The sequence below is a fragment of the Canis aureus genome, chromosome X (assembly GCF_053574225.1).
Source record: "Canis aureus isolate CA01 chromosome X, VMU_Caureus_v.1.0, whole genome shotgun sequence".
Taxonomy (NCBI): Eukaryota; Metazoa; Chordata; class Mammalia; order Carnivora; family Canidae; genus Canis; species Canis aureus.
The window spans coordinates 17,548,249-17,692,427 of record NC_135649.1 but is presented as its reverse complement, the minus strand read 5'-3'; the positions used below and the strand labels follow the sequence as shown (position 1 = coordinate 17,692,427).

The following is a 144,179-nucleotide window of genomic DNA, read 5'->3' as shown; positions in this document are numbered from 1 at the left end:
AATAATATTCCACTGGATGAATATACCACTTTTGTTTACCCATTCACATATGCTGTTGGAGATTTGTGTTGTTTAGAACTTTTGGCTCTTTTGAATAGTGCTGCTAGGAACATTCATGTACAATTTTTTTTTCATGTACAAATTTTGTTTGGACACCTGATTTCAAATTTTGGGATCCATATCTAGGAGTGGAATTTCTGGATCACATGGTTATTCTACGTTTAACTTATTAAGGAACCACCAAACTATTTCACATAGAGGCTGCATCACTGTATATTCACACTAGTAATGTATGATGTTTATGATTTTGCCACATCCAACCCTATAACTGTTATTTTCCTGTTTTGAAATTATGGCCTCCTGGCGGGTGTGAAGTAGTATCTCATAGTAATTTTTTAAGATTTTATTTATTCATGAGAGAGAGAGAGAGAGAGAGAGAGAGAGGCAGAGACATAGGCAGAGGGAGAAGCAGGCTCCATGCAGGGAGCCCGATGTGGGACTAGATCCCTGGACTCCAGGTCATGCCAAAGGCAGACAACCGCTGAGCCACCCAGGCATCCCTCTCACTGTAATTTTTATTTGCATTTCCCTAATGACTAAGGATGTTGAGCATCTTTTCATTTGCCTGTCGGCCATTTGTATAAGTTTGTAGAAAGTTTAGTACTTAGGGATAAACTTGACAAAAGAAATGCAAGACCTGTACGCTGAAAACCTGAAAAGAAATTCAAGAATGAACATAAATGCAGAACTATGCCATGCTCATAGATTTGAAGACTGACGAAACTGACATATAGATTCAGCGCATTCCCAACAAAATCATAGCAGGACTTTTAAAAGAAATTACCAAGGTGATTCCAACATTTATACTAAATACAGAAGGCTTAGGACAGCCAAACAATTTTGAAGATGAGCAGAGTTCCAGGGCTTTGACGCCTTCAAGACTTACTATAGAATGTAAGCCATCATCCGGGCCTTGTGGTATTGCAGAAAGACATCAATGAACAGACGAGAGTTCAGAATGTACTCAGAACTAGGTGGACAATTGCCTTTTGACAGAAGCGTCAAGGCAAGCCAATAGAGAAAGGATAATATTTTCAAGAAATAGTATTGTGCACATCGGAAAGGCCTGCCTGGAAAAATGAAACTTGACCCTAACCTCACATCATATACAAAAATTAATTCAAAACCATGGCATACATGTAAGAGACAAAACTGTACTACATGCCACTTGTGGGTTACTGTAGTTCTCAGCTGAACTGCTGCTGGTTGTGCTTCTCTCCGATGTCAAATTTAATAAAAAAAGTCATACCACATCACCCTGGCGATAGGGCTAAAGCAGATGCCCCACAGGCTCACACTGACCCCCACATCCCCAACCCCCTTTTGGTGCCCCAAGACCTTTCCCCTTAAAAACTGCTCCGCATGGCTGACTGCCGCCCCTTAGTGGAAGGCGAGAGCAACAGCCCCGCCAGGCTTTCTGATGTAGTTCGAGGAACTCGCCAGGAGATGGCGCCACGCTCAGCACAGGCCAGATTCGCGGGAGCACAAAGGGCCTTTCATCCAGCTTTGACAGAATTAAGCTGCCTGCAAACTAGGAACCCCTGAAGATGAGATAGGGGTTTCCCAGTTACCCGAGGTGCAAGATCTTGAGCAACGAAGACCCCTGAACGGATGATGTGCTGCCGATTCTAGGCATGCTGCAACCATGATTCTCAGACACGGGGGTAGCAGGGCACCCCCGTGTCACCAGGGTCTGTTCAGAACCCCGTTAATACCAGGAGATGGTCAGTCCCATCCTTAAACCGGGGCCCGTGCGGTCCTGGAAGGCTGGGGAAGCCGAAAGCAGCGGGGTTTGGACCCTGGCTCTTTGGGTTGTGAGCGGGGACTTCTGCCAGGCCCGCGTACTCTCTGTCTGCCCCCCCTTCTTCGTCTGCACAAGGATTAGTGACCCAGGGTCCTGTGGGGAGTCGGTGAGGACATGTCCGTCAATGAACAAGCATCGCGCGGGGCCGACACGTGGAAGCCGTGGGGTAAACGAAGACTAGTCTTTATCGGCGCTTAGCCGTGTGGGCAGCTAGTCACACAGGCTGTGCGGGGTCAGGGACGCCAAAAGGCAGCCCCGTGTCCGCGTCGGGGCCACAGACCTGGTGGTGGGGGTCCCACAGCTGCACCACCTCTCAGGGGCCGTGGGGAGCGCCCTGCGCCGGCCGGAGCCCCAGCCTCGTGACTGATGGTGACACTGGCAGGTGCCACAGGGTCCCGGCAGGCTGTCACGGAGGCGGGGGGCGGGGGGGCACGTGGGAGGGGCCCCTAGGGTCACGGCTGCTGTGGCACCCCGCTGGGCAGGAGCCTGGCCTGCCACGCGCGGTCCCCCAGGAACGCCCCCTTCCTTCCAACGGGTGCGCGTGGGGTGCTTCACTTCTGCTCAGGGGCTCTCAGCTGCAGGGGGGTGGGGGCTCGCGGGGCAGCGGGGCGTGTGGGTGTGGGAAGCGCAGGGGTCGGTGTTAGGGGGGTAGGGTGGGGGGGCGCAAGGGGGCTTGGGGGTGCTGGACGCGGGGGTCGCCCTCGCAGCAGGAGAGAAAGGAAAACACGAAATGGAGGGGATTCCATCTGTCCCCCTGTTTCCTGCTTTGGGAAAGACAGCCGCCCCTGAGTCTGACATCTGTATGGCGGCTCCAGTCGGCAGGGAGGCCCCTGATGCTCCCGGGGGCTCGTCTGCATCAGGCCCTGCTGGAAACATCCCGAGTCCTAGCTGGCCTGAACGTTTGGCCCCTAGTAGCCACAGCAGCCAGCCTCTTGGGGCCTCTTCTTCCCCCCCCAACCCCCCTACTCCCCAACCCCCAAACCCCGCCCTCTCTGTGCTTCTGGGAGAACCGAAGGATGAGAGCCTAGCCACATTCCTGCCCTGACTCCATTCTTTCCTGCTACTTCGCCTTTTCCTCTGCCAGGGAGAAGCAGGCCTTGTCAGGCATGGCACAGTTTCCTGTCCCTGCTTCCTGAGAGCTCTCCAACCCGGGCCCACTTCTTCCCCACTTGTGTGCTCAGCCCAGCCAGCGAGGTGCTTGAGCAGGGCTTCTCTGTAGTGGGAAGGATTTGGAATCCCAGCATTTCAGAGACCAAAGATAACCTTTGTTTCTTTGCAGTTCCTTTTATTTCGTTAGTTTTGGTTTCATCATCATCATTAATAATATTTCTTGGACACAGAAGAGGAACAAGGCTCTGGCCTAGGCCCCTCATAGTACTGGATTCTGCAATGTTCTTTATAGACAAAAGAAACGAGAGGAACAGCTTATGTCAGGCAAACAAAAGGATTCAAGAAACAATTACATTGTTTTTAATGTTGAAACCTTTTTTCCTCTCAGTGTTTTTTTAAAATATTTATTTATTTTAAAGAGAGAGAGTGTGTGTATCCATGTGAGTGAGGGGAGGGGCAGAGGGAGAGAGAGAATCTCGAGCATACTCTGAACTGAGCACTGAGCACAGGGCTGGATCTCACCACCCTGAGATCAGGACCTGAGCCAAAATCAAGAGTCCCATGCTTAACCAACTGAGCCCCCAGGCGTCCCTCCCCTCAATCTTTCAAATCTAGCTTTCAGCAAAGCAATAGAGTGAGTGCAGTTAAAATGATGCTGGAAAGATAGTAACAAGGCATTCCTGGCAAGGAAAGGCATTTTACAGCAGACTTCTCCTTCAGCATCTCCTGAGCGCAGTTTGTCCTCATGTCTTGAATGAGGGACATGACAGCCTCCTCTATGGAAGCCTTCTTGTTTTTACTCTTGCCCCTCTGTTCTAGACACAGCAGCAAGGCTGAGTTTTTTCAAACAGAAAGCATGTCCTTCAACAGATGAATGTATAAAGATGTGGTCTATATATACAATGGAATATTACTCTGCCATCAGATAGGATGAATACCTACCGTTTGCATCAACATGGATGGAACTGGAGGGTATTGTACTGAGTGAAATATGTCAATTGGAGAATGACAATTATCATATGGTTTTACTCATATGTGGAATATACGAAAGAGTACAAGGAACCATAAGTGAAGGAGAGGGAACTGAGTGGGGAAAAAAATCAGAGTGGGAGACAAACCATAGTTTGTCTATGAGAGACTCTTAACTTTGTTAAAAGTGGGGGACTCTTTGGGAAAGGAACTGAGGGTGGCTGGAAGAGAGGTGGGTGGGGGGTGGGGTAACTGGATGACAGGCATTAAGGAGGGCACATGATGTAATAAGCACTGAGTGTTATATGTAATAGATGAATTATTGAAAACTACATCTGAAATTGATGATGTACTATATGTTGGCTAATTGAATTTAAATTAAAAAAACAAACAAAGTATGCTTCTTTCTCTTCCTTAAGCCCTAAGATTTGGCACTTAGCAGCAGATCCCATCCTTCTGCTGTTCTCTTGTACTCTGCCAGTGACCCTGCCACTTGTGCCTTGGGAGGACCTGTCCCTTTCAAATGGAGAGGCTCACCCTGATCATCTCCTGGGATCTCCTTCTAGTTGTTCAGATCTCTGCTTAATGGTACATCTCAAAGTGGCCTTGCTGTCCACCTTGTGTCATGCCTGCTTCTAAGCTGTCTCTCAATTAGAACTTGTTTACCCCAAGAGGGCAGTGTCCTTGTCTGTCCTGCCCTTGACTTATTTCCAACACTTAGAACAGGTGATTGATAAATATTGGTTTAATGGCGGTCAAGATAATACCACTGTTTTTTCCCCTTCTTGTTCTTAAGCATACAGTGATTCTTCACCTGGTTTTGTGCTACTTCATAGGGCCTTTATATTTTAATTGGAAAAGGGAACAAGATATAGATTCTTTTACTTGAAGAACCGTACTTAAGTGCTTCAGCTAGTCTAAACTTCAGTCAACATAAGCCTACTTACCTCCTGGGCTGTGAGTTTGTATAATAAATGGGGGCAGCTTTTATGAACTGCAGAGCACTGTCCTCGACCACAAGAGTGGACTGATGAGGAAAAGGAAGCTCAGAAAAACTAATTGGTAGTAAGTGAACAGAGATTTGTCTGCTATACCACGCTGTAAAGCACAAATCCTGAACCATATGTAAATTAATTGATTTTAAGCAGATAAAATACCAATTCAACACTTTCAAAAGAGGGAGTACATGCTGAACCACAATAGGAAACTTCATTTTAATGGATTTTTTTTTCTTTTTCAGAAATTTTCACATCTATTTCTCAAATTTTTTGGCCTTGAGGATTTTAACAAATTATTTTTTTATTTTTTTAAAAATATTTTATTCATTTACTTGACAGAGAGAAAAAGAGTGCACAAGCAGGGGAAGCAGTAGGCAGAGGGAGAAGCAGGCTATCCAAGGATCAGGGAGCCTGATGCAGGACTTGATCTCAGGACCCCTGGATCATGACCTGAGCCGAGGGCATTGCCCAACTGACTGAGTCACCTAGATGCCCAAGCCTTGGGGATTTTAAATAAGCTCATAGGACCCTTGTCAACATGTTTTTCAGACTACACCACATGCACTGCCTTTCAACATACAATATTATTATTTGGAATCTTTTTTTTTCTGCTTTAAAAAAAAATAGGATAGAATTTTCTGAAGTTCTATTCAAATAATTACTCCAATTATGTTAAATTACAATAGTGACTACAGAATCATATTATAATGTAGTGGAAGTGTCTTGACTCTTCTAGGCATTTGGAGCTTTTCATAGAGGTAGCTCAGTGTTCCAGCACCATAAGCTTTGCTGTTAGGTGGCCTCATTTGGAGTTCCAGGTCTCACTAATAGTGATGCTGACCAATTATTCAACTACTTGGGACTCATTTAAATGAGTCCCTTATTTAATGGGGTGCCTAGCTGGCTCAGTTGGCAGAGCATAGGACTCTTGACTTTGGGGTTGTGAGTTCTAACCTCATGTTGGGGGGTAGATTGTGCTTAAAATTTAAAAAAATCTTAAATAAGAAGAAATAAATTAATCCCCTACTTAAAATATGGAAGTAATAAAAATTGATCTTACCAGGTTGTTGGGGGAAATCAGTGAAAATTGTATATGTGCAAAACCTTATGCACAGTAAATGTTCAGAATTTTGCTGCTTCTTTGAATTTTAGATCAATAGAATGAATGTTTTCTCAGATACATTTTATGTTTATCATTCAGTATTTTAATCACCTGACTTAATAGAAATATGAAAAAAAAAGAAAAGCACAATCAATTTTCACTGCGGAAGTGTACTTACAATGAAAGACACTGTCCCACATATGTGAAAAATCCATTTTACCATGAAATCTGAATTATACGAAGTTGAAAATATGAAAAAAAACTATCCCCAACTACCACTCATTTGTTTAACTTGCCATTATATTTCATTTGAGTCAGGATAATCCTTATTTGAAAATATCATTTTAATTATATAAAAATATAAAAATCCATAAAAACCAGAAATACAGATGTATTTTCCTGGGCTTTGCTGATTTTTATTTGCAATTTCTCTCTCTCTCTCTCTCTCTCTCTCTCTCTCTCTCTTTAGAGAGAGATTACACACACATGTGCTGGAACAGGGTTTGGGGAGGGGTAGAGGTAGAGGGAGAGAGAGAATCTTTTTTTAAGATTTTAGTTATTTATTCATGAGAGACACAGAGAGAGAGAAAGGCAGAGACATAGGCAGAGGGAGAAGCAGGCTCCATACAGGGAGCCCGATGTGGGACTCGATCCTAGGATCCCGGGATCACACCCTGAGCCAAAGGCAGATGCTCAACCGCTCAACCACTGAGCCACTCAGGTGTCCCAGAGAGATAGAGAGAGAATCTTTTTTTTAAATTTTATTTATTTATTCATAGAGATGCAGAGAGAGAGAGAGAGAGGCAGAGACACAGGCAGAGGGAGAAGCAGGCTCCATGCAGGGAGCCTGACGTGGGACTCGATCCAGGGTCTCCAGTATCACGCCCTGGGCTGCAGGCGGCGCTAAACCGCTGTGCCACCGGGGCTGCCCGCGAGAGAGAATCTTAAGTAGACTCTGTGCTCAGCAAGGATCCCAATGCTGGGCTCGATCTTAGAACCCTGAAATCATGACTTGAGCCAAAACCAAGAGTCAGATGCTCAACCGAGGCATCCCTGCAATTTCTTTTTCAATACCACTTACAACTCACCTCCATTTTCAGTCTCATTACGCAAGTGCAAAGTGGCAGAAAGATCTGTAATAAATATATTTTTTACAAAGGCAACATTGTGAAACTAAGTCTCACTTAATAGGTTCTATAAGTGGAGGTAAGCGACTGTGAAATAAAATAGAGTAAGATGCAGTAACTGGAAATTTTTATCTGAAGTTCTTTCAATGATCTTTGTCCATTTCTTCATGTTTAAAGATGCACATGAACTCAATGTTATTGAAATTTCCCTTTTGTCAATAGTCTCTGTACAGCTCAGGTACTTCCTTGTCTGGAAACCAATCTCCAGTTGCTGTCAACAGCTCTCTCAGAAAATGTTCCTGAATCGTGCCTGCTGCTTCTTCATCAAAGCAAGAAAAAGTGTTTTTGGTGACATCTTCTGGATCTGTGCCATTCAACTTCTCACCAAACATCATGAGAAACAAGGTGAAATTTACAGGCCCTAGGGCATCCTTTATCGTGGCATTAAGGTATCCATCAGTTGAATTCTTCCTTAGAGAAGCAAGCATATCATGCAGATTATCTTTGTTGGTGAAACCATCTCTGTTCTGATCAGTCATGTTGAAGACCCCCTTGAATTCCTAAATCAGTCAAACACAGTTTGCTGGCCAAAGATGTTGCATTCTCAATCTTTGCCTTTTTGCTCCACATGGTGGCTGTTTAATTCTGGAGATGTGCCCTTTATTTATTTACTTTTTAAAATATTTATTTATTTATTTATTTATTCATGAGAGATATAGAGAGAGGCAGAGACTTTGGCAGAGGGAGAAGTGGACTCCCTGCAGGGAGTCCGATGCAGAACTCTATCCGGGACCCCGGGACTACACCCTGAGCTAAAGGCAGACACTCAGCCACTGAGCCACCCAGGTGTCCCTGGGGATGTGCCCTTTAGAAGCTATGATTCACCCTGTCTAAACTCAGGGATCATAAATGAGGATCCAGTCGGTCATCATCATAGAAGTTGTTTCATTCAACAGAGCTGGCTGCCAGACATCAGACTGTGTCTTGGATTTTAGAGTTCATATCAGCTGCAAGGAAAATGAGATTGACAAAATGGTGGTATTTGTTTGAGGCTGGGTAGTAGGTACACTCAAGTTTGTTAGACTTCTCTTTTGAATTTAGTGTGTGTTTGAAAATTTCCATAATTGGGCACCTGGGTAGCTCAGTCAGTTGAGTGTCTGTCTGCCTTTGGCTCAGGTCATGATCCTGGGGTCCTGGGATTGTACCCTGCATGGGACTCTGGGCTGAGCAGGGAGTCTACTTCTCCATTCTCCTCTGCCTCACCCCCTGCTCAAGCTCTCTCTCTCTCTCTCTCTCAAATGAATAAATAAAATGTTGAAAAAGGAAAAATTCCATAATATAAGTAAGTTAAAATTTCCCCTATCTCCAAAGAGTTGTAATCCAATGGTTTTCCAGCGCTTTTAAAAAGTAAACAAAAGGGGGATGCCTGGGTGGCTCAATGGTTGAGGATCTACCTTTGGCTCAGGGCGTGATCCCAAGATCTGAGATCGAGTCCCACATTGGGCTCCCTGCATGGAGCCTGCTTCTGTCTCTGCCTCCCTCTCTGTGTCTCTCATGAAAAAATAAATAAAATATTTTAAATAATAATAATAATAATAATAAACAAAAGGAACCCTTTTATTTTTCAAATAAGATCTAGGTGGAACCCTAATATGTAAAGCACATCAAAGGCTGAAGCTTGGGGGCTGGCGACTAGAGTTAGGTCTCTGGCCTTCCACCAGCATCAGCCCACAACTACTTGGGGAGTCCTATGCTGGCTTGCTACTCAAGTGTGGTCTGGAGGACCAGTATCAACAGCATCACCTGTTGTGATGAGCTTGTGACTCTGAGGCTCTCGTATTAGAATTTGAAAAGCATGGCTCTGTGGCATTTTTAAGCTCTGGAGGCTCCACAATTGAGCTTCCTTATTTTACAAATGAACTAAAGAAGGCTTACAGCAGACAGAGCCCGAGGAGGAGGAGCTGGTGAGAGCCAGGCGGGTGGCTTGGTTGCCTGACCTTCAGCCCAGGCATTTTCTGCATGGTGCTTGTATTGTCTAGCCCCAGAGGCCAGGCTCCTGCTTTGTTTCTGTGACCAAGCCCTAACCTTCTGCCTGGTACCGCTAACAGGGCCCTTGTCCCATGTCCTTGCATCTAAATCTATAACTTACTTCTTTATCTAACATCAAGTTCCTGCAGAACTGAGGTAAAAAATGTTCCCACTCTTCCCCTCTCTGGATACATTCCTTATCCCCAGTCCTTGTTAGAAACCATCTTTGATGAGTTGGACAGCCTAATGGGAAGAATTCTAGGAAGGTAGACATTTGGCATCACGGTGTCCCCAGGCTGGTTGGAGTTCTGGACTAGGATTCTAGTTTCTAGCAGGTTCTGAGATGAGCAATATGGGGACTGCTGTCCATTCCCTTGGCCATGTAATTGCCAATTGCTTCTTCCTCTGCCAAAGCTGTCAGGCAGGGTCCTGCCACTGACAACAGACATTTCAAACGTTGTTCCTTCTAAAGACCATTTTAAACCATAATGGAGGGGATCCCTGGGTGGCTCAGCGTTTTAGTGCCTGCCTTTGGCCCAGGGTGCGATCCTGGAGTCCCGGGATCGAGTCCCACATCGGGCTCCCAGCATGGAGCCTGCTTCTCCCTCCTCCTGTGTCTCTGCCTCTCTCTCTCTCTCTCTTTCTATGTCTATCATCAATCAATCAATCAATCAATCTTAAAAAAAATAAATCATAATGGATACTCAAGCTATTTTTTTTAAAGATTTTATTTATTTACTCATGAGAGACACAGAGAGAGAGAGGCACAGACATAGGCAGAGGGAGAAGCAGGCTCCCTGCAGGGAGCCTGATGCAGGACTCAATCCCAGAACCCCAGGATCACATCCTGAGCTGAAGGCAGATGCTCAACCACTGACCCATTCAGGTGCCCCTACACTAGAATATTCTTAAATAGGAAGCTTTAGATGTTCTATTCCTGATCCCACAAGCACTCCCATGAGGCTGGGGATGCTTAGTGTAACCCTTGTCTCAGGCCACAACGGCATGGGTAAAACAAGCAGTAGGTGTTCATCGATGTTATCGTGTGTCCTGACCCAGCACTTGTAACCCTGTTGCCAACAGCAGGCTGGCACTATATTTTTAATTGAACTCTCCATATATACCTGAAATGCGACAGTCTACCAGCCGATGGAGGTGAGGAGAGAGGAAGACAAAGCCCAGACCATCTTCTCTTCTCCTGAGCTTGGTCTGATTCACTTCAGGACTGTCAGAATTGGCTGAGCAGAAGGGCATGAATGGGACACAGGTATGGAGCAGGGAGGAGCCTGCTACAGTCCGAAATGACTTGAAGCATTTGGGGCATGATTTGCTGGAGGTGAATGACTTATGTCGAGAAACTGTTACGAACATTTCCAAACTCAAGTCCATGCACGCCTCCAGCTGCTGAAGTAAAAAAAGACAGCTGGCAAGGTCTGAACGTCCAGATGTTCTTTCTCTACCTTCCACGGCCAGAATGAGAGGTCTCACGCGCAACATCCCTGAATGCGAGATGCATTACTCTGCCATGGTCCTTCTGCTTGTGCGATTAGCTGGGCTGGCTTATTAGTAGCCCCCTGTGGCTGCTGATCAGCAGAAGCCTTCATCTGTCTAGTGAGGTTTGAAGAATTTGAGATTAAATCTCAGGATCTAAGGTGTTCCTATTAGATTTCAATATGCAGGGCAGAGTGTATTTGGGCCCAGGCCCTGCTGCCCTGCTTAGAGTTGTCTGTGTCAGGTTATGTGAATACCATGAAGTGACTGCTGAGTGAAACTGAGGAATAATGATCCCTTGACTAGAGTAATATCTCTAGGCCTCTGTAAATTATTTGGGGCTAAGGTACCCTGAGGGCCGTAAGAAGCACTGCTTTGCAAAAAAAACCTGGCTACTTCCCAAGAATGACCAACAATGAAAGATTTCTGGTTTCATAGGTCTAGAAGATGTTTGTGAAAATTAGCTCCAGTCTTGCAAAGTCCCTTAAACTTTCTGGATTAAGGATTTCGGTTCTGAACTGGGGCCTTGGCAGGGAAATGGGGCAGGTCAAGGATGAAAAGGACAAAGGTCAGGAGCCTGGGAACAGGTGAGCTGGGTCCTCTGCTTTGGGTCTAAACTTGGCTGTGATTTTCATTTGTGGCTAAGATCCTTTTGCAAGCTCGCTGGTTGTTCCCAGAATTCCTTTCCTTGTGGTTTTAGGACATTCTTGCTAGCTGTCAGCTGGGGGTCACTCTCAGCTTCTAGAGGCTGTCCACAGTTCCTTGCCAAGTGGCCCTCATATTTTCTAAAAATGGAGAAATACAAAAGGCTTGGATAGCAGTGAGAGGAACTCTGTAATGGCAGCATGAGGACTTTCATAAACCTGCTCCTCCAGAAAGGCAGCAAACTGGCTGGCAGAAATGGTCAAAGTCAACGTGTTCAGAACTCCAGATGTTAACCCAAGGCTTGCAACAACCTGAGGAGATTTTATTTGAGAAAAAGTGCTGAATCACAGTAAGAACAGAGGGTTTATGGCCCTTTAACTCAGAGTATTCCTATTCCCTTCTCACCAGCTTCCCAGGAGTATTAAAATCCCGCCTTGCAATCTCTGTAGCTATAAAAACCATGTGCCTAAAAAAAAGCCTAAAATAAAAAAGCCAAGATGGAAAACAATCCAAATATTCTTCCATTAATAGTGATGATTTGAGTGGGGAGTGAGATTTGAGCAACTTTTGCTTTTTACTTTATAGCAATTCCATGCAATTAAATTTTTAGAAGAGTATTACTTTAAATTTTTTTTATTAAGTAAACTCTACCTCAACATGGGGCTTGAACTCATGACCCCAAGATCAAGAGTCGCATGCTCTACTAACTGAGCCAGCTGGGTGCTCTACAATAGTGTTACCTTAAAAATAAATAATACAAGTAAAGATCGAACAGAGGAAGAGTTCCTGAAAATACTCTGGTGATTAAAGGATGGTAGATAAAAATTGCACAGAACTATTTATGACTGTTTCTAGCTTAAGACCTGTGTGAAACATCAATGTTCCTTTTGTATGATGTGCCATCTTTAACAATTGGTTTTAGTGAAATCCAAAAAACATTTCTAAGAGCTTTTATTTTTTTTAGGATTTTATTTATTTATTCATGAGAGAGACACACACACAGAGAGGCAGAGACACAGGCTCTGTGCAGGGAGCCCAATGTGGGACTCGATCCCTGGTCTCCAGGATCACACCTTGGGCTGGAGGCAGTGCTAAACTGCTGAGTCACCACAGCTGCCCTTCTAAGACCTTTTATAGACTAACAATTTGACCTTTGGTGCCTGACTCTACTTTCACTACAAGAGTGTCAGTTTGTCAAGTATAAATTCTCTTCCCATGGTGGTTTTCAGGGACATAACCATAGCGAGTGATAAAAACTAGGGTATGGGCTTTATCAGGCAGGCTGGCTCTACTATTCTTTGCAAAAATAACTGTGAGTGAACTCATCTTTAATCTTAACAGCTAGCCAGAAGCTTCTGGTTAACAGTTTAACCAGAAGCCATCGGAAGCAGATTTTTGTGCTCACTGTTATAGGCCAATCTGGAGCCTGAAACTATTTTTGACGATGCAGAATAATGCATCCTGGGCAAGAGGTACATTAGCAGGAAGGCTTTAGGTAGCCACCTGCTGTGATAACATCCCCACAATTATTTAGAAGGCCATCTGTGTGAATGAGCTGAGGAAAAAACCTGCCACGAATAAAATTCCCCACCTCCCACTCCAGACACAACAATTATTCATGTTTTGTTTGAGACCAGGAAGTAACCTGCAGGGTTCAAATTCTCCCATAATTATTGGAAAGTATCTTTGCTTAAGACCAGGAAGTAACCACTGTGATCAAATCCCCCACAATTATCTGTTGACCATGGATAGGATTCAGATCTTCTTTGATGGCCCTGAAATTATAGGTACACTTTTGTGCTAATGTGAATTGGGAGAGGGTCCATTGCTTTCATCAGTTTCCTGAGGTGGCTTGTGGCCAAAAGAAATATAAGATCCACTGATCTAAGGGTTTGCTGGATTGAAACTAGGAAGTACTGGACTGATGAAAGGCATTCCTTTCCCCCCACCTCCCATGAGATTCTTCAAAGACAGCTAAGAGTCTGGGGTAATCCCTGTACCTGCAGTTTTTTGGACACTATATTCAGGCAGACTATGTGTAGGGTCTAAGGGCAGACCACTCCAAAATGTTCTGCTTTGGCACTTGATTATTTTAAACAAAAGTTACTGAAAAGACAGCCTGTGTAAGAAGGACATTCAGACCCTCCTCTGTCTCCTTGAAAGCAGAAACTAAATTTCCCATGTGAAAGGTACCCTTCCTGGACCAGGAGGTAAAGACACATCTTTATCACTAGAGGTGGGAAATCCAGAGCAGACAAGACTGTAGAAACAACTCTTGTTACTTTGTACTAATGTACAACCCTGGCCCAAATTCTGTTTAGAATTCCTTACTGACTGAAGCTCCCAAAATTACATTTTCTTTGTCCTGCCAGTGGCTTACAGATTTATCATCTCTTTGTCTAAAAAGGAGAAAAACTGCCTGCTTTGGTCATTTCTTTATGTCTCTATTTCGTTATTTGGCCTCCATGCACATGTAATAAAATTTTTGTTTTGGGGGTGCCTGGGTGACTCAGTAAGTGTCTAGCTTCGGGTTGGGTCATGATCTCAGGGTCCTGGGATTGAGCCCCACATTGGATTCCCTGCTCAGTGAGGAGTCTGCTTCTCCATCCGCCCCTTCATTCATGCTCTCTCTGTCTCTCATCGAAAGATAAGTGGATAAAGAAGATGTGGTTTATGTATACAATGGAATATTACTCAGCCATTAGAAATGACAAATACCCACCATTTGCTTCAACGTGGATGGAACTAGAGGGTATTATGCTGAGTCAAATAAGTCAATCGGAGAAGGACAAACATTATATGGTCTCATTCATTTGGGGAATATAGGTAATAGTGAAAGGGAATAGAAGGGAAGGGAGAGGAAATGGGTGGGAAGTGTCAGAAAGGGAGACAGAACATAAAGACTCCTAACTCTGGAAAACGAACTAGGGGTGGTGGAAGGGGAGGAGGGCGGGGGATGGGGGTGAATGGGTGACGGGCACTGAGGGGGGCACTTGGCGAGATGAGCACTGGGTGTTGTTCTGTATGTTGGCAAATTGAACACCAATAAAAAATAAATCTATTATTAAAAAAATTAAAAAATAATAAATAAATAAATAAATAAATAAATAAATAAATAAATTAAATTAAATTAAATCTTAAAAAAAATTTGTCTCCTGTTATTCTGTCTCATGTGTATTTAATTCTTAGTCCAGCTGGAAGACCTTGAATGATAGAGGAAGAATTTTTCCTTCCCTACAGATGGAGCAATGAGGGGAGAGCTAGAGGGAGGAGAGCATGATAAAATGGAAGGGTGCTTCCAAGCTCCTGACCTGGAAGGGCTATCAGGGAGAAGGATCTGTCCCAGCTTTGAGAGCAACTCCAGTCTTACCCAAGCTGTAGAGCCTAGAGGCGAAGGCAGCTGGATGTTTCTGGATGTGTGGACCTGGCAATGAGTAACTGCTATGTTAGGAACCATCATAGATCCTGTTGCTATTGGATTCGGGGGAATTGCCCCTGGAGCAGGCCAAGATAGGACAAAGGGCCAGACCTGGGGGAGATAAGCTGCCCAGCCTGGAGTGAAATGGGCTGAAACAAGGCAGTAGCATAACATATAGGGAGCACTGACTGGCATTCCAAGTCCAAGGCTCACTAACTGTGTGCACTTGGCCCTTAGCCTTTTGATATTCCATTTCCTTCTCTGCAGACTGTGAGTTTTGGATTAATGACACCCCCGAGCATGTATCTTTTAGAGTTTCAGGTTTAAAACCTTTGTTTATGTTTCCCAAACTCAGAAAAGTATGACTTAGGAGCCAATTGGTGCTAAGATGAAATTAAGCTGATCATCTATAAAGTATATCTACCTGAGGCCCTGAGATGCCTCATGACATGCTGCAGTAGAGTTGATTTTGATGTCTCAGGTGCCAACTCAGAGGATTCTGATTGAATGAAATGCTCAAGAGGAAAGGGCTGGAATTAGAATCATGCTAAGGGCTGCAGCCAGAAAATCACTGCCCTAAGAGGAAAAATAAATGTGTTAATTCCTCTGGTGGAGGCAGTAGAATGGATCTGAGGGAAACTGAGAGAAGATCCTGTTTGGGGGTACAACTTTATTACATGAATCAAAAATAAAACCTTTGGGAGGGGGTCCCTGGGTGGCTCAGTGGTTTGGCACCTGCCTTAGGTCCAGAGTGTAATCCTGGGGTCCTGTGATCAAGTCCCACATCGGGCTCCCTACATGGAGCCTGCTTCTCCCTCTGCCTGTGTCTCTGCCTCTCTCTCTCTCGCTCTCATAAATAAATAAATAAATAAATAAATAAATTAATTAATTAGTTAATAAAATATTAAAAAAAAGAAAATCCTTTGGGAGACAATTTTTTAAAGGTTTATTTATTTATTTCATAGAGAGAGAGAGCAGAGGGAGAGCAGAGGGAGACAATCTTCAAGCAGACTCTCTGCTGAGTGCAGAGCCCAACTCTCGGCTTGATCTCAGGACCCTGAGACCAGGACCTGAACTGAAACCAAGAGTCAGACCCTCAACCGACTGAGCCTCTCAGGTGCTCCATGGGAGACCATTCTTGTCAATCTACATAGAGGATCATCACCATAGAGGCTCGCCTATACCTTCAAAACTGAAGGATGTATTTATGGTGCATTAAACTTCAGAAGTGGTTGATGACATATCCAGGAATAGTCTCCCATATTCTGGTAGGAGTTCCAATTGCTTGAATCCTCTTGGGAAGCAGTTTTCAAATATTTAGTAAGAGCCATGAGATTGTTTGTAACCTCTAACCTAGAGATTTCCATTTTGGAGACTCTATCCTAAGGAAATGACCCAAATGATTGAAAATTCATTGTGTACAGATCGTCATTCCAGTGCCACCAATCTCATCAAAATATGGAAAAATGATGCACAAAGTATTCAAAACAACAACTACTGATGTACTATAGTCCAACCCCTTCCCACTTCTCTGGCCCTCACCACCTGCCTATCATCCACACATTCTCTTCTTTCTTTTTGTTTTATTGCAAAAATGCTCCCTAAAGTGTCACTATCACATGCACTATGCCAAAGGCACTCAACCACTTCTCAAAGGAGACAAGCCTCCTCGTCGGTGTCAAAAAAAAAAAAAAAAAAAAAAGAGACCGTCCAAGAAGAAAACATACAACCTCCTTGTTGGTGTCAAAGAAGCCTCAGTTAGACCAGATTCCTGCTGCCAACCTTGATGCAGATGATCCTCTAACAGATGAGGAAGACGAGGATGAAGATTTTGAAGAGGAGAGTGATGATGATGACACTGCAGCTCTTCTTGCAGAACTAGAAAAAATTAAAAAAGAAACAGCTGAAGACCAGGCCAGGAAGGAACAAGAACAGAAAGCTGAAGAAGAAAGAATACGTATGGAAAACATTTTGAGTGGAAACCCTCTCCTTAATCTCACTGGTCCATCCCAGCCTCAGGCCAACTTCAAAGTTAAAAGAAGGTGGGATGATGATGTTGTTTTAGAACTGTGCAAAAGGTGTAGATGATCAGAATAAAGACAAAAGATTTGTAAATGATACACTGCGATCTGAATTTCACAAAAAGTTCATGGAGAAATATATTAAATAGTACGGTTTTATTGCTTAATTAAAGACTGTAAGGTGTAAATGATCATTCTCACTTTGTTCTGTTTTTCTCTTTCCCCATCTAAATTGTGTATAGGCCTCCCTAATTTTAAGTTCCAAACTATCTTTTCCTTTATTGATAACTTTATTTGATGAGGACTTGGGAATTGGTTTAACCTAGTTTTCATCCTCTGAATATTTCCAGTAATATGCTTTCCTTTTAATATGGGAAAGGGAATCTTCTTGTAATAAATATTTTCAAAACTCAAAATATCTAAATCTGTGCCCCCAACTTTTTTGTTGAAATGTATACAGCTTATAAAACGTTGCACAGTAAAAAAAAAAGTCTCATCCTTGTTTTATACCAAGCTTCAAGTGCAATACCTCTGGGTGATGTTATTTCCTTTTGTTTATTTCTGCATGTGACACTTCTTAATTCATAATTTCACCTGCACTTAAAGGAGAACATGACCCACCCCCAATAGTCCCAAAACAAGATGAGAGTAAGATAACAGAGTACCTGTTATATCATGTCCATTTCGAAAAGGAAGGGAAGAGGGATGCCTGGTAGTTCAGTCAGTTGAGCGTCTGTCTTGATTTCTGCTCAGGGTCCTAGGATCAAACCCCAGGTTCGGTTCCGTGCTCAGTATGGAGACTGCTTGTCCCTCTCCCTCTGCTCTTCTTCCTACTCACGCTCTCCCTTTCTCGCTCTTTCTCTAAAGTAAATAAGTACATCTTAAAAAAAAAGAAGGGGAGAAATCACCCATGGTGATCCCCAAAGTGTCACATATCTCACATTCTACTGGAGAGAAGAAGACAGGGGCTCCCGATTCCAATGAAGGAATGGGTTGCTTGGACCACATTTCTGCTGCCCCTGGTTTCTGCTCTCTAGGAAGATAAACCTTGTCCACCCTTGTCTTGTCCACATCTGAGGAGGGCACAGGGAAGGAGTCCCCTTCTGGGGGTGGAGCAGCCTCCTTCCTGATGGTAGGCTACGTGTGTGGTGGGGTAAGCACTCAGGTCCTTCATTGTGAGGCTGGAAGTTTCTCCAGCAAGATGATCCCTTTATCAACTCAGGAGTTTGGGAATATCTTTGCTTCTGGTCAATTGTATAGACTAATGATTAAACAGGACAGTTATTAAATAGTAGATTTCAGAGTAGGTGGCTTTTCAATCCTTGTTGCTAAATCCAACCCCCTGGCTCTGAGCTTAATGACCTTCCTTGGTTTCTGCTTTAGGATAATTCAAAACAATTGATTGGGATGGAGAGGGTTTGTGGGGATAACTGGTATTTTTCCCAGGCAGGGAATGTCCAGCCTGAGGTGCTTAGAAGAGGCTGGGAGGATCAGGCTTGGCTCCTCTTAGGTTTCTGCCTTAACTGGTCCTACCTTCACATTGGACAGATAACTAGGCTTGTACACATTGCACAGTTGTCTGATTCAGCCATCTTGGAATGTAGTCTGCAGGGGTCCTATTAGGAAAGCTGTATTTTCTTCTCTGTCTACTTTCAGATGGATCAACTCCATCATCTAAAATTTGTCTCTTCCTTGTAGAACCTTTATGAATGCCACAAGGAAAAACCAAAAAAAAAAAAAAAAACCCTATATCTCAATTCTCTATGAAGCCTCATAAAGCTCTAGCCTTTCTGGGCATGCAGTTTACAAAAAAGGGACCACTTTGAAGCCATATAACCAGGTTCACCCATTTCCTAACACAAGACAGAAAACTTTACTCTGCCATCCACATGATCTGGATTTACTCAGTTCTACATTGTTCAGACTGGCCCTTGCCAGACCCCACTTCTAAGAAACATTTTCTGTATAGGATCCTTCCAGTGGTCTATGTTAGAAGAATTGAATCATTGTGTTTTTATGATAAGTTCAGTTGAATGGATGTCAAGTAATGTTGGATTGTGAGGTGAAGGTGGAGGAGTGAAATTTTTCCATATTTCAATTTTAGCTTTTCTGATGTCTGCCAGTGCTTCTTATGCCCCCCAAATATTTGGGCAGCTTGAAAGCATCAGTGTCCTTCAACCAATGACCACCAGGAACACACCCATAGTTGAACAAGTTGGTTTTATTTTTCATTATGGATGAGGAAAATGAACATCATGGGGAAAACCATGCGGTCTTTCAGTAACAGAAGTGTGACGGGGTTCTTCCAAGTAAATAGGACTGAAGGACAAGAGGGGGGTAGAAACTGAGCAGGAAAGTAATAGAAGGATTGTATTCTATCAAGGCAGTCATATCCATGTCACAGAAAGATAATTTTGAGGGCACAGGGAAGGAGGATAGAGGTCAACAGTGTTCAATACTAAAGATATGCCATAAAGAAAAGGACTGAATTTTGTCAAGACTAAAATCAATTGGGTAATAGAGGTCAAAGCCAGATTGCTGCAGTTGAGGAGTGGATAGGAGAGCAAGATTTGGAGATGGTAAATATAGACAATTATTTTGAGAAGCATGATTGAGAAGGAAGAAGAAAAGACAATCAATGTCTAGAAAAGGGCCAGAGTTGAGGTATTGATTATGTGGGTGTTGTTTTAATGGGAAAGAGTTGGGTTTGTTTAAATGCTGGTGAAAAATGTTAAAGGATGGAGAAGAGATTGAAAACAGAGGGTAGGGATCCCTGGGTGGCGCAGCGGTTTGGCGCCTGCCTTTGGCCCAGGGCGCGATCCTGGAGACCCGGGATCGAATCCCACATCGGGCTCCCTGCATGGAGCTCGCTTCTCCCTCTGCCTGTGTCTCTGCCTCTCTCTCTCTCTCTCTGTGACTACCATGAATAAATAAATAAAATCTTAAAAAAAAAAAAAGAAAACAGAGGGTAAAGAGATGGAAATGGAGGAGAGGGGTCAGGAGAGGATCCAATCTGTCCGTCAACAAGTGTTTGAGGGGTGGCCATATTCCCTGCATGATATAGGTCCTGAAAATGCAGTGGTGATCAAGACCCAAGGGCACAGGTGGACAGAGAGGGCTCAGATGGAGCAAATTGTCTTCCACTGTTACAAGAAGGGAGGTGACAAGGATGGCTGCTGAAGTGAGTGAGTTGTTAGTGGCAGGAAAGTAGAGAGCTGAGGGGCTTCTTGCCCAATAACATCCATTTTCCCTGAGGAGTGGGAAGCGAAGTCCTTTTGCTACAACTGAGGGTTAAAAGTGGAGAAGGTTTCAAATAGTTCTTGTGGGGGCATGGAAAAGTGTAAGGGTTAATTTTATGTTTCAACTTGGCTGGGCCACTATACCAGGGTATTTGGTCAAATGCAAATCTAGATGTTGCTGTGAAGATTTTTTTTCAGATGAAATTAACATTTAAATTAGTAGACTTTGAGTAAAGGAGATTACCCTCCATAATTCATAATTATGAGCCCCATAATTCAAAGGCCTTAAGAGTGAAAGAATGAGTCCCCTGAAGAAGGACTTCTGCCAAGAGACTGCTTTTGAACTCAAGTTGCAAATCAAATTTTCCCTGGGTCTCCAGCCTGCTAGCTGACCTTGTCAAATTCCAGCTTGTCAGCCCCCACAGTCATGTGAGTCAATTTCTTACAATAACTCTTTCTCAATGGATGGATAGATAGATAGATAGAGATATATCCTATTGGTTATGTTTCTCTGGAGAACTCTAACAGAACCTACCCAGAGAGACTGAGTCTGCTGACTTGGGATACAGACAAGGATTGCTGGATGGCATCAAGGACTGACAGGTTGGAGACCATGAATTTGTAGTCCACCCATCCATGTGGTTACAGGATTTTCTCTTGCAGTGCTCAGCAGCCCTAGATAAGGAGGCAGAAAGATGGCTAAGGTAGTTGGATTGATCCAATGTACAGAGTTCTAGAGAAATGGAATGGAAATATAAGGAGGATAGGATAGTCATCAAACAATGTACTATGTGTCTAGTGTGGGTTGGGAAAGAATTGAAGACAGAAAGGGGTTAATTGAGTAGGAGATCATGGAAGAATTAGGAGACTAAAATCTGGTGAAAGTAAAAACAAACAAAAAAACAAAAGCAAAATCCAAAACTGACACAAACAAACCCAAACAACAACCAACACTGTGTTATGGGCTGAATTGTGTCCCCTCTAAAAAAAGAGATGATAAAGTCCTAATCTCTGGGGATTCAGAATGTGAATATTTGGAAACAGGATCTTTACAGAGGTAATTAAGTTAAAATGAGGTCATTAGTGTGGACACTAATCTAAGATGACTTTATATATGTCCTTATAAAATGGGGGTAATTTGACAGAGACAGACATGTATAGAGGCAAAACAACATAGTAACCCAGGAAGAACACCATGTGAAGACAGAGAATTGTAGTGATGCATCTATAATCCAAGGAACACCAAAGACTGCTGGCAACCCATTGGAAGCTACTAAGAGGCAAGGAAGGAATTTCTTAGAGATTTCAGGGGGAGCATGACCTTGCTAACACTTTAATTTCAGACTTCTAGCTTCCAGAACTGTGAGGCAATAAATTCCTGTTATTTTAAGCCACCCAGTTTGTGGTGCTTGTTACAGAAGCCCTAGGTAACTAATACTACGGATGTGGAGAGTAAGGGAGTCAAAGAGCTTGAAAGATAGGAGTTGATTAAAGAGTAGATTCTAATTGGGTCCAGACCCCTGAGGCAGTTAGGTAATCTTGAGGGGGCCTACAGAATGCTCAGTTCCCCTGGAATTTCTGAAAGACTAAGATTTGTAGGGGCTGATGCTGAGTAACTAGGAAGCTTCCCTGGACTCTCTCCTATGTCATCCCAAGTCTCACTGGTGGTCCCAGGGTACCCCAGAGCAAACCAGGGGTTCAGAATGTAGGACCTCCCCAAGGTAACCATTTTGAGATCAAATGAAAAAGCATTGCTTTCACCAAACATCGCTATGAGGGCATTTTGTGTGAAACTGTAATGGCAAGCAGACTTGCGGTTCACCATAGGGTGACTTCCTTTGGCTGTCACTAGGCAACAAATCAGGATAGATCCATCTGTAGCCAATTACATGCTCTCCAGAACAACACACTTTCTTTAGGAAGCAAACATAAAACTCCTAGATTACCAAAACCACAGCAGAAATCCTTTACTTTGCTAAAAACACTTTGACCTTTTGGAATTGCTTCAAAATGAAGCCAAAATTTCATGCCGTACATTGGGTTGTAAGTTGCAGTGAAGACAGTCATTACCATAAGAGAAGTATCTAGTTTTGTTTTATAAAGCTAAGGTAGCAGGTGACCCATTTCATTGACCTACTTTCAGTTTAAATAGAAAGTGTCAACTCAAACCGACCTCATGTCAGTTGCAGGGATCTGTCTTTCAATATTGATATATTAAGGAAAAACTGTATTTTAGGTTTCCTCATAATTAACAAGAAATACCTTTTGGACATTGGCTCCAAAGATGACTAAGACATAGGTCCTGGCCTCAATGATACATGCTATAAATTAGTTGGAGAGACTGTACTGGCCAATAGATAATGATACAGGGTAGCATGGGGGAATATCTCACTTAATCCTAAGAACAATCCTATGAGGGAGGTACTATTATTGTGGCTATTTTACAGATGAGGAAATCAAGGCACAGATAGGTTAAATAAACCACCTAAGACAACATAGCTATCAAATGGTACCCCCAGTATTTGAGTTCAGGTTGGTTTCAGGGTCCATACCCTTAAGACAACAATCAAATAAAAATGACTCTTCAAAAAGGGTGTTGCCTGTGTTCTCCTCTAGAATTTTTTTCCTCTAGGATTTTGATTGATTCTTGTCTCACATTTAGAGCTTTCACCCATTTTGAGTTTATCTTTGTGTGTGCTGTAAGAGAATGATCTAGTTTCATTCTTTTGCACGTGGCTGTCCAATTTTTCCAGCACCATTTATTGAAGAGACTGTCCTTTTTCCAGTGGATAGTCTTTCCTCCTCTGTTGAATATTAGTTGGCCATAGACTTAAGGGCTCATTTCTGGGTTCTCTATTCTGTTCCATTGAGTTAGGTATCTGTTTTTGTGCCAGTACCACACTGTCTTGATAATGATCACAACTTTGTAGTACAACTTGAAATCCGGCATTTTGATGCCCTCAGCTTTGGTTTTCTTTTTCAATATTCCCCTGGCTATTCAGGGTCTTTTATGATTCCACACAAATCTTAGGATGATTTGTTACAACTCTTTGAAGAAAGTCCATGGTATTTTGATAGGTATTGCATTGAATGTGTAAATTGCCCTGGATAGCATAGATATTTTCACAATCTTAATTCTTCCAATCCATGAGCATGGACTGTTTTTCCATCTCTTTGTGTCTTCCTCAATTTCTTTCAGAAGTGTTCTGTAGTTTTTAGGGTATGGATCCTTTACCTCTTTGGTTAGGTTTATTCCTAGGTATCTTATGCTTTTGGGTGCAATTGTAAATGGGATTGACTCCTTAATTTCTCTTTCTCCAGTTTCATTGTTAGTGTATAGAAATGCCACTGATTTCTGGGCATTGGGTATCCTGCCACATTTCTGAATTGCTGTATGAGTTCTAGCAATCTTGGGGTGGAGTCTTTTGGGTTTTCTAAGTACAGTATCATGTCATCTGCGAAGAGAGAGAGTTTGACTTGTTCTTTGCCAATTTGAATGCCTTTTATTTCTTTTTGTTGCCTGATTGCTGAGGCTAGGACTTCTAGTACTATGTTGAATAGCAGTGGTGAGAAAGGACATTCCTGTCGTGTTCCTGATCTTAGGGGAAATGCTCTCAGTGTTTCTCCATTGAGAATGTTATTTACTGTGGGCTTTTCATAGATAGCTTTTAAGATGCTGAGGAATGTTCCCTCTATCCTTACACTCTGAAGAGTTTTGATAAGGAATGGATGCTGTATTTTGTCAAATGCTTTCTCTGCATCTATTAAGAGGATCATATGCTTCTTGTTTTTTTCTTGCTGATGTGATCTATCACGATTGTTTTATGAGTGTTGAACCAGCCTTGCATCCAAGGGATAAATCCTACTTGGTCATGGTGAATAATCTTCTTAATGTATTGTTAGATCCTATTGGCTAATATCTTGTTGAGAATTTTGCATCTGTGTTCATCGGGAATATTGGTCTATAATTCTCCTTTTTGGTGGGGTCTTTGTCTGGATTTGGAATTAAGGTGATGCTGGCCTCATAGAACAAGTTTGGAAGTATTCCATCCCATTCTATCTTTGGGAACAGCTTTAGTAGAATAGGTATTGTTTCTTCTGTAAATGTTTGACAGAATTCCCTGGGAAGCCATCTGGCCCTGGACTTTTGTGTTTTGGGAGATTTTTGATGACTGCTTCAATGTCCTCGCTGGTTATTGGCCTGTTCATGTTTTCTATTTATTCCTGTTCCAGTTTTGGTAATTTGTGGTTTTCCAGAAATGCATCCATTTCTTCTAGATTTCTTAATTTATTGGCATATAGCTGCTCATAATATGTTTTTAAAATCATTCATATTTCCTTGGTATTGGTTGTGATCTCTCCTCTTTCATTCATGATTTTATTAATTTGAGTACTTTTTTCTTTTGAATAAGGCTGGCTAATGGTTTATCTATCTTATTAATTCTTTCAAAGAACCAAATCCTGGTTTTATTGATCTGTTCTACAGTTCTTCTGGTCTCTATTTCATTGAATTATGCTGGAATCGTTACTCTCTTTCCTGCTTGGTGTAGGTTTTGCTTGCTGTTCTTTCTCCAGTTCCTTTAGGTATGAGGTTAGCTTGTGTATTTGAGGTTTTTCAAATTTTTTTTAGTGAGGCTTGTATTGTTATGTATTTCCCTCTTAGGACTGCTTTTGCTGTATCCCAAGATTTTGAATGGGTGTATCTTCAACTTCTTGCAAGATACATCTATGAAGTCAAGGGAAACAAAAGCAAAAATGAACTATTGGGACTTAAGATAAAAAGCTCCTGCACAGCAAAAACAAAACAAAACAACAGCAACAAAAGAAACAGTCAACACAACTAAAGGACAACTTATAGAATGGGAGAAGATATTTGGAAATAACATATCAGATAAAGGTCTAGTGTCCAAGATCTATAAAGAACTTATTAAAGATCAACAGCAAAGAAACAAACAATCCAATCATGAAATGGGCAAAAGTCATGAACAGACATGTCACCAAAGAAGGACATACACATGGCCAACAAGTACATGAGAAAATGCTTGCAATCATTTGCCATCAGGGAAATACAAATCAAAACCACAATGAGATACCACCTCACACCAGTGAGAATGGTGAAAATTAACAAAATAGGAAACAACAAATGTTGGAGAGGATGTGGAGAAAGGGGAACCCTTTTGCACTGTTGGTGGGAGTGTGAACCTGTACAGCCATTCTGGAAAACTATGTGGAGGTTCCTCAAAGAGTTAAAAATAGAACTACCCTATGACCCAGCGATTGCACTACTGGGTATTTATCCAAAGATACAGATGCATGAAAAACCGAGACACCTGCACCCCAATGTTTAGAGCAGCAATGTCCAGAATAGCAAACTGTGGAAGGATCCTTGGTGTCTATTGAAAGATGAATGATTAAAGAAGATGTGGTCTATATATACAATGGAATATTACTCTGCCATCAGAAACGATGAATACCCACCATTTGTTTCGACATGGATGGAACTGGAGGTTATTCTGCCGAATTAAGTAAGTCAATCGGAAAGGACAATTGTTATATGGTTTCACTCTATCGGGGAATATTAAAAATAGTGAAAAGGATTATAGAGGAAAAGAGAGAACATGAGTGGGAAAAATCAGAAAGGGTGACAAAACATGAGAGACTCCTAACTCTGGGAAACGAACAAGGGGTAGTGGAAGGGGAGGTGGGCGGGGTGATGGGGTCACTGGGTGACGGGCACTGAGGGGGGCACTTGATGGGATGAGCAGTGGGTCCTATATGTTGGCAAATTGAACTTCAATAAAAAATATATATATTAAAATTAATGAATGAATGGCTCTTTGAATGGCAGCCCAGGTATTCCAAGTCTTGAGCTAGAACAATCAAGAGAGAAAAGCCTATTGAATATAATTCCACATTCCAGTCCCTAGTTAATAACATGGATAGGTTTTTCAAAGTACACTTGTTATCACAGTCATCCAGTAGCAATCAATTATTATCAAAATCCCCCAGACACAGATGAATGTGAGGAAGGCTCTTGGTCATCCATGCCTCAGTGGAGACTCTTCTCCTCTCTGGCTTCTTGCCTTTATCATTTCCTTTGGCTCCTCTCTGATGGTCTGCCATCTGGCCAATTGAGAAAATATAATGACTAATAAAGGGCATAGGACCTCACATTTACAAAGAATAATAGCTCTTACGTTAGCATTATTGTATATCAGCCTGTTTATATCTATGATATCAATCTTCATTAAAAACCTAATGGTCTCCCTACTCCTCCACCATCTTAACTCCTGAAAAGCCTATGGAATTAGTATTATTATTACCCCATTTGGCAGCTGAGGAAGCTGAGGTGCATATTTTTTAAAAAGGTTTATTTATTTACTTCAGAGAGTAAGAGAGAGAGAGAGAGAGAGAGTCCCTCGCCACCTGGTGGAAGTGACAGACAGATGAAAAGTGAGCTGGGGAGGGGCGGAGGGAGAGAGAATCTCCAGCAGACTCCCTGCTGAGTGCAGAGCCTGATCCTGGCAGGGGGATTGGGTGGCTCAATCTCATGACCCTGAGATCATGACCTGAGCTAAAATCAAGAGTCAGATGCTTAACCTACTGAGCCACCCAGACACCCCGAAACTAACATGCACATTGGTTAAAGGGCACACAGCTAGTGATTGGTGGTGGGAACCATGTCTGACCAACTACAGTGTTATCTTTTTAAAGTATTTTTTTTTCTGAGAGAGACAGAGAGAGTAAGCAGGGGGAAGGGCAGAGGAGAGAGGGAGAGAGAATCTCAAGCAAGTTCCATGCCCAGCATGGAGTCTGAAGTGGGGCTCCATCTCAGGACCCTGAGATCATGACCTGAGCTAAAATAAAGAGTCTGATGCTTAATGGACTGAGCCACACAGGTGCCCCTGTGGTCTGTTCTCTTAAACTCTGTACCCTAATGAGCTCCATGCAATATCGAATGAAAAAATTACATCTGCATGTCAATTGACTATGCTGTTTTATATTCCTATTAATGTTTATGTGTCCATTCTGGATACCTCTTCTCAGCTTATTTTGAATGTCATTGTACTAGGATTCCTTGTCACTAATGTATGCAGAGAAATCAGAATTTCTCAATTTCTATATTGTATGGCAAATTCCTCTAATTTAAACTAACTCATTAAATTTATCCACCCTTCCTATTTAGGGATACACATATGTATGCGCATGCATGTATGTATCTTGCATGCATGCACACATATGTGTATTAAGCAATAATTCAGCTCAGGAAAGCTATTAAATGAAGGACTCTAGCTATAACAGCCTTGCATTTGTAGATACTTTTGCTGTGAGAGAGCTATTACACACACACACACACACACACACACACATACACACACACACCTTGGGTTGGGTCAAGTCAGCAAAATCATCCCTACCTTAAGGCAAACTGTGGAGGTGGCTCTGGGAGCCCCATGTGCTGGAACTCCTGTAAGGCGCGTGCTGAGAGAGAGAATCAGTCCCTGACATAGAGAAATAAAAGTTCCAGAGACTCCTGGGTGGCTCAGCGGTTGAGTGGCTGCCTTCAGCCCAGGGCGTGATCCTGGAGTCCTGGGATTGAGTCCCACATCAGGCTCCCTGCATGGAGTCTGCTTCTCCCTCTGCCTATGTCTCTACCTCTCTCTCTCTCTCTCTTTCTCGCTCTCTCTCTCTCTCTCTCTCTATGTATTAAAAGAAAAGAAAAGAAAAATAAAAGTTCCATGAGGCTCATAAACTGAGACTGGAATGTAATGAGGTACTAGCTTCCCTGGTGGCCACTCAATCACCCTGCTCTATGACTCCTTATTTCATTAAAGCTACTCTGATGTGAATTTTACCTTGATTTCCTCTGGATTTGAGACTGTAATGATCAGAGAAGGCATTATGAGGTGATTTTACCAGGCTTCTGTGAATGATGACTTAAAATTATCTACCACTATCTATTCTTGTCCAGTCTCACCACTGCCAACTTAGCTCAGGTTGTCATATTTTCCTGCCTGAATGAATGATCACTGGCTCACCTGGATAATCACAGTGACTCCTATCGGATACCAGAGTAATGGCCCTTCAACATCACACATGACACTCACTCCCCTGGGCTTAACTTTTCAGTGGCTCCCCGGATTTCCAATAGCAGAATGTCTAACTTATCTGTTAGGCTATCAAGACCCTCCCCCATTGACCTTACCAAAGCCGCCTCCACATCCTTATTTCCTGCAACTCCTAACATATGTCTACTCTGGTCAGGCCTGTCCCCTTGATGCCCCATGAGCCTAGCAAGCTCATTCATTCACAGATTGTCGTACTACGATGACAAACTGTATTTGTTTCATTCGAAAATGTATTTCAGACCTACTCTGTGCCAGGATCTCCATGAGGTCCTAGATCCCAAAAGTAAGCAAGACAGTCCCTCGCCACCTGGTGGAAGTGACAGACAGATGAAAAGGCAAGCATGCTAAGTAATATGGTGAAGGAGGCCCAAGGAGCCTCCAGAGCCCAAAAGAGAGGCACCAAATCCAGATTCGAGACAGCAGGAAAGGACTCAAGAAGTGGTGTCATAATCCCGAGACATGGAGGATGAGTAAGAGCTAGCCAGGCCACGAGCTGGAGAAGACAAGTGATATCTCCAGTCCAAAGAGCAGCATTGAAAAAATCCTGGAGAGGGATCCTAACCTGTGCACAGAACTGCCTGAAATTCAGTCCTGCTGAAGGACTAAGAACAGGGAGGTGAAAGTGTTATAGGAATGCACCAGGGAAGCAGGGAATCAAAGACAACAGAGATCCCGGGAGTGTGAATACGTTTCAGGCATTTTGCATTGCACATACACCAAGCACTGTCCTGGGCATGTAAAAAGTGCTTGTGAGTGGTTCTTACTGGACCCTTTTGCCTCTCTACCTGTGAGGCCATTTAATGGATTCATTTTGGACCAGGGATAAATATCAGTCATGCTACAGTAACAATGAGAAAATCTCAGTGGCTGACTACAGTAGAATTTAATTTCTTGCTCTCACAAAGTCTGCTGCAGGTCCAGGTGACATGTTGGGGCGGATTTCCTCCATGTGGTGACTCAGGAATTGCTGCCACTTTGATTTGGTGGCACCCACACCTCCACGTGTGCTTCCGCAATCACTATGGGAGGGCAGAGAGGAAGTTCAGGGTCTCTCACAAGCAATTCTGTGCCCTAGTCACAAAATCTGTCACTTCATCTCACAATTCAGTGGCCAGAATGAGTCACCTGGCCCTTCCCAGCAGCCAAGGGGTATGGGGAGGTGAACTCTTCTGATGTGCTCAAAGGAGAAGAGGGCCAGTTAGAGGAACACGAGCTGGGTGAGCGCTCGACTTCTCCTAAGCAGATACTACTTGAGTATTGTGTTCTAAGTGGGTTTGTTGGTTATTGTGTCTGGAGAACCAAGTACCCAAATGTTTGGGCTTTAATGGTTTTGTTACAGTTGTTGTTTTTCCTGACTGGAAATTATGCCATCATCTGTTCCTGGGTTTGAGCCAACAATGTTAAATCATCTGGCAAAGTGATTATACTGCTTGAGGCACAATATTAGCGACGCTGTTGTCACCGTTTGGAAAATGTAATTTGTTCGTGGTGTAAAGGAAACAAGTGGCTAAGTGTCAGACTCACCGTAGACTGGCTACGCTCTGTAGGTCATTGTTATCTGATAAAAAGTTTCTTCATCTGTGTCTTTTGATGGCTGATTTAGCTATTTCCTCGGACTGGGTTAGTGTGCACCCTGAATCATGCCTATTATCCATTAAGATCTGTATTTCTTATCTACAAACTCTATAAAGTAAAATATACCAGATATATGCCTCAGTGCATGTTCCCAGAGCAGGCATCTGGCATGCCAGGCCTTGAGAAAGGCCTTTAAGAACTTTCTGAAGATATTTGCAGGTTATACACAAGAATGATAGAGGCCTAAATTGCCCTAAATAGTTATATTTCCTAATTCACCTTCCTAAATAGGGATGTTTGGCATATATTGAGTATTGGAACAATAAGATATCTTTTTTGTCCACCATAGTGGGAAAGGTTTAAGACTTTGATAGTATTGAAAAGGATGTGGACAAACCAGCACCCTCTGGCTGAAAGTGAAAGTTGACATAACACTTTCAAAAGGCAATTGGTTAGCATGTATTAAAAGATAACTTTTCAGACCCAATGATCCAATGTTTTCAGTGCTAAAAATTTAGAGCAAATGTGATAAAAAATTTGCCACAAATTTACAAAGATTTATGTGCAAGGATATTTATTGCCATGTTGTTTATAACAGGAAACATGAAAATAACCCAAATATCTATTCATACAAAAAACTGAGAAAATGTACAATGGTGCATTATTTTTATTTTTAAAATATTTATTTATTTATTTATTTATTTATTTATTTAAGACAGAGAGAGTGGGAGAGTGGCAAAGGGAGAGGGAGAGAGAGAATCTCAAGTAGACCCAAGTGCAATGCGGAGCCCAAATCTGGGCTCCATCTCATGACCCTGAGACCATGACCTGAGCTGAAATCAAGAGCCTGATACTTAACCAACTGAGCCACCCAGGCACTCAATGGTGAACTATTTTTAAAAAATTAGATATATGGTATATATACCATATATATATGTTTTCCCATGGTATGGGAAAATGTCCATGCTATATAAATCAGTGAAGAGGGAAAGTTAAAAAATAAAATGAACAGTTTGTCTAAAATTTGTTTTTTCCTAATAAATGTTATTACACATCCAAGAAAAAAATGTCTGGAGGAATAGGTACCAACTTCACAGTAGTTAGCTTTTGACGGCTGGGACTATGGGACACTTTCACTTTCTCTAACACTCACATAGTTCCATAATGTTAGAAACTTTTGGAATCAGGAAATGACATTAATTTCTTTTTTAATTTAAAAACGATGTAAAACTTTTCTCCAAGAAAGCTTATAATACAATTTTTTGAATAAACCCCAACTTCTGAGAAAATCCTGGTTCACTCTATAGCTCAGGGAATAGATTTGACAGCTCTTAACCAGCCAAGTGTAACAGAGTGGAGCTTAGCAAAAAGGCTCTGAGCAATTAAAGCTTTAGAATAATTCCCAGCCACCAGAGCTTCTAATGGAACCCTGGCCTTTGCACTGTTGTCTTTGATCTGCTCTCAGGACCTACTATTATAAGTGCTTAGTGCTTTTGGATGAGAGCTGTGCCATCAGACCACACGCTTTAAAACTTTCCATGGCTACTAGTTGCCTACAGAATAAATCCAAATCATTTAGCACAGTATTAAAAGCCCTGTGCTATTTCCCAAGCCTCGATACCAACCTAGTTGAAGGGTTTACACAGCAAATGTTTAAGAGGTCAGGCTTTAGATCTTTAGCCAGATCTAGGATCGAATTTTCTGCTTCATCTCCATTTCAAGAAACCCTAAAACTATTTGCCTTTCAAAGCCAAGTTCACCTGTCCTTTCTCCATGCCCCCCTGCTTCTAGATCCCTATTAGAAAGCATCAAACTGTCTTTTCCCTAAACCTCCTGCATGGTTATGTCTATACTGCCTTCATGGCACCGACACTTTCTTACAAAGTAGTCTTTTTAATGACCTCCTTAATAAGAGATGAGCTGCATGAAAGTCCAAACCCCCAGAGTGTGCCACACATTGCCTATACCTGCCAGGCTGACAGTAAATGTTTGAATATTTGTGGAATTGAATGAATGAACAAATACAATTTCCCTTTTAATCAGCACCCCACCAATTTATTCATGTTGCCAGCTCCTTTGCCATTCAGCACACTGCTGCTCATCAGAGCCTAAAATCATAAAATAAAGTAAAATAAAATAAAATAAAATCCTTCTGCAAGGGGAGCAAATTCAGTTTAGGATAATGTGGCAGAATTGAAAGTGCTGAACTGAGAGCCAGGTAACCTGGCTTTATAGCCCCAGATCTGCCACTAACTAGATATGTGACTTTCAATTTCCTTCACTTTCTGGATCTGTTTCCGTGTCTTCAAAATGAACAGGATGAGATGATTTCCAAAATTGGACATTGTATTATTTTCATACAATGATAACTATTGCTATGAGATCCTTGGAGAGTGGCCACCATCATTTCTCATGTATTCTAGAATACACTTACGATCACAATAGGGACAGAAGCATTTCCTTAGAAATTCTCTCCAAATGCTCTTTCCTTGTTTGGACATAATGGGATACACCAGGGCCCCACCATCCCAACTCTTTCTGACTAGTATTGATTTGAATGAGGAAACTGGGTAGTGTTCCTTAGAAAGTAGGAGGAAGAGGAGGATGAGGGGAGGAAATTCGGTCTAAGAATTGTAGGATCAGGGAAAGCCTCTAAGAATGGGAAGGAGCTCTGGTGTGTTTATTTTCAAATTTCTGTTTTACTTCTGTTTAAATGTGTTTAAAAAGTTCTGTTCTGGGGGAAATACACAGTTACTTTTTATAATTACTATTATAACTAAACAGTTTTAAAAATTTAAAACTGCGGTACCTGGGTGCCTCAGTGGGTTAAGCTGATGGCTCTTGATTTCGGCTCAGTTCATGATCTCAGGGTCCTGGGATGGAGTCCTGAATCAGGCTGTGTGCTCAATGAGGTGTGTGTTTCAGGATTCTTTCTCCCTCTGCCCCTCCCCCACTCTCTCAAATGAATAAATAAATCCTTTAAAAAATTTTTAAACCAAAGCTCTATATTTATCAATAAAACAGTCTCTGCCTTCCCAGGCGGGGAGTAGACAGCTGAAACCAGACTGAAACCAGAGAACAAAATGGTGCAGCCAAAATTCCAAAGTTTAGGTGATGAGGCAATTGTAGGTAGGCATAAGGACAAGAGAAATTCTTATCACCTAAGTCAGGTTTTGAAAACAAGAAAGGACAGGGGCGCCTGAGTGGCTCAGTCAGCTAAATGTCCAACTCTTGATTTCGGCTCAGGTTATGATCTCAGGGTTGTGACATGGAGCCCTGAATCCGTTTCTGCACTGGGTGTGGAGTTTGCTAAAGATTTTCTCTCTCCCTCTCCCCTTTCTCCTTTCCTCTATAAAAAAAGGCAAGAAAAGACAAAGAGCTGCCAAGTTACTTAGAAGGAAAAAAGATGTACCTAGTGTTTTATTTTTAAGTATTTTAAAGATTTATTTATTTATTTATATTAAAGAGAGAGAGTGAGAGAGTTCTGGGGGAGGGGCAGAAAGAGAGCCAGTCTTAAGTAGACTCTCCCTGAGCTCAGAACCCAAGGCAGAACTTGATCTCAGGACCCTGAGATCAGACCTGAGCCAAAACCAAGAGTTGTTACCTAACCAAATGTACCACCCAGGCACCTCTAGTGTTTTATTTTTGATGAACAGATTCAATGGTCTTGCATTCAAAGTTTGAGTATTTATAAAGCTGTAATTATTTTTACAAGATCTTATTTATTTATTTATTTGCAAAAGAGAAAGCAAGAGCAAGCATGAGCAAGGGGAGGTAGGAGGGGCAAAGGGAGAGGGAGAGGGAGAAGCAGACACTTCACTGAGCTGGGACCCCAATGTGCGGTTTGATCCCAGGACCTCAGGAGCATGACCTGAGCCAAAGGCAGACCTTAACAGACTGAGCCACCTTGGCATCCCATAATAATTTTTTTTGTGTGTGATAATAGTTGAACTTGTTGTAGAAGTCTGGTTCTAGCTTCAAGGGAAAAATCCTTTACCTATTAGTGGCAGAAGGTGCAAGTTACAAGATCAAAGATGAAATTTGGAGAGGGAAACTAACACATGGAAAAAGTGCTTCCTAGTTACAAGAAACAATTACTTTAACTTTAGCTGAACCGATGATATTAATGCATCTAAAGAAATAATACATAAAAGAAAGCATGAGAGAGAGAGATTCTGTCTGTGCATGTGCGGCATAGTCTAAAGGAGAGACAAACTGAATTTTTTAAAAAGATTTTATCTATTTATTCATGACACACACACACACACACAGAGGCAGAGACACAGGCAGAGGGAGAAGCAGGCTCCATGCAGGGAGCCCCATGTGGGACTCGATACTGGATTTCCAGGATCACGCCCTGAGCTGAAGGCGGCGCTAAACCGCTGAGCCACCTGGGCTGCCCAAACTGAATTTGATATAACATTAAGTGGAATAAACCAGATTTCAACATGTATACACAATATGATCTATTTTCTTTTTTATGGTATAATTGACAAAACATTATATTAGTTTCAGTGTACCATTGTCTTTAATTGTTATGCATACACATAGACAAATAAACAGCAGGGGTGCCTGACTGGCTCAGTTGGAAGAACATGTGGCTCTTGATCTCAGGGTCGTGAGTTTGAGCCCCACATTAGGTGTAGAGGTTACTTAAATAAATAAATTTGAACTAAAAAAGAAAAACAAATGACAGGAAATACACAAAATATGATCATAGTGGTTATAATGGAATTCTAGGCAGTAAGAAATTTTCATTTGCTTTATGATTTTCTGTATCTTCTCACTTCTCCGTGGAACTTATAAAACTTTTTCAATGTAAAAACATGAAATGAATGTCAAGGCCTGTTATGTTAACAGTTAAAAAGAAGGTCTGGCTAAAGTTCTCTGGATCCTTGAAGCCCATCTTTCTGACCAACCCACACAGATTCCTGAGGGTAGGAGATAAACCCAAAGATGCCCCAGAAAAGAGCCTACTTAGTGCTGAGTCTCTGAGTAGTTAAATATCCTGGTAAACTGGCCTGTACTACGAGTGAGGTGAAGAGATGCCTCTTGCCCCTTGATCTTAAAGGAATTTAAGCTAGAGGTAGGCCCACTCTGGTTTCCTCTCTGGGTGAGGTCAAGAGTGCCTGCTCATAACAGGAGGTGACTCTGGTCCGTCTTGTAACAGCCACATGAGATGAAGGGCTTAAGGGAGAATGCAGAGAGAGCTTGCATCACCTTGAAGAGCTGGCCTCAGTCCTGTTCTAACTGAAATCACTTTACTGTTTCCAGAAAAAGCTCCAACTCCTAGTAGGGGAAGGGAAGGGCAGAAGCAGGGGCTGTCACAGTTTGGTGTGACACACTTTGGTGACAATCCCAGGACACACGTAGCGTATCACACTCACACATACACCTGAAACCAAGCATTCACCAACAATACCTTATATTCAGGGCAGGCTTCCTAGGCATGTGATTTGTACAGTAGCATAGGGCTCTGAGCTCAGGAGGGCCCCCACACTTGGTTTAACGTTCTGCTGTTGCTGTCTTGATGTTCTTAATAATTTTATTTTTGAACTTGTGTTTTGCAAGTGAAGTCGGGTGGAACAGTGGAGCATGCCCACGAGCACATGAGCTTTGAGCAGTATGCTCCTCTGCTGCCATTTCTTGCTGCCCATTTGCATACAAGTCTTGCTGACACCTCATGAGCACAGAACTCTGGTGGGCCCACCATGAGGTAGGGAGGTCAACAAGACTGGGGCCAAGGCAAGGTCAGTGGGTTGCATCTATAACTAAGTAAGGTGGGGGTGTGCTGATGGTGAAAAACCAGTGGCCACACCTTCTTTTCGAACCAGGGCTCCCTCCAACCCCTGCTCCCAGAAAGAATGCAGTAGAATACTGAGAATATCAAGACCAAGGAACCCTAGTGCATCTTAGTAGGTTACTTTCCTGTATTAGCTAACCGCTTACACTGAAAATAATGACACAGAAGGCAAAGATAATCCCTCACCAGTGAGCCGAAGGTAGAGACAGTTGTTGGGATGCACGTGTATCAAGAAAGGAGATAACATTTTTTCCTTGTGATGAGAATAGCAAATCATGATGTTGTGCATCTGAAACTAATATAATGTTCTATGTCAATTAAACCTCAATAACAAAAGAGCAATAAATAAAAATTTTGAATATGAAATGAAATCAAAACAATTGAATTAGTTTTGTGCACTGTGTTCACTATCTGGTTAGAACTACATACTTGGTATATAAGCATGTATGAGCTACAAAATATGAATTGTGTGATTCTAGTCATTCTGCATGTTGGTTAAATGTTCTTACATTTGCATTTTATTTTTTAAATATTTTAATTTAAATTTAATTTGTCAACATATAGTATAACACCCAGTGCTCACCCCATCAAGTGCCCTCCTCATTGCCCATCATCCAGTTACCCCATGTCTGCAGCCACCTCCCCTTCCACAGCCCTTTGTTTGTTTCCCAGAGTTAGGAGTCTCTCATGGTTTGTCTCCCTCTCTAATTTTTCTCATTCAGTTCCCCTCCATTTCCTTGTAATCCCTTTCACTATTTCTTATATTCCACGTGTGAGTGAAACCATATGATTGTTCCTCTCTGGTTGACTTATTTCACTCGGCATAATACCCTCCAGTTCCATCCACGTCAAACCAAATGGTGCGTACATTTGCATTTTGAACCAGCATTGCAAAACATAAAAAAGTCTAGTGAAATTCGTTTTATTAATTTTAAATTTTATTTTTTTCCTTAGGATAACAGATAAATAGCAAATTAAAAAATACTGTGACAAGTCAAGCCACAGATTGCAGAATAAAGGAAAAAGCTTCATATTTGAGTAACTTTAATAATACCTTTTTCCTGATTTTTGAGGAAGGAGCCCCACATTTTCCATATTCTGTAGTCACTTGTGCCTATAATATGGGGGGGGGGTGTCCTGGGATGCTTTCTACTCTGGTCTTCTTTATTTGTTCTTAAATGCTCCTCATGATCCACTAAATTTATTTCATGACCCCAAAGCGTTGTGATGGGCAGTTGGAAGAACACTGCTCTAGAGGTTAGAATGCATGGTTACCATTCACCAAACATTTTTCTCCTAAGCAAAAGCAAAGGGCTTAACAGCCAGGTCTGTAGTCAACCAAAGGTAGTATTGTCCCTCCCTTAGGGGAGATAACCAGAGGTATCAGGAAAGTCCTGCCATCACCTTCACAAGACTGCTTGATTAATTATTGCTATGGCTTCTAGAACCAATGAGATGGATAATTTGGTCCCTCAAGACCTTATGCTTATGTGTCTTTGATCTTACCCAGGAGTCTCTGCAATCCATCAAAGCTATTCCAGGTACTAGGTCAAGAAGTCACTCCCAATTTTATTTCCCATCTAAAATCATGCATGAATAGGGACGCCTGGGTGGCTCAGTGGTTTAGTGCCTGCCTTCGGCCCAGGGCGTGATCCTGGAGTCCTGGGATTGAGTCCCACATGGGGCTTCCTGCATGGAGCCTGCTTCTCCCTCTGCTTGTGTCTCTGCCTCTCTCTCTCTCTGGGTCTCTCATGAATAAATAAACAAAATCTTTAAAAAAATAAAATCATGCATGACTGTTATCTCAATAGGTCATTAGACAGGGTTATGCAATGTATGCCAGATATTGACATCCTGCAGAGGAAACTACATTTCAAACAAAACTAACACTGTGGTGGTTCCAAGCATAAGCATAGGAGTTAGTTAGACACAGGGCTAATCCCAGTTTTGCCCCTCTCTTGGGCATGTGAGGATCTTTCTAAGTTTTGATGACCTCGTCTGTAACATGGGAATGTTAACACTTACCTCGTAGTGTTAATGTGAGGAGAAAATTAGTTAATGTGTGTGAAGTGCCTAATAGCACTTAGTAAATGATAGCTGTTGTCAATTGTATTTCCAACAGATAAATCTAAGTAAAGTTTTTGAAGTTTCTTTTTTTTTAAAGATTTTATTTATTTATTCATTAGAGACAGAGAGAGAGAGAAGCAGAGATACAGGCAGAGGGAGAAGCAGGCTCCATGCAGGGAGCCCGACGCGGGACTCGATCCTGGGCCTCCAGGATCATGCCCTGGGCTGAAGGCGGCGCTAAACCGCGGAGCCACCGAGGCTGCCCAGTTTTTGAAGTTTCTTTTTTTTTAATTTTTATTTATTTATGATAATCACACAGAGAGAGAGAGAGGCAGAGACACAGGCAGAGGGAGAAGCAGGCTCCACGCACCGGGATCCCAACGTGGGATTCGATCCCGGGTCTCCAGGATCACGCCCTGGGCCAAAGGCAGGCGCTAAACCGCTGCGCCACCCAGGGATCACCAGTTTTTGAAGTTTCTTACAGAACTTTCATCTTGGATTGTTCGGTCCAGCCCAAAGGGCCTTTCTGGGGTAGCTGTTCTGTGGTTCCCAATGGGGGGGGTTACTTCGCCTCCCTGGGCAATATTTGACAATGTCTGGAGACATCTTTGGTTGTCACAACTGCTGGGGACGTGTTAATGACATGTAGTGGGTAGAGGCCAGGGATGCTGGTAAACATTCCACCATGTACAGTCCGTTCCCCCACCCCAACATGACAAATCATGACCCAATGCAAAATATCAGTAGAGCCAGGGTTGAGAAATCCCGCCCTGGTTGAAGTCTGGACCATCTACAACCATTGATAGCATCTATGGGAAACTGTACATCTCCCTGTCACCTGCAAAATTGGATTCCTCTAACTTCTTAACTTCCAAAATTCCTAGAGCTATCAGAATATGTGGCACATGGTGCAGTGTCAAAGAAAAATATCCATACTTATCTGAAAAAGTTATTAAAATACTTGTCTTTTTTCCAATTACATGTCTGTATGAATCTTGATTCCCTTGTCCTGTAACTAAAACAGCATATGGCAACTGATTGAACACAGAAGCCAATATGAGAATCCAGCCATCTTTTATTATCCCAGACACTAAAGAGAGTTTCAAAATGCAAAACAATGCCACTTTTCTCATGAATTCTTTTTGTTTTGGAAAGCATAAGGTTTTTAAAAAATTCATCTTGCCAGTTCTGAGAAATACTTATCCTCGATATGAAATTAAAATAGCAAATGGGACACAGCCCTCACCACCTATCTGAATAGCTATCACATCTGTGAGTCTTCTTCCTGAGATGAAAGAGATTCTAAATAAGAATCTAGCTGACTTTTTGTCATCTGTTTTCTAGGGATAGACACAACCCGAGTGAGAATACGTGGATTCCTAGAAAATGTGTCACTGAAATTGAAATAAAAACAGAAGCTCATTCCCAGAGACAAGTTTGGAAGATTGTAGGGAAGGGAATGGATGAATCAAAGGGTAAATACATACGAATGGATGGAAATTTGAGGTAGAAAGTGGTGAGATAAACAAGAGAAAAGTGAATCGAAGCTGCACCATTCTCTGTAACAAAACTATAATGGAGCTCAGAGCAGCAGTTAGCCACCAGGAAACAATTCAAATGTCCATTAACAAGAAGAGGGAGAAACAACTCGGAATGTATTCTTGCCATGGAATGCTACTCAGCCGTGGAAAGGAATGATCTGCTGATACACACAACACAATCTCAACAGCATTATGATGAGTGAAAAAAGCCAGGCACCAAAGAATATATACAGTATGATTCCATTTATAGAAGGTTAAAGAACAGGCAAAGCCAGCTAGTGGTGATATAATTCAGAACAGCGGGTACCTATGAGAGTGTAGGGATTGACTGGAAAAAGGCACAGGGGGACTCTCTGAGATTACGTGGGTAATAGTAACGTGTCTGTGTACTTTTTCCAAAGGTCATAAAACTGGGCATGCAAGATCTGTGCCTTGAAAAAAAAAAAAAAAAAGATCTGTGCCTTGAACCAAATTAAATTGTACCTCACTGAAAAAAATAAATTCATCAACCAATGGCTCAATTGTGTTTCAAAGGAATCTGTTTGTTGCTCTTCTCTCCTAAGACACTTTTCTTTCCAACTGCAATGGTTGGAGCATGGCTGTCACCACCTGTGCTCTGTTCTTGTGCATCTGAGACAATTCCCCTTCCCAGAGTATGTCTAGCCTTACATGGATGTGCCCCTGTGTCCTCTCACAGAACTTCATGCGATGTCTCACTTGCAGAGTACGGAGAGGGCCAGAATGGGGAAAAAGACTAGTTTCTCCAGCAAAAGCATCCCAACAATCTACTTTTCCCCAGCTCCATTTCTCTACCCAGAGCACCCTGGGAGCCTCCTAGGTGAACTCCTTGCTTCCAATCCTGCCCTGCTACAGGCCTTTGCCTACACAGCAGCTGCATCAATCAGATCATCTCATTCCCCTGCTGGAACCTTCCAGTGGCTTCTCACCATATTCCAGAAGATATCTGAACCCCTCCCTCGCTCCTACAAAGTCCCGCATGAACTCTTCCTGCCTTCCCCATCAGCCACTCTGCCACTTACTATTGTTTTTTTTTTAAGATTTTACTTATTTATTTTAGAAAGAGAGCACAAGTGGGGAGTATGGGGGGAGAGGAGCAGAGGGAGAGGGCAAAACAGACTCCCTGCTGAGCAGGGAGCCAGATGATGCGGGGCTTGATCCCAGGACCCTGGAAATATGACCCAAGCTGAAGGCAGATGATTAACCGACCTACTCAGGTGCCCCTGTGTCACTTACCATTGTGTTCTGTCTTGCTTTCAGTTCAAAAACACCAAGTTCTTTTCTGACCTTGGACAATCACCCAAAGCCATTTCTTCTGCCTAGAAAGCTCTTCCCAGTGTCTCTCCCAACTGACTAACTCACACATTCTGCAAATCTGCTAGAATGCAGCTTCCTCAGAGAGGCCTTTTCTGATTCCCCAGGTTGTTTGCTTCTCCTGTCACTCATTCTTAGAGCACATCACCTTATTTTATTCATGGAACTTCTCGTGATTTATAGTTATGGATTTACTAGCATATCCATATGCTTATTGTATATATTCCCTACTAGGATGTTGTTTCTCAGAGTCCAGTGCTTATTCACCAAGAAATATTTGGTGAATGAATGTTCCCATCCTGCTAATAACCGCCTTGAAAGGGTCTTCTGCTGGAGTACTTTGGAGGCTGCTATGAAGACTGGGCCTAATGAAAAAGACAAGGGAGCATCAGTAGAAGTACTCTACACAAAATAGAAAGAGCAGGAGTGTAACAGTGAAGGGTGATTCAGAGGCAGATAGTTCTAAAATGAGACTCATGCTTTAGCTGATGCTATGAATACTGAACTAGCGCTGGGTGCTGGGGAGACTGCCAAGGACAGGATAGATAGCCCCTGCCCCCATGGCGTTCATGTTCTAGTGGAGCAAACGACTGCATGATATGCATAATACAAGGTCAGGGCTCTGGTGGTAGTTCCAGGTTCCAGCTAACAGCGGCTCTTGAGACTCCGCTTCCAACCCCCTGCAATTAGAAACTTAGCAAGGGCTGAGAAGTCCCACCCCAGCCTGATCACGTTGCTTCTCTCTGCTGTCTCCCTATGTTACACTCCATCCTGACCAGTTCACTGTGTTTCCTGTTTTCACTGTTTCCCAGCCATGGCTGCACGGTGGGATTGTTTAGGGAGCCTTTAAAAATAATGATACGCTGGGCTCCCCTCCCCCAGGTACTCAGTTTTAATTGTTCTGGTGTGTGGTCAGGGCAGACAGATATTTTAAGTTCCCAAGGTGATTCTAATGTGTAGCCAAGGTTGAGATACTGAATTAGAAAGAATACTGCAAGACACAACAAGGGTGGACATCAGTGATTTTTTTTTAAAGATAGTATTTATTTGAGAGAGAGAGAGGTGGGGTGGAGCAGAGGGAAAGGGATAATCAGACTCCCTACTAAGCGGGGAGCAGGGCTAGATCTGAAGACCCTGAGATCATGACCTGAGCCAAAGTCACACACTTGACCGGCTGAACCACCCAGGTGTCCCAACATCTGTGACTTTTTTTCAGTGTGAAATAACTTTATTTCATACTTACTTCCTAACTCTTTTATCAAAATGTTTCTTTAAATTTTTATTTATTTTTTTAATTTTTATTTATTTATGATAGTCACACACAGATAGAGAGAGAGAGAGGCAGAGACACAGGCAGAGGGAGAAGCAGGCTCCATGCACCGGGAGCCCGACGTGGGATTCGATCCCAGGTCTCCAGGATCGCGCCCTGGGCCAAAGGCAGGCGCCAAACCGCTGCGCCACCCAGGGATCCCTGAAAGCTCCGCACACCTTATTCATGATAACCCATACATGCATCACCTGAAGAATGGATCATCAAAATCATTACACCCATACAATGGAACAACATTCAGTTATGGAGGAATAACTGAATGTTAAGGAATGAAGTACTGGTCTGTGCTAAGACATACGTGAAACATTGTAACTTTGAAAACCTTATGTAAAGTGAAAGAATTCAGATACAAAGGGCCACTCACATATTATAATTCCGTTTATATGTAATATCTGAAATAGGCAAATCTTTTTTAAAAGATTTTATTATTTATTTATTTATTTATTTATTTAAGACACACACACACACACACAGAGAGAGAGAGAGAGAGGCAGAGACACAGGCAGAGGGAGAAGCAGGCTCCATGCAGGGAGCCTGACATGGGACTTCATCCTGGGTCTCCAGGATCACGCCCTGGGCTGAAGGTGGCGCTAAACCGCTGAGCCACCCGGCTGCCCTGAATTAGGCAAATCTATAGAGCCAGAATTACATTAGTGGTTGTCAGAACTGGTGGGAAGGGGAAGAAATGAGGGAGTGACTGCTAATCTCCACAGGGTTTTCTTTTGGGACTGATAAAATGTTCTGGAATTAGACAGTGGTGATGGTTGCAGGATTTTGTGTATGTGCTAAACGCCACTGAATTGCACTCTTTAAAAAGATGCATTTTATGGTATGTGAATTCTGTCTCAAGTAAAACGTATTCTTCCTATGTGATACACAGTATGTTCCAGCACCTGGAACAATGTGCCATTATTCCTCCTGCAAAGTTACAGATGTGAACAGGAATCACAGAGATTTGTAAATGTCCAGGCACAGAATTTGTATTTGTTTTTGTTTCTGTAGGTCACAAATGTAGTGTTCTAAATTTGCCTGATCAGAAGACTCACTTGAGAGCATGTTAAAAATAAAGAGTTCTAGGGGCACCTGGCTGGCTCAGTGGGTGGAACATGTGACTCTTGATCTCAGGGTATGCATTTGTGCTACATATTGCATGTAGAGATTACTTTTAAAAATCTATTAAAAATCTTAAATATATATGTTTATAACTATAACTAACTATAACTATAACTATAACTATAACTATAACTATAACTATAACTATAACTATATATATATATATATATATATATATATATATATATATAGTTCCAGATCCCTTTGGTGGAGATTTCTGGTTGGTAATCAGATTAAGGTCTGGGGTGGTACCTGAATATCTGTTATTTTAATAATACCTGGAGTGATTTTGATGTTCAGTAAGGTTGGGAAACATTATCTTTTTTTTTCAAATAAAGTTTCCTTTTTTATTAACATCTTTTAAAATTTGAAGTACTGTTGACACAGAATGTTACATTAGTCCGAGGTGTACAACACAGTGATTCAACAAGTCTATACATTATGCTGTGCTCACCACAGTGAACAAAAAAACATCTTAAGTGAAGGGAAGCCAGTGAAGGTTTATTCTCTTTTAATTGAGAATTGTTATTTTCTGAAATGTCTTATTGTTTCTGTAGCTTGTTAGAATAGAGTTAATTTAATCAGAATTCTGATTTACCACATGTTTGCCAAAGAGCCATTCAGTGCCCTTATATGTGATCTATGTTAAACAATGGGAAATGGGCTGTGTATTTGTAAAGCCCATTTGATGCTGAGTCTAATTATGTCTCTGTAGTCAGTTCCCACAGTTAGCAGATGTGAATTGATGTCAACTGTAGATTTCTTTTTTTTAATGTTATTTATTTATTCATGAGAGACACAGAGAGAAAGAGGCAGAGATACAGGCAGAGGGATAAGCAGGCCCCCGCAGGGAGCCCAATGTGGGACTCAATCCCAGGTCTCCAGGATCACGCCCTGGGCTGAAGGCGGCGCTAAACCACTGAGCCACCCAGGCTGCCCTCAACTGTAGATTTCTAACTGCTTGCTCATTGTTTTCCCATCTTGTTCCTTTTTTCTTTTATCCATGGGTAGCACATTTCTAACATTTACATCATTTATGCAGTGTTTCTCAAAATGGAAAATATCTTTCCTGACAGTATTAAACACAATTTTTTTAACTATAAGGGGAAAAAAATAAAGTTCTCCAGACTTGCCTACTTCTCAGAAAGAACTTCTGTTAATGCCACGTTATATATACTTCCAGACACTTTATGCATATATACAAAAATGGAATTATACTACGCCTTCTGTCTTTTTCACTTTGGTGAACATCTCTTCATGACAGTGCTTTCGAGAAGGTACCTTGTTGAGAGCTACTTTGTCCATACTAATGGCTATCTGGTGCAAAAATTAGACAAGATTACTAGTACCCTGTTTTGGCTAGAGTATATTGTGGGTGAAAATTGGTCTGACCCCATTAGAGGACAATCTTGCATTCCCTATCAATATTTAAATTGCCCACACCCTATGATCCACCCATCACATTTCCAGGACTCTAACCACTTCTTTAGAAATGGCACAAGTGCATCAAGACATTTGCACAACAATACTCATTGCAGCACTAGTTGGTGTCAAAATGTAGAAAAAACCAAATGTTTTTCAATAGGGAAATGGTTGAATAAATGATGGTGTAATATACTGTGTAACTCTCAAAAAATGAATGAAGTATATCTGCATGTGCTGTCATGGAAAAATAACAGGAAGTAATGTTAGGTAAAAAAGCAAAATTACAGAACATTGTGTGTACCATGATTCTAGTTTTATAAAAAAGTGTTTCTTCAACATATCTAATTTATATGTGTAGATAACACATACCTCTGTGTGTGTATATTTTTATATACCTAGGATACCTAGAATACACACATACCTAGAATACAGAGATGCATCCCTAGAAAAATGTGTGGAATATAACAGCAAATGTTCACAGTAATTTCCTTTGGTGAGTGAGACGTTTACTTTTTTTGTATTGTAACATATCTAAATTTATTGCAATGAACAAGCAAAGCAAGCAAAGTGAATATATATATATATATATATCTGTAAGTATATATATATTCAGAATATATGTCTATTTAGAATATACAAATTACAGCTGGAATTGTATAATTCCATCTGGAAGCTGTACTTTTGTGAGAGTTTGCAGTTTTTGAGAAGTCTGCACATGATTCGGGCTGGGATTTAGTTTAATCTGGAGGGACAAGCACATAGGTAAAGGATAGATGGCCAAGACACCCTAGAAAGAAAAATCTCCAGTACCTCATGACTATATGCAAATACAGACTCACTGAAAGAACCTGGGGATGCCAATTGCCTGTGTAGGGAAGCCAGAGGAGGAAATTTAAATTTTTATTTTTATTTTATTTTAAGCAAGCTCCACACCCGTCATGGGGTTTAAACTCACAATCCAGAGATAAGAGTTGCCTGCTTTACTGACTGAGACTGCTGGGTGCCCCACTGGAGGAGTAATTTTGAAGGGGAAATTGTAACTTCAGAATCTAGACAGATGTGTCAGTTATCTGTTGCAGCAAAGTAAGTGCCTTCAAAACTTAGAGACTTAAAATAACAATAATCATGTATCACTTGTATTGTTTCTGCAGATCAGGAATTCAGACTAGGCACAGTAAGGGAAACTTGCCTCTGCTCCATGATGTCTGCGCCCTCAGCTGGAAGATGCAGAGGCCAGGAGCTGGAATCATCTGATGGCTTTCTTACCCACATGTCTGAAGATCAATGCTGGTGTTGGCTGGGGCCTAGCTGGGACTGTCTGCCAGAATGCCAATGTGTGGCCTCTTTGTGTGGCCTGGGTCCATCACAACATGGTGACTGAGTTCCAAGAATGAGCATCCTGACAGAATGAGAGAGAGAGAAAGCATGTGAGAGGGGTCCAGGTGGAAGCTATATTGCCTTGGATGTCTCCCAGCCCTGCTTCCACTGCAGTACATTGGCCAATGCAGTCACAAGCCCACATCCCCAGATTCAAGGGTAAGAAGCATAGACCTCATTTTGCAGTGGGAAGAATGAGCCACGTTGTAAAAGCAGTGGGTGAGATCCATAAGTGTGGGTATCTTTGGAAAATACCATCTCTCATATCTACATCATACCTTTAGGTGAATTAGAGTATTAATGTTTCAATGGATTATCACTTTCAGAGAGATCTGTACTTAACTAGGGGCTCTTAACTAGGTCCATGACTTGACCTAAATGAACAAGTCATTAAATGTGGGGAGGCTACTTCATTAAAGGTGGGAGCCATGATTTGAGGAAGAGTGCTTTAGACTAATATAAAAGGCTTAATGTAAAAATAAAAGAAACTCAGAGGCCTTGCCTTATTCTTAGGTTTAATCTTCCCAAGACTGTTTCTAGACTCACGCGTTAAATACAAGGTATGCTAAATTTCTAGAAGTTCATCAAACACACTATCTTGGGCTGGGTTCCCAATAAGCAGAGTCAGAGCGAGACAAGGATCTGGGTGCTTGTAATTGACTGAGGGAGAGCTCTCAGGAAGAAGGGGATGAGGGAAGCACCATGAGGCAGGTCTAAGAATGGCTGTGGTCTCATTTGGAGTCTGGCTTTGGCCAGATCCCAGGTCACTATGAAAGTGTGGATGACATCACAAGGTGATCCCATTCTGAGGCAAGGGGACTGTGTCAGTCAGTCATTGGAGGGAGGAAGAGGGGAGGCGAGCAGGCTGCCTAACCTCTAGGCCAAAGTGGCTCTTACCTCTCAAGGCAATTTTCCAGAGAAGGGAGAGAAGTTGGGAGCTGTTAGCAGCCCCTATTTACACAGCTATCAGATGGGGCCAGTGGCCATGTCAATGGAACCTGGGCAGGGTCCCAGCAACAGCTATCATGTACCTCAGTCTGTTTCAAGACCTCAGACTCTGCCTTGTACGAGTCCTTTATCCTAGGATATAAATCTTTCTTTCATCAGTGATAATCACCTCCTCCAGTAGGCTTTCCCTGATAACTAGCTGGCTACACACTACCCTTCCATGCTCATATAGAAGCCTGTGAAAGTCTCCCTATAGCTCAGCATTTATCACGTTGCACTCAGAGTACCTGCTTATATAACCAGCCTTCCCCCGTGGAGTAGACACTTACCAAGGCAGGAACCTTGTCTGTTCATCTTTTTGCCCCAGGAAGTTAGCAGAATGCCAGGTGGAGCAGGCCTGAATAAATATCTGGTGAATTGCACAACAGGTAAGTGACTTCTTACGGTGGTAGTGCAAGAGCAGCCGGCTCTGCTGTTAAGACTCTTCCATCCCCAGATAGTAGGAGGGAAAATGGAAAATCCAGTTATTTGTGACACATTAAGTGATTTATGACAAACTAGCTGTAGGGCTTCTCCCTACACCTAAGTACAAATACTGTCCTACTACTGGTACATTTTAAAGAATATGTTCTAACATGGTTTAAATGTTGTCAATTTTTTTTAAAAAATAGTGTTACGATGAGGAGGGAAAATGATGAAATCTATGCGCTAGCAGGAAAAGAAATCTTTTTTAAAGATTTTATTTATTTATTTGAGAGAGAGAGAACATGAGCGGGGAGGGGTTGGGGAGAGGAAGAAGCAGGATCCCCACTGAGCAGGGAGCCGAGGGTTGGGGGGACTCAATCCCCGGACTCTGGGATCATGACCCAAGCTGAAGGTAGATGCTTAACCATCTGAGCCACCCAGATGACCCAAGAAGTGATTTTTTTTAAGTGGCTATGGCTTGGTGTAAGCTATTGGAGGATTTGTCCCAGCACCAATCCTCCCCAGAGATCAAAAAGGGAAACTGAAGATATGTCAGTACTATTGGCTCTCAGCTGAAAAGGGCCTGAATTGAGGGATAAGGAGGGAGATGAATTTGAGTAATGTCTACAAGGTAAAAAGCTCCCTGCTACTCAATGGCAAAGGCAGAGGGCCCGGGTCACTAGAGGCAGGAGAGGCCAGGGCTGGCTCCCCTGCTGCTGTGCTTGGAATCTCTGGCAGGGTGCACAGCCCTGGAGCACCGCAGACAGTGAGGATGCTCTTGCCTTGGGAGTTTCTGACTGAGGTTCCATAAGATGGGGGGGGGGTGAGGGGTGATGAATGAGGTGGTGGCCTCATGGCAGTGAAGTGGAAGGAGCGGAACACTGCAGAAGATCCCAGGGATCCTACGCCCTGATGGGTGACAGGAAGTTATCCAAGTGGCAAAACTCTCTGGGAAGGCTCTCTGGGGGCTGCCCTGAGCCAAATTTCATCCCCAGCTATTGTTTTTGTTTTTGTTTTTGTTTTTTTTTTATCCCCAGCTATTTTTATGTTTAGCTTCTGCCATCTCTCAGAGTACCCCGGTCTATAAATGTCCAGATGACTTGCTATGTCTGAGCCCAGGGCAGAAGGGAGCAGCTGAAAAGGATTGGGCTGGGCCCCTGTGCTAGGCAATTTGCTGCCATCCATTGGCAGAGGCCTGGACCTCAAATGTCCCAGGGTTGCCTCACTAGCCCTCCTCCCATCAGGTTTCACAAAGAAGGTTCCCTGGGCGTGGGTAAATCAACAGGTGTCAGTAGGCAGATCACAGCAAAGCCAGGTCCCACATAACCTCATAGGATAGGTTATCAAAGACCAGTCTTAGGGGAATGAGAGGGCATCTCCAGGCCTGTGGTGCTGCTCAGGGCTGGTGGACCACTCCTGCCCTCCTCTCTCTAAGCCCCTCTGCATCCTGCTGGTGAGTTCATTCCTCCCGGGCTGCTTCTAATAGGCATCTGGGCTCTTGGCACTCTGTACACATCCCCTCATCCCGCTATTATTTCTGCAGAGTGGGGAAGGAGAGCTGGGGCACAGGGGTCCAGCAGCTGACCAGTTGAGGGACTTCAGTTTCTTTCCATAATGGGACCAATAGGCCTTACCTCATAGGACTGTTGCCCCTGCCCTGAGGTTAGGGGTGCAAAGCACCAAGCACCTGGCCTGGTGCGTTGTTAGTGCTTCAGTAATGAGGCACCCAGAACTCTGATGTATGCCCCCCAAATCTGCCAGAGTGGGGCAGCTTTTCCTCCTTCAGAGGCTTATTTTTATACTTTCTCCCAGCCAGCTTGCCTCCTACATATTTATACTTGGGTGTCCCTACTTCATTTTCTCCATAGTGTTTGTCTCACATACTAGATACTTACTTGTTTATTGGTTCTTCATCCCCAAGGGCAGGGATTTTGGCCTTTCTTGTTCATTGATGTATGTCTAGCTCCTGCAACAAGGCCTGGTGCACAGTAGATGTTTCATAAACATTTGTTGACCGAGCCACCACCCCCCCCCCAATATGCATCTCTTCTTTCATCCTCACTTTCAGTCTGTGGCCTCACGGTTGCCCTGTTGCTCAAGCCAGAATACTGGTCCTCCTCGGCTCCTTTCTTTTCCTCACACCCAGACTCAGTCAATGGATACCCTAACACCTAAGAGTCCCTGGCACCACACGCTTCCCTTCATTCCCTTGTTAGTGTGACAAGCTGACTCACCTAGAAAGAGATGTCTAATTTGTCTCCTAGAGTCAATGCTTGCCCGCATCTAACCCATTCTCAGAGCTACAGACAGAACAAGACCCAAACACAATCCTTCAGTGGTGCTTCACCGCTCCCGGACTAAAAGTCCAAGTCCCTATCAGGCCCCACATGGCCTGGCTCCTGCCTGCCTCTGCAAGCTCATCTCCAGTCACCTCTGCCCCCTTCTTATTCCCCTGCCCTCTCTCCCCTTTAATATAGAACTTTCCTTTTCTTTTTACCAGCTTGCTTTTCTTTTTTCTTTCTTTCTTTCTTTCTTTCTTTCTTTCTTTCTTTCTTTCTTTCTTTCTTTCTTTCTTTCTTTCTTTCTTGATCTTATTCATTTATTGATGAGAGACACAGAGAGGCAGAGACATAGGGAGAGGGAGAAGCAGTTTCCCTGCGGAGAGCCTGATGCGGGACTCCATCCCAAGACCCCCAGATCATGACGTGAGCCAAAGGCTGATGCTCAACCACTGAGCCACCCCGGTGCCCCTACCAGGTCTCTTTTAATGTCACTCACCATCTTGCTCCCCTCACCATTTCCTGACTAGAATGCTGTCCCTGGTCCCCTTTACCCTAGCTCACTTCCACTGGCCCTCCTTCCCCGGGCTACTTTGTTTCTTGTGTGTCAGCTTCAAAGTCATCTCCTCAGGAAACGTCTGGTCATCCCTCTGAGCTCTTCATGCCCTCTAGAGCCCTCTAGAGCGTGTGCTCCTTCCCAACATGCCCATGACACCATCCTTTGCCTGTTTCCCAGCACGTCATAGACACCGTGTCTACTCTTTTGATCATTTTCCCCAACAGAATGTCATCTCCATGGACATGGACTCTATCTGTTCTTGCTTTGGTTTAAAACTTACATAGAACTTACTCTGTGCTGAGCCCCTCTATAAACTGCTTACAGATATTAATGCATTTGCTCCTCATAACAGTTATATGAGGCATTAGTCTTATTACCATTCTCCAGACAACAAAGCTGAGGCAGAGAGAGGTTGAGTAGCTTGCCCAGGATCAGAGAGCTAGCCAATGGTAGAGTTGGGATTTGAACCCCCAAATTCAAGCTCTGAACCCCTGCAATATACCATTCCCCTTCTTCACCAAGGGATTCTCGTCGTCTGCCATATAGCAGGTGTAGCCAAGAAATATTTGGGAAAAAGAAAGAATGCATGAACACCGATGGAGGGGGGGTAGCCAAGGCTTCTGTGGGGCAGTGGCAGGGTGGGGGGAGAGGTAACCCAGACTGAGACAGAGAGTAAGTTTAGGAGTCCAAGGAGTTGAAAGGAATCATGCAAGGGGTAAGGAAGACATCAATAGGAGTGGCAGGTGATGAAAGAAACACTGGCCTGAGAAGGGGAGCTCACAAAGGCAGGTGACAGCTCCACAGTTGGCAAAGGAAAATATAGAATAGGCCCATGGATCTGGCTAGGAGCTGGCCCCTAGGGACCTCGGGGTGGGGATGGGGTGGGGGTAGTTTCCAAAAAGTACTGGGGAGAGAAAACAGACTTTGGGGTTAGGGTGGGGGTAGGCATGGAAGAGGGAGCCAGAGCTGGAGCAGCCCTATGCAGATCTTACTTCCCTCTGAGTCCTGGGCTGCAGTGGCAGGACTCAAGAAGGGGGAGTCATCAGGTTAAGTCAGGTCTTTTCTAGAGATGCCAATGTGATTAGGGCCTGCTTAAAGGCAAGAGGTAACAAATCTTTGGAGAGTGAGAAGTCAGACCAGCTCTCCCTTGAGGCGGTGGAGGGGGACTGCACCGCATCTTGGCCAATGGCGGGATTAGGGTGTAAACATGGGGCAAAGTATGCTAACATTTGGTGTGAAGGGAGTGAAGGCTAGGAGAGCAGTGCTTGGGAGGAACTTCCCCCCCCTACCCTCCCCCAGAGCTGTCTGGTAACCCCAGACATGAGGTAGAAAGGTCTGGAATGGAGGGGGATGGTGCTGGGTATGGTGAGGCATTAAAGTGGATTGATTTAGAGACTACAGGTGAAAGAAAAGCAGATAAAGGGCAGAGACATGAAGAGGAAAGAGGAAATGATTTTCAAGAGCTAGCGAGTTCAAAAAGCCGGAGAAAACCAGAAAGAAGACAGGATGGTTAGTGCAGGTCACAGGGCTGCGGTGAACAAAGCATCCTGTTACCTGGCCAGGGGCCTGGCAGTGCAAATGGAAGCAGGTCGGGAGAGGGTTTCGCTGAGGGGGGGCACACGGTGAGCAGGCCCCAGCAAGAGTCACCACAGAAGGAAGCATGAGTTGAACCTCAGGGAGGTAGCACTGTGTTTGGTTGGTTGGGTGGGTTGGTTGGTGGGTGGGTTGCGAGGTGGGGTGGGGATATCTCAAGGGGCTGCCCCAGTTCACAACTGGCATTTTGGGGCCACTGGTGCCCAAACCCCAAGGGGAAGGGGAGCTGTCCTGCTTGAGTGGGGGTGGCAGGCAGGGGCCAACAAGGCAGCCCAGGCAAGCTGAGGAAAGCAGCGCCCAAGAAGACGATGACAAGAAGGGACAGACAACATTGTGACAGTTCAGCAAACAATTTCTTTCAACAACCCTTGGCTGAGCATGTGCTTTGTACCATTGCTTATAGGCTCTGCCTGATCACCAGGACTTTACATTCCAGAAGGAGATAAAACCAAGGCACCAATCAAACCTATAACATGAAGGGACTGATGGTCTGGGGCTGAAAAAGATGGAGAAAGGATTCTGGGGTTGGGGGCTAATGTTGATGTGTGCCAAAGACATGCAATTAAGGAGTCTATGTACACTCCATCATGACATGAGGTTTACTTTCCTCCAAGAGATGGAGAGGTTGCATGCTGAGGACTAGGGATTTGGTTTGATCTGAATAAGCCCCTAAGTCCACTAGATGGCTATTTTAAAGAAATATATTGTCACATTTGTCATTTTATGACAATACACAGATAATTTTCAGATTCTATATTTACATCATTTCAATTCCATTTGCCCTTATGCTGAGAAAGATCAATAACGTGCTCTGGTAGGGGAAGAAAAACCATGAAAAGGCATTTACCTGCATGAGGAGCCCATTCTAAGAATGGTCTTGCTGGACCTGTGTGCCCCTGAACTCGACCTCAGAAGCACTGCCTGACTGAAACTATGTGTCCTTCCCTAATATGGATAAAGCATTTCTGAAAACTGTTTCAATAGTATTCACCTTGGAGGGATTGTATTGAATACTTTGTATGTCATTTTGTAACATAATATCTTGCCTGATTGTAAAACTAGGGCACTCTCATTGTAGAAAATTTGAGGGAATGTATAAAGAAGATTTTTTTGAATGTCATCTCAAAATGCCATTTGTGAACTGTGGCATAGCTTTAGCCATCTATCTATCTACCTGCCCAGCATCTTTAATATAATATAAAAATATAAATGCATATTATTATCAATATATGTATTACTATAAATGTTTTTCTACTATAAATGTTTTTATATAGATATAAATGCATAAAGAATGAGTGTGATATGCCTCACTTCACAAATGATATCTACATATTATGTTGATTATATATAAAATATAATATATATAATATGAAATATATATATGATATAAACCCAAGTGCCCCAGGAAGTATTTTTTAAAAGATTTATTTATGGAATGTCTGGGAGGCTCAGCAGTTGAGCATTTGCTTTTGGCTCAGGGTGTGATTGTGGGGTCCCAGGATCGAGTCCTGCATTGGGCTCCCTGCATGGAGCCTGCTTCTCCCTTTGCTTGTGTCTCTGCCTCTCTCTCTCTCTCTCTCATGAATAAATAAATAAAATATTTTTAAAAAAGATTTATTTATTTTAGAGAGAGAGTGTACATGTGTGAGTGGGGGGAGGGGCAGAAGGAGAGAGAGAGAGAGAGAATCTCAAGCAGACTCTCTTCTGAGTGAGCAGCCTGTCATGGGGCTCCATCTCACCACTCGGAGATCATGAGCTGAACCAAAATCAAGAGGTGGATACTCAGGCGCCCCCTTAATAGGAAATCTTGTTCTTCAACCAATCAACCCCATGTATTGATCTTGTGGACTAGAAATGTTACATTATTACTTGGAGTTGACTAACAGAAGTGGTGAGCTAGACAAAGTCCCACCCCCACCTGATGTGAGGCAGAATCATAAGTGACCCCCACAACCTCCACCCCCTGGTGTTACCTCATACATAATCTTCTCTCCTTGAGTGTATGGATAAGACCTGTGACTTGCCTCTAGTCAAATGAATACGCAAAGGTGTGATGGATGTCCCTCACAGTTACGTTACCTTATATAAGGCTCCATCTTAGTAGATGGGAGCAAGCAGTTTCCCTGGTGGCCCTGAAGAAGCAGACAGTCATGCTGTGAACACAGCCTATGGAGAGGTCCATGTGGCAGGGAACCGCAACTGCAGGTAGACATGATGGTGGCCCTCAGCCAAAGACAGCCACAAGGAAACGAACTCTTCCAGTCATCCTGACTCAACTTGGAAGCAGATTTTTTTCCCCAGTCGAGTCTCCAGATGAAAACCCAATCTAGCCAATAACTTCAGTGCAACCTTTGAGACTGAGCAGAGAATCCAGCTGTTCCATGTCCAGATCCCTAACTAGAGGCAACTATGAGGTAAGAAATACACATGTATTTGACCTGCTGACTCTGTGGTAATTTGTTACACAGTAATAGAAAATGGACATGCAAAAAAAAAAAAAGAAAAAAAAAAAAAAGAAAATGGACATGCCCCAACCAGTCCTGCACTTTTAGCTCCCTGCCCCATGCTCTTCTGCAACCATATTTGCATCAGAATGGAAATGGAAGCTTCTAGTGCCTTTTTCGTCTTGATCTCCCCATTAATTCCCACGGGATGTAACCCACCAGACTGGCCTGAAGTGCCCAAGTATATTTCTTTTTTTGTTTGTTTTTAAAGATTTTATTTATTTATTTATTTATTTATTTATTTATTTATTTATTTATTTATTTATGTGAGTGTGAGTGTGTGAGCACATGAACAGGGAGAGGGGTAAGCAGACTCCCCACTGAGTAGGGAGCCGGATGTAGGACTTGATCCCAGGACTCCGACTTGATCCTAGGACCCGGAAACCATGACCTGAGCCAAAGGCAGATGATTAACCTACTGGGCCACCCAGGTGATCCTGCCTAAGCTTATTATTATCATCGACTGAACTTTTGTGCACATTATTCCTCCCAACCAAGAATTCCTCCCTTCTGTCTCTGTGTCCTACTCATGAAACCTGAACTTCTAGACCACTAGGCCATTGTTTTTCATATACTTTTTTTTTAATTTTTATTTATTTATGATAGTCACAGAGAGAGAGAGAGGGGCAGAGACACAGGCAGAGGGAGAAGCAGGCTCCATGCACCGGGAGCCCGATGTGGGATTCGATCCCGGGTCTCCAGGATCGCGCCCCGGGCCAAAGGCAGGCGCCAAACCACTGCGCCACACAGGGATCCCTTTTCATATACTTTTTACTTGCATCACTTGTTTGTCCCTGGTTCAAATGCTGCCATGTGGCCTCCTTTGAAATCTTATTTTTCTGAAAATGTTACTGAATGTATATGTATGTATATGTATACATGTGCATTTATATGTATATACATATATATTACAGAGACATGAAATTGTAAGCTCAAAGAGGCTCAAAGATTCCATGTTGTTTATAGCAGACTGCTGGGAATCACACCTCCAACATTTTTTAAAGATTTTATTTATTTGTTCATGAAAGACACACACACAGAGGCAGAGACACAGGCAGAGGGAGGAGAAGCAGACTCCATACAAGGAGCCCGATGCGGGACTTGATCCCAGGGAATCCGGGATCACACCCCAAACCAAAGGCAAACGTTCAACCGCTGAGCCACCCAGGTTTCCCACACCTCCATATTTAAAAGTTGTGTTATATGAAGTAGTCAGCCAAGCCTGGTTGGCCCCCTCCTGAGCCTCTCTATGGAACCAGACCTGAGAACATCCCTCATTTTTTTGCCCTCATTTCGGCATGCTGCACTTTCCCTTACTGAAAATTGAATATAGTATCATCTACCACAATTATTTCAAAGACTAAATAAAGAGAACATGGGTTCCTGGCACTTCATAGGTGTCCAAATAAACTTGAGCTGAATCAGAATCTACGTTGGCAAACCTCCCACGTATAAAGGCTATGCAGATGCAACCATAGTGGAATTATCAGAGGCAGGCCAATACTTTAAAAAGCTCAATGAAACTGAAGAAGCTTGTGTATTCAAAAGGCCAGTTTAGGTACTGTGTTTAAGCTTTAGTTTTCTTTCTACGTGGATATATGTGGAATGCAAGGCCAGCAACCACCTTACAAATACTGATCAAGAGTGGGGAGGCATTGAAAGGAATGCGAGTAAGTCTTGCCAGGAAAGAAGTTTGCTGCCTCTTAAATGTTTTGGTCTTAGCCACTGGCAGGATTGATCGATTGCAGTTAGAGCATTTTCTGTGCAGCCTGTCCAAGCATCTGCTTCTGTAGTGCTGCGCAACTGTTGCTCAAATTCACTCTCCCTTTTGAATCATCTCTGAAGAGCAAGCAAAAATCCCTTCAAACAACCGTAAGTACCCTAACAGCTTTTAAGTCCTTTAAAAGAGGGTCCTTAACATTTCCCCTTACCCCCTGCCTGGGTTCAAACTTCAACTCCCAGGGTTCGCCCAAGTCCCTCCCCTTGCCCTGTCATCTAATGAATATGCAAATACCATATAATTGGCAGCCAATGGCGTGGGTTCTGGTCACATGGTGCCCATGGTAGGTGAGCGGACCGAAGTTGTGTGTCGGTGAACAGAGACAGCTCCCAGTCTGGGGCGAGCGCTTGAGTGAGCGTGGACGGATGCTTGGGCAGTAGTACTGGCGGCGGCGGCGGCAGCGGCGGCGGCAGCGGCAGTAGTGGTGGCAGGGGAGGGGAAAGGGGAGGGCCCCGAGGGCTACACACGCTCACACTTTCAAGTTCCCTTGGAGGGAGAGGAGGTGGGGCTGCAGAAAGAGGAGGCCAGGAGCAGTTCCATCCGTCCCGTCCCGTCTCCCCCTTGCTCCCTAAACCTTGGCTCTGCGAGAGTTGAGGGTTCAGGTGGCAGTCCTCGGCAGTGAGGGCAAGACGGTCAGGAGAGTGGGGAGTGGAGCCAGGGGTGCAGGGGAAGATGCCCATCCTGCTGTTCCTCATAGACACGTCCGCCTCTATGAACCAGCGCACTGACTTGGGCACCTCCTATCTGGACATTGCCAAAGGCGCTGTGGAGTTATTCTTGAAGGTAAAGGGAGGGGAGGGGAGAGCTGGGGAGAGCTCCCGAGGGATGGGGGTGGTGATGGATCTAGGTGCTTCTGTAACGTCCATATCGCCCCCTCCTCCCTCCTTCCCTTCGCGGCCCCCTCCGTCATCCCTCGTCTCGCAGCTGCGCTCCCGGGACCCGGCCAGCCGCGGAGACAGGTACATGCTGGTCACCTACGACGAACCCCCGTACTGCATCAAGGTAAAGAGGCCATCGAGGGCGTGGGCGGGCGGGAAGTGGGAGCCAGGCACCCGGGGCTGCCGCCCCCTGCCCCCGCCTGAGGCGGTGCTGCGGCGCCTGGCGGGGCGCGCGGGCCAGGCGGGGGCGCGCGGGGGGCTGGCGGAGCGGCGGCGGCGCCCGGGGCCGGGACCTGGGGATGCGGGAGGGGTGGCCGCGGGGCAAACGGCGGGCGGGGGGAACCGAGTCGGTGGCAGGGCCGACCGCGGCGGCCTCGGAACATGGCGGACATTTTGCTTTTGTATGAGCCAGAGAGGGAGACTGAGGGCGCTGCTGAGATGGAAAGGAGGGAGGAAAGGGAGGGGAGGGGAAGGAGGGTCCGAGACCCGGAGGAAGGCCGCGGGGTGGGCCCACCCGGGCCCGCCCCCTCGGGGCGCACCGGGCTCAGTGGCAGTGGCGGCGGCGGCGGTGGCGGTGGCGGCGGTGGCGGCGGCGGCGGCGGCGGGGCCGGGGCCGGGGCCGGGCGGGCCGAGCGACTCCGCCCCGCGGTGCTGAGGGCTGGGCGCGCGGGCTCTCCAGGCGCAGGCTCCTCCTCCAGCCCTGCCTCCTCCCCCTCCCCTCTCTTCCCCTCCCCCCTCGCCTCCCCCTCTTCCTCCCACTGCCCTCCCCTTCCTGCTGAGAGCGTGGCAGAGCCAGCTGCCGGCCCTCGGAGAGGGACCGAGCCTGTGCACGTCTGTGGTCTCTACCCTACCCCGCCCGATGGCAGATCTGTCCGCGGAGCGAGCCTCCCCGCCCCCAGACCCGGAGAAACTTCTCATTTTTCCCCCGAGAACGGTCCGCATGAGCCTGCTCCAGGCACCTCCGCTACTGTTAATGTTTCATTGCGTACTCCACCGAACCGCGACGGGCGGGGCGGGGACGTGCGGATCGAAACTCACGTGGGGCCGAGCTTTTTAGAGACCTGGCCTACCTATTTACATCCTAAATTAGGTTGCTGTTAGCCACGTAGGGATTTGTCCCAGGAGAAGGAAGGAAGGAAGGAAGGGGGAAGATTGGACTGTGCACGGCTGCAGTAGCCAAATTCGATGATTTGATCCATGGCATTCTGACCTATAGGCGAAAAGTAGGGAGGATTTAACCTCCGTGGGGTAGTTAATCTATGTTCCTAATGGTGAGGAGATAAAGAACTGCCTTGCCTGCAGTGGCCCGATAAATGAGAACGTGGACTATTAAATCAACCTGCATAAGAGTCCTCCTGCTTGCATGTTGAAATTTCAAAATTATATTACCATAATCCTTGACGGATTTTGCTTGACGCCTTCTTTTTCTCAGAATTATCATAATAGTGCTGGGGATCGGCAGTGTGGATGTGTTGTAATCCGTTTCAGCCGAGGGAAGTGTTTAAAAGAATGGAACCTATCAAACCAAATAGTTGGTCAGAGAGTATGTGCCTTCAGAAATAAAACCTTGGGTTAACAGTTCGACGAGTGGGTTCCCCTTCAGACTGTTCTGGTTTGGAGGCTTTATTTTCAGTTTTCGATTTATCTATTTTAAAAACTACAGTGAGCAGACAGCTTTCAAAAATGCCATAAGCTTTTAAAAAATGTCAGTTTCCCAAAAGGGTGTGACCATTTTTTTCCACATAGAAAAGCAGATGTTTGTACATTCAAAGTCTGAAAGTCTACACCCTTTGAGTTACTAATACAGATAAGAACCCACCATTTGTACTGTGGCCTTTGAAATTCTCCTTAATTTGAAGTAGTAAAAAGGATAATCCACAATGCAGTGTGACTTTTGTTTTTCTTGATAACTTATTTAACATTTTTTTCTGAACTGCCAAGACTTGTCATTTAAAATTTTTTTAAGCTGGAAATATTTCATGGCAATGTTTACAGAATCTTTGGAAAGGAAACACAAAGTCTCCCCCCCACACCCCCCAAAACAACATGCCATCTTTTTACCTAGCAGCCTAACCATAGTTAGTATACATTTTACTTTGTGTTCTGCCTTCCCCACCTATTTTGTCCCATGAATTATTCTGGGTTGCCACATAGTCTTCATACTTAAAATTTTTAGTGGCTGTGTAACTTATCCATGGTATTTTGGAGGCTCCAGATAGTTCTGGGAACAGAGGGGGAAAGTTGGATCTTGTTCTCAGTGGAAATTTCATCTGTTAGCTCTTTTTATCCTGCCGTGTTATAGATCACATTTTTCCCCTTAAGAAAAAAAGCGTCCTTCCATGTTGAATTTGATCCTTGTTTTCTTCTGTAGGTCAGGTATGGGAAGGCACTTTGTGTAATGGTTTTAATTACCAATCATTAGTTGTCTCCTTGTTTAGTCTTGATGCTTTTCTAAGGTTTGCTCAGGTTTTTCGTTTTCATGCCACGTGATTAACTCCATGTGCTAGAAAATGGTTCATGGTTAATGATCTTAATGATGTTCCTGTGATGTTGCTGTGGGTACCCCAATCACTAATGATAGGCATCTTTGGTAACAGTTTTTTTTTCTGAGTCTCCTCAGCCACTCCTGCCTTGCCTCCCCCCTCAGCATGTGGTAACTATTTCTTCTTTGGCTTTTAGGATCTAGACATCTGGGAAGGCCTGAAATTTTAGAACATATGGTGAATTTTTCTTAAAATTTAGTTGAGTCTTTCATTAGCTAATAACTAGGAGCCACAAAGGTCTGTTTTCTGTCACACGGATTATCAAGAAATTCTTTCTTTGATTGTCAGCTGGCATCTAGTTCCCACTCAAAACTTCACTCTTCATTAAGAGCCCGGTTCCCTTCAGCCAAGTGATGTTACATATAGGGCTTTATCCGTAGCTTATTTTTTAAAAAAAAGATTGTATTTATTGATTGATGAGAGGTGCAGAGAGAGATGCAGAGACATAGGCAGAGGGACAAGCAGGCTCCCTGTGGGGAGCCTTATGTGGGACTCGATCCTAGGCCCCGGGATCACGCCTGGAACCAAAGGCAGATGCTCAACCACTGAGCCACTGAGGCATCCCTGTAGCTTATTTTTCTGCAGAATACTGTGTACTGTTATTTCTCATTCGTTCTACAGTTGGAGGGCCATTGTTTATCTCTTCTCAAGATAACTGCTTGTTTCTCGTCTTGGTTATATCCAGCTCCAGACGCTGCAGAGCACACTTTTTTCCCCTACTACAAGATTCAGTTTTTTTCTTTGTAGAAGATTTCTACTAGAATATTCAGTTCTATTGGTGGTTTAACAGGCAGGAGTTGTGCATTTGGTTGGAAGGTTTTTTTCCTAATAGGCGTGAAACTATTCCCAGTATATCCACTTACAGGCTCTGACAATAAATCTTGTGAAAAGTTAGTGACTGAAATTTCTCTCTAATGTATCTAATGTATACTGTTGAGTACATGAATATAGTGTTTCACCTAGGACTTAGTAACTTACTGCGCATCCCCTAGTAATGGCTATGTGCTCTTTTAAAATTAGTCATACCTGTTACTTGCAGTCTGCTTGGCGGGGAAGGAATGAGGTTTGATTTGGGGACCATATAAAAAGCCTATGGAATGCAAGCATTTTGTGTTACATCTGTTTCAAGCGTTGCTTGGTAGACAAGTTTTATACACAGTGTCACAAGTGTTAACACTACTTTTATAAAATGGTATCTTTAGTGTATAGAAGGATGAAACCATGTTTAATATTTCAGAATTTCTAATGTAACCACATAAGAGTGATACAGGATTTTTACAAAGTGGGGCTTGGTTTGCACACTAGTTCTCAATAGTTTTGGCTGAGGTTCTGCTGTCTTTCTGTTTTGTTTTGCTATGAATCATGATTTCCTTTTATTCAGTGAATAGCTGAAGTAAGCTTGTCGCTACTACTAGTTCTGAGCACATTGAGGGCTCCAAGAAGAAAGGGAGTTGTGAGATTGGGGTCCAGAATAAATATTCAAAATAGTTTGATGTTTGAAGCTACTATCTTAAAATTTCTTTATTTCTTATTGAAGCAAATGCTTTTTTAACAGAAAACTGAGTCACTTTTCTAGAAATAGCTGAAACACATGTATAAATAGTGGGCAGAAGTGGTTTTTTTTCTTTTTGCATAAATAGGAAGAGAGGTTTCAAAGACATATCCCAAGTCTGTAATTTGAAAACATAGAGCATTTGAAAAAGTGAAATTTTCCCTTGAGTGTTACTTTTTCACATCCTGTAGCTAGTTTTGTTTACTGGTGTCTGCATGCCCTTGTCGACATGTGTCAGCAAAGGCAGCATTTTGGCTGACAGATTTAGGAAGTAAACTAATGCTTTTTAAATGATCTGTGTTCCAAACATGCATTGGTATTTTAACTAAGGCATCACTTTTTCATATTGCCCCCCTTCAGTATATGGTATGGGCTTTATTTGGACAAAAGAATGACTTACTTATAGGGGAGCCTTTCACTGTGGTTGGAAGCTAAGGAAGTGCTTTAGGGTGAACCAGTAGCAAAGCCTGTGAGAGCAGCCTGACACAAGAAGGTGCACTTGCATATCAAAATGCCACAAAGGGGGTGCATTGACTTCTATGATGAACTGTGCCTCTCCCATCCTTGCTTACTTTTCACCTTTCATTGGCCATTGGAAGCATGCGATCATACTTATTTTGAAATAAGAAAAGGGGAGAGAACCCATGCACAAAAGGTAAAGGCAACTTACTGAATGGAGAGAACATATTTGCAAATCATATATCCAACGTTAGATATCCAACATCTATAAAGAACTCATCCAACTCAAGAGGAAAAAAACAATCTGACTTGAAAATGGGGAGAGGATCTGAATTGACATTTCTCCAAAGAAAACATCCAGATGGCCAACAGGTTCATGAAAAGATGCTCAACATCTTTCAGCATCAGGGAAAGCAAATCCAAACCACAATGAGATATCACCTCATGTGTGTTAATGATCATTTTCAAAAAGGCAAGGGATAGCAAGTATTGGCAGGGATGTGGAGAAAAGGAACCTTGTGCACTGTTGGTGGGAATGGAAATTGGTGCAGCCACTATGGAAAACAGTATGGAGGTAGGTGCCTCAAAAAATTAAAAATATAAGTACCCTACAATCTGCTTCTGAGTATTTATCTGAAGACAGTAAAAACACTGACTCAAAAAGATACCTACACCCCTAGGCTCCTAGATTTATTGCAGCATTATTTACAATAACTAACATATGGAAACAACGTAAGTGTTCATTGATGGATGAAGAGATGGTGATACATGTATTATTCCGCCATGCAAAAGAAGGAAATCTTGCCATTTGCAAAACATAGATTATGCTAGGTAAAATAAGTCAGGCAGAGAAAGACAAATACCGTATGATCTCATTTATTTTTTAGATCTTTTTTAAATATCACCTTGGTTTTCTAAGAATATTTATTCATTCATTCATTCATTCATTCATTCATGAGAGACATAGAGAGAGAGGCAGAGACATAGACAGAGGGAGAAGCAGGCTCCCTGCAGGAAGCCCAGTGTGGGACTCGATCCCAAGACCCCAGAATCACAACCTGAGCCAAAGGCAGACGCTCAACCACTGAAACACCCAGGTGCCCCTATATGATCTCATTTGTATGTGGAGGCAAAACAAAAAACAAGCTCATAGATACAGAAAATAGATCAGTGGTTGGCAGAGGCAGGGGTTGAGAGGTGGGCAAAATGGGTGAAGGGGTCAAAAGGTACAGACTTCCAGTTATAAAATAAGTAAGTCATGGGGATGTTATGTGTGGTATGGCAATTATAGTTCATAATACTGTATTGCATATTTAAAAGTTGCTAAGAGAGTAATCTTAGAAGTTCTCAGCATAAGAAAAAAAGAAAATAAGTTTGTAACTGTGTATGCTGATGAGTTTAAGCAGAATTATTGTGGTGATCATTTTGCAGTATATACAAATATGAAATCAACGTGTTGTATACCTGAAACTAATATAAGGATACATCAGTTATGCATACATAAATACAGACTTTTGTCCAACCTATGAATTAAATATAGTTTATTGGAAAGAATTTTATGTTCCTTTTTTAAAAAAGATTTTATTTATTTGAGCGAAAGAGAAAGAACAAGCACGAGGTGGTTGGCAAGCAGAGGGAGAGGGAGAAGCAGAATCCCCACTGAGCAGGGAGCCCCAGGAGGGGCTTGATCCCAGGACCTTGAGATCATGACCTGAGCCAAAAGTAGACACTTAACTGACTGAGCCACCCAGGCACTCCTGGAAAGCATTTCCTGAGTGAGGGACTCTGAGTAGTAGCACTTTTTCTTTATACAAGGAATTAGAACTTCAGTGAAACCTTATCCAGAAAACTCATCACTCGAGTCTATGCCACTCTATCTGTACTTTTGTTGGTGGTTTTGTCTTGCAGTGAATAAAATATTTCTTGTTAAAAATAAAAAGCCAGTAAAATTTTTGGTAGAAGCCTAGATCCTTGGGTTGGGGAGTAAGTGCCCTCTGCAGACTAGCTATGAGCTGGCAGATGATGGCAGAGTCCCATCAGTTCCCTATTACCAACCTCTCCTCTCTCCATTCATTCTTACCTGCACCCCTCCTTTTTCCAACTTTCATCATTCTTCACCCAGACCTGTGTTGTAGCAGCCACTCAGCTGGTCTCCCTACTTCTTGTCTTACTCCCCACTGATGCCCTCCCCCTCATTGCCACTAATTGTTCATCCTCAAAATAAAACAAAGTAAAGTAAAGTCATTCCCCTACTAAAATCCTTCAGTGGCTCCCTGGTACATTTCAGAGTAGAATCTAGAATCCAGAGACCTCCAAGGCCTCTTGGAGCGTAGGATGATCTAGCTCACCTAGCTAGATCTAGCTCACCTTCCCAGTTGTGCCTTTCCACTCTTCCACTCTTCTTCTGGACCCTAGGCTCCAGCCAGGGCGATGGGAAAGTCTGCTGTCTTCTCTGGACTCACTATGCCTCTAGTTTCCTTTGCCTGGGACATGCACTTGGCTGACGTGACACGCCTCAGCTCTCTATTCTTTAGTCTCCAAAGTCATCCTGCCCTTCTGCCCAAGCTCTACTCCAAATGGTATAACCCCTCCTACTGTGATCCGCCAGCACTGCCCGGACCTTAAAGTTAGCAAACTGTATGGTGGTGGTTCTCAGTGCTCATATTGGCCTTCCTAACATGAGGTCTTTATGGGCTCCTATTTAAACTTATATTTGTACCCTGAGCACCTGAAAGAGTGCCTATATTTTAGCAGGTACTCAGTCAATGGAAGGGGTAGATTTCAAGCAGTAGGTAAGTGTGAAAGTTACCCAGTCCCAGCTCCCATTTCTGCTACTCTTACTTCAAAGGGTGATCAGTATTAACGAACGGTGTAATGTGTTTAATGTTGATTATAGCTAGTATTTTCACGTAGGGTCAGGTTTATGATCCGGCAGGGCTGTATCTTTTATAAGGCCAATGTATGTGCCTCCCCTTTCTTTTGTTCGTTGCAATGTGAGTTACATACCTAGGTACATCAATCTTAATGACCCAATGCAGTTTTTAACATGTTTCTACATTCATGTAAGCACCAACCCAGGCCAAGCTACTGACTATTTCCATCACCCCAGAAAATGCTTCTTGCTTCTTCCTGTAATCTGTTCCTCCCCTGCGGGTAACCACTGGTTTAACTTTTATCAGCTCCACGATGATACAATCATGATGGTGTTTCCAGAATAGAAATCCAACGGTGGGTGGCTACTCATAGCACTCATAGTAGGGGTCTGCAATCTAGGCCTGAGAGACCTGGCCCAGGGGGACGCCAGAAGGGTAAAAGTCACAGTCCTCGTCATTGAGGGTCTGGAGAATGGTCACTTGGAAAAAAAGGTGACTGGAGCATATGGATTAAGGTGTGGGATACACCAAAGACAGTGAGTGGACTCTTAACCGACAGATTGGAGGTGAGGCAGGGGGTGGGGTGGGGTGGGCAAGTTACAGTGAAAATTCAATTTATCCAGTCAGGGTTGTAACTAGCTGTGATTGGATCACAAAAGGGCTTTGAGACCTCCACGCTAGAGTGTGGACATTTTCTCTGGGATGAAGAGTTGCAAGGCAGATTTGAAGAGGAATGGGGCTAGGCTTGTGGTCAGTGCACTTGTTCAGTTGTTATTCCCAGGAGCGTAGGATGAGGAAGGCTGGGGCAGAGGGATGAAGGGAAAGATGGGAAGGAACCCGAGAGATGTGGTTGGAAATGGCCTTGCTTTGCATGAGTGCTGACTGCCTGAGAGCTCCTGGTTTTGGGGTTGGGATTGGGGTGGGGCACTGGCAGAGGGGTGGGGCCCACAGGAGGAGAGTACAGATATGTCCTCCTCAGGTTGCCTGTGTTTCAGGAAGGTCATTAGAACTGCTTCCAAGACGGGACTCGGAGGTTCTCAGGGAGCTCAAACATGGAAGCAGTTGCACATTTCAAGCAGAGATGTGCCTTCCAGAGAAGGGCAGGACCCTCCATGTGGGGGACCCTCTGTAGGACAGGTCTGAAGACAGACCTTGGCTTTTAAGTCTTTCAATGAAAAACTCTGTAAACATGGCCTCTGGGTCCCTTTTGCCAAGGGCATAAGAGATCAAGGCAGTCCCTTTGTGTGAATATTAGAAGTTTGGAACACACTATCTCCTGGATACAATGTTCTAAATCATGATGAGGTTCCCAGACCTTCCTTCCCAGGAAAGGCTTTTTAACCCTTAATGCCACTTAGCCAGAGAACCATTGTGTTTGTCATTGTTTCTACGGGGGAAACGGATTTGGGTTTCCAGGTGATTTGGTCAAAACACATCCTTCCCCTCTTCTTCCTCACAACTCCTGGTGGCTAGTGATGGGGGTGGTGGAGACCCTCTAAGGGCTCCAGTAAGATAGATGAAAGGCTGAGATGGCAGTGAGGTAGGCAGAGATCTTCAAATATACCATTCTTGTGTATGAGAGAGAGGAGGGAGGGGCAGAGGGAGGTAGAGAGAGAGAAAGAGAGAGAGAGAGAGAGAGAGAGAGAGAGAGAGAGAATCTTAAGCAGGCTCATTGTACAGCACGTAGCTGACATGGAGATTCATCTCAAGACCCTGAGATCAGGACCTGAGTGGAAATCAAGAGTTGGATGCTTAACTGACTGAGCCACCAGGGTGCTCTACCATTCATGTTTTAGATTGGCTACATTTACCATTTACACCATTCAGTACAGTACCCACTGGGCACATGTGGTGATTGAGCCCATGAAAGGTGGCTGGTCTGAATTAAGATGATAAGTATACATTAAACACTTGATTTTAGGGATCCCTGGGTGGCGCAGCAGTTTGGCGCCTGCCTTTGGCCCAGGGCGCGATCCTGGAGACCCGGGATCGAATCCCACATCGGGCTCCCGGTGCATGGAGCCTGCTTCTCCCTCTGCCTGTGTCTCTGCGCCTCTCTCTCTCTGTGACTATCATAAATAAATAAAAATTAAAAAAAAAGTTTAAAAAAAAACACTTGATTTTGAAGACACAGTTCAAAAATATATAAACTACTCATTAACAATTTTTGGATTGATTACAACAAATTTAAGCAATTGTATTTCTTATATACTGAGTTAAATGAAATATACTATCAGTTTCACCTAGGTCTATTTTTTAAAATATGTCTACTTAATATAAAAAGACACATGTGGCTTGCACTAGATTTCTGTTAGCAGTGTTAGTCTACAGTCTTTCTTTTTTTGTATATTTTTTATTGGTGTTCGATTTGCCAACATATAGTATAACACCCAGTGCTCATCCCATCAAGTGCCCACTCAGTGCCCATCACCCAGTCACCCCATCCCCCTGCTTACCTCCCCTTCCACTACCCCTTGTTCATTTCCCAGAGTTAGGAGTCTCTCAAGTTCTTTCACCCTCTCTGATTTTTCCCACTCATTTTCTCTTCTTTCCCCTATGATCCCTTTTACTATTTTTTATATTCCCCATATGAGTGAAACCATGTGATGATTGTCCTTCTCCAATTGACTTATTTCACTCAGCCTAATACCCTCCAGTTCCATCCATGTTGAAGCAAATAGTGGGTATTCGTCGTTTCTGATGGCTGAGTAATATTCCATTGTATACATAAACCACATCTTCTTTATCCATTCATCTTTCGATGGACACTGAGGCTCTTTCCACAGTTTGGCTGTTGTGGACATTGCTGCTATAAACATCGGGGTCCAGGTGTCCTGCCGTTTCACTGCATCGGTATCTTTGGGGGGAAATCCTCAGGAGTGCAATTGCTGGGTCGTAGGGTAGCTCTATTTTTAACTCTTTGAGGAACCTCCACACAGTTTTCCAGAGTGGCTATGCCCAGTTCACATTCCCACCAACAGTGCAAGAGGGTTCCTCTTTATCCACATCCTCTCCAACATTTGTTGTTTCCTGTCTTGCTAATTTTCCCCATTCTCACTGATGTGAGGTGGTATCTCATTGTGGTTTTGATTTGTATTCCCTGATGGCAAGTGATGCAGAGCATTTTCTCATATACTTGTTGGCCATGTGTATGTCTTTTTTGATGAAATTTCTGTTCATGTCTTTTGCCTATTTCATGATTGGATTGTTTGTTTCTTTGCTGTTGAGTTTAATAAGTTCTTTATAGATCTTGGATACTAGCCCTTTATCTGATATGTCATTTGCAAATATCTTCTCCCGTTCTGTAGGTTGTCTTTTAGTTTTGTTGACTGTTTCTTTTGCTGTGCAGAAGCTTTTTATCTTGATTAGGTCTCAATAGTTCATTTTTGTTTTTGTTTCCCTTGCCTTTGTAGATGTATCTTGCAAGAAGTTGCTGTGGCCAAATCCAAAAAGGGTGTTGCCTCTGTTCTCCTCTAGGATTTTTTTATTTTATTTTATTTTTATTTATTTATGATAGTCACAGAGAGAGAGAGAGAGAGAGGCAGAGACATAGGCAGAGGGAGAAGCAGGCTCCATGCACCGGGAGCCCGACGAGGGATTCGATCCCGGGTCTCCAGGATCGCGCCCTGGGCCAAAGGCAGGCGCTAAACCGCTGCGCCACCCAGGGATCCCTCCTCTAGGATTTTGATGGAAGTTTATATTCTTTCTTAAGATATTTATGATGTTCCTATCCTAGAAATTATTTGCTAAGGAGGTTCTTTTCTCTTGAAGTTCTGTTTAAAATTAACATCATAATGGACTCATTTGTGCATGAAAGGTTTTCATACAGTTCAGAATTGATGGGTTGATAACCCTCAGCCCTGGGGCAAAATATGAAAGCATCCCATTCTTGTTTGTATTGAAAGCCAGTGGCTTTTGGATGCAGTTGGTGATCCAACTGGTTGGGTTAGAAGTATTTTCCTAGGCTAAATACAATAGAATATATGTGTGAACTCCTAATGCAACTACAGGAATCAGAATTCTGTTTGTAATATGTGCTCAACAGTGGCACTGAATGTTGCATGCTTTTAGTGTTACTAGAAATATGTGACATAGCCCTGATTCAATTTATAAAACTTCATGGCCCAAAAATCCTTAGGAACAGCATTCATTAAGAAAAGTAGGATAAAGGATAAATTCTCTAGCTTGGCATAGTATAAAACCCAATAAACAAAGGGGGGTTTGTATCTCTGCTTTTATTGAAGGCGTTCTCAATGTTCCGTAGAGGAGCCCTTGTCTTATATTGTGGGATGTCATCAATAGCATTAAAAGGAGGGAGGAGAGCTCCCATGATTATTTCTCTCTCTAACATCAGTCCTCCTCATGGGGGTTACGGAAGTGACCACGTTATTTTATTTATTTTTTTACTGTAATGACTCCCATTTAAGGAAGAAACAGCAATGTTTAATCCGGAATCTGGACAAAAGTGCAGATGTGCTGCTGAATGGCATGTATTTTATAGCCCTAGTTTTGGGTCCTCCTGAAACCCACCTCATTGCTGAAGGTGTTATCTGGCTTTTACAGATACGATTGGTCTTATAACTACTTTCTTGTAATAGTGAACAATAATAATACAGTAGCTTTCTAATAATAGCAGCTGATGTTTATTGAGTAATGCCTATGTATAAGGCAACATGACAATGAATATAAAGCACTTCTTTCATTTATCTTCCCAACCACCCTAACTCAGAGAAACCAGGCCCAGGCAGGTTACTTATAACACAGCCAAATAGTAACCCAGGTCTGTCTCTCACTGGTATTTTCTCATTATAATATACGTCCTAGAGCCATGGTTTTTAGACAGAATTATCATGCTCTTATTTATAGTTCTTGATATAGCAGTGCCTGGTATTAGAGCAAGCACTCAGTGAATGAAAATTATTACTGCCACGTTACTAGCTTTATTTTCTTAACTCGTTCTAGCATGGTGCATTAATTTGTGAAATGGTTTGGCTTTTGATGTTCTGCAGTTTGGCCCTTACCCCAGTACCCATGTGTGTGCAGGTGGTAGAGATGGAGATAGTATGTATGTCGGGGGCGGAGCTTGAGGGCCTGTCCTCTGGGCTGAGTCCACCCTATAGGAGGAGTGGTAGGCTTGTAAAAGCAACAGGGTAGTCTTTGGCCATCTTGTGGCTTCCACAATCTGATTTGCCACTTTCCCTTTATGAATCTCATGATACATGTTTTTCTTGTAAGGAAAAAGAAGACATTCAAGATACGCCACGGTAACCATTTCGTCTCTTCTCATCCATCACCTGTGGGGATGCAGAGTGGTTTTGTAAAAGGCTTGAAGGTGCCAGAACCACCTTTGCAGTATTTTAGGCATCAGCCTGTGCTTTACCTTATGGTACCTTCTTCATTCCCTCCCCATCACCCTCTCTTTCCCCGGGCCCCCGACCCCTGCCATAGCCAGATGGCTTGTGGCTGCTTAGTTAGGTTGGGAAAGATGAATTTCAGAGAAGGAATGGAGGTACTCCCTCATTCAGCCACTGGGGTCTTAACTAGAGAAAAGGTGTATGAACACTTTTGTGCTGATGTGCCAGAGGTTGGGAGGAAAAGTGGAGTGCTGTTTCTGAAACCATGTTCACCTGATTATACTAGTCATTAATGGCAGGTGCTCTTTCATTATCTATATTGTGCCCTGTAGGTTGAATAGTTCAGTAAACTTAGTACCAAGAGCCAAATTCTGGACTTGAATGCTAATGAACAGAAGACTTTGAAAGCATTTATGTTTGTGTAACTAAGGAATGGTACTAGCGAGAAAAGTAAATATGATTTCTCAAGGTCTCAGGATTCACTCTGTAGCTACTTGAGCCAATGTACTAATGTTTACTCTCCTTGCCATTGACTATATTTGGAACTGTTACTACTCCTTCCTTCCAAAAACTGATCACCTCCTCTGTATTCTTTCTCTGTCTTCCCAATCTGCTCCCTTGGTGAATGCATCTGACCTCATTCATGGTTTCCTATAGTCCTTCCACACTGAGGTTTCTACATCTTCAGCGTCTTACCCAGACACCTGTAGCTGACTCCAGGACATCTCCACTTGACTGTCTATCCTGCCATCAGCTCACAGTAGGCATGTCAAGAAGACCCTGTGGCCCTAAACCTATCCGCTCTTCCATGTTATCCAGCTTTTAGTCACCCAGTGCTGAAAGCCAGGCATTATTCAGCTTTGACCTGGTCCTTCTATTTCTTCTAATACCTGTCCATCATTTCTTTGAAATGTCTCTCACGTATGTTCCTTCGTCTCAATTTCGGCTGCCGTCACTTGAGGCTGGGTCCTGAACTTTTGTGCTTTGACCACTGTAACAACCTTCGACTTGGTCTCCCTAAGTGCTACCCAAATTCCTACTCTGCCCTCATGGACTGCTAACTCTCTAAAAAAGCTGGTTTCATCATATCGACCCCCTTCCCCCGCCCAAGTCTCCAAAGACTTCTCAGGTCTGTGGATGCCATCCCGAGCCCTCTAGGATCTGCTCCATGCATGAGTAGAAAACTTGACCCCCATCATCTCCCCACAGGAGCCCCATGCTTCAGCCAGACCTGTCTCTTACACCGCCTGATTTGGTCTCCCCATTCCTGATGCCGGCCCTTAGAGCATCAGTTAACTGAAGTAAGAGGGAGATCCAGAGCCCAGAGAACTGGGGGCTGGGGGGCAGATGGGGAGAATAAAAAGTGAACTGGCAGCATTCCAGTAAGGGTGTGACTTGAGGGGGAGGATGTGACAGAAGGTGCTTTATTATAATGATGAGAAGTTGCAGAAGGAAGGGGGAGAAAGGTGGAGTATGACCTTTGGAGGTTTATTAGCGTGAACTAGACCAACATGTTGTGATTTAAATCAGTCTGCAGTTGCCTGGAGGTGTGGCAGTGTAATCAGGAGTTCTATCTTTTTGCATTTGTCTGTGCCCAAGGGGACCTGCCTAACTAGACAGGAGACAACAGAATTCCGGAGAGAATATCTAGGCTTTAATACAGCCATGGCATTGGAAAGTGTGTGTGGGGGGAGTGGGGAGGTCCCTCCTGGTTTATTTCTTGTAGGAGAAAGCTGAAGATGGGCGGGGCAAAGCTGTCCCTCTTTCTTAAAAGCTCACATGTGCTTTGACTCTATAACCTCCACCTCATAGGGATGGCTCTGAGCTGCACGTTAGAAGTCTGGTGAAGGGATCCCTGGGTGGCGCAGCGGTTTGGCGCCTGCCTTTGGCCCAGGGCGTGATCCTGGAGACCCGGGATCAAATCCCACGTCGGGCTCCCGGTGCATGGAGCCTGCTTCTCCCTCTGCCTGTGTCTCTGCCTCTCTCTCTCTCTCTCTGTGTGTGACTATCATAAAAAAAAAAAAAAAAGTCTGGTGAAATCTAGGTCCTGTTACAAAAATCAGTTTTTATTTTTATTTTTTTTTTAAGATTTTATTTATTTATTCATGATAGTCACACAGAGAGAGAGAGACAGAGAGGCAGAGACACAGGCAGAGGGAGAAGCAGGCTCCATGCAGGGAACCCGACGTGGGATTCGATCCCGGGTCTCCAGGATCGTGCCCTGGGCCAAAGGCAGGCGCCAAACCGCTGCGCCACCCAGGGATCCCCAAAAATCAGTTTTTAAAAAGTGGTCATGTTACATCCTGTCTGGTAGGTCACCCGCCCACTGTCATGTACCTGTGGCAAAGGGTGTCACTTTAGCACGCAGCCACAATCTGCCACGGACTAGATAGATACATGACCCTGGGAAAGTCACTTTCCTTTTATGAGGTTAATTTTCTTATCTGTAAAAATGAAGGGATTAGACTAGGTTATTCCCACTGTTCTTTCCAAAAAAGGACAGGAGAGAACTGTATAACCGAAAGATAGGAAAGGGGAGTAGTTGAGGCATGGAATTCAGGGTGATTTCAAAATTGCTTTAAATTTTAGAAAACATAGAAAACATGGTTCCTGTCCATGCCTACTGTGCTCTTCTGCACACTCAGTGAATGTCACTCCATTTTAGTGGTAAATGTCACTCCATCTTACTGATGTCATTTTTGTCTGCTAACAGCTCCATGATTCCCAGCAATGGTGACCTCTGAAGAGTGTGGAACTGGGAGTTTTGGGGAGATATTGACTGACCTTGTATTTCTGTTGGAATTTTCAACAATGAATGTTTATTTGTATAATGTAAAAAAAAAAAACTGCTCATAAAATTGAGAAAAAACTTTTTAAAAAGTCTGAGGGCATCTAGATGGTTCACTTGGTTGAGCATCTGACTCTTGATCTCAGCTCGTGTCATGATCCTGGGGTCCTGGGATCCAGCCTTTCTTCATGCTCCCTGCTCAGTGGGGAGCCTGCTTCTCTCTCTCTCTCCCTCTGCCACCACCCCCACCATTCTCTCTCTCTCTCTCTCAAATAAATAGATTATCTTTAAACAAATCAGTCTGGGGGAAAGAGATGCTATGCAATCTTAGGAAAGTCACGAGTGGCCATTCTAGAGTATCCTCTGTTCAATTTTTTTCTGCAGTGTTTGGGTGGGTTAGCCTTACTTCTGTCCTTGTGTCTTTCCAAGGCCACCTTTGTTAATTTTTATTCTCTGTATGTGTTCATAAAAATTTCTCCTATCAGAACCCAAAGTCTCAACAGTTGAACATGTGATCTGCCCAGTGGCTTTTTTTTCCCTGACATTAGGTCAATAGCTACAGTTGAAATGGTCCGAGAGTGAGAGAGGTAACATTTTACACTATATCTGACTGGGTTTGGCCAATTCTTTGCTTCTCTAGGGTATTTTTCCTTTAGTTAACAGTGCAATTGACTCTCAGAGAGAAAAGTTTCTAAAGTTCTGGTTCTACATGTTAGCATCCTCTGGTGAAGATAAAATTTCTTTTGATCTTACCATGTTTTCAAGTGAGAGGTGTGCTACTTCATAATTTCATCCTGATTCTCTGGGGTAAGAATTGAAAACTCATACATGCATTTTGGAGATATTTTAGACTAATCTTTAGGTTTATTTATCCACTAACCCCCCCCCCATTCTAGGAATTCTAAAGAGACTGGTGATACAAAATCACGAACTTTGTGTCAGTAGAATCAAACTGTGAATCATTTCCTTGCCCAGTTTACTTAAAAATAGGCACTCATGGTGGCACCTGGGTGGCTCAGGCGGTTAAGTGTTTGACTTCGGCTCAGGTCATGATCTCAGGGTCGTGGGATCAAGCCCTGTATTGGGCTCTGTGCTCAGCAGGGAGTCTACTTCTCCTTCTCCCTCTGCCCTTCACTGTGCTCATGCTCTCTCTGCCTCTGTCTCTCTCAAATAAATAAATACAATCTTAAAAAAATAGACGCTCATGAGGGCCTTTAGCCATCTGCTGGAAAAACAATCCTGTGGTCCACACACTGTCAAATACTTCAGCAATGTACTAGGGGGTCAATTTCTTAGGCATTTTTTTAACAAGTAGAAGACTCAAGTAAGCTGGAATTATTTGGTGTGATCTTGACTCGTAGTATTTCCTGAAGTATGTGGATAGAAATTAGTTGATGGACCAAAACACAGAATGGCAACATCCAGAGTTCTCAGGGAGAGGACTGATTGAATCAAATAAAATGGACTTTGAGCATTTTAGCAATTTCAGGACACTAGGTGCCCATGGAGGCAGTAACTCAGACAACAAGAAATCCAAGAGAACTGGATATTCTTAAAACCAGTAATTTTTGTAAGAAAAAGTGATATTAGTAATCCCAAATGATAGGCCACCTCGTTACACCTGAAAGTGTATCAGAACCTCAAGTCACTAAAAAGTGAAACCAGTCCAAATCGCTAGAGTTTTATGGGGGAAGAAATGTGTCAGGGTGAGAAAGTATAGTACCAGAAGAGAAGTTTAAGGGAGATACAAGAGGCAAGACAATTCCAATCTTTTAATGATATGATGTCTTCCTAATGTGTAGTTCACCATTTGAACAAGCTCCTTTGTAAGGGTGCTGCCTGGAAACACAATTTAGAAAGAAGTTTGAATGTTTTAAGGTGATCTGGCTAGCATGGTGGTCTGTTTATGTAAGAGGACAAGAAAACCTTGTCTTATATCTCTCAGAATTAAAGTCTGTTTTAGTTGTGAGAAGAAAACCCCAAGAGTTTTAAAGTTTTAACGTACACTGATAGTCCGTATAAGGCTAAGGGCAAAGACCAAGGGAAAAGGCATCTGTCTCCTCCAGAGATAGAGTTGATTTGAAAAGCAAGGCTTCCTACTTACTCTTCACATCATTCTGTCTTACTGGTCAGTTCACCAACACAGGAACAGTCCACACTGACAAAGTTGACAGAGCATCAGATTGGAGAAGAAATTAAGTTTGTCAGAAAATGTGGAAATTGATTTAGTCCGATTTATGAGTTGCCCTCAACTTTCAGAGAGCAAATGGAAAAGGGAAATAGTTTATCTTTCAGCAGGAGAAATGATGGCCCTGCTAAATTTAAACTCCTTGGCTTTAACTTGCAACATCTGGAAAAATACTCAAATCCGTTCATCGTCTGGTTTGTAACCACCTTGAAGAAGAGCCCAAGGTCCAGGATAGCTCTATGGGATTGTGAAGGGCAAATATTACCAGGCTGATTTCATTTCCTTTAATAAAAGATTTTAAAAAGTCTTGTTAAAGAAAGGGAAGCAACATGTATTATCTCTCCCTGAATCCCAGGGAAGCCTTTTATTCATCAGGAAGGCCTTCTAACAAGCTATGAAGACTTACTTGGGCTGAGTTGAACTGTTACTTTTCAGAGGAGTGTCCAAATAGGCTTTCAGGCATGTGCGCCGAGAATGGGTCGGTGCAGTGGCTCAGCACTAAGTCAGAGGGACCCAGTGAGTGGTGCCCTTCTAGTGAGAGAGCCTGGGTTGTGACAAGCTCTATTTCTGCTCTTTAAAAAGATTCCCTACGGTTGATTCACTTTCAATAGCTATCACCCTATTGGATTGGAATTATCCGTTTATTTCTTGATTTACAAGTATCCCATTTACATAGAGGGGTGCTTCTCTTGTGGAAAATTAGATGTTGCTGCCCTAAATATGTTTTTTGCTTACTTTAGAAGGGGAGATTCACAGCACATTCATTAAATTTGCATGTAATCCTAAACCTAACAAGGTTGTTTATATTTTGGAAAAGGATTACAAGTGCCATTTACATGTGGAGGGATTTTCCAAAAGGGCTCTAGCACCACTCCCACATTGCCTTCAAGGACAGTTGATGCGCTTTTATCTTTCTTACTTGTTTATACTTCCTGTCATGATTTTGATGGAGGAAAGGGTTCTCCTCTTTTCAAAAATAAAAATAAATTAAAATTGATGAATTAGGGAAATGGTCTGGCCAAGGTGGGATGAAGCTCGGGAAGGAAAAGTATTAGGATAGTGAGGTTTGGGGGAGCCACTAAATAACACCTCCACCTTTCCCTCCTCCATTGAAACCAATGACGAAATAAGACCCAAGGAGCCAGCCAGAGTTCTGAATAACAGCTGTCTTCCTGACAAAGGCTAGACTGGAGGTGTGCATTCCCAAAAAAGCTTCTAAACTGTTCACACATTGATAGACCTCCCCTATAGGTCTGATGTAGGGACAGAGCCTATACCTTAAGCAACCAATGTCAGAACATACCAGGAGATTAGAAAGACATGCTTCCTCCTCCATGGGAGCATGCCAATTTCCTGCAAAACCTAGCAGTCAAATAAGAAGATGGAAATAAGGTCACAGAGGATAGTAGAAAAATATTTTCTTTTAGGCTTTGACCTTCCAGGGAAAGGAGTGAAGATTCTCTCTTTTCTGTGGTGATACGAGGGGTCAGTAAATGGCCAGTGGTTAGTCAGTAGAGCTGGAACAGAACCCAAGGCACTGATAGGCTGAAAGGCTCATCATACTTTCTCTGTTGGTATTCAAAGACATTTTCTTTTTTTTTTATTTTTTTTTTAATTTTTTTTTAAATTTATTTACTTATGATAGTCACAGAGAGAGAGAGAGAGAGAGAGAGAGAGAGGCAGAGACACAGGCAGAGGGAGAAGCAGGCTCCATGCATCGGGAGCCTGATATGGGATTCGATCCCGGGTCTCCAGGATCGCGCCCTGGGCCAAAGGCAGGCGCCAAACCGCTGCGCCACCCAGGGATCCCCTCAAAGACATTTTCAATTAACTGTACATATTTCAACCGGGCCTGAATGAGCATATATATTAATATGTGAGGTGTTTTGTTTCTGTAAGTCAGATTCATATAATGGTATGGAATTATGAGGTATGAAAGCTTGAAGGGACCTTCGAGTTCTTTAGCCTTTAGGCTAAACTTAAAGGCTAAGGTTCTTTAGCCTTTTCATTGCTTAGATGAGGTACCAGGCCCAGCAGAGTGTAACTGACTTCCTCTGGACCAGTTGTTTTGATAGTTAGTTACAGCCAGGATAGACTAGGGTCTTCTAAGTCCTAGATCACTCGCTGCTCCCCATACCCCACTGGTCTGCATTTAGACATCAGGGAAGGTAGGCTTCGGTGAAAGGAAATTTGGAAATTTCGTGAAATGTATGAACTTTTAAGCTACTATAACAAGACTTGTCTATGAAGTGAACATGCAGAATAGGTAGAAGATCCTCAAGTAATTAATGGTTTAAATTGGCTACCTGGGTTCAAATCCTGGCTGTGTCATTTACTAGTTGTTTGACTTGGATGAGTTGCTCATCCTTTCTGAGCCTCAGTGGGCTTATCTACAAAGTGGAAATAAGAGCAGCACCTACTTGATGGGGTGCTGGACGACGAGGAGGATACTGTGCTTAGCATGAGGTCCTGACACATTGGCCCAGAAACACATTACCTATTATTATTATTCAGCACCACCATCATCCTATGACTTCTGGGAGACTTTTAAAACTTGATCTGTAGAGACAGTAAACTCTTAATTTAGGATTTCACTGATCCCAGGTTACTCTTTTGTCCCAAACCTCTGTTTCTTCATGTGTCCTGGGCTAGAAGTTTGTCAGCATCTTCCCTCTCTACTTGTAGGCCCATGGTCTATCTGTCATCAGATCCTATCTTGTTGGTTTGAAATGTTCCTTAGTTAACCCCTTGCTCTTCATCCCTATCCTAATCCAGGCCCTGCTTCTCTCAGGCCTGGATTACTAATTCAAACCTTCTAGTTTTCTTTTTCCTGACCACAGTTTCTCCTTCCCCAATCAGTCCCCTATGTCACTGCCAGACTGACCTACTTGAGATACTGCTTTGATCCTGTTTCCCCCCTGCCTCGGGGTCTGTAGTGTGTCTATTGTCTGCAGAAGACAGGCCAGGCTCTTTTGCCCGACCTCCAAGTCCTTCTAGAACATCTCTGTCCAATAGACATATAATGCCAGCCATACACAAAATGTAACATTTTCTAGTAGCCACATTAAGAAGTACAAAGAAACCGGTGAAACTTTTAGTGATACATTTTATTTAACTGCAAATATTCAAAACATTATCATTGCAACATGTCATCAATATAAAAATCAATACTCAGGTATTGTCATTCTTTTTTTTTTCTTCCCAGTCCTCAAAATGCCATGTCTTTTACACTTTTTTTATTCCTTTTTTTTAAATTTATTTTTTATTGGTGTTCAATTTACTAACATACAGAATAACCCCCAGTGCCGTCACCCATTCACTCCCACCCCCCGCCCTCCTCCCCTTCTACCACCCCTAGTTCGTTTCCCAGAGTTAGCAGTCTTTACGTTCTGTCTCCCTTTCTGATATTTCCCACACATTTCTTCTCCCTTCCCTTATATTCCCTTTCACTATTATTTATATTCCCCAAATGAATGAGAACATACAATGTTTGTCCTTCTCCGACTGACTTACTTCACTCAGCATAATACCCTCCAGTTCCATCCACGTTGAAGCAAATGGTGGGTATTTGTCATTTCTAATAGCTGAGTAATATTCCATTGTATACATAAACCACATCTTCTTTAGCCATGTCTTTTACACTTATATCACATCTTAAGTCAGACTAGCCATGTTTTAAGTGCTCAGTAGCCACAAGGGGCTCAGGGATACCAGAGCAAGTACAATTCCAGAGTGTGACTCACTGCCACTATCACCCCCCCCCCAAACAAGACCTACTTAAGTCTTACTTCTTCCTGGTTTAGAAAAACAAAATTGGATTGGTAATACCATCCCTATTTATAGGGTTGTCCTCAACAAATGTGAAATGGGATATGGCTCTGTAAGTTGTAAACCTCCATAAAAATGTATAGAACTCATCATCATGAGTCAAGATTTTACTGACTCAATATGAAAATAGGGTACCTTTGGAGTGAGTTGAAAGAAAAGACTGTATTAAGAAGGTAAGTGTGGATGGGGGGAGGGGCACCTGGCTGGCTCAGTCTTAGTGGAGCATGCAGCTCTTGATTTCGGGGTTGTTTGAGCCCCATATTGGGTGTAGAAATGACTTACAAATAAAATCTTAAAAAAAGAAAGTAAATGGGATGTTCTGAATTCACTTATTAAAAAAAGTCAACTCTAAGCAATGAAGAATATAATGAGAATGAGAATGAAGAATATAAACATCTACTTTCTACCACTAGCTCTTTATAATTATCTTTTGCAAAGAAATTTGTCACATGAATAAAGTTCTCTAAATATTGAGATTAATCTGTAGGCTTTTTCCTCTTCAGCATTGTGAGGAATGCATTTAGGGACATTTAATTCTTCTCTTGAAGAAGCTAAACTGCTCCCAAGAAGTTCATTGCTTTGGGCAGTAAATGTGGCTCCACTTTGTGATACCGAGGTAGGAGTAGCATCCACATTTCTTGTATTGTTCCATTCACTGCAAAGAATTGGAATTGGCCTGAAAACAGAATGCCACCAATTCAGTTGCAGAAACGATTTGTAAAATGCTTTCAATCCATATTATAAAGGGAAATTTAAAAGGCAGTTATTCCAACAGATTGATTAGTAAGATGATGAAAAATCAGAACACATTATTTTAAAGATGGACAAGTTACAGGGTGGTTAAGTGGTACCCATGTCTAATCCCAACCCTTTCTTGAATCAAGTAAGTCTGTTAATTCTTCTTTGGCCACGCCTTGAACTACTCTGGCTCCCAGGAGTTCAATCCTCACTATAGATAGAATGTTGAATGTATGGTGTGGAAATAAGATTGCTATGTGAAGTCACTTTGAAAAAGAAGTCAACTTAATAACGTGGCTTGTGGATGAATGACCCACCATTCTCAGGTTTGCCCAGGCCACAGAGCTCAACCTAATGGACTACCTCTTTTCCTCACCCGGCTCTTCTAATTAGCTCCTAAAAACCTTGTGACTGCCTCTGAAATACTTCATTCATTGGTGGCAGCCTCCTCCCCTCCCCACTGCTTTTGCCCAGGCTTTCATCACTCTTCCCATAAGCTATTGCAGCAGTTTCCAAACCAGTTTCCCTGCCTTGAGCTTCAGAAGCCTCCCCTATACCCCCTCCCCAATTTATTCTCCAGGTCCCTAGCGGAACAATCTTGCTAAAAGGTATATCTATCTGATCATGACACTCCCCTAATTAAAAACCTCAAGTCATTCCCAGAGCCAACAGATAAAATCCAAACTCCTGAGCACAATGTACAAAGCACTGTATGGTCAGAGCCCCACTTATCAGCCTCGCCTCCCGCCATGTACCCAGAACAATGATAATCAAATTACTTGTGGTTCTCCACAAAGCTCTAGCCTCTTATGGATTCTTGTTCTCTTCCTTGGCACACCCCTCCACTCCTACCATCAATTTGGGACGTCCCATGCTCTTCCACAGATGCCCCATGCTCAGGGAGAAGCCCTCCCTGACTTCCTAGCCACTTGCCCTTTCAGCCTTCCTGCCAAAAACTGCATTTCTCATTCCTCTGTGACAAGAGCTCCTCAAGGGCCTAACCCCTTCCATATCCTCAGTGTATGGCGTTCTGCCCAATATGGTGGGGTTGATCCATGCCAATTTGTTGACTTAAGGAAAGAATTCCTGCTGTCCCTCCCAACTTTGTACCTTTCCTGTCCGCCACAAAGCAGAAAGCTTATTTTTGAATTCAGCTCAATTTGTTTTTTTTATTTATTTATTTATTTATTTATTTATTTATTTATTTATTTATTATATTTTTTATTGGAGTTCAATTTGCCAACATATAGCATAACACCCAGTGCTCATCCCGCCAAGTGCCCCCCTCAGTGCCCATCACCCAGTCACCCCAATCCCCTGCCCACTTCTCCTTCCACTACCCCTTGTTCATTTCCCAGAGTTAGGTGTCTCTCATGTTTTGTCACCCTCACTGATATTTTCACTCATTTTCTCTCATTTCCCTTTATTCCCTTACACTAATTTTTCTATTCCCCAAATGAATGAGACCATATCATGCTTGTCCTTTTCCGATTGACTTATTTCACTCAGCACAATACCCTCCAGGTCCCTCCACATCGAAGCAAATGGTGGGTATTTGTCGTTTCTACTGGCTGAGTAATATTCCATTGTATACATAGACCACGGCTTCTTTATCCATCTTTCGATGGACACCGAGACTCCTTCCACAGTTTGGCTATTGTGGACATTGCTGCTATAAACATTGGGGTGCAGGTGTCCCGGCGTTTCACTGCATCTGTATCTTTGGGGTAAATCCCTAGCAGTGCAACTGCTGGGTCGTAGGGCAGATCTATTTTTACCTCTTTGAGGAACCTCCACACAGTTTTCCAGAGTGGCTGCACCAGTTCACATTCCCACCAACAGTGCAAGAGGGTTCCCCTTTCTCCACATCCTCTCCAACATTTGTTGTTTCCTGTCTTGTGAATTTTCCCCATTCTCACTGGTGTAAGGTGGTATCTCATTGTGGTTTTGATTTGTATTTCCCTGATAGTCAGTGATGTGGAATTCAGCTCAATCTGTAACCTGCTGATATTTCTAGGTAATTTGATGAGGACCTGGGGCTCCAAAGATTTAGTCTCATGTGCTACTTTCCCTAGGCACTAGAAGTCATATCTACAGTGTGTCAAAGGAACACGTGCAAAGGTTTTACCTTTCGATCCTTTGATCTATAGGATATGTTAGGAGTCTTTTTAAAAACAAACAAACAAACAAACAAACAAACAAACAAACAAACTAAGCATGTCTTTAATTTTACAGAATCCCAGACTATTGGACTGGAATGGATCTTAACCAGGCCCTCCTTCACCTTACATGGTTATGCAGGTTCTGAATTGTTCAGCTGCAGGGAGTGCCATTCTCATGGATTCCAGTGGGAATGACTCCTCCCTCGGGTTGTATTTTGCACAGCCTCACAAGGTGTCCCTGTTTGCCTTAACCTTCTTCATTTTCAGAGAGTATGATTTAGGTCCTCAGAGCCAACAGGTTTGCTCAAGATCACGCAGACACTGCCCCCTTTCTGCCTCCCACTCATCCCGACCCAAACTGCTTCTGAAGACTGGGAAACCAGCAAAATAGCTTTGGCTGGAGTTGCGTAGATAATGGACAGTATGCCTTCAGCCAAATGTGATATTTGAATGCTTTACTTTATCTCTTGTCATTTGCTTTTGCTTCCACCTCCATCTGTCCTGGCCTGGTTGGCATGACTTCAGCATCTCACACTGCTGCCCTTAGGGCTCCCAAGACTCAGGTGGCCACTGGTCCCACCAAGTTGCCCAGCTGTGCTGTGTGCTCTCTCCCTTGCTGGACTTCTCCTCTGTGACTCGCTCTTAGCCGCCAATTCTTCTTTTGGCCTCTCTTCTTTACATTTGAAGCTGCTTTGTTTTTCTGGCCATGACTGCCCCATCACTGTGATCTTTTCCTCCTCTTCCACAAACCATTAAATCATAGCATGCTGGCTGCTGACCTCGGTTCTTCAGTTCCTGGCTGCTGTCCAGAGCTGCTGGGGGTGCCTCAGGGATGCTGCTGCTTTGCCAAAACTTTTTAAATTTCTTTCTCCCCTTTTTCTAGACTTGGGGCTTTCTAAATGTTTGAAGATACCAGAAGGGTTGTCTCCAAATAGTTGTGGCTCTATTCCTAGAATTCCCCCTTGATTCTTATTTAAAGTGAAAATATTGTTTGGGAGGAGGAATCGGTTAGAAATGTTCAGGTAGATCAAACATTCAAGAAAGAATTGTCTCTATGAAGGACAGTGCATTTAAAAATTGTGCTTCCTCTCCTCTGTACTTCATGCTCATCATCCATGTCAAACTAAGGTAAATACTGAGATGTTTGGGTAGTTTCGATTGGACCTGAACAGAAGACTGGACTCCTTGAACCAGAGCCTTCCAGCCATAATGGATGAAAACATTGTTTGCATCTTTGCTATTGGGCATTAATGTGGATGGATCTTTCTGAAACTGATGGCTTGCTTTAGTTCCATTTGGTTGGCCAAGACATAGAATATAATTAGATCAAGGAACTATTCATTCATTAGATGTTTGATACTTGCTGTTTAGTGGTTGCTTGCACTTTATATTATTGTTCATTGTATAATCGGGAATTTCTTTGTAAATGTTTGGTTTTCAGGCTGGTTGGAAGGAAAATCACGCAACATTCATGAGTGAACTAAAAAATCTTCAGGCTTCTGGACTGACTACTCTTGGTCAGGCTCTAAGATCCTCATTTGATTTGTTAAATCTCAATAGATTAATATCTGGAATAGACAATTATGGACAGGTAAAAAAAACTTTAAGTGAGTACAGCTAATTTATTTTGGTGACTTGGGTTAAGAGTTTAAAATTGGGTGTGGTTACCAAGTTTTTTTTTTTGCTATTTGTCACAACTGCCAAAAGGAAATCTGTATCTTTTAAATACCTGCTTTGAAAAAGATCCCTCTTTTGGGGAGGGGAGTTTTGTATGTGGCTTGATCATAAAATATGTAGTGAAAAGTGACTCCCCATCATATCATCAGAGATCTGAGAATGAGATGAATAAATTGCTGAGAAATATTGGAATGAGGCCATTAAAGAGTGTTTCAGTGTCATGAACTCCCTTGTCTCTCCCAATTCAATGAAAAAGCTCTAGAATAAGAGGAAGGCAAGATAGCATCTGGTGCTCCTGTTGTCCTTACTCTAGAATCTCTGATCACAATAACCAGACTCACTGCCTGAGCTCCAGAGCATAAGTCACTATTGTCCCCCCAATCTGTGCCAACGTTTTGACTCAGGGGAATGAATTCACAGATGTGGATGCTGCTGCCATTATAATCTCTCTAATATCTTTCTCTTATGATTACTTGGAAAGCAGAAGGAGAGGAGTATTTGGTTGTTATAGTTTGGGGAGTTCCAGAATTATATGAATTCCTCAGTTTATTCTGAATGTTACCTCGGCGGGGATCGTTATTTTGATTCCCACCCACTTTAGCCCCTAATCTTTCCCTTCTTACTTATCCAGGCAAATTTTGTCACATACTTGAGAGATCACTGGCAAGACAAATGTAAAAAAGTTTAAATACAATTTTATTACTTTACATGGCTCTAATACTTGTTAAATGTATTTTAGGGGAGAAATCCATTTTTTTTAGAACCATCTATTTTAATTACCATCACAGATGGAAACAAGTTAACAAGTACTGCTGGTGTTCAAGAAGAGGTGAGATTTCATTTTTTTAAAGTTTCGTTTAAATGGCAGAGAACATGCCGCTATTTCTGTGGGAGGTGTACGTTGCCAGTTAAGAATAAGTTGGATCAAACCTTCCATCTTCATGAGCCCTGAAAGATTATCGAGTACATGAAAGAAAAGTGACCCTTTTAACTCTTTCTTCATTGTTGCCCAGGTTGTTATGATGAAACTTTTCAACTTTTGCCTTATCAGCTTCATCTTCCTTTGAATTCTCCTCTGCCCGGAAGTGAACTAACCAAAGAACCTTTTCGTTGGGATCAAAGGTTATTTGCCCTGGTGCTACGTTTGCCTGGATTGGCTTCTACAGAACCAGAGCAACTAGGGAGTGTACCAACTGATGAGTCTGCCATCACACAGATGTGTGAAGTCACAGGAGGTATGGGCAATAACTTGTATTTCTAAAGGAAGAATTCAGAGCAACAGGGGGTGGTTCTTCTTAAATGCCATATTCTGTCTGGCCTTGCTTTCCTTCAGAATCCTTTAGCTCTGCTGCTTACGCTCATAATGAGCATGAGGTTTGCTGCCAACGTAGTTATGATTAGTTCAAGGTATATTTTAGGATTTCAGATGCTTATATTGTTAAGTAGTATTTTATTTGATCAAACTTTCACAATTTGTTTTTCTTTTTGGTATAGGTCGCTCCTACTGTGTTAGAACACAAAGGATGTTGAATCAGTGTTTAGAGTCTCTAGTTCAGAAAATTCAGAGTGGTGTAGTTATTAACTTTGAAAAAACGGGACCAGATCCACTTCCTGTTGGAGAAGGTACAGTAGATGACTTTTTTTTTTTTTACCCTGGAGAATGATCTGAGATTGGGAAGATATTCAGCTAATAATAGACAGTCTTTACTGTCTATACACATTCATGTGGTTGTGAACATCCATCCAAGCAACTGCCATTCATTCACTGCCTTTGTATGTGTCAGGTGGTCAGATTCTAACAACTTTAATTTGACATCAGATCTTACAAAAATTTTTCCTTTTCCCCATCCAATTCATATCCCCTTGTCCCAGTTCTGGGATACACCAAATTACTCTCTTGATTCATTAAGTATCTGGATAATCACTTTGGAGTGCCACTTAACCAGTAACCTGGTTTAGGTCTTGTGAGTGCCAAATGTGCCAAGTGATCTTTATGAAATCTGTGTTTGTCACCACATGTCAGCGAGAGATTGTGAACGTTTGTCTAGAAACTGCTGATATCCTGTAAGATCCTACACCAGGATTTTCCTGGCCACTTTTTAGCTGCAGAAACTTTTCTCTTCAAATGACATTTTACAGAAAGTTCAGCGTCTCAAAATAGATGATCACAGAGAGTACCTTTGTGTAAGGGAAGGGTCTTCTCTCTTATATCATCTTAGCACCACAAGGCTTCCTGGAGCATAAGGCTGCTGCTTCTCATTCCTGAGTGCTCACACACATCATTACCATGGTGCTTGTCTGATCGGATCCATACATTTTCATTAATGGCCACAATTAGTGGTGACTGCTCAGAGAGACACATGTTTCTGTCTGAAGCCATTGGATCCTGTGATTCCTGGCCTTTTGAATGTTTAGTTCCTAGAACCCTTTAAGAACCAGTTGGAAACAGGAGAGACTTCTCTCCCTAGAATAATGGACATAGGCCACACAAATACAATTTTGTATTTAATTCTAGGGTTTCTTGGACTCCAATTTAAGAACACTCACCACAGAAGACTGAAGCCTCACAATCTATTTTAAATTCATTAAATTAATTGAGGAAAGACATGTTCTTTTGCTAATGATTGACTGCTCCATCCATACTTTCGTGTTCGTTATCTAAATGTGAACTGGGAACTGTCCCACTGAAAGCCGATTAGATTTGGTGTCCTGTGAATAGCTCAGATTTTCTTTCTAGATCCAATTCTCCTTTGTCCAGAGTTCTCAGCCTTTGAGATTCTGATGAAAGCTAAGAACTCTCTCCTGAGAAGAATGCACATCCCCAGAATTGTGAGCTCAACTTCAAGGGGTGGGGGTCCTTTTGGTCCCCTGAAGCCATTATATGTCTTCCTTAGAGCTCCATGGACTCTAATAAATCTCTGGGTATAAAGTAATTACTTGTTTAAAGTAATGTGTAAATAAGTAAATCATATGACTTGTAATATAAGAAATATGAGACTCAAATCATTAAAACATGTCCTTTACAAATATAATTTAGACTATTTAATCATTGCATTAAAGGAGATATATATGCCTTCTTTGCGGGGGCAAATGAAATATGCTAGTTTAAATAATTAAAATACATTCAGGATATATCCTTCAGCATTATACAAGCCCAGTTTCCTGGAATTTTAATGGTGGATGGGGAAACTATCATGAATTAGTTCATAACAAACTCAATGCATTTGCATTATGTTCCCTCCCCCAACTATATATATAAATTGTATTGGCAACATTCCTTCTATCTTTGTGTGAATCTGGATCGTGTTTATTTTGCCTTTGTGGTCATTGAGTCTGTTTAGTAAAGAATACTTTTTTTCCCACCTAATTGGGAATAGAAAGAAAAACTAAATGTAATTTAATGACCTATTTTGTCAGATCCCAAAAATGTAAAAACTATACCAGGAGGTGAGCAATTTCATTTGCCTAATTTAGAAAAATAACTAGTGGTTTGGTGTGTTTAATTTATGTGTCTAAATTCAGAAAATTAAAAAAACAAATTCAGAAAATTGAAAACTAATTTTATAATAGGTTCCCATAAACTACATGTTTGGGGCATAGATAAAGATGGCGTGGGGTGTTAGATTAGAGGGGTGGATTAGAGGAAAATTGCTAGAGAGAACATTCAGAAATCTTGATACAGTCTTATTTCTTTAATTTTTCATGAATCACTGTTTTGGTTTGTTTTGTACTTTGCTTTTTGCTGAAAATTTTCTGCAAGAAGATCAGTAGCTGTTAAAAGAAAGTCTTGCCTTAGTGTCTTTGTTTACCTTTTAGATGGACTTATGGATTCATCCAGGCCAAGCAATTCATTTGCTGCTCAACCATGGCATAGTTGTCATAAGCTCATTTATGTACGACCTAACTCTAAGACTGGTGTTCCTGTTGGACATTGGCCAATTCCAGAATCTTTCTGGCCAGATCAGAATTTACCTTCACTAGTAAGTGTCATAAAACAAAAAAGTAAACCTCATTCTGGGTTTTCAGTTTGCTGATTAAATTGGGCCTTGTAAAATAGCTTTGAGGCTCTTCAGCCATACCTTCTATCTCTTGCTGGAAGTCTAAGCTTGTACCTAAAAGCAAGAGAGGACTTCCTTGCTATTCTGGTATTCTCTTTCTTTTAATTGCCTTTTGCCACTTGAACTGCCCACTTTGGATGTTTAAAGCATTGTTATTTTTGATGGTGTTGCAATCGGTGGCTTGGTTTTTATTTCTGAGTGTCTGATTTGATTGACATGGGAAATGCAATGTCTAAAGACTGCTAGCATTATTTTTTGTGTACATCCTCAGGAAATGAAAACTTAGCTTACACCTTGCATAGGTTCTAGAAACCTACTCAGAACAGAAGCTCTTCTACTTCCTCCTAGGGAGTCATTAGACACATAGTGCAACTTTGTGGACCTGCTTTTCATCTTTTTTTTTTTTTTTTGTAATCAGTGGGACTTGGCATTCCTTGGGAGTGCACCTTTCAATGATGGGTAATTAAGCAATATTTTAAAAATGATCTTTAAGTGAAGACTTTTCTTTTTGTTCACTGCATTGGGAGAAGAGGTTTTGATATTGTAGTTGCTCCTAGTACCAGATGAATTGGCTTTTTCGGAGAGGGGGTGTCTGCTAATGAGGGAAAGCATATGAAACCCACTCTCCCTCGGTCTTCCTCCCTGCCCACCCCCCAGCCTCTGTAAAAAGGCCCAAGTGAGCCTTCTTGGGTGTGTTAGGGGGGTGCATGACGCTCACTACGCCTTCAGTTAGCACCTTCCTGGTTCGGCCAAACTACATTCTGTGTAAGTTGTAGAACTTTCTGACATGAGCTGCATTTTTTTCCTGGATTACTCCTTCTAGGCTCCTTTTTCTCAGGAGACGCCATGAGAATATAGGGCCAAACAGCCACTTCCACCACTGCTGTGGGTGAGGGCACATCTCCTCCACCTTCCCTCAGGGCTCCAAGATCACACACCAGTCAGAGCTCAGGGCCCAATTGCTCTTAGCTCCAAATCCCAGAGTGAATATTTTGGTTACAAATTTATGTCATTATTGCTAGTGACAGGGCTGCACTTGTGTCTTTATGGCTTTTTGAAAATCGGTTTAAATAGAACAGGCCAGAAATATTTCTCAAGTTTAATTAAAATGAAAATCAGGGGGTCACCTGGGAGGCTCTGTCAGGTAAGTGATTGGCTCTGGTTTCGGCTCAGGTCATGATCTCAGGGTCCTGGGATTGGGCTCCAAGTCAGGCTCTATGCTCAGTGTGGAGTCTGCCTGTCCTTCTCCCTCTGCTTCCCCCCACTTGAGTGTGAGAAGTGCGATACAAATTCCACTTTAAAAGAAATTTCCACTGGTTCTGTGCCTTGCCATTTTTCTGCTTGCTTGTTAGTGGCTCTAGCCCTATCATTAGCTCATTAGATAGCTTGATGGATTTCTTCTTCACCAGTAGGGTCTGGACTACCTGTAACCTCTTGGTACAAAGGAATGAAGGGCAGGTCATGCTTGGACGTGCAAAATGGGTCTGAAAATCAGGGTTCATCTTACGGATCATTAGTGACTTCCTAACCATATTCAAAGCACTTATCATCTTTATTTCATGGAAATTGTAGTTATGGGTGTTCTAATTTACCTTTCCTCCTCCAATGCCAAGTAGATGGTAGAGCTAAAGAATCTGTGTGCCCTCCCCGAATGGAAGCTGTTGTCGATGCTCTCTTTTACAAAGCGCCGGTTTATAGTTCAGCGATGGTTTAACAAAACATGAAAGGGATTGCAGATTTTTGTCAGAAACATAAGCTCGCTTTGATAACAGACTGTATCTTCCCTTTTTGTCTTTTAGCCTCCACGAACATCTCATCCTGTTGTGAGGTTCTCCTGCGTAGATTGTGAGCCAATGGTAATAGATAAACTTCCTTTTGACAAATATGAACTTGAACCTTCCCCCTTAACTCAGTACATCCTGGAACGAAAGTCTCCCCATACCTGCTGGCAGGTACTTACTCTTACCTGGTGGCCAAATGTCTAACCACTCTGGGATCTAGGGACTGTTTTAAGAAGTTTCAAAGGTTATTCTGGGAATAATTAGACTGAATTTGTTAATAATTTTTCTAACAAATGCTATCAAATAAGCCACAGGGCCAGGCAAATAATTTCAGTGATAGGAATCATTAGTCCACTGTATATTGCCATTTGAGGTGGTGGAATCTGATTACATTTGTGTATTTGGAGGATTTGGAGGAACCTCCCCCCCTCCCCGCTTACTCAGGGACCCCAGGTTAAGAATCTCTAACCTAAATGATATAATTCTATTTAGTTATGGCTTCTGCAGCTGAAGCTTAGTGTGAGTTTGACAGATTGGAAGCACAAGATCAATTTTTAAAAGTTTTTTTTAATTCCATTAGTTAACAGTACAGTGTAATATTGGTTTCAGGTGTACAAGATATTTTTGACACAAAAAAACCCCATAGGCCCTGAAACTACTTTTTACATTAGTGTAAAGTAATCAAACTTCTCTTCCTGTACAAAGCACATTGGCATGTGTAACATGGATTTTACGTGGATGAGACAAATGCACATACTGGCTCTTGCAAGTGTTAGACTTCAGCCAGAAAGGCATGCTGATTTATTAATAGACTCACCTTTGGATATTAGTTTGTAAAAATCCAGACATGGCAGTCATAGCCCTTTTATTTGGATATAATAAAGAAGTCCTACGCTGGAAGAATGTTTGTTCTGTTTCTAAACTACAGCACCATATAGCAATCAGTAATTGTTAGGTTCTATTTACGCAAGAAACGCTTTTAGACTGCCATCTGTTTCATCCTAAAATGTGAGATTATTGCTACCAGTTGTCTTTAAACTACTTTAATTCTCTAAAGATGCTAAAACTGGGTAGAAAAAAAGGAACAAACTTAAAGCAAGAGTGTAAAAGTGTAAGAAACAGAACAATCTCATAAATATAATATTGAGTGAAAGAAACCAGACCTCAAAGATCCCAGATCCTGTGATTCTATTTTATTGACACTCAAAAAGATGTAAAGCGGGCTTACTCTGTCAAAAGTCAGGCTGGTGGTTTCTCTTGGGGTTGCAGAGCAGTGACCAGTAAAGGGCATGAAGGAGTTTCTGGTCATGTTCTATTTCTTGATCTGGGTGCTGATTACACATGTGCTTTCACTTTGTGAGCATTCATTGAGATATATACTTACGACTCTTGCACTTTTCTGAGTGGATGTTTATATTACGGTAAAATGCACTGGAAATGTGCTAGGAATGTAGAGATATAGATAATAGAATGTTAACTTAAAATCACAAGAGGAAGTTTGACATCATGGATTGACAAAAATTTTGCAATAAAGGCAAATACAATTACAAATCATAGCTTTTTCCTAAAGGCCTCTTTTCTGTATAGCACATTTCTTGTAAATCTTCTCCAAAGGAACATCAGAAATTATGCCCTTGCTTGTTGCACCACCCCTCAAATGTGCCATATGCTTGTCTCCTCCTGTACCTTATGTGACTTTGGTTGAGTTTTAATGCAATGAATTAATGGGAGTGAGAAAGAATAAGATGAAACAGGGGAGGGATGCCTGGGTGGCTCAGCAGTTAAGCACCTGCCTTTGGCCCAGGGCGTGATCCTGGAGTCCCAGGATCAAATCCCACATCGGGCTCCTTGCATGGAGTCTGCTTCTCTCTCTGTCTCTGCCTCTCTCTCTCTCTCTGTCTATCATGAATAAATAAATAAAATCTTTAAAAGAAAAAGAATCAGGGATCCCTGGGTGGCGCAGCGGTTTGGCGCCTGCCTTTGGCCCAGGGCGCGATCCTGGAGATCCGGGATCGAGTCCCACGTCAGGCTCCCGGTGCATGGAGCCTGCTTCTCCCTCTGCCTGTGTCTCTGCCTCTCTCTCTTTCACTGTGTGCCTATCATGAATAAATAAAAAAAAAATTTAAAAAAAAAAAAAAAAAAAGAAAAAGAATCAGGGTGAGCCAGGAAATTTGGCTGAGTCGTAATGGAGCCTGGATTCTAACCTTAGGTCTGCCACCAATTATATGGTCCTGGGCCAGACACTTCCTTTCTCTAGACTAGATGGTCTCTAATGATCCCTTTGAACCCCCTGATTCTATGAATTTGCAGGTGAAAAGGAGTTTGGAAAAACTCAGAGGGCTTATGAGAAAGAAGGAAGAGAAGAAGGAAGGGAGGGAGAGGAGAAAGAGAAAGAGAAAAAGAGGAACAGAAAACAATGTTTCTCCTCTCATGAGCCTTATACGTCTGACTGCCAATGGCTGTGTATAATGTTTTTAATCCTTTCTGATGATTTTCCCCTTCTTCTGTTTTACACACTTAGGATGTAGGGGGAAATTCACCATGTGTTATTACAGTCTATTAAGGTTCAAATTATGACATGAAATCTCATAGATGAGTCCTGTTTTATAGCACCGGCACGACTCATTGTTTTGTAGGGTTGTAAATGACACAGGAAAGATTTATTCTTAGCTATGACTAAATATAGCAAGAATTTAGTCAACTGGTCGGTGATATGGCTGGTACCAGGAATTAGCAAGGTGAATGGATTCTGTTCTTCATCAGGATTTGATTTTTGTTTTCAACGATCCTACTGAAAGACCTGGGAACCAGCAAAGGTCTAGGTCCCTAAAAGTATATACTGGTGCCCTAATTTTTGGCCAAAGAGTAAACAGAGAACAGAGAGAAAGCATGGTAGTCAGAGGACTTCAGCCCAGCATATTGAGTGTACAGGACTTGACCATATGATATATATCAAATCAGGAATCATCAGTGAGGAATAAGATGATAGTCACATGGAATAAAGATCAATGTTTTGATCTTTACTGAATGTTTGCTCTATCGGCATCATTTAGAAGAGAAAGTGCCTTCCAGATTTAGCCAAAGCTCAATCCTTGCTGCCTCCAAATAATTAATACCCATTCCTGGCTTATAATAGCCTACTTGATAAATATTTACTGGATGAAAAATGAATAAAAATGGGTAGGAGAATGGGGGCATCAAAAGGAAGCAGGGCAAGACTAATAGTCTTGTACATATGATGTAATAGTACATCAGGAGTAGTAGTAGGATGCTTTAAATGGGCTTTAATTTTGTAATTGCATGCCTTAGGCATGGGGCCATGTTCATTTTTCTCAAGTCTCCACTCTGGTCACCACGTGTTCTTTTGAGAAGTCAGTTTGTTTTAATGGCTGGTATCACTTAGTGGAATTTCAGCCTTGATTGCCATTGTACTAACTAAGTCAGTATTTGGGTATTGTTGATGTGAGCCCATGGTCTCCAAATGGTTACTGCACAGTCCAGTCTCAGTTTTTTGTATAACCTATAAAGAATTGCAATTTGAACATCCTTTTTTAGTACGGCATATTTGGACATAACTTTAGACTAAAAGCACTACTGCCTTAGATATCATTTTGGAATGTTGCTGAATGCTTAGTTTCAGATAAAATCCTTATTGTTGTAACTGTGTATGACTTCATGTTCTCAGGTATTTGTTACTAGCAGTGGAAAATACAATGAACTTGGTTATCCATTTGGTTATTTAAAAGCCAGTACAACTTTAACTTGTGTGAACCTCTTTGTGATGCCGTACAACTACCCGGTTTTGCTCCCTCTTTTAGGTAAGTAAAGTATATGCCTCTTAATCATCTTTAAAATACAACAGAAATGAAAAATAGGATAACGGGCTAAACATTTTAAATGTAGCCAAAGAGTAATTGGTATCAGGATATAGAAAAGTCTATACATGGGTTTGGAAGGATGGAATTCACACACAGTTTTCTGTTCTGTTCGTTTTGTTGCTGTTGTTCTTTTTTGCATCACACAGAAGAGACACTTAACCTCTGGTGTGGCTTGTGACTCATGCTGCTCTTTAGACTGTGAGCACCACTGCTGCCATTCCTGGCACCCCCACCCCCCGCCCTGGGTTTCAAGCGACTTTGATTTTCTGTAGACTAAATTTGGACCAAAAATTCCATTGATTGAGGTTAATGCTCCAAGAATCTGATGGTTTTCTCCAGAAAATAGGGCTTCTCTGTGTGTGTGGTGGGGGAGGGTATTGGCTCACACTATTTCCCCCCTAAAAGAATCTCAAATGCTCTGGAGGCATCTGTGTTAGGCAAGTTAAGGAGCTTGGTATGAGAGTAAATTCTGCAGTCACTCTAGTCGTAAAAGCTGTGGTTTCTATGGTAAAATTCTACAAGAAACAGCTCTAGAAGCTGCTACTGAGATATCACTGAAAATGTGTGTAGAGATTTTTTTTTCCCATTGAAAGAGCTGCATCTGTTTGGAGCAATTTAGTAGTAAACCAGTATGCTTCCAGTTGTGCAGTTGGACTCACTTTTATTTGATGGGCTTTCTCTCTCTCTCTCTCTCTTTCTTTCTTTCTTTCTTTCCTTCCTTCCTTCCTTTTTTTTTTTTTTTTTTTGGTTGGGGTTTCTTAATTCTTGCAAAAAGTTTCAACCTTACTTGAAGTTGTAATCTAGTCATTAAAAGCATAAGCTTTTTAGTGCTATAAATACTATTTGTACTAAATATGCTGAAAAGCATTTCAAATTTTGCAAGTTAAGCAGATTAAGAACTGGTCATCATAAATGTTAGCATGATTGTTTCACATGTAGTCTACGGACTTTCTTTCTTAGTCCAATATAAAAATGTCCTCTAGGGGGCGCCTGGGTGGCTCAGTCGGTTAAGCGTTAGCCTTCTGCTAGGTTCATGATCCTGGGGTCCTGGGATGGAGCCCAATTAGGGCTTTCTGCTCAGCGGGCAGCCTGCTTCTCCCTCTCCTTCTGCTGCTCCCCGTGCTTGTGTTCTCTCTCTGTGTGTGTCAAATTAAATAAATAAAACCTTTAAAATAAATAAATAAATAAATAAATAAATAAATAAATAAATAAATATGTCTAAAAGGTGATTGTCACTGATATAAAATATAGGTTATGTCTTTGAGATTAATAACGATACCAATAAAAAGTACCTAAACTTTGTGGATTTGTTTATACGTTCAAATAAATTTATTATTTGTTAATTTATTTTCTTAAAAAATTGATTTTTTAATGGGTGTAGTTGACACACCATATTTTTTAAAATATTTTATTTATTTGTTCATGAGAGACACAGAGAGAGAGAGAGAGGCAGAGACACAGGCAGAGGGAGAAGCAGGCTCCATGCAGGGAGCCTGATGTGGGACTTGATCCCGGGACTCCAGGATCACACTCTGGGCTGAAGGCAGGCGCTAAACCGCTGAGCCACCCAGGAATCTCCAACATGCCATGTTACATTAGTTTCAGATGTACACCATAGTGATTGGACAAGTCTATATGTTGTGCTGTGTTCACCACAAGTGTAGCCACCATCTGTATCACTATAACAATACCACTGATGACATTCCCTATGCTGTGCCTTTTATTCCCAAGACGTATTCCTTCTCTAACTGGAAGCCAGTATCTTCCATGCCCCTTTACCCAGTTCACCCATCTCCCCAACCCCTCCCGTCTGGCAGCCATCAGTTCTCTGTACTTATAGGTCTAATTCTGCTTTGTCTTTGTTTATTCATTTGTTTTGTGTTTTTAGATTCCACGTGTGAGTGAAATCATATTGTTTTTCTCTTTCTCACTCTGACTTATTTCACTCAGCATATTAGCATCATGTCACAAATGATACAATCCCATTCTTTTTTTTTAATTTTTATTTATTTATGATAGTCACAGAGAGAGAGAGAGAGAGAGAGAGAGAAGCAGAGACTCAGGCAGAGGGAGAAGCAGGCTCCATGCACTGGGAGCCCGATGTGGGATTCGATCCCGGGTCTCCAGGATCGCGCCCTGGGCCAAAGGCAGGCGCCAAACCTCTGCGCCACCCAGGGATCCCTACAATCCCATTCTTTATGACTTCAGTTTTCCCAACTATAAAGTGAAGGATTAGACTAGATAATTTCCACTTAAACTATGAATGATATTGTTTTTCTATTTTTAAAGACTACCTTTTATTTTCAAATAATTGTAGATTCACATGCAATTGTAAGAAGTAATGAGAACACTGGTGTAGCCACCAGTATGGGGGAAGACAGTATGGAGATTTCTCCAAAAGTTAAAAAGGATACCTCCCTGGCTGGGAGAAGTAGGAGTTCCTCATAACTCCTCCCCATGTGGTCTCCACTAACACCTCTGGGGTGGAGGTGCCCTTATTTACCAAGGCAGTGGAAAAGTTTTATAGAACTATTATGGGCTGAATTTCAGGATCTCTTCTTTGGTCTAAACTCAGCCTGCCTTCCAAATTATGATATGAAAGTGCCCCTAACTAGAGTAGCTGGTCTCCCGTTAGAAATTGAGATGTACAGTTCTTCACAAAGCAAGACCAGCCCTCTAAGCCTGGCCTTTGCTGGTCTTGTGGGTAATAGAGGTCAGATGTGGACACGGTGTAGTTAGTGGTTAAGAGGAAGCATTCAGTCCTCTCTTTGTCTCAACCTGCTGTGCCTAATAGCTATATGTTGTCCACTCACACTCCCCACTACTAGATAAGGTCAACTCCTGGGACTGTCTGCTTGGTGACCTGGTAGTCTGTATTTCTTCCCCAAATGCCAAGTTCCCCTTCTCTCTGAGATATTTCCTGTCACAAGAGGTACATGTGCCACATCTATCCCTGGTCCTCCTTAACCTAGGACACTGAGGATCCAACCCTGCCTAGAGCATCACTATACCTCCGCAAACATCTCAAACCAGAAACCCCAGACACATATTTGATTCCTCCCTCGTCCCCAGCACCACACGTCTATCTGAGGGTCAATCCATCCTTGACTCAGTTCCCATTCTGCCCTTTGGCTTTAAATATCCATTTCCAGGCTTTTCTGTAACCTGTGTCTTTCCAGGAACATAGGGTTTTTCATACCCTCTTAGGCTGGAGGTCCTTGTGCCCCTGAATCCCAAACTTCAGTTTTGTGTTGAGTTCTGAAATAGACACTCTCAATATTTTCATCATTACTTTGCTTTCTGGGTTGTGTAGCCCCACAGCCATAAGAATATGGACTATAGAAGGGCACCTGTGTGGCTCAGTCAGTTAAGCATACAACTCTTAATTTCAGGTCAGGTCATGATCTCGGGATCATGGGATTGAGCCCTGAGTCAGGCTCCTCACTCTGTGGAGTCTGCTTGGGATTCTCTCCCTTCCTTTCCCTCTGCCCACCCCCATCTCAAATAAATAAATAAATAAATAAATAAATAAATAAATAAATAAATAAAGTAAGTAAGTAAGTAAGTAAGTAAGTAAGTCTTAAAAAAAGACTATGGACTGTAGAGCATAGATGGCTTAGTATGGATCCTGGCTCTGCTGTTTGCTAGCTTTGTGACCTTGGATAAGATACATACCCTCTCTGTGCCCTAGTTATTTTATCTGTAAAATGGGAGTAATGATAGTATATATCCAAAGGCATTTAGTTGGGATTAAATGAATTAATGGAGTAAAATTGCAAATAGTAAATGTCCAGTAACACTATCAGCATTATTACTACTATTGTCATTATTAATATCTTTTTTTAATAAATTTTTATTTATTTATGATAGTCACAGAGAGAGAGAGAGAGAGGCAGAGACACAGGCAGAGGGAGAAGCAGGCTCCATGCACCGGGAGCCCGACACGGGATTCGATCCCGGCTCTCCAGGATCACGCCCTGGGCCAAAGGCAGGCACCAAACCGCTGCGCCACCCAGGGATCCCTCATTATTAATATCTATGCTATTTCTGTAGCTCTTGAAGGCACTCCTATTCCATATGAAGGACATTATTAAAGATGTAGAACAATTTTGCAGTTTGGTGGGCCGGGCATTTAGTAAAAAAGACAAGTTAAGTCACATGCCTAATGCCTGGAAACATCACTATATTACTGCATAATATAAATGTCCAAAAAGGTCATCCTTGTTTTCTTCCCCCTTATTAATTCAAGATTTCCATCAAAAGTAGTGAACAGAGGGATCCCTGGGTGGCGCAGCGGTTTGGCGCCTGCCCTTGGCCCAGGGCGCGATCCTGGAGATCCGGGATCGAATCCCACGTCAGGCTCCCGGTGCATGGAGCCTGCTTCTCCCTCTGCCTGTGTCTCTGCCTCTCTCTCTCTCACTGTGTGCCTATCATGAATAAATAAAAAATTAAAAAAAAAAAAAGTAGTGAACAGAGGTTTAATTATTTAAGCACTAAACCTTACCTGGAAGGGATAAATGAAGCTTGATTGGATCAATAAGCCATCATAAGAACATGTCAGTAGGATGGTGACCAGAATATCACAATTGGCAAAAAGATTATCTCTCAATAAGGAAATTCTTTTTTCTATCAAGAACCAATATGGCAACCCAGGTGGCTTAGCGGTTTAGCGCCTCCTTCGGTCCAGGGCATGATCCTGGAGATCCGGGATCGAGTCCCACGTCAGGCTCCCTGCATGGAACCTACTTCTCCCTCTGCCTGTGTCTCTGCCTCTCTCTCTCTCTCTCTCTCTCTCTCTCTCTGTGTGTGTGTTGATGAATAAATAAATAAAATCTTAAAAAAGAACCAATGATTACAGAAATTAAGGCATTTATGGCAACTTTTTTCCCCTTGACTATACCATATTCAGTTCACCAACTTTTTTAAGATTATTTATTTATTTTAGACAGAGAGAGTGTGGAGGGAGGGGCAGAGGGAGAGGGAGAGGGCGAGAGAAATCCAAGCAGAAATTCCCACCGAGCTCAGCTTGGAGCATGGAGAGCTCTACGTGGGGCTTGATCTCATGACCCTGAGATCATGACCTGAGCTGAAACCAAGAGTCGGGCACTCAACTGACTGTACCACCCAGGTGCCCTTATTTGTTTGTTTAATTAAGAACTGGAAAAAAAATAAGAACTGGAGATTTGTGTAAGAAATAAAATTCAGCTCCATATTAAGATCAATTTCGATCAGGGGGGATCCCTGGGTGGCTCAGCAGTTTGGCGCCTGCCTTTGGCTCAGGGTGCGATCCTGGAGTCCCGGGATTGAGTCCCGCGTCGGGATCCCAGCATGGAGCCTGCTTCTCCCTCCTCCTGTGTCTCTGCCTCTCTTTCTCTTTCTCTCTCTCTCTCTCTATCATAAATAAATAAATAAATCTTTAAAAAAAAAAGATCAGTTTCGATCAGAAGAACAAAAAGGACATAGACAAAGCAATTTCTCAAAGCTCACTCTGCTGAGTGTGTGGCTGAGCCTGGAACTCAAACCCACGTCTCCCCTTACTTTTTTTGCAGCAGGAAAGGAGGAGAAAGGAATGAAAGGGAAAATATCAATAGTTTTCGAGGTGTGGGCAGTATCACTTTACTCTCCTACGCTCTTATATCCTTGCCTTTCAAATGCTGACTAGCTGAGTGTTTATGATATCTTCACTGTCCCATCCTCCTAATGTAGCCTAACACCATGGAAATAATTTCCTGCCCTATGGAGAATGTGACTCAAGCGGCTTTACCCCGGTGGCTCTCTACCCTTAATCTAGACTGTGGAATATTCTCTTTCTTCCTACCCATTTCAGAAACCCCCAACAAGAAATAATTAGACTAAATGAGACTAATTGGTGGAGTCAGTGCAATCAGCAATTGTTTGAAATTGTAAGACTATTCTTAACTCTCATTATCAAATCTATTTATATCTAAATGTCTCCCAAGTCTTGTGGTATTTCCATTTGTCAGGTTCCAAAAATCTGCTTAATTCCCAACAGACTCCACGTAAAGACCCAAGTATAACAGCATATTTCCACCGACTCTCATTCCTTTCTGCCAAGATATGAATGGTCTTTAAAGGACCTGCGTGTTACAGTGAGCCAGAAATCTCTTCAGATCTGTTTTCCTTTGTTCTTTCTATCTTGTACCAAAAGAACAAAGAGCCACATTTTATGACTTTGTAAATTCATTTAAATTAGTTTCGGCAGGGGTGAATAATTTATTATAGCAGTAAGAGGAAGAAAATGTGTAGTTGCCTTTCTTAAGTAATTCAGCATTTCAAAGAATAGGCCTATTTGTAGAGAAATTATGCATATGGCAGAGGAATGGCTTTTGTCCTTGGAATAAAGCATTTGGATGTGTTTTGGATAAGAGCCAATGAAACCTGAAGAAATAAGATAGAAGATGAATTTCAAATATCTTTGGCATTTATAGTGTGGCAGGTTCTTGTTGATGTCTGGTGATATCAATTTTGAATTCTTAGATAAATATTTTTGTACCCTCAGAAGGAAATAATAATGTGTTTTGTAAATTTTCCTGTAATGTATATAATGTATTTAGATTATCAAAACAATTAAATTTAAGTGTGAAAAAGGGAGAGGATGTCTGCTTATTGAAGGACAATATCTTCAGTGGTATTAACACACATGGTATTCAAGAAACATAATTGTACAGAGTTTCAAACTTCAACTGAACATCTCCACTAGCCTTTTCTAGTGCCATGACCTAATTGTTAACTAATGTTTGACAGAGCCAAAATTTGCCTCGAACTGCCTGACCACAGAAATGGAAGAAATGAAGTGAGTGTACGGGAATAGACTAATCAAAGTATAGGTAGATGAAGGCGAATCTAAAGCCTAATTTACAGCTCGCTGTCATTGCCTGGAAATTAGAGGCTTCGCTTTTGTTCTCATATACTTTGTGTAGTCTCTTTACAACACCCTCCATTTATTTATTTATTTATTAATTATTGAGATATAATTGATATATAACATATTAGTTTCCTGTGTACAACATACTGATTCAATATTTGTATATATTGTGAAAAGAACACCGAGAACACCAGCTAACATCCATCATCATGCATAATCACAAGTTTCTTGTGATGAGAACTTTTAAGATCTGCTGTCTTAACAGCTTGCAAATATTCAACACAGCATTATTAACTAGAGTCACCATGCTGTGCAGTACATCCTCAGGACTTATTCATTTTGTAACTGGAAGTTTGTACCATTTGACCACTTATCAGCCATTTCACCTACCCCTTATGCCTCCACCCTACCTCTGGCAGCCTCCAATCTGTTCGCCATCTCTGTGAGTTTGGGTTTTTGTTATTGGTGTTGCTTTAACACCCTCTATTTGAATGAAAGAAATATTTTACCAACCAGTGACCACGGATTCCCCCTAAGGTGAAAATTAGTACAGTAGTGTTACCAGTACATAACAGGTCAGAAAGATATTTCACGTGGCTCAGAGTAAGCGCTTTAATATTATATTTGATGTAGCTTCACAGATGGAAGAGGAATATGTAATGTGAGAATTTGGTATTTTCTTTCCTAGAAAAATACTATATGTAATTTTGGTAAGTGGTACCAAAAACGACAATCGAATCAATGAAAGGTTCATCTGATGTAATTAAAACTTGAGCTTTCTAGGAAATGATACAACAGATGTGGGTTGCCTGATATAGATCTTGGAATTTAGGACTGGAATAACGTAATACTTTGTTTCATTTTCTTTTACAGATGACTTGTTTAAAGTTCACAAGCTTAAGCCAAATCTGAAGTGGCGACAGGCTTTTGACAGCTACTTAAAAACTCTGCCTCCGTACTACTTATTAGTATGTATTTAAGTGTATATATGCATTAACTGTATCAGTGATGAGTCTTGTCACCAGAAATGTCAGTGAACCAAAAACTTGACCCCTGAAATAAGCTTGATATTTTTATTGCTAAATATTTGTATTGCCATTGTCTTCTCGAATTATGTGTAAGTTATGTGTAAGAGCTTGGTGATGTCATGGCAGCACAAAAAAGAATTTTTTCTTTATTTTATTTCCTATAACTGCCATGGTTATTTTTATAAGAAACACATCTATCTATGTTTTTCTTCTTAAAAGTAACCTTATGAAATTGGAATTTGGGGATTTAAGAAAAACAGGTCTGGATTCATGTGTGATATCAACTTCCCTTTTTAACTCTAGAAATTTTCAATATGGAGTTACCCTCTGAAACACAATTCTGAAGGCAGTATATTGACATACTGTCTGTTAAATGTGTCCTAGACACAGCCTCAAGCAGGGGTGCTGGTTGGGGAGGGGAATCTAAAAAGGAGGAAAAGCTACCTGGCCTCATGTGGGTTTTTACAATTTGAGAAAGATCGTCATGATGATTTTGAACTGGTTGCATAATCGAGCGTCACGACGATCACAATCATTTTGGAGGTGGATGTAGCAAACTTTTAAGCCAAGTTTCTAGAGGTGAAAAGGCGGAATCTTAAATGGTACTATTGGTGTTACTGGGAGGAGAAATTGGGGTGCATTAGGATTCACCATGGCAGGAGCGGGGTGCACGCTAAAATGCAGTATGAAATGATTTTATGACTTGGGAATTAAGACTGATGCAATTGATCTGTTTGAATTTGCTGTTTCTTGCTCTTCTTATCCCACTCTCTTCTGATTTTGTTACTTTCTGCTCCTTACTCCTCTGCTATATTCATTGCCACTTTTTAATGTTCCATGTTTGGTTTTATGTGCAGCACCTTGACTTCTAAGAAATGAATCATGTCCCTTTGCCCCTTATAACTGAACGTTGAGTATTTTAAGATTTATTCTATTCTTACTGTTGTGTATTTTGTTTCCTTATAGCCATTAAAGAAAGCACTAAGGATGATGGGAGCTCCAAATCTGATATCAGATAATTTAGATTGTGGACTTAGTTACAGTGTTATCTCTTACCTTAAAAAACTCAGCCAACAGGTAGTATTGGTAAAAACAAACAAACAAAAATCCTTTGCCCTCAGAAGTGCATTTCCTTCTTCTTTAGTGTAATTGTAATTTTTTCCAATTAAATGTGTATATATTTCTCCACTTTATGGATTAGTAATAATGTGATACTCTCTGACTTCTAGCTTCACCATTAAACTGCAGTTAAGGGTCTGTCAGTGTCATTGGATGCTGTGCCATCTCTCCTTTCATTTGCCAGTCTGTGTTATGCACAAGCTGGTTAATATCTTGTGGCCTGAGAGGGGCAGAGGCTTAGTAAAATTATTTCGCGGGTCACATTTTGTCTCTTCTCAACCTTGTGCCTCCGCAGGTCACATTGGGCTAGAGCATCCCCCCTTTCCTAGGTCAGCACACTGAGGCATGGTGTGATTCAACGTCTTGCCTGAAATTCGTTTTTAGGCAATACATATCCAGATGCTTTTGCTTGGAGACGGGGAGATGAGACCAGTGTTCTCACGCTGGAGGGGGATAGGCCCCAAGGGGACCTGAAGAGTGGAGCTCAACCTCCTCTCTTCTTGCCCTCCATCTATTCCTTTATACCCCCACCTCATTTACCATTATTCACCTTGTCCCTGCCCCTCTATGAGTACCTCATCCTCCACTCACCCCTACTTATCATACTTCTCACCTCTACCTAGCCCATTCTCGCAGGATGGAAATGTTTGAGAACTACCGAGGTAGAGATTTACTGCCACACGAATGTGTTCATGTGATAGGACCAATTAATGCAGCCTTTTAACTTTCTTCTTCTGCACAAGGGTAGTTCCAGGTAGGGAGCAGTACTAGCATTTGCAGTGACTATCAGGCTTCAAGTTAGTTATGTTTGGAAGTTGGCCTGTAGAAGACAGATAGTAGTAAGCAAAAGGGTGTCAGATTCCACTAAAGAACCAAAGTGACTCCACAACTGGGAACGCTGACACACCTTGCTAGGAGCTGGCACACGCAGAAGGATGGTCTGGGGCTTACCAGCTCCTGACTGGCCAGCATGCTCATAAATGCCAAAGAAATTGCTCATAAAGGCAAACCTTAGACTTCTGATCTACCAAGTGTCCCCATGATCCCCCTTTCCTCTCTGCTGATAGATTTTTGTTGTTGTTAATGTTTTGTTTTGGTTATTGATCGATTGATTGACCTGTTGATTTATATCTATTTTTTATTTGATGTCTACTGTAGGCCTTTAAGGCTGTGTCAGCAGGGTATGGCCACAAGGAAGAATAGTGAGCAGAGTGGAAATTCATGCAAGTTCTGGGACCTTCTGGGACACGTTGCTTATGTGGTTTTCCAAATGAAATTTTGAGACCACTTCTGGAAACAGACCATTTGCTCTTATCCCTTATTTCAGGACTTAATTTTTTTTTCTTTTTGAGAAAGATAATAAATGTGTTTAATTCCAATCATAGTGAGAGTTTAGTGCATACTTCTGACCTAACCATAAGAAACTCAGAATTCTTTTGGGCTTACTGGGCATTGGTGGAATTCCTTCTTTTAGAGAAAAAGAAAAAATTATTACTAATTTATAATCGCTCCAATTACTAATTTAATTACTAATTTAATAACTATGTTGCCAGTGTTCCTTGATCCATCTCAGATGTGTGTCAATCACAAAATATGCCCAATATATTCCTACAATACCCTGTCAAGCAATCTTTATCAATGTGGTTTAATAGTGTCTGTTAAGAAAAATTTTTTGTAAGTTAGTTAGAAACTTACTGAGTACATATTACACATTATTTACGTGGTAATGTTTGTTAAATTGAGCATTACTTTTTGGGGGTGGTCCGATATAAGAAAACAACTGTTAAAGTTTTTACAGATGTAATGCCAAATCTATGTAATCTGAAATTTAGCACTCATTTACATTTAGAAATCCAGAGTCCTAAACTTTTCTGTCTGGGTCTGAAATAAATATGTTGACTTAGACTAGATTTTAAAGCAACAAAATATGCTTTTAAATGTCTATGAATGGAATTCTTATCCACTATTTCCATTCTCTCTATGATTTGATCATAATTTTGACACTAGATGAGAAAAAAAATGTACCAAGTTATTGACCTTTCTAGCTACCTCCTCCCTGTTTGCTGTGATAGCTCAGAGAAGCACAGGGAAATGTTTAATTATCAGTTTTTCTGTAATTTACAATTGAAAAAAATTATTCTGTGGGGTTCTTAAAGTATTACCTTTCTTAATTAGTGAAAACAACAGTGATGCTATAGGCCTTTTCTTAACATACTATGTACTTTCATTTTAGACCAAACTAGAGTCAGAACGGATACTAGCATCTGTGGGGAAGAAACCTCCCCAGGAAATTGGAATCAGAGTGAAAAACCATTCTGGAGGTGGCGTGTCCTTGACTCACAGTAAAAATTTTAGAAAACTCTTGAAAGAAATCATAGGGGAAACTGCACCAAGACTGGCAGAATTGAATACCAAAGAATTTGCTGGCTTCCAAGTAGGGCTCTTAAACAAGGTAAACTGCCAGAAATAGTTCTTATTTGTTTGAACTTGTCTGATGCATTTATGTCGTATTACTTCAGTTTTGAAATAATCATGATCCTGTTTTGGACTTTGTGGTTATTGATGTGGACCAGTCTAGGAATTGTCCTGCAAGTAGCTGCCACTGTGGAATTAAATGTACAAGATACATTTGGTGGGGAGTAGGGTGTGGGGTAATGTCTGTGAAGGATAAAGGGGAGAGAGGACAGGAGTAGGCAGGGAGAGCCTTCAGGCCATACTGCTGATCTAGCACCTGTGAGGACAGAACAAGGCAGAGGATTGCGTATGAAGAGTTTTGGGCAGCAGTGCAGCTGTGAGACAGTCTTGGCCAGGCCCGCAGGGACCTGGCCCCACAATTTCCCGTAGAGGAGGTCCACTTGGGGCAGAACTGGCCAGGCCAGTTGACATACTTGGAAAAGGGTATTCTCAGGGGTTTGAATACTTTGTGGGGGCGTATGAGAATTCAGAACAAATTTGCCACTGGAAGAGTTCTACTCTAGTTAAGCATTGAATATCCCTCTCTAAACTATGATTTTCAGAGAATTAAGAATTATACTTCTATCTGAAAAGCCTCAGGAAGAACTGAAATTATTTGTTCCCTTTCAAATAGGATTTGAAACCCCAGACGTACAGAAATGCTTATGACATTCCGCGTAGAGGTCTCTTAGACCAGTTGACCAGAATGAGATCCAATCTGCTGAAGACACACAAGTTTATTGTGGGACAAGATGAAGGTAAATGAACAAAGTAGTAGTTTTTGTTGATTAGGAAAATGTCAAGCCCTGATTTACATGGAGGTGTTACTGCCTAATGGGTAGGCTATTCAGTCATATTTTAAGGCTTAGGATGGCCATTTTCATTGAACCCCTACATTCCTCAGGCACAAGTTGATTGTTCTCGGGTTTTAGGGGAGGTGTGCATTAATCTGCAAGCGTAAGACACCACCCATACTTCAGCTCCTGTAAGTCTCAGAACAGTCCCATGAGAGAGATACTGTTTTTATGCCCATGTTATGGATCTGGGAATGGAGAGTGAGCATTTTTTTCTTAGTTTTTATTTTAATTACAGTCTAGTTAATGAACAGTGTAATATTAGTTTCAAGTGTGCAATTTAGTGATTCCACACTTCCATACATCATGCAGTGCTCATCCCAACAAGTGCCCTCTTTAATTCTCATCACCTGTTGCACCCATCTCCCATCCCCCCTCCCCTCTGGGAACCCTCAGTTTGTTCTCTGTGGTTAAGAATCTGTTTCTTTTTTAATTTACTTAAATTTTTAAAAACATTTTTAAAGATTTTATTTGAGAGAGAAAGAGAGAGCACAGGCAGGGGGAAGAGGCAAAGGGAGAGGGCGATGCAGACTTCTTGCTGAGCTAGGAGTCTGACATGGAGCTTGATCCCAGGATCCTGAGATCATGACCTGAGCAGAAGGCAGACGCTTAACTGACTGAGCTACCCAGGGGCCTGTTTCTTGATCTCTCTCTCTCTCTCTCTCTCTCTCTCTCCTTAATGGCTAGTCATGAGTTGGAAAGTGGCAGGACCTAGGTGGAAATTGTACAACACAGTCTGCCATGATGAATTCAATCCAGAATTCCTCATTTACATGAAAAGAATTAACCTGATAGCACTTAGGATAATTGGTGATGTTGTACAATTCCCCTTTACTCCCTTTTGTTCATTTTAAAAGGGGTCATTTGTCTATTGAAATGAGCAAATCTTAGCCTGGCCAACCTCCTGAAATTATACACCAAGTTTATGGCAAGGAGGAAGCTTCTCTAGGAAGAGAGCCTGTAGATTTAATCACATTCTCTAAGAACATAAAGCCTACTACTAACCAAGGTCCTCTGGAGGATAAGACAGAACCATGGAGCGTAGGCTCTTTGAAATGCAGAACAAACATGGTGCTTCAAGTTGGGTGGTGCCCTAGGGGATGTCAGCCCATTTTTAAACCTCATTTGAAGTGGAAGGGAGTTGTGGTTGGCCTAGTGATTTGAGCTTGTAGGCATTACTGATGGTACACTGAGTAATGAGTGGGATGATGAGAGATGCTTTTAGATTTTAGAATTTGAGATTTTAGACTATTGTATGCCAAGGTCCACATTGTTAAAGCCAAGTATGATCATGTCCTCTTAAAAAGACAGACACTGCAGCTGTGTAGCATCTGTTTCTTTCCCTATGATTTTATAGATTCCCTTCATAGCGTTCCGGTCGCACAAATGGGTAACTATCAGGAATATCTGAAGACATTGGCTTCTCCTCTTCGGGAGATTGATCCAGATCAACCAAAAAGACTGCATACTTTTGGCAATCCGTTCAAACAAGATAAGAAGGTAAGATGTATATTTCTGGGTCTACCTAAATTGTGATATTCTTGCCATAATTCCTTTCTTCTGGGCAAGATGAATATAAATCAGAGCTTCTCCTTCTGTTTGTTTAAAAGATAAAATAGGACTCTGGGGGGTCTTTGTGAATGGAAAGTGGGAGCCTCCTAATACGAAGGTGTGTTGCTTGAGGAAAATAATAACTGGCCTTTCTTGAGTACCAAGTAGAAGCTGGTGTTTTAAATTATCACATTTAATGTTCACATCTGCCCTTTAATAAGAAGAAACCAGGGCTCACAGTAGTCAAGTGACATGCCCTGAGTAACATGGCTGACAAGAGCCAGGATTTGAATCTACATCTTTCCAGCTCCAGAGTCTGTATCCATTCCCACCTCTACACACTGATTCATTTACTATTGAGATCACCATTTATTTCCTGTTTCTGTGACTCAGATTTCTAGTACTTCCTCTAGACTGTGATGAAGTGCTCCTCATGAAATAGGGAGTACTAGGTGATGTTGCTATATTTGGATTGTCCTACTAGAGATCTAAATGTTATATGCATGTGTGTGTGTGTGTGTGTGTGTGTGTGTGTGTGTGAGAGAGAGACCAGGAGAGAGAGAGAGAGAGAAAGAGAGAGGGAGAGAGAGAGAGAGATGCTGACTTGATCATGTAAGGATGAGGACACATGGGGATTATATCTGCACACATGGAGAAGACCATTGGTATTAAAGTGCAGACCATACAATAATCTCTTTTGTAACAAAACTAGACTGGGAGGTATCCCATTTCACCCCCATCTTCAATTAACTGGAGCTTTTCTTAATCTTTCTGTGCCTTGGTCTCCTCATTTGTAGCTATGGGGATATTTGTTATGTTTAACTAACAGAGCCCTGTGGAATAGTGAGTGGATGCATGTATACCATTTTGAACATGATCAGACATGTAGTAATGCTCAGTGAATGTGGTTTCCCTTGCCTACTGTTTTGCTTTGGAAAATGCCTTGGAAATGTCGTTTATCATGATTTTATGAAAATATTTCCATATTATTGGGTTATCCTTGAATGAGAACAGCTTTTAGCTTACTGTCTACACTACTGGCTCTCATCCTTTACTCCTGAGAGTAAAAAGCCCCTGCGGTAGACATATTTGAATCTCTGTGAGGTTGCTGTTGGGGGAATGACATTTCCACCATTTACATGCAGCATTCTGTACAGTGATAATCAGTATTTCCTAATGATGCGTTTAAAGCACAAAAGCACAGTAGAAGGAATTATTTCCTTTACCCAACTGGGTTGGCTCAGAATGGTTTGTCCTTCCTCAGAAAAGTCACTGTGGGTTTATTCCCATTTTGGTTGATACAAGTTGCTCATTCCTCAAGTTTTCTGAGTAATCATGATTGTACTGTGTTTGACCTTGGCAGCCCATTCTATTGGACCAGAGTAGAGCTTTCTAAGGAAAGAGTCTATGTGGGGCATGACAAATCTCTGGCCTGTGATAAAGACCTGTGTTGGTGATGTGATGCATGATTGTGTATATGTGCATGTATGCATGGGGCATGCACACAGCATTTTCTTTAATGGACCTCATTCACTGATGTTTTCTAGGGAATGATGATTGATGAAGCAGATGAGTTCGTAGCAGGGCCACAAAACAAAGTGAAGCGTCCTGGAGAAGCCACCAGTCCTCTGTCATCTAAAAGAAGGCGGAGTATGTCCCTGCTGTTGAGGAAACCACAAACACCACCTACTGTAACTAACCATGTGGGCGGAAAGGGACCACCCTCAGCCTCGTGGCTGCCATCTTATCCAAACCTCATAAAACCCACCCTTGTCCATACAGGTATAGAGTAGTGGTTGTGATTTCCTTATGGCTCCTAGAGGACTAAGACTCTTAAGCAACTTTAGTTTCCTTTGTACTCATTTCTTTTGTTTTTGCTCTTTGGTTGTTGAGTAAACCGTTATATCATCGATGTGGTAGGTATGGAGGACCAGGTGGAGAACAGAGGCCCTAGTTGAGGGGGGAGGAGCCAGACTGACATTGTCACCAGCCTGAGATGGAGAAATGGGTAAAGGACCTTATTGCTCCATGAGTCACAACGAGGAAGCAGGTTCCTGAAGTTGCAGGGGTGAATGGGCTCAAGAGGAGCATCAATGCGGCTGCGCTGGCTCTGTGTCCTCTGTTCCTCTTCCTTCTCTCACTCAGTGTGGTTGGGCTCAACCTCTACCTTCCACTGACGCAGGCATTATCAGGGTCTCCAGTATCTGCTACATGTTGCCATTGCCCCTCTGTGTCTTTTGACACAGCCATTTCCTCCCTCCTCCTTGGAAACTTCCTCGGGTTCCCAAAGACTACCTGGTTTTATTTGCTCTTTAATGGCGACCCATCTTCATCTTCTTCTTGTCCTCTCTCCCTTTCTCCCCTACCTGTAAATAGTGTAGGAACCCAAAGCTCTATTCTGGACCCTCTCACCTCCCTGGGTCATTCCATCCAGTCTTGGACTCTCCAGGAGATTTATGTATCAACAACTTGGATATTTATTTACACCTCTACATTACAACTTGCTCCAAACTCTAAATTTAACGATGGGCATGGTCTCTCCACTGAAGTGTCTGGTAGATAGACAAAACTCAGCTGGTTTCATATGGGTCATTGGAACACCTCACCTCTACCCTCTCCATGGCTGTGCTTATAGCACAGTGCAGGTCATTCAATCTTAAGTGATGCCATTGGGCAGTGTGTTAGTAAAGCTGTGACAGCTGGCTACCTGAGGGTGTGGGGGTTGGCAGGGTGAAGCCCTGGATTATAGTGTTTGCAGATTTCCACAGTGTAAATAATGCCAGCATTATTGATGTCAGGCCATCAACATGAGGTCACTGAGGCAGATTGGGAAGAGTAGGGCACGGTCCACCCTCACGAGCAGTTGGGCACCGATCCCTGCCCAGCCCTGGCACTGCTGTTTCCCCAGGGGTTCAGATGAAAACCTTTGGAGTCAACATGATTTCTCTTAATTCTTCTCTCACTTCCATCCTTTAGCAATTCCAGGCAATTTGACACCCAGAATTCCTGTAGTGCCCATTTGTCCCCATCCCTCTAGTCTCTGCTGCCACCATGTGGCTGGAAGCTACTATATAGTAGCTTCTCATCTGATTTCCCGGCTTCCCTTTCTTGATTGACCCTGTCTAGCCGCTTCACTGCCCTGCAGCCAGAGTGACCATGTCCACACAGAAACCAGATCATGCCACGTCCATCCCGGAACCCATCATCACCCCCTGCCCTCTGTGCACTCAGGAGGAAGTCTGAGCTCCCGACACTGGTCTACATGCCCTGCAGGACCTGGCCCTGCCATCCTCTCCTGCCATCACCTGTCCTCTCCTTGTCATTCTTGATGCCTCTCTCTCTGTCCTTTGCTCCCCAGCCCTAGCTTGTCCCATCCTAGGGGTCCTGCATGGCCCTCATGGCCACTAGAACTTCTCTGCATGTGCACAGGCTGGCTCTGTCTCCTGCTCCTGGCTCTGACCACACGCTGGTAGAGGCTTCCCCTCTTGCTCTCTGCCACATCCCTGCTTACTTCTTTCCTGACACAAAGTCAAAATGGGTTATTCCCTTTGCCCATTTTACACATACCATCTGACTTCCCCATGAGGATGTAAGTTCCATAAGCTTAGGGATCGTTTCTGTCTGTCTCCTTCACTGCTGATCCCCTGGTGTTGGCTCAGTGCCTGGCCCCAAGGAGGCTGAGCATATGAAGTACAGGTATCAGACTTGAGGTGAAAGGACACCCACTTCTCTGTCACAGAAAGGAATTATGAGAATCGTATGCAGACAGAAATTTCTGGTAATGGAGTACATATAGAGCCTTGGGACCTAATGGCCACCTGTTTCCTCAGAGACTTTGAGGTAGAGAAGAGGCAGGTTGAAGGGGGCCCACGGAGTCTAGTGCCAAGCTCAGTGAAGAATGCCATTTTATATGCCAATTACATACACTATGACATCAAGTGAGATTTGCTGCTATTCAGCTTGTAACAGGCAGCCACTAAACCATGGATGCCAGGTATCTGAGAATGCTTATTAGTTGTACTGTCTGACTTGGTTTCCATATGTATTTCAAATGCCATGGAGAGAAGAAATGGTTTTGTGGTATTATCTTCATGAGCTCAATTGGAGGGGGTCTCAGACTCCACCTGTACATCTTCTCGCTCTTGGAAACAAATAATTTCCTTCAAACTGAGGAGCACCAGGATCTACGTGTAGGGTTGATATAACACATCTACCTCACAGCTCAACTTCTTAATTTGGTTTCCAGATGTTACTGTCATTCCTGAGGTCCATGAGGAGAAGATGGAAAATGGTCAGATCTCCCCTGATGGCTTCTTGTCAAAATCTGCTCCACCAGAGCTTATGAATATGGCGGGAGATGGCATTCCCCACAACCAAATGGATTCTCTGTCAGATGACTTCACTACCCTAAGGAAAGATGGCCTGATTCCCAAACCTGGTACTAACACACTTCTAGGAGGAAGCAAAAAGTGCAGTGTCTCTGTCGAGGATCAGAAAGTCTCAGTGACATCTCCTCTGGGAACTGTACCAAACACATTGCAAATCACTCCTGCCATGGCGCAAGGAATCAATGCTGATATAAAACATCAGTTAATGAAGGAAGTTCGAAAGTTTGGAAGAAGTAAGTAGTGAAAGAACATGCATCAATAATGTCACGGAAGGTCCGCATTCTATGATTCAGGATAGATTGATGCTATCTCTTGAGGTACATTTTTGAGAGGTTTTGGGTTTTTGCATAATTTAAAGTGATTCCTCTTGCTTTAACTAAAAGGACCCAATACACTTTTTTCTCTTGCCTCGCCTTAGGTGTCATACTAGTTTCTTTTTGCTGCTGTAACAAGTTTCCACAAACTACCAGGCTCAAGACTCTATTCCCCTTGCAGTTGTGGAAGTCAGGATCCTAAAATTATTTTCAGTGGACTAAAAGGAAGGCACTGGCAGTCCAGCGTTTCTTCTGGAGACTCTAGGGAGAAGATGTCTTCTTGCCCTTTCTTGTTTCTCAGGCTGCCTGCACTCCTTAGCTCCTGGCCCCTTCCTCCATCTTCGAGCCAGTAGTGTTAGCACCTTCTCTCCTATTTAGCCTCTTCTCCCATCCTTACATCTTTTCTCTCTGATGCCAACTCTACTGCCTCCCTTTTATTCATATATTTGTGATTACACTGATGCATCAACATGGATCATCCCCTATCTCAAGATCCATCACTTAATCACATCTGCAGAGTCAAATCCCTTTTGCCATATATGGTAACATATTCGAAGGTTCTGGGAAATAAGATGGGGACAGCTTTAGGGGCTGTTCTCAGCCTACCACATCTGTGCAGTGTTTACAAGAGTTTCCTTAGTAGCTAATGGGTGGATTTTTTTATTTGAGGGTTTAAAATACAAACTATATCTGACTTTCCACCCATGAAGAATGATTTCTAAAGGTACATAAGGATTGAATTTTATTTTTCATTTATTTTTTTTAATACTGAAGTTGTTGTTTTTATATATCTTTAGAGTATGAAAGGATTTTCATTTTGCTTGAAGAAGTGCAAGGGCCTCTTTCAGTCAAGAAACAATTTGTTGAATTTACCATCAAAGAAGCTGCAAGGTGGGTGTAAAGAAGAGACCTCTTTTTTTTTTGGGGGGGGGGCAGGACAGGGGTAGGAATAAGCCCTACCTTGCTTTTCTCCAACCCCGGCCCTCACTCATAGTTAAGGCTGTCTCCAGAGGCATTTATATTGATGTAATCTGAGTCCACCTCCTTCATTCTAAGTCTACGGAATCTTCTAGGCTCACCACAGTGTGAGGTGGGCTTTAAGCGTATTTGGTTAATACACTTTCTCTTTATTTTTAGGTTTAAAAGACGAGTCTTAATTCAGTATCTTGAGAAGGTCCTAGAAAAAATAGACTCCCACCACCACCACCTCAACAACGTTAATCACATCAACAACAGATCATCATGTTAATGCAAAGACCAAGGAGGATAAAAAAGGGCAAGTTTTCTGTACTGTAGGATGGACGGGGATGTTGTTAAATCTTCCTAGACTGTTTAGCCAAGGGAATTGCCTTTCTGAAGCTAAGGAAAAGCCATGGAGCTTTTTATTTTTTTTATTTTATTTTTTTATCTTATGAGTCTCCGGAAGTCAAAGCTGGCTTTTGCCCTAAGAGTTTCCCTTGAAAGTATTAATTTGTTGTTTTGTTGTTTCTTTTCCCAGTTGGGGAAGGTGATGTTCTTAATTCAGCAGGTTCAATTCAGTAAACACTGTTACCCCCTACTAGATATGATAAGGGTTTCCTCACATGAGCTTTGTTCTGTGCATTTCCAGAGTGACTAGGGGTCACGTGTAAGTGGAGCACTGCTCGGTGCTCTCACTACATCGTTTAGAAAGAATAAGTGTTCAGAATACAGCTAGTAACCTTGTGTGTGCCGAACAGAGTTTTCAACAGTTCCTAGTTGTGCCTTTTAAACCATGCAATATTCAGGACAGTTTGAATCAAAGAGTAAGAAAGCTGCTATGTGGGTAACTTATTTCTCTGTGGGAGGGGGCAGGGAGAGTCATGAACGATCTACCTCCAACTCTCTTCTATTTTGTCTAGAGACATTACAAAGTGCACCTGAGGCAACCCCAACCCTGACATTTGTTCTTGCATGTGACGCCAGAAAGTCTTCAGGTGGACTTGTACATTCTGTGCTTTGAAAGCACAAAAAGAAAAAAATAATGTATATATTTCCTTTAATGTTTATACAAAGGTTTATATGGAGCAGTATTGTTATGTCTGTACTAATTTGCGAAAATTTAAGTGTACAAAGAGATTTTGAGTTTGCATATATAAAATAAATCATTTTATTGATTTTTCACAAGCTTGTTAACACTAGAGAAATTTCTAGTTTTACCTTTCTTGTAATCTGTTGTTCCTTTCCCAAAACAGTGCACATTGTCAGTAAAGATGTTAACACAAGGATTTAAACTTCAAAATGTCACTCACAGAACCCAATGTTGGGGAAAATGGCAGAGCAGGGTACTTTGGAGGGGGGTCAACCCCTCCCCAGAAACACTGAAAACACTGAAAAAAAACCTGTCAGAATGAAGGATAGAGATTTACAGCAACCAAGCGAACACTGAATCAGGAGAAAAGCCATTGAAACCTGATAAGAGAGTTCTGTGGCATTTGAATAGATTCTTGTTCACCTCCCTCCCCAGTCTTGAGGATGGCAGCTTGCATTCTAAGTATGGGTTCCTACTTCTGGAGGCAGGAGAGTTGATCTTAGTCCCAAGGAATTGTTTGTCTGTTTGAACCTGTCTGGGGGCCTCCCAGAGGACAGACACAGGGGGAGCAATTGCTTCTGTTTGGCCCAACTCCTGGGAGGAGACACTGGGGGATGAGAAACCTTGGGTATTACGGGCTTTGGCATGCTCCAGTGTGGACCTGAGTATCTAGAAAACCATGTGTATGCCCATGGCAGGGCTCAGAGTTGGAAAAGACCTGAGAAGACCATAAGTTTTCACCTCTGGTTGGGTTTTAGGTTTAGCACAGTAATGGCTAGAATGACTAGTCAGGATCAGTAAGAAAATAGAGCACTTGAACAACACTACATCAATTAGATCTAACAGACACCTATAGAACACCCACCCAACAACAGCAGAGTACATATTCTCAGGTGCTCACAAAGTATGCTTCATGGTTGTCCATATATTAAGCCACAAAACAAGCCTTGATGAATTTTAAAAGATTGAAATCAAAGTATCTTAAAAAATTTTTGTTTTCATTTACTTGGAGCACCTGGGTGGCTCAGTTGGTTGAGCGTCTGCCTTCGGCTCAGGTCATGCCTGATCCCAGGATCCTGGGATTCAACTCTGCATTGGGCTCCCTGTTCAGTGGGGAGCCTGCTTATTCCTCTCCCCACCTCCCACTTGTGCTCTCTCTCTCTCTCAAATAAATGAATAAAATCTTTTAAAAAAGACTTCATCAAAATTAAAAGCATTTTGGATATCAAAGACTATCAAGAGAGTGAAAAGACAACCCGTAGGATGGGCGTATTTTAAAATATTTGCAAAGCATACATCCAATAAGGGTCTAGTATCCATAATATAAAAAGAATTCTTTCAGCTTAACAGCAAAGAGGCAATCTAAGGAAAAACAGACCAAAAAACTTTGAAGAAACATAACTGGGACACCTGGATGGCTTAGTGGTTGAGTGTCTGCCTTTGGCTCAGGTCATGATCCCAAGGTCCTGGGATCAAGTCCCACATCAGGTTCCCTGCAGGGAGTCTGCTTCTCCCTCTGCCTATGTCTCTGCATCTCTCTCTCTCTGTGTCTCTCATGAATGAATAAGTAAAATATTTAATAGTAATAAATATATATATTTAATATCTATCTATCTATCTATCTATCTATCTATCTATCTATCTATCATCTATCTATCTCCAAAGAACACACACAAAAGGAAAAAAAGAAAATAAAAAGAACATACACAAAAGGCCAACAAGCACATGGAAAGATGCTCAACATCATTAGTCATTAGGGACATGGAAATCAAAACCATAATATAACACTTCACATCTACCAGGACGGTTATAATAAAAAAGAAATAGAATAAGCATTGAGGATGGAGAGAAATGGGAGCCTTTGTACATTGCTTGGGATAAAGTACTGACACATACTACAACATGGATAGACACTGAAAGCATTATGCTAAGTGAAAGAAGCCAGATAAAAGACAAAATAAGGCATATATGTATGATTCTGTTTATATGAAATATCAAGAACTGGCCAATCCATAGAGACAGAAAGTAGAAAACTGGCTCTGAATGGCTGAGGAGAGGAGGAAATGGTGGATGACAGCTTGTATAGTTTCCTTTGGGGATAGTACAAACTGATTCCTTCTAGAACCAGTTCTGTGATGGTTACACAACATTGTGAGTGCACCTTATGCCATCGAATTGTACCCTTTTAAAATAGTAGATTTTATGTGTAGTTTACAACAACAACAACAACAACAACAACAAAATGCTCTAGGGCAGTCCAGCAGCCATCTAATGCCACTTGATGCTGTATGGAGCAGAATGAGTGCCATCTCAGCCCTGTTCAAATTCCTGACATACAAAATTATGAGATGTAATATTTTTTTAATTCTAGTATAATTAACATACAGTGATACATTAGTTTCAGATGTATAATATAGTGATTCAGCACTTCCATACATTACTCAGTGCTCATCAGGAGAAGTGTACTCTTCATCCCCTTCATGTATTTCCCCCCTCCTCCTTCCCACCTTCCTTCTGACAACCACCAGTTTCTTCTCTAAATTTAAGAGTCTGTTGTTTTGTTTGTTTCTTTTCTGTCTTTGCTCATTTGTTTTGTTTCTTAAATTCCACATATGAGTGGAATCATATAGTATTTGTCTTTCTCTGACTGGCTTACTTTGCTTAGCATAATGCACTCTAGATCCATCCATGTAATTGCAAATGGCAATATTTAATTCTTTTTATGGCTGAATAATATTCCATTGCATGTATGTATACACAAATATACATACAATATATACATACACACACGTACACAAACCCACATCTTCATTTTCTTTATCCATTCATCTATTTATGAATATTTTGGTTGCTTCCATATCTTGGTTATTTTAATAATGCTGTGTAAACATGGGAGTGCATATATCTTTTTAAATTAGTGTTTTTGTTTTCTTTGGGTAAATACTCAGTAGTAGAATTACTGGATCACATGGTAATTCTATTTTTAATTTTTAGAGAGATGTAATAACATTAAAAAAAAAAACATTCACTTCTAGTTTTTTGGTCCTGCATGTAAAAAGCTTGGAAGTCATCATTCCATCCCAACAAGTGAAAGGCTGAACAGACTGAAAAACAAACAACTCTTCTTGGATCTATAAGTGAGGGGCAGACACAGGGCTGACAACTGCCCCCAACATTGGAGAGACAAATAGCAGGGAGTCATAGCTTATTGGAGCAGGGATTAATGATAGGAAGCCACCATGAGAATGAGGGCCATGGTAGAAAAACCTGAACTATAATCAACAAATTGCTGGTTGCTTAGTGTGGACAAGCCTGAGAGTTAAAAACTCCAGTCTTTGGTTGTCAATTCTTCCCAACTTGATTTATAGATTCAATGCAATCCCAATCAAAATCCCAGCAAGTTCTCTTCTGGATACTGATAAACTGTTTCTAAGATTTATATGGAGAAGAAAAAGATCCAGAAGAGGCAACACCATATTGAAGGAAAAGAAGAAAGTTGGAGGATTGACCCTACCTGACTTCAAGACTTACTACATAGCTGCAATAATCAAGACAGTGTGGTATTGGCAAAGGGATAGATAAATAGATCAAGGAACATAATAAAGAACTTGGAAATAGGCCCATATAACATAGTCAACTTATCCTCAACAAAGGAGTAAAGGCAATACAATGGAGCCAAGATAGTCTCTTTCTTTTTTTAAAAGATTTTATTTATTCATGAGACACACACACAGAGAGGCAGAGACATAGGCAGAGGGAGAGGGAGAAGCAGGCTTCCTGTGGGGAACTTGATGTGGGACGCAATCCTGGGACTCCAGAATCACGCCCTGAGCTGAAGGCAGACACTCAACCACTGAGCCACCCAGGTGTCCCGCCAAGATAGTCTCTTTAACAAATGGTACTGCAACAGGTAGACATCCACATACAAAAAAAAAATGAATTTAGACACAGATTCTTCACAAAAATTAACACAAAATGGATCATAGACCAAATGTAAAATAGAAAACTATTAAACTTTCAGAAGATCACATAGGAGAAAACCTAGAGGACTTTGGATATGATGAAGACTTTCTAGATACAGTACCAAAGGCACAATTAATGAAATAAAAATTGACAAGTTAGACCTCATTAAAATTAAAAGCTTCTTCCCTGTGAAGGACAATGTCTTGAGAATGGGAAGTCAAGCAACAAACTGGAGAAAAGGTTTGGAAAACACATATGTAATAAAGGATTTTTCCTGAAAATATTCAAAGGTCTCTTAATATAATCAGAAAAACAAAACAATCCAACTAAAAAAAGGGCCAGAGGTGACAGACATCTCACCAAAAATTACATACAGATAGTAAGTTAGTATAGGAAAAGATGATCCGCATCCTATGTCATTAGAGAATTGCAAATTAAAACAGCAATGAGATACTACTACACTCCTATTAGAATGGCCCAAATCCAGAACACTGACAGCACCAAAAATTGACAAGGATGTGGAGCAACAGGAACTCTCATTCATTGCTGGTGGACACAGTCACTTGGGAAGACAGTTTGGCAGTTTCTTACAAAACTAAACACACTCTTGCCATACCATCTTGCAATCACTCTCCTTGGTATTTACCCCAAATAGTTTAAAACTTACGGCCACACAAAAGCCTGCACGAAAGTGTTTATTGCAGTTTTATTCTTAATTGCCAAAACTTGGAAGCAACCATTGTCCTTCAGTAGGTGAATGGATAAATAAATGGGTACATCCAGACAATGGAATATCACTCACTGCTAAAAAGAAATGAAATATCAAGGGGCAACTGGGTGTCTCAGTGATTGAGCATCTGCCTTTGGCTTGGGTTGTGAGCCCGGGGTTCTGGGATTGAGTCCCACATCAGGGTCCCTGCAGGAAGCCTGCTTCTTTCTCCCTCTGCCTATGTCTCTGCCCCTCTCTCTGTGTCTCTCATGAATAAATAAATAAAATCTTAAAAAAATGAATTATCAAGCCATGAAAAGACATAGAGAAATCTTAAATGCATATTAATAAGTGAAAGCAGCCAATATGAAAAGGCCGTTTACTCCATGATTCCAGCTATCTGTCATCCTAGAAAAGGCAAAACGCTGGAGACCATAAAAAGATAGTGGTTGCGAGGGGTTGGACAGATTGAGAAGAAATGAATAGACCAAGCACAGAGCATTTTTATAAAGATCTATTTATTTATTTTATATATATAGAGAAAGCACGGGGTGGGGGAGGGGTGGAGGAGAGGGAGAGAGAGTCCCAAGCAGACTCCACGCTGAGTGGGGAGCCTGATGTGGGGCTCGATCTCATGACCCTGAAATGACAACTTGAGCCAAAGCCAAGAGTCAGATGCTTAACTGTGCCATCCACCCAGGCGCCCCAGGACAGAGGATTTTTTTTTTTGCATTGTGTTGAAAATGATTATTTTACCCACCATTTGCTTTGACATGGATGGAACTGGAGGGTATTATGCTGAGTAAAATAAGTCAATCGGAGAAGGACAAACGTTATATGGTCTCATTCATTTGGGGAATATAAAAAATAGTGAAAGGGAATAAAGGGGAAAGGAGAAAAAAATGAGTGGGAAATATCAGAAAGGGAGACATAATATGAGAGACTCCTAACTCTGGGAAACGAACAAGGGGTGGTGGAAAGGGAGGTGGGTGGGGGGTGGGGATGACTGGGTGATGGGCACTGGGGGGGCACTTGATGGGATGAGCTCTGGGTGTTATGCTATATGTTGGCAAATTGAACACCAATAGAAAATTAAAAAAAAAGAAAATGATTATTTTATTTATTTATTTATTTAATTGGAGTTCAATTTGCCAACATATAGCATAACACCCAGTGCTCATCCCAAGTGCCCCCCTCAGTGCCCGTCACCCAGTCACCCCCACCCTCCACCCACCTCCCTTTCCACCACCCCTTGTTCATTTCCCAGAGTTAGGAGTCTCTCATGTTCAGGACACAGGATTTTTAAGGCAGTGAAAATACTTTGATACTGTAATGGTGGATACATGTCATTATACATTTACCAAAACCCATAAAGTGTGCCACACCAAGAACGAACCCCTATGTAAACTATAGATTTGAGGTGATGATGATGCACCATTGTAGGTCCATCAATTGTAACACATGTCCCACTGTGGAGGGGGATGCTGGTAGTGGGGAAGCTATGCTTGTGTGGGGCAAGGGAGACATGAGAAATCTCTGTATCTTCTCAGTTTTGCTGTGAGCCTAGAACTGCTCTTAAAATTAAAAAGTTAAAAAAAATCACTGCAATGGACTGAATATTTATTTGTGTGTCCCCCAAATTCAGGTTGAAATCCTAACCCGCAATGTGATTGTATTAAAAGGTGGGGCCTTTGGGGGGGTGTTTAAGTCATGGGAGTGGGACCTTCAAGAATGGGATTAGTTTCCTTATAGAAGAGACCCCAGAGATCTCTCTTTTGCTCTTCCTGCCACATAAGAAGAGAGCAATTTGCAACCTGGTGTAGGGCCCTCACTAGAACCTAAGCATGCTGGCTCCTAGATCTTGGACTTTCAACCTTCCAGAACTGCAAGACATACATTTCTGATTTTTTTAAGATATTTTATTTATTATTCATGAGAGACACAGAGAGAGAGGCAGAGGGAGAAGCAGGTTCCCCTCAGGGATTGGGATGTGAGACTTGATCCCAGGACCCCAGGATCATGTCCTTAGCCAAAGGCAGACACTCAACCACTGAGCCACCCAAGCACCCCCATTTCTGTTGTTTTTAAGCCACTGTGTCTATGGTATTCTGTTTCAGCCATCTGAAGTAAGATACTTCCAGTCAATAATGGTATCTGTTTATGCTGGATTTGGAAACATTGAGCCAAACAACAAGGAAATTATAAAAAATGAAATTCAAAGGTGTTCTTATATACAATATACAATATACTAGCACGGGGAAAACTACCAGATCCAAGAAGCCAGTGGTATGATGAGGCCTAATAAAAGTTAGGTATCCTCTGGTCAACTAGAGACACAGAGAAAGTAGGAGATATATATGCTGTTGTTGCTGCTGCTGCTGCTGCTGGGACAGAAAATTGGCCTCATTTATGTAATTGTGGAATGCGGTTAAGAAGTCTCTATAAGGATGCTGTCACCTCAGCTGGGGTAGGGAGGGAAGTTCATGAGCTAAATCCCACACATTTGATCTGGAAACCCATAAGAACAAACAAATACATCGCCTTTCTTGTTGCCTCTGATCTTGGTGACAAGGTTATCTGCAGAATCCAGGGCCCAGCTTCTTGGGGCTAACCACAAACACCTGGTCCATATGATAGAAAAACTGAGGGGGAACCTAGGAGAAGGTAGAGAAATTGCAGGCCGAGCTGCTGACTTAGGCCAACAGGTGAATTAGCAGAGCAATACCATGTGTGAGCTACAAAATGGCAGTGGTTTCTCTTCCGCCATGCTCTTCAATCTCTAGTAACCTCCCTGTGGCACATTCTAATTGGAAACAGCCAGTGGAAGTGTCTGTAATTTGTGCCATCTAACCAAGTGAACACATTAGAATGGGTGCCCTCTTCTCAGCTTGGCACCCTTCAACATCTCTTTAAACCATGCTCCCTATTCCTGGTTAACATGATACAAGAGTCCCTGCTTATAATTGAGAACATGTTAACCCTTTTCCTAAAGAGGGTACAAAGTTCAATTTTTGCTGTTAAGTCTTTGTTATTCTTTTGCTGCCTAAATCACTTCTGCCTTTATTTTATTATTTTTTTTTTGAGAGAGAGACAGAGAGTGAGCATAAGTGGGGTGGGGGGAGAGGGGGCATAAGGGAGAGAATCTCAAGCAGGCTCCATTCCCAACACAGAGCCCGACTCAAGGCTTGATCTCCTGACCCTGAGATCATGACCTGAGCTGAAATCAAGAGTCTGATACTTAATGGACTGAGCCACCCAGGCGCCCCTCCTCTGCCTTTAATTTCCTGCATCTTAAACACTGAGAAATAAAGTTAACTCACATTGATGCATTTTATGCTAGTAGCTAAGGGGATGAGGGGGAGGAAACCCAAAAATATTGATTGGGGCATGGGTAGTGTAAGCATCTGCCTTTGACTCAGGTCATAATCCTGGGGTCCTGGGATCGAGCCTCACGTCGGGCTCCCTGCTCAGTGGGGAGTCTGATTCTCCTTCTGCCCCTTCCCCTGTTCATACTCTTTCTCTCTCAAATAAATAAAATTTAAAAAAAATATTTGGTTACTATGTATGTAAACTTGTTCATATCAAACTAAGGAAATAACACTCATAATTATTACAGTCTTTGATTCTTCAAATGGCTGTGTGGTCACTTCTCTCATTACCCATTCCACATTCCCTTTGCCCTCACCAAGCACCTTGCCTGGTGATGGTCCTGTTCCTATTGGGGTGACCCAAATCTTTATTCTCAAAGTTCATGATCATTAGCAGTCCTGAATGAATTAGCTTGGCGTAGTTTCCATTGACCATAGGAAGTGGACATGGGAATATTGAGAGGTGCCCTGCAGGATCTCCTGCAGTGCAGACATACTTCTCCTTACTCCCCTTCTGACCAAGGGGCCCTGATCAATCAAACCCCACACTTGACTTGGTTAAAGATCCAAAAACTAATGTATGAAGGAGAGGCTTTATATATATATATATTTTTTAAATTAATAAATTTATTTTTTTGGTGTTCAATTTACCAACATACAGAATAACACCCAGTGCTCATCCCGTCAAGTGCCCCCCTCAGTTCCCATCACCCGTTCACCCCCACCCCCGCCCTCCTCCCCTTCCATCACCCCTAGTTCGTTTCCCAGTTAGGAGTCTTTATGTTCTGTCTCCCTTTCTGATATTTCCCACACATTTCTTCTCCCTTCTCTTATATTCCCTTTCACTATTATTTATATTCCCCAAATGAATGAGAACATAAAATGTTTGTCCTTCTCCGATTGACTTACTTCACTCAGCATAATACCTTCCAGTTCCATCCACGTTGAAGCAAATGGTGGGTATTTGTCGTTTCTAATGGCTGAGGAATGTTCCATTGTATAGATAAACCACATCTTCTTTATCCATTCATCTTTCGATGGACACCGAGGCTCCTTCCACAGTTTGGCTATTGTGGACATTGCTGCTATAAACATCGGGGTGCAGGTGTCCCGGCATTTCATTGCATCTGAATCTTTGGGGTAAATCCCCAACAGTGCAATTGCTGGATCTTAGGGCAGGTCTATTTTTAACTCTTTGAGGAACCTCCATACAGTCTTCCAGAGTGGCTGCACCAGTTCACATTCCCACCAACAGTGTAAGAAGGTTCCCTTTTCTCCACATCCTCTCCAACATTTGTGGTTTCCTGCCTTATTAATTTTCCCCATTCTCACTGGTGTGAGGTGGTATCTCATTGTGGTTTTGATTTGTATTTCCCTGATGGCAAGTGATGCAGAGCATTTTCTCATGTGCATGTTGGCCATGTCTATGTCTTCCTCTGTGAGATTTCTCTTCATGTCTTTTGCCCATTTCATGACTGGATTGTTTGTTTCTTTGGTGTTGAGTTTAATAAGTTCTTTATTGATCTTGGAAACTAGCCCTTTATCTGATAAGTCATTTGCAAATATCTTCTCCCATTCTGTAGGTTGTCTTTTAGTTTTGTTGACTGTATCCTTTGCTGTGCAAAAACTTCTTGCCTGGATGAAGTCCCAATAGTTCATTTTTGCTTTTGTTTCTTTTGCCTTCGTGGATGTATCTTGCAAAAAGTTACTGTGGCTGAGTTCAAAAAGGGTGTTGCCTGTGTTCCCCTCTAGGATTTTGATGGAATCTTATCTCACATTTAGATCTTTCATCCATTTTGAGTTTATCTTTGTGTATGGTGAAAGAGAGTGGTCTAGTTTCATTCTTCTTCATGTGGATGTCCAATTTTCCCAGCACCATTTATTGAGGAGACTGTCTTTCTTCCAGTGGATAGTCTTTCCTCCTTTATCAAATATTAGTTGACCATAAAGTTCAGGGTCTACTTCTGTGTTCTCTATTCTGTTCCATTGATCTATGTGTCTGTTTTTGTGCCAGTACCACACTGTCTTGATGACCACAGCTTTGTAGTACAACCTGAAATCTGGCATTGTGATGCCCCCAGATATAGTTTTCTTTTTTTAAAATTCCCCTGGCTATTCAGGGTCTTTTCTGATTCCACACAAATCTTAAAATAATTTGTTCTAACTCTCTGAAGAAAGTCCATGGTATTTTGATAGGGATTGCATTAAACGTGTAAATTGCCCTGGGTAACACTGACATTTTCACAATATTAATTCTGCCAATCCATGAGCATGGAATATTTTTCCATCTCTTTGTGTCTTCCTCAATTTCTTTCAGAAGTTTTCTATAGTTTTTAGGGTATAGATCCTTTACCTCTTTGGTGAGGTTTATTCCTAGGTATCTTATGCTTTTGGGTGCAATTGTAAATGGGCTTGACTCCTTAATTTCTCTTTCTTCAGTCTCATTGTTAGTGTATAGAAATGCCATTGATTTCTGGGCATTGATTTCGTATCCTGCCACGCTGTCAAATTGCTGTATGAATTCTAGCAATCTTGGGGTGGAGGCTTTTGGGTTTTCTATGTAGAGTATCACGTCATCAGCGAAGAGGGAGAGTGACTTCTTCTTTGACAATTTGAATGCTTTTAATGTCTTTTTGTTGTCTGATTGCTGAGGCTAGGACTTCCAGTACTATTTTGAATAGCAGTGGTGAGAGTGGATATCCCTGTCTTGTTCCTGATCTTAGGGGAAAGGCTCCCTTGCTTCCCCATTGAGAATGATATTTGCTGTGGGCTTTTCGTAGATGGCTTTTAAGATGTTGAGGAATGTTCCCTCTATCCCTACACTCTGAAGAGTTTTGATCAGGAATGGATGCTATATTTTGTCAAATGCTTTCTCTGCATCTAATGAGAGGATCATATGGTTCTTGGTTTTTCTCTTGCTGATATGATGAATCACATTGATTGTTTTACGAGTGTTGAACTAGCCTTGTGTCCCGGGGATAAATCCTACTTGGTCATGGTGAATAATTTTCTTAATGTACTGTTGGATCCTATGGGCTAGTATCTTGTTGAGAATTTTTGCATCCATGTTCATCAGGGATATTGGTCTGTAATTCTCCTTTTTGGTGGGGTCTTTGTCTGGTTTTGGAATTAAGGTGATGCTGGCTTCATAGAAAGAATTTGGAAGTTCTCCATCTCTTTCTATCTTTCCAAACAGCTTTAGCAGAATAGGTATGGTTTCTTCTTTAAACATTTGATAGAATTCCCCTGGGAAGCCATCTGGCCCTGGACTTTTGTGTCTTGGGAGGTTTTTGATGACTGCTTCAATTTCTTCCCTGGTTATTGGCCTGTTCAGGTTTTCTATTTCTTCCTGTTCCAGTTTTGGTAGTTTGTGGCTTTCCAGGAATGCGTCCATTTCTTCTAGATTGCCTAATTTATTGGCATATAGCTGTTTATAATATATTTTTAAAATCGTTTGTATTTCCTTGGTGTTGGTAGTGATCTCTCCTTTCTCATTCATGATTTTATTAATTTGAGTCTTCTCTCTCTTCTTTTTAATAAGGCTGGCTAATGGTTTATCTATCTTATTAATTCTTTCAAAGAACCAACTCCTGGTTTTGTTGATCTGTTCCACAGTTCTTCTGGTCTCGATTTCGTTCAGTTCTGCTCGAATCTTAATTAACTCTCTTCTTCTCCTGGGTGTAGGATCTATCTGCTGTTTATTTCTCTAGCTCCTTTAGGTGTAAGGTTAGCTTTTGTATTTGAGTTCTTTCCAGTTTTTGATGGATGCTTGTATTGCGATGTATTTCCCCCTCAGGACTGCTTTGGCTGCGTCCCAAAGATTTTGAATGGTTGTATCTTCATTGTCATTATTTTCCATGAATCTTTTTAATTCTTCCTTAATTTCCTGGTTGACCCTTTCATGTTTTAGCAGGATGGTCCTTAACCTCCACGTGCTTGAGGTCCTTCCAAACTTCTTGTTGTGACTTAGTTCTAATTTCAAGGCATTATGGTCTGAGAATATGCAGGGGATGATCCCAATCTTTTGGTTTCGGTTCAGACCCGATTTGTGACTCAGTATGTGGTCTATTCTGGAGAAAGTTCCATGTGCACGTGAGAAGAATGTGTATTCAGTTGAGTTTGGATGTAAAGTTCTGTAGATATCTGTGAAATCCAACTGGTCCAGTGTATCATTTAAAGCTCTTGTTTCTTTGGAAATGTGTTTAGAAGACCTATCGAGTGTAGAAAGCACTAGATTGAAGTCACCAAGTATAAGTGTATTATTATCTAAGTATGTCTTATCTTTGGTTATTAATTGATTGATATATTTGGCAGCTCCCACATTCGGGGCATATATATTGAGGATTGTTAAGTCCTCTTGTTGGATAGATCCTTTAAGTATGATATAGTGTCCCTCTTCATCTCTCACTACAGTCTTCGGGGTAAATTTTAGTTTATCTGATATAAGGATGGCTACCCCTGCTTTCTTTTGAGGCCCATTTGAATGGTAAATGGTTCTCCAACCTTTTATTTTCAGGCTGTAGGTGTCCTTATGTTTAAAATGAGTCTCTTGTAGACAGCAAATAGATGGGTCCTGCTTTTTTATCCAGTCTGACACCCTGCGCCTTTTGATGGGGTCATTAAGCCCGTTCACGTTCAGAGTTACTGTTGAAAGATATGAGTTTAGTGTCATCATGATATCTATTCAGTCCTTGTTTTTGTGGATTGTTCCACTGGACTTCTTCTTATAGGGGAATTTTAAGAGTCCCCCTTAAAATTTCTTGCAGAGCTGGTTTGGAGGTCACATATTCTTTCAGTTCCTGCCTGTCTTGGAAGCTCTTTATCTCTCCTTCCATTTTGAATGAGAGCCTTGCTGGGTAAAGTATTCTTGTTTGCATGTTCTTCTCATTTAGGACCCTGAATATATCCTGCCAGCCCTTTCTGGCCTGCCAGGTCTCTGTGGAGAGGTCTGCTGTTACCCTAATGCTCCTCCCCATAAAAGTCAGGGATTTCTTGTCTCTTGCTGCTTTAAGGATCTTCTCTTTATCTTTGGAATTTGCAAGCTTAACTATTAGATGTCGAGGTGTTGATAGGTTTTTATTGATTTTAGGGAGGGATCTCTCTATTTCCTGGATCTCAATGCCTGTTTCCCTCCCAGATTAGGAAAGTTTTCAGCTATGGCTTGTTCAAATACATATTCTGGCCCTCTGGCCCTTTCAGCGCCCTCGGGAACCCCAATTAAACGTAGGTTTTTCTTCCTCAAGCTGTCGTTTATTTCCCTTAATCTGTCTTCATGGTCTTTTAATTGTTTGTCTTTTTCCTCAGTTTGCCTCTTTGCCATCAACTTGTCTTCTATGTCACTCACTCGTTCTTCCACCTCGTTAACCCTCATCATTAGGACTTCTAGTTTGGATTGCATCTCATTCGATTGATTTTTAATTTCTGCCTGATTAGATCTAAATTCTGCAGTCATGGTGTCTCTTGAGTCCTTTATGCTTTTTTTCTAGAGCCACCAGTAGCTGTATAATAGTGCTTCTGAATTGGCTCTCTGACATTGAATTGTAATCCAGATTTTGTAACTCTGTGGGAGAGAGGACTGTTTCTGATTCTTTCCTTTGAGGTGAGGTTTTCCTTCTAGTCATTTTGCTCAGTGCAGAGTGGCCAAAAACAAGTTGTATTGGGTAAAGGAGAAAAAGAGAGAGAAAGAAAGAAAGAAAAGAGAAAAAGAAAAAAGAAAAAAGGAAGAAAAAAGAAAAAAAGAGAAGAAAAAGAGAAAGAAAAAGAAAGAAAGGAAAAAAAAGGGTGGGGGAAGCAAACAGAAATCAAAAATCAAAACAAAACAAAACAAAACACCACAGGGGAGTATCTTCTGTTTCTGTATACTTTAAGTCCCTTGACTTCCCCTGGAACTTGTCCGTCTAGCTGGTCTTCTGGGGGAGGGACCTGTTGTGCTGATTTTCAGGTGTTAGCACTTGGGGGAGCTGCTCTGCCCCCTGCCTGGTGCAGGGCTCAGTGGGGGTTGTTTACCCCGTGAGGCCCCAGGAGGAACAAACACAGTGGTGGGCGGCCCTGGAGCCCTGGCTTCAGTAACTATGGTGCTCTCCGTCTGCAGGGCCTGGAGGCTCCAGGGCGGGGCCGCTGATCTGCTCAGCTCGCTGGCAGGAGCGTTCTGGCTGTCCTGTGCCCTCCCAGCCTCTGCCTGTCCCGGTGGGAGGCCGGATCCTGGGCTGTGTCCCAGCGCCCTGTGCTCCCGGTCTGCGCTGTTGGATTCACGCTCCCACGGCCGCGCAGCCCCCTCCGCGGAGCCGCCGCCCGAGCCCCTCCGAGCTGTTCCGGGTCCAGCCGTGCACGCTGCAGTCTTTTAGGGAGCTCAGCCGCGGGGTATGGCATACTCTCCTGGGTGCGCAGGTGTCTGTTAGTGTCCCAGGGAGCCTGAGAGCATCCCCGCCCTCCTGGGGTCCTGCTCTAACTCCCTGCGGGTGCCTTTCCCCCGGGGAAGATTGGTGCAGCTCCTGCTTCTCCGGAATGGAGCTCTCCTGTCCTGGGGGCACTCGCCCCGTCCTTAGCCCGGCTCCTCGCGGGGCCCCTCCCCCTTGGAGGCCTTTTGTTTCTTTATTTCTTCCCCCCCCTCCCGTCTTCCTACCTTGATAGAAGAGCAAAGTCTTCTCACTGTAGCATTCCAGCTGGTCTCTCTTTAAATCTCAGGCCAAATTCGTAGATTTTCAGGATGATTTGAAGGTTATCTAGGTAATTTGGTGGGGACAGGTGATTTGGGGACCCTACTCTTCTGCCATCGTGCCCCTCCTCCAAGGAGAGGCTTCTTAAGGAAGGACCTTTCTAATAGTTTCTGTTATTACCTCTCTCCCATGAATACCCAAAGGGGCCTGCAATCTTTTACTAGTGTGACTGTACATTGGGGATGAGAAATAATCAGATTTGTCAGTGATTACAGGACCCCAGCTCTGAACTGGCACTAATTTCCCAGACATATGAAACGTCATTCTGGTCCTTTTGAACAACATTGGGCTTACTACTGGGCGTTAGTAGGATTGAATACTTGACCAGGGTACACTGAGTTCCCATGCCATCTGAGCTGTCCATCCTAACCTGGGTGCTTTCTGACCACCAAGTCACAGCAGTGGGTATGCACAGAAGTGCTCCTTTTCAAATGGAAGTGGCGTGTACAAGATTGACTGAAGCAGGTCTTGAAACCAAGGGCTTGGGATCCCTGGGTGGCGCAGCGGTTTGGCGCGGGCCTTTGGCCCAGGGCGCGATCCTGGAGACCTGGGATCGAGTCCCACGTCGGGCTCCCGGTGCATGGAGCCTGCTTCTCCCTCTGCCTATGTCTCTGCCTCTCTCTCTCTCTGTGACTATTATAAATAAATAAAAATTAAAAAAAAAAAAAGAAACCAAGGGCTTTTCATTAAGGAAGTGGCTCTAAACCCATGGCTACCTTAACTTCTTTCTCTTGCTTGGAAGAATTCTAAGATGTTCCCTATGCCCTTTGCCCTCTCGTTTTTTCCTATTGTTACATTACAGGGCAAAAGTGACTGTGCAGATGTAACTAAAATTACTAATCATCTGACCTTTATAGTGGGATTACTGGGAGCACCAAAGCTACCCTCTGAGCCTTTTAAACAGTGTTTCCTCCAGCTGGTAGCACCAGCAGCTGGCTGAGGTCATTAGAAAGCATGAGAAGAATTTGATATGTCTTTGGTAACTTGGAGATGGACAGAGCCACATGAAAAGGGCCTCTAGAGGTGACGCTGAGCCCTAGGTAACAGCCTGTGAGAAATGCAGGATCTGTCTCATAGCACAAAGGACTTGAATTCGGCCAATAATCCGAATGAATTTGGTGGTGCATTTCACCCCAGACCTTCCAGATGAGAACCCAGCTTGGCTAAAATCTTGACTTTGGCTTTTTAATCCCTGAAGCAGAGAACCAAGTCAAAGCCATCCAGACTTCTGAGCTACAGGACTACGAGAGAAGAAAGAACAAATATTGTTTCAAGCCACTAAATCTGGTATAATTTTTGAAGCTGCTAAATTAGGGGTAATTTGTCATACAAAATTAAAAAATGAATAAATACCCTCTCTGGGGATTCACATACGTTCATGTGGATTTCACTAAAACCAGTTGGCTAGAGAAGCAATACATGAAACCTGGATTATAGATGGTTCTTCCTGATACGCAGGCACTGCCTATACTAGTTTTCGTCCAGAACAAAAAGAGAAACAGAATAAAAAATTTACAGTCTTATACACTCGATTTTATACCTCATTTAAAATGCAGCATATATTGGGGTGACTGGGTGGCTTAGTCAATCAAGTGTCTGCCTTCAGCTCAGGTCATGATCCTGCGGTCCTGCGGATGGAGTCCCACATCAGGCTCAGCAGGGAATCTGCTTCTCTCTCTCCCTTTGCAACTCTCCCTGCTTGTGCGAGCGTGCTGTCTCTCTCTGTCAAAAATAAATAATAAAATCTTTTTAAAAAGGTAGCATTATAAATCAGTCAGAAGAGCATGCTACTCTTGATCTGAAGGTGGTGAGTTCAAGATCTGTGTTGGCTGTAGAGACTACTTAAATAAATTTAAAAAAATAGCATATATAAAGAGGCACTTCTGGGTTGTTGGAGGAAGGCCCTATGAAAATCCACTCCAGCACACAAGCAATGAGAACACACGTAAATCCTGTCTAAATAATGGTTATTATTTAAATGGATTCAGAACTGTGCAAATTAACCCAAGGCTGACAAGAATGGGAAGAGTGTTCACTCAAGAAAGAAGGCTAGATCCCAGGAGGGACAGTGAACTCTGGGCTGTTGTGATGAGCACTATTCCCATGGTTGTTTCCTGAGTTCTGTGGTGGCCCTGACATCAATGATGTCACATGCACAGTAGCTCTGAACACCAGCGACCTGTCACCCACTGAAGGGACAAACTTATTGGAACCCCCAGCAGTCTCTATTCCCAGACAATTGTCACTACCTGACATGCCTGATAACTCCCTGAAAAGCACCACTCCTGGGGCTTGTCTATCACTGAGCAGTCTGAGAGCTCATTCCATGGGCATAATAGCCCTGTTCACCATCTTAAGGTGCCAGGTAGGACTCCTGTAGGGAGTATGAATAGAAGGGATGATGATGGGCATCCTTATTTCTGATCCTTTTTTTAAAGATTTTATTTATTTATGCATGACACACACACACACACAGAGAGAGAGAGAGAGGCAGAGACACAGGCAGAGGGAGAAGCAGGCTCCATGCAGGGAGCCCGACGTGGGACTCGATCCTGGGACTCCAGGATCACGCCCTGGGCCAAAGGCAGGCGCTTAACCGCTGAGCCACCCAGGGATCCCCCTTATTTCTGATCTTACAAGGAGCACTTCTAATTTTTTACCTATGAATAATATATGCTGAAGATTTCTGTAGATTTACATACCCTTCTTAACAAATGCTTTTAAGTATACAATGGAATATCACTTAGCCATTAGAAATGACAAATACCCACCATTTGCTTCGACGTGGATGGAACTGGAGGGTATTATGCTAAGTGAAATAAGTCAATTGGAGAAAGACAAACATTATATGGTCTCATTCATTTGGGGAATATAAAAAATAGTGAAAGGGAATAAAGTGGAAAGGAGAAAAAATGAGTGGGAAATATCAGAAAGGGAGACAGAACATGAGAGACTTCTAACTCTGGGAAACGAACAAGGGGTTGTAGAAAGGCAGGTGGGTGGGGACTGGGTGATGGGCACTGAGGGGGGCACTTGATGGGATGAGCACTTGGTGTTATGCTATATGTTGGTAAATTGAACACCAATAAAAAATAAATTAAAAAAACAAATGCTTTTAACTTTTCTTCATGAATAGTTGTTGCTTTTTATCCCATTTTTTGCATTCTTTGATCATGTGACATTACTCTTTTAGTGTGTTAACAAAATGCCTGTCTATATTGCCTGTAAGATCCAAATTCACTCTTGTCCTGCTCTGTGGAAATGTTCTGAGTCCTTTAGATTTTTTCTTGTAGTTGTTACTGAAGTTTGTTTGTAAAGGGTGCCAGAGACAAGTGAAAAGTTTCCCTTCCTGGTCTGGGTCCCTTGCACAACAGGGTCCTGTGGGCACAAGATTTCTCCAGCACCAAGGCCCCGCACCCAGCAGTGGGTATGCACAGAAGCGCCCCTTTTCAAATGGAAGTGGCATGTACGAGACCAACGGAAGCAGGTCTTGAAACCAAGGGCTTTTCATTAAGGAAGTGGCTCTAAACCCATGGCTACCTTTACTTCTTTTTTTTTTTCGTAGCTGTTACTGAAGTTCTTCAGCTTCTGGGGGGGGGGTGTGTGGGGGAGAGCTGCTGTAGGGCAGTGTGGCCAGCAGCACTCCATGGCCTGCAGCCTCCCTTACACCTCCCTGGAGCAGTAATAATAGATCAGACTCTTCTGGTGGGAAGGACTTTGCCTTATGCGCTCTATCTCAACCCAGACAGGATACTTCCTTGGTGCTCCTTCTCAGCTCTGGGCAGGAAAGTCTTCCTTGCAGGGAGCTTATGAAGTCCTTGGGTAATTTCACCTTGTGTGCTTTAACTCAGCCAAGGAATGGTGGGGGTTGGTGGTGGGGTTTTCCTTGAATGTTCTATTTCAATAATGGCCAGGTGAAGAGTGTAGGGGGATAGACTGTCTTGGGTGCTATAACAAATGATGGCAGACTAGGTGGCTTAAGAAACAATGGGAATTTATTTCTTAACAGTTCTGAAGCTGGAAGTTCAAGATCAGGGTGCCAGCATGGACAGGTTCTGGTGAGGGCCCTCTCTTCTGGTTTGCACACAGCTGACTGCTTGTATCCTCACATGGCAGAAAGAGGCAGAAAGAAAGCCTCTTCTTATCAAAGCACTAATCTCACTCCCATGAAACCAGAGCCCTTACGATGCAATTACCTCTCAAAGATCCTACCTGCATATACCAACCACATTGGGATTTGGATTTCATATATGAATTTAGGAGCTAGGTACAAACATTCAGCCCATTGCAGGTGCTCTATTTCAATTCTGGGGACTGAATAAGAATAGGAATTCTCTTTACTTATCAGCCAATCTCTTGTTACTCTATTCCTGCCTGTTACAGTTAATAATTCTTTATGTGAAACTTTTGCTGTTCAAATTACTCTGTGGTTTCTTTCTACTGATTTGATGCACTCGGAAACAGAGCTGGTGTTGTGGGTAGGATGGTCCCTGAGGTAGACTATTAGACTGAGATTTTGGGGTTGACTGGGTTGTGCTTTTGGGTTTGAGAGTAGTGCTCTGCTTGTTGCCAGTAGTAAACAGGATAAAAGTAATCCATGGCATGCAATAACACCACAGTTTGTCAAACTGTCACAATGGATGATTGTAATAAAGTGCCAACTGAGGCACAGCGGAACAAGTGTATCTGGTTCCAGAAATGCATGAGAATTGTTACATCAAATTCTTGCAAACATATGGTCATAGTTTGTCTTAAATTGTAGCCATTCTCGTGGGTGTTTAATGGCATCTCATTGTGGCTTCAATTTATGTTCCTCTGCTGATTAATGATTTATACTTATTTATATGTTTAATGGCCACTCTGGGATATTCTTATGAAGTACCTTCTCAGGTCTTTTGTCCGTATTTTGGGGGGTTGCCTTTTTCTTATCTATTTGTAAGAGTTCTGATTGCAACTCCTTTATCGGATGTATATGAGCCTTTTGTGAGTCTCTGGTTTACTTTTTCACTCTCTTAATAGTGTCTTTTGATGAAAAGAAGTTCTTAATGAAGTCCAATTATCAATCTTAGATTTGCTTTTGTGCCCTGTTTAAAATCTATGCCTACCCCAAAGTCATGAAGATGATGTCCCAAGTTTTCTTCTAGATTTCTCATGCATCTGAAATAAATTTTTGCATGTGGAATGATGTAAAGATCAAGGTTCATTTTCCCAAATGGTTATCTAGTGGACTTATCAAAAGATTCTTGGAGTGCCTGGGAGGTACAGTCAGTTAAGTGCCCAGCTCTTGATTTTGACTCAGGTTGTGATTTTAGGGTCATGAGATAAAGCTCCATGTCAGGCTCTGTGCTGAGCATGGAGCCTGCTTAAGACTCTCTCTTTCTCTCCTCCCCACCTCCTGCATGTACTTTCTCTTCTCTCTTAAAAAAAAGATTTTATTTTCATATAGTATGTGGTTATATTTTTCTGTGAATTTGTCTATTTCACCTATGTTGTCAAAGTTAATATAAAGTTCACAGTATTTACCAACCCCCCTTAAAAATCTTTGCTGAATCCATAGTTATGTTTCCCTTTTCATTCCTAGTATTACTTATTGGTGGATTATCTTTCTCTTCATCAATCTCATTAATAGTTTGTTTTTGTTGTTTTCAAAGGACAAACTTTGGACTTTGTTGATTTTCTTTATTGCAATTTTTTTTTCTATTTCACTAATTTCTGTTCTGTCTTTACTAGCTCCTTCTTTCTATTTTCTCTGGGTTTATTCTACCCTTCTTCCAACTTCTAATGTTGGACACAGATAACTGATTGTGAGGCTTTTTATCCCTTTTTAATTTTTATTTTACTTTTTAAAAAATATTTTATTTATTTCAGAGAGAGAGAGAGAGAGAGTATGAGCATGGGGAAGGGCAGAGGGACAAGCTCAGCAGGGAGTCTGACACAGGGCTTGATCCTAGGACCCTGAAATAATGACCTGAGCCAAAGTTAGTCACTTAACTGACTGAGCCACCAGATGCTCCTTTTTCTCACAAAACAACATAAGGAAGGCTATAGCTTTGAGGTCCACCTTCACTGTACCCAAAAAGTTTTGTTATGTAATATTTTCCTTATACATTTCTATGTATTGGTTTAAAAGAGTGTTTAAAAACCTCTAAATACATTTTCCTGTTGCTTTTGACTTCTCATTTAATTCAGTTTTGCTTAGAGAGTGTGGACTGCATGAAACTATGTATTTGATCATTGTTGAGACTGTGGTCCATTTTTGTACATATTCTTGAGAAGAATTTATACTATGATTATTGGATACAGGTTTCTGTAAATGGCCATAAATCAAGCTTGTTAATTGCATTGTTAACATTTACCCATTTACTCATCTTTTGTCTGTTTGAACTAACAATAATGTAAAGAATTGTGTTACAAATCTTCCACAATAAAGATGACATTTTCAATTTCCTTCAGTAGTTCTGCTTATATATTTTTGAGGCTGTTTTATTAGGTTCATGCAAGTGGATGGACAATTGTTAAACATTTCTGGTGAAATTAAATCTGGTTATTCTATAGTGGCCTCTGAACTGTAAGGATGCATTTTAAAAGTCTCTTATATCTAAAAAAAATAAAAATAAAAGTCTCATATCTGATATTAATATAATTACCTCAACTTTCTTTTGGTTAATATTTTCTCAGTATAAAATACAAATTTTTAAATAATCATTATGTGTTCTCATATTTTAAATGTTTTTCTTTTAAAGAACATAACTAGAGATGCCTAGGTGGCTCAGCAGTTGACTGTCTGTCTTCGGCTTAGGGCGTGATCCCTGGGCTCTGGGATCGAGTCCTTCATTGGGCTCCATGCGGGAAGCATGCTTCTCCCTCTGTCTGTGTCTCTGCCTCTCTCTCTCTCTCTCTGTATTTCTCATGAATAAATAAATAAAAACTTTTAAAAAATAAAATAAAAAACATATAACTAGAATTAAAAAAAAATCCTTACTGGCAACCTTTACTGGCAAGTGTAGCTTATTTATATTTATTTTCATTACAGATATTTGGACTTGTATTTAGCAAGTTACTTTGTGCTTTCTCTTTGTATTTCTTTGTGCTTATTTTCTCCTTTATTTTTATTTTTTAAGTTAGATTTTTGACAATAAATTAAAACATTAATGAATGCTGTTGTGGATGTTTTCTTTTATGATCATAAAGCCTATTTGTAGTTGGCACTTATTATTTGCTTTCATTTATGTTTATGATCCACTTGGGGTAATTTATTTTAAAGATTTTATTTATTTATTTATTTATTTATTTATTTGAGAGAGATAGTGTGAGAGAGAGCACAAGCAGGGTGAGGGGGACGGGGAGGGGCAGAGGGAGAGGGAAAAGCAGACTCCCAGATGAGCAGTGAGCATGACTCTGGCTGATTCCAGAGTTCTGGGATCATGATCTAAGCCAAAGGCAGATATTCAACCAACTGAGCTATCCAGGCTCCCAACTTGGAGTAATTTTTGTATATGATGTGAGGAAGGGGTTTGACTTCATTCTTTTGCATGCAGATGTCCACTTCTCCTGGCAACATTTGTTGAAAAGACTGTTCTTTTCCCATTGAATAGTCTTGGCACCCTTGTCAAACCAATTGACCATTGATTAGGGGCTTATTTATGGACTCTTTTGTTTGTTCCTTTGGCCTATATGTCAAGCCTTATGCCAGTACCAAACAGTCTTGATTATTGTAACTTTGTAGTAAGTTTTGAAATCTGGGAATGTTTATGATATTGTGTGTAGTAGTCAGACCAGTTAACTAGAAGGAGACTGATCTGCTAAAAACAGACAAAATTTTGTTTAGGACATTTGTTGTTTATGAAAATATCAGGTCTAGCTCACATGTTTATTGCATGAATGGGTTGTTTTGTAATACTTTAATATTTAGAATATTCATTTTCACTGAATCTCTTCATCTAACCAGATGTACACACATTTATTTTTCTCAAGCATGTGGGAAGGGTGTGGGTTGATTATCACTTACAGTGCTCTCTTCATGCTTTATCTCTTGTAATCCTTCAAACATTTCCATGAAGTAGACAGCATTTTATGCTCATTTTATGGTTATAGTACTTTCCCCAGGTTTAGCCAGTTGAAAAGTGGCAGAATCTAGATCTAGAAGATTCCAGAGATTGCACACCCTGATATTATATTACACTGCCTCCAGTTATGAGTTCAGCAGAGAATTCCTTATTCACATGAAAATAATTGAACTGATAATATGCAGGATAATTTGTGTCAGTTTATAATGCTTCTTTGCTCAATTTAGATGATTTTAAGTGGGGTTATCTGTCCATTAAATTGAATAGATCTTAGGCTGGATGCACCCTTGAAATGATACACCAAGTTTTGTTTGTATGGGGGCTATCTTAGGAAGAAAATCTGTAGGTTTAATCAAATTATTCAAAGAAGTTAAGGTCCTCAAAGACTATCTGGACTATAAAAGAATTCCATGGAACCTAGGCTCTTCCAAATGGGGACAAGTGTGGTCTTTTAGTTGGGATGGTGGTATAAGGGAGATCAGCCCATTCTCTAACCTGGCTTGAGACATAAAGGAGTTGTTCTGGACCTAGTGGTTTTAGCCTATAGACAGTAGTGATGGTGGACTGAGTAATGACTTAGATATGGGGAGATTATTCTAGACTCTAGACCATGATAGATATCCTGGAAATGAGATTCTAAATTCTATTTGGTGCCATGGTGCACTTCGCTAACACAGTGTTTGGCCATGTCCTCCCTAGAGGATCATACATTTGAGCTGTATAGCATCAATTTCTTTCCCGCTGACTTCCCTGTTTCCCATCAGAGTGTTCTGCTCGCACAAATAGTTAATTATGAGAAATATCTAAAGACAACAGCTTCTCCATTTCAGGAGACTGATCCAGGACAACCTAAAAGAGTTTATACTTTTAGCTATCTGCTTAAAAATGATAAGAAGGTAAGATAACTATGACTATTTCTGCTCAAATTGTAATATTTTTGGTATAATTATTTTTGTCTTTAAAGGATGAATGTAAGTCGTGTGCTCTACTTCTATTTATTTAAAAGCTGAAATATGATACAAGGATTCTTATGTGAACAGAAAGTGGAAGCCTCCTGATTCGAATGGGACAGAAATCATAGTTATCATTTATTAGAGTAGGAGCTGGTGTTTTAAATGATTATATTTTAATGCTCACAACTGTTCTGCAGACCAGTGTTCCCATCTGCTCTTTAATAAGAAGAAATCAAGGCTGACAGTGGTCAAATGCCTCTTCCTGAATGACACAGCTGATAAGAGATAGAGTCAGGATTTGAATCCACATATTTCTGGCCCCAAAGTCTATAATCTTTCCCACCTCATGCGCCAGTAAGCCCTTTGGTATTGAGTCTACTCCCTCTGCTTCCATTATTCAAGTCATTATTGCTCTACTGAGAAAATGCCTAAGTGTTCCTCTTGAAACTTGAATTACTAGGTGATGTTGCCATCATTGGATGGTCCTTATGGACCTCTTAGTGTGGGATTATGTGTAGTGTGTGTGAGAGAGACATACTGACTTGGCCGTTGAAGCACAAAGACAAAGAGCATATAATATCTGCCCTCATGGAAGAGAACACAATATAAAGGCACAGAACAGGGATCCCTGGGTGGCGCAGCGGTTTGGCGCCTGCCTTTGGCCCAGGGCGCGATCCTGGAGACCCAGGATCGAATCCCATGGCAGGCTCCCGCTGCATGGAGCCTGCTTCTCCCTCTGCCTGTGTCTCTGCCTCTCTCTCTCTCTCTCTCTCTGTGTGTGACTATTATAAATAAATAAAAATTTAAAAAAAAGGCACAGAACATGCTACAATATCCTGTAACAGGACGAGACTTGGAGTGTCCCACCACACCCCAAACTCCTCAGTTAGTTGGAGTTTTTCTTAATTTTCTGTGCCTTAGTTTCCTCGTTTTTAACAACAGAAATAGTAATCACACATAATTCAGAGCTTGGTGTGAGACTGAGTTAATATAAAGCATTTAGAACAGTATCTGGTAGAGACTAAATGCTCAATGAAAATGTTTTCACCCATTCTGGATTCCTCTTTTATGGGAAATGCAAATGGTTTGGGAAAATATTTTTATCACAACTGTATTCAGGGAGTGCAGGGACGTATTCCTGGCTTATACTTTATTTTTTTAAAGATTTTATTTATTTATTCATAGGCAGAGGGAGAAGCAAGCCTCCTGTAGCAAGCCCGATGCAGGACTAGATGCCAGGACCCCGAGATCACGACCTGAGTGAAAAGCAGATAGACGCTCAACTGCTGAGCCATGCAAGCATCTCTTGGGTTATCCTTTAATGAAAACAGCTTTTAGCTAACCAATTATACCCTTGATTTCATGTTTTATCCACCACTACCTCTGAAAAGCATTCTCTACACCTACCCAGCTTCAAGGATGACAGATTTGATTCTCCATAGGGTTTGGGATGGAGAGATTTACATATTCAATTGGTTCTACCTCTTACCATCTACATGTATCATTTAATGGAGTGTTAATCAGTATTAGTTCATAGATTTAAAGCACAATAGGACAAAAAAGATATTTGCTTTTTTTCTCCACTAACAAAACGTGAAGCAAAATGGTGCATACTTCTCCAAAGAGATAACCATAGGTTTATAATTTTGATTGATGACAGCCACTCCTTCTCCGGCATTCGTAGTTGTCATGATTGTCCCATGTTTGGTTTGGGACACAGACCTTGCATTTTACCTTCTTATTATTTCATTTAGGGTAAATTAAAATTGGATTGCATTTTCTGAAAACACGGTGTGGGTTGGGTGAGTATAAATCCTTGGCCAATGATTTAAACATATATTAATAATATGAACACATGGCTGTATGTGTATATGAAGAGTGTGATTTTCCAATGATTGGATTTTGTCTTTAATGAAATATGTTCACCGATGTTTTTCAGGAAACAAAAGAATGCTGAAGGAGTTCAGTTTGCAATGGGGCATCAAAAGCAAATGAAGCATCCTGGAAAGCCCAGCAGCTGCTCATCAACTAAGAGAAGATAGAGTACATCACTATGGTTAAGCAAACAGGAAGGAGAGTGGGAAACCCATCTCTAGGGCTCAACCATGTCAATGGAAGTTTATAACCCTTGAGGGATGGATAAATACGAGCATGTTTGCAAGTGGTGGGGCAAGTCTCTACGTTACTTCCAACCATTTGGAGTGGTTTAAGAGTTAGAACAAGCAGTTCCTGAGGCAGAAGAAAATGATGAACTTGACAACAGAATGGGTCTGCTCATGTTTTGCCTGTCTTCACATTGTGTTCATGCTCTAATCCAGTGTAGTCTGGCTTCTTATGATAGTCCAATGAAGCTGTTAGCGTCAAGGTCACTAGCAGCTGCTATACTTTGGTATTAATTTCTCAGAAGCATGAGATATGTTTGTTCACTTCCTGCCCATGGAAAACTTTTTGGGTTCCCAGATACCACATTCTCCTGGATTCCTTATCGCCTTACTAGTGACCCCTTTTCCTTCTCCCTTTCTCATTTTTACCCTCTTTTTTCCCGCATATTATATTTCAGGGGCTCAAAGCTGGATATTGGGCACTTCTCTCTTCAACCCACTACCCCCTTAGGTGATTCCTGAAGTCTTAGAATTTAAGTATTACTCACATTACAAGAACTCTCACCTTTGCACCTTTACACAATTTGCTCCTGAACTTCAGTCTCAAATACAACTGTTTACTTGTCATCTCCAGTTTCTATTATATATCTAAAATGTATCTGGTTGTACATGAACTTCTGACTCTCCCCCTCTCCAAAAATGCTCTACTTTCAGCCTTCTCTATCTCAGGTAATAGCACCCCCCCATTGGTGTAACTTTCATAAAGGTGTAACAACCTGCTGTCCACAGGTATGGTAGCCAGTGAAGGGTCTAGAAGCCCCAATATTTATATTTGTAGAAATCCATATTGTAAAAAGTCTCAACCATGGCCTACATCAATCTACCATCCTGAGGTCACTCACCCAGAATCAGGAGACCACACTTATGACTCTTGAGAGCAGTGGCTTAACACTATGCACACTCCTGTACTATTATTTCCCCAGGAGTTCAGGCCAAAACATTTAAATTCACTAATGATTCCTCTTTTTATTCTATTCTTCTCTCACATCCATCCCTTAGCAAATCCAGGCAACTTGACACCCAGTAGAATTCCTGTAGTGCCCATTTGTCCCCATCCCTCGACTGCCATCATCTTTCCCCAAGCTACTATAGTAGATTCTTAACTGATTTTCCAGCTTCCCTTTATTGCCCCTGTCTAACCCATTCGCCACCCTTCAGCCAGAGGGACCATGTCCACACAGAAACCAGATCATGCCAAGTCCATCCCGGAAGCCATCATCACCCCCTGCCCTCTGTGCACTCAGGATAGAGTCTGAGCTCCGGATGCTGGTCTACACACCTTGCAAGATGTGGTCCTACCAGCCTCTCCTGCTATCACATGTCTTCTTCATATCCTCCTTGCTGTCTCTGTTTCTGCCCTTTGATCCCTGGCTCTGGATAGTCCCATCCTAGGGGCACTGCATGGCCCTCATGCTGCTGGAACTCCTCCTCTGTGTGTGCCAGGGTGGCTCTGTCTCCTGCTCTTGGCTTTGCCCAGGGGTAACCTCCTTGGAGGGCTCTGCCCTACCAGGGACTCATGGAGGCTTCCCATCCTGCTCTCTGTCACATACCTGCTTACTTCCTCCCTGACACAAAGTCAAACTGGTTATTTCCTTTGTCCATTTTACACATACCATCTGACTTCCCCACGAGGATGTAAGTTCCATAAGGGTAGGGATCGTTTATGTCTGTCTCCTTCACTGCTAATCCCCTGGGGTTGGCTCAGTGTCTGACCCCAGAGGAGGCTGGGAATATGAAGCACAGGTATCAGACTTGGAATGAAAGGAAATTACCTTTCTGAGACAAAAGACAAATGAGGAGGATCATATACTGACTGGGATTTTTGATGATGGAGTGCCAATATCAGGCATCCTGACTTCAAGTGATATGTTCAGCTTTTCACCTTGTAGAGAGTATCAGGGGAGACATTAAATCATGAGTGCCAGGGCTCTGTGAATGTTTGTTTATTAGATGTACTATCCAAGTACATTTCTGTATGTATTCATGGTGCCAAGAGAGAAAAAGGGATTTATTGTATGATCGTTATAGAGCCCTATTTGTGGGATCTGACTTTTCCCCTTGATACCTACTCCTGATGTTTGAAATAAATAATTTTCTCAGAACTTCAGAGCACAGAGATGTCCATGTGGGGGTGACAAAATGCACCTACCTCACAGCTCAATCTCTTAATTTGGTTTCCAGGTGCTACTGTCACTCACGATATCCATAACAGGAAGATGGAAAATAATCCGAACCCACCTGAGGGTTTCTTGCCAAAACCTGCTGCACCAGAGGTGATGAATATGTCAGGAGCTGGTATTCCACCCAACCAAATGGGTTCTCCCTGTGACGACTTCATTAAAGATGACCTGATTCATAAACCTGGTAGTAATTCACTTGGAGGAGGAACCAAAAGCCACAGTGTCTCTACAGGTGACCCCAAAGGTCCAACAAGGTCTTCACCAGGATCTGTGCCAAATAAATTGCATATAAGAACTGCTATGGCAAATAAAATTAATGATGATATAAAATATCAGTTAATGAAGGAAGTTCGGAAGTTTGGTCGAAGTAAGTAGTGAAAGAAATGCTATTACTAAAACCATGGGAAGTATCTCTCAATCTATGATTTAGAATAGATTCAACCCACCTCTTGAACTCATCCTTTGGCCAAGTTGGGTTTTTACATAATTTAGGGTGATTTCTCTTGAATTGGTCTCAAAATTCCTAATACATCTTTTAAAATTGTACTTTTTGCTTGGTTAGTGTTTACAATAGTTTCCTTAGTAAACACAAATACTATGTAACTCTTTAGCCCATGAGGAATAATTACTGACAGAGTGGATGCACTAAGATTGAGTTCTATACCATCTTCATGTCTTAAAAAAATATTGAATTTTAAAAACTATTTTCAGAATATGAAAGAGTTTTCACTTTGAAGAAGTGCAAGGATCTCTTGCAGTCAAGAAACAGTTTGTTGAATATACCATCAAGGAAGCTGAAAGGTAGGTGTAAAAAAAGAACTCTTCACTTTCCTTTTTTTCAAAGAACTCTCCAAAAAAAATTTTTTTAAACTACAGTTATGCCCAATGCTGGAAGAGGGTCACAAAAAATTCCTGGCTTATTTTCCTCAAATCCTGGCCCACAGTCATAGTTCATGCTATTTCCCCTAGGCTTTTTGATTGATATTATCCTAGTCTAATCCATTCTTCCAAGCCTAATGAATGTCCATGCTCACCATACTCTGGAGTGGGCACAGGCCCTCAATTGACATTATTGGTATTTTTCGAAGAGGATGCATTTTCTATTCCCATTTTAAGCTCTATCTTGTATTCACTACTATCTCTTACACATCATAGATGCTTTAGATACCTTCTAGTTATTTATATTTGTCTTTACTTTCAGGTTTAAAAGAGGAGTCTTAATTCAGCAACTTGAGAAGGTCCTAGAAAAAATAGAATCCTGCCACCATCTCAAGAAAGTTAATGATCAGAAAAGTAAATAATTGTGTTCTTGTAAAGACCACTGAGAAGCAAGGATGAATTTTCTATGCTGTATGCTGCAATGAGATACTTCTTAAGCCCTCCTAAAATGTAGTCAAGAAAATTATAGTCAAGAAAAGGATAAGCAAAAAGGTAGTGGAGCCTTTTAGTTTTATGGTTCTTTGTCAGTAAAAGATGGGCTATATATAGCCCTAAGAGTTTCCTATGAAAGTAATTTGTTGTTTCTTTATTTTTTTGTTGTCTTACCTGAGGAGGGGGATGTTATTAACGCACCAAACTGAATGATATTTCAGTCCCAGTTTCTGTAGCAGGTCATGTGGTGTAGCTGGAATTTATAACTGCTTCCTTGCATTGTCCACTTCTTACTCCTTTGTCCTGAGACAGAACTTCAGCTAGTCATGGTGCTTTGCCTGGTAGAGTGACTCAAGATTTCATTGCTGAAGCATCTGGGCCATTAGATATCCTGCCTTAAATGAACTGTTGCCATTTTCCACAAACTCAAAGCACAGAATATGAGAGTAGTAAAAAGCTTTCCAGATGTACTGGGTGTATCCTCCCTTAGCTCCTTGTGTAGCATAGCAGGAACCCAAATGCCCTTTGATTGCCAGCCAGCATGGGACTGCCTTCTTCACCTCTGGATTGAGAGGGCTGAAGGGGCCAAAATGGCTAGCTGACAGTTCCAATTCCATCTCACTTGGTATCACCGGTGTGTTTTTCAGTGAAAGCTTAGTTGATGTACCCCTCTGGGATGAATACCTCTGGTTCAGCAAAGCCTATAGTAATAGAGGTGGAAAGAATTTAGGGATAAACTAACAGAAAGCTTTTCCATTTCCACTCCTTGATTTCAAGACCTGTAAATCCTGACTGTAGGAGAAAAAACAAATTATGTTGAATGCTGATATACAGCAGATACTGCTTCTTAGAAGTTTTGTTTTTTTTTTTTTTTTGTTTTTTTTTTTTTTTTTTTTTGCTTCTTAGAAGTTTTGCCTTCTAGTATAATCTTTGTCCCTGCCACCTTGGTGACTCTCTCTGTGCTTGAACTCACTAGGGATAATACAAATGCTGTAGGATGAGGTTGATTGATATCTAAATAATAGATACTTTATTCATTAGATTATTCAACTGTTTTAAGGATTTTATTTATTTATTCATTCATAAGAGACAGAATGAGAGGGGCAGAGACACAGGCAGAGGGAGAAGCAGGCTCCATGCAGGGAGCCTGATGTGGGACTCGATCCTGGGACTCCAGGATCAGGCCCTGGGCTGAAGGCAGTGTTAAACCGCTGAGCCACCCGGGCTGCCCAGATTATTTAACTTTTGCATTGGTAAGGATATTCTTAGTGATCATCCACGTGACACACTTGTCTTCACATCATAGGGCTATCAAGATGGTATATCCATATACGTCCTCCCCAGGCCTCCTCATCACAAATTTTCAATCACATATCCTCAAAGTGCCTGACCATTCAGCCAATGACATGAACACAGCCTGTGCAGGACCATATATTTGTACTTCAGCTCAGATATTCC

The 144,179-nt window shown here is 42.1% G+C and overlaps 2 protein-coding genes and 1 pseudogene across 12 annotated transcripts; all 3 read left to right on the top strand.

The window, feature by feature from the left end:
* Window positions 1-16,363: 16,363 nt before the first annotated feature.
* On the top strand, window positions 16,364-17,242 carry LOC144307628 (spliceosome-associated protein CWC15 homolog pseudogene; annotated as a pseudogene).
* A 38,898-nt stretch (window positions 17,243-56,140) lies between these two features.
* Window positions 56,141-113,328, top strand: LOC144308565 (integrator complex subunit 6-like). 10 transcript variants are annotated; one of them, XM_077889259.1, is made up of 19 exons: window positions 56,141-56,183; window positions 56,530-56,615; window positions 56,757-56,834; window positions 82,637-82,786; window positions 83,612-83,701; window positions 83,924-84,107; window positions 84,367-84,495; window positions 86,689-86,852; window positions 88,730-88,882; window positions 92,397-92,529; window positions 100,349-100,443; window positions 101,470-101,580; window positions 103,856-104,074; window positions 104,711-104,834; window positions 106,288-106,430; window positions 108,029-108,263; window positions 110,728-111,102; window positions 111,981-112,074; window positions 112,321-113,328. In XM_077889259.1, exons 2-19 carry the CDS (start codon window positions 56,544-56,546, stop codon window positions 112,430-112,432), a joined length of 2,661 nt encoding a protein of 886 aa, XP_077745385.1. In that variant the 5' UTR covers window positions 56,141-56,183; window positions 56,530-56,543; the 3' UTR covers window positions 112,433-113,328. The 10 variants fall into 10 exon arrangements, 8 of the variants coding, with proteins under 8 accessions (XP_077745385.1, XP_077745390.1, XP_077745391.1 ...); XM_077889258.1 differs by lacking the exon at window positions 56,141-56,183 and having other exon boundaries at window positions 56,249-56,615; XM_077889261.1 differs by lacking the exon at window positions 56,141-56,183 and having other exon boundaries at window positions 56,253-56,615; window positions 108,029-108,131.
* A 22,886-nt stretch (window positions 113,329-136,214) lies between these two features.
* On the top strand, window positions 136,215-142,863 carry LOC144307915 (integrator complex subunit 6-like). Of its 2 annotated transcripts, none has more exons than XM_077887988.1 (5): window positions 136,215-136,951; window positions 138,948-139,276; window positions 141,352-141,717; window positions 142,062-142,151; window positions 142,552-142,863. In XM_077887988.1, the coding sequence occupies exons 2-5, from the start codon at window positions 139,273-139,275 to the stop codon at window positions 142,569-142,571; spliced, it is 480 nt and encodes a 159-aa protein (XP_077744114.1). In that variant the 5' UTR covers window positions 136,215-136,951; window positions 138,948-139,272; the 3' UTR covers window positions 142,572-142,863. The 2 variants fall into 2 exon arrangements, with proteins under 2 accessions (XP_077744114.1, XP_077744115.1); XM_077887989.1 differs by having other exon boundaries at window positions 136,694-136,951; window positions 138,948-139,064.
* The last annotated feature ends 1,316 nt before the right edge of the window (window positions 142,864-144,179 follow it).

What these genes read in the sequence shown, in the direction of transcription:
- LOC144308565 (XM_077889258.1), top strand. Translation starts at nt 56,505, where the DNA reads ATGCCCATCCTGCTGTTCCTCATAGACACGTCCGCCTCTATGAACCAG. An exon ending in GGTTTTGCTCCCTCTTTTAG is followed by an intron (nt 92,530 to 100,348) that starts GTAAGTAAAGTA and finishes TTTCTTTTACAG; the next exon opens with ATGACTTGTTTAAAGTTCAC. An exon ending in TTAAAAAACTCAGCCAACAG is followed by an intron (nt 101,581 to 103,855) that starts GTAGTATTGGTA and finishes CTTTCATTTTAG; the next exon opens with ACCAAACTAGAGTCAGAACG.
- LOC144307915 (XM_077887988.1), top strand. An exon ending in AGTTCGGAAGTTTGGTCGAA is followed by an intron (nt 141,718 to 142,061) that starts GTAAGTAGTGAA and finishes AACTATTTTCAG; the next exon opens with AATATGAAAGAGTTTTCACT. An exon ending in ACCATCAAGGAAGCTGAAAG is followed by an intron (nt 142,152 to 142,551) that starts GTAGGTGTAAAA and finishes CTTTACTTTCAG; the next exon opens with GTTTAAAAGAGGAGTCTTAA.